Source organism: Mytilus californianus, unplaced genomic scaffold (assembly GCF_021869535.1).
Source record: "Mytilus californianus isolate M0D057914Y unplaced genomic scaffold, xbMytCali1.0.p SCAF_12, whole genome shotgun sequence".
In the NCBI taxonomy this organism is placed as follows: domain Eukaryota; kingdom Metazoa; phylum Mollusca; class Bivalvia; order Mytilida; family Mytilidae; genus Mytilus; species Mytilus californianus.
In genome coordinates this window covers 1,038,220-1,182,398 of record NW_026262604.1, presented here as the reverse complement: position 1 = coordinate 1,182,398, position 144,179 = coordinate 1,038,220, and the positions used below count along the sequence as shown (strand labels likewise).

At 32.6% G+C, this 144,179-nt stretch overlaps 3 protein-coding genes across 3 annotated transcripts; all 3 read right to left on the bottom strand.

The window, feature by feature from the left end:
- Positions 1 to 5,656: 5,656 nt before the first annotated feature.
- LOC127722228 (microfibril-associated glycoprotein 4-like) lies at positions 5,657 to 8,337 on the bottom strand. Its single transcript, XM_052229125.1, has 3 exons — positions 8,247 to 8,337; positions 6,661 to 6,762; positions 5,657 to 6,106 (listed from the first exon to the last, which is right to left on the bottom strand). Exons 1-3 carry the CDS (start codon positions 8,326 to 8,328, stop codon positions 5,859 to 5,861), a joined length of 432 nt encoding a protein of 143 aa, XP_052085085.1. The 5' UTR covers positions 8,329 to 8,337; the 3' UTR covers positions 5,657 to 5,858.
- A 29,065-nt stretch (positions 8,338 to 37,402) lies between these two features.
- Positions 37,403 to 66,894, bottom strand: LOC127721182 (uncharacterized). Its single transcript, XM_052227848.1, has 19 exons — positions 66,719 to 66,894; positions 65,728 to 65,775; positions 63,711 to 63,787; positions 62,534 to 62,605; positions 60,720 to 60,831; positions 59,702 to 59,784; positions 57,184 to 57,252; positions 55,519 to 55,636; positions 54,456 to 54,596; positions 53,414 to 53,431; positions 51,800 to 51,832; positions 50,068 to 50,088; positions 48,433 to 48,450; positions 47,357 to 47,455; positions 43,396 to 43,410; positions 42,863 to 42,877; positions 41,388 to 41,402; positions 38,195 to 38,384; positions 37,403 to 37,977 (listed from the first exon to the last, which is right to left on the bottom strand). Exons 1-19 carry the CDS (start codon positions 66,750 to 66,752, stop codon positions 37,935 to 37,937), a joined length of 1,221 nt encoding a protein of 406 aa, XP_052083808.1. The 5' UTR covers positions 66,753 to 66,894; the 3' UTR covers positions 37,403 to 37,934.
- Positions 66,895 to 69,116: 2,222 nt separating this feature from the next.
- Positions 69,117 to 121,168, bottom strand: LOC127721181 (death domain-containing protein 1-like). Its single transcript, XM_052227847.1, has 13 exons — positions 121,053 to 121,168; positions 100,688 to 101,412; positions 88,547 to 88,931; positions 84,710 to 84,893; positions 81,160 to 81,294; positions 80,066 to 80,248; positions 78,510 to 78,638; positions 77,537 to 77,783; positions 76,460 to 76,589; positions 75,344 to 75,457; positions 74,431 to 74,860; positions 72,468 to 72,731; positions 69,117 to 72,104 (listed from the first exon to the last, which is right to left on the bottom strand). The coding sequence occupies exons 2-13, from the start codon at positions 101,388 to 101,390 to the stop codon at positions 72,003 to 72,005; spliced, it is 3,006 nt and encodes a 1,001-aa protein (XP_052083807.1). The 5' UTR covers positions 101,391 to 101,412; positions 121,053 to 121,168; the 3' UTR covers positions 69,117 to 72,002.
- Between the last annotated feature and the right edge of the window lie 23,011 nt (positions 121,169 to 144,179).

Sequence of the window (144,179 nt, the reverse complement as noted above, 5' to 3'; positions counted from 1 at the left end):
ACATGTACTAAATAAACAGGGGTGTTATCCTTTAACAAAAAATACTCACTCGGAGTTTAGAGAAAGAATGACCGAACTCTGATGGCGAGTAATGCATGCTTATCAGGAGGCGCTTACACAGTCGACGCTCCCGGTCTGGCTTCTTTTGGGGTTCATGCGATTCCCTTAATTTTTATTTACTTTTCTTGATTTGTATCTTCTCCAATCAATTTATGAATATGAAAATCGGTTAACTCTGTTGTTTCTAATTTAATGCAATATCATTGTTACAGCAATTTTAGATACTGTGTTATTCTTATAATTGACATATTTGAATGAATTGTGCACCCAGAGCTTAATTTAAATTGCTACACACAACCACTTGTAAAAAAAACCCCTGTGAATGAAGAGAGGCGAAATATACCAAAGGGACGTTCAAACTCATAAGTCGAAGATAGACTGACAAAGCCATGGCAAGTAAAGAAAAAGACAAACAGACAAACATTAGTACACAAAACAAATATAGAAAACTAAAAACTGAGCAACACGAACCACACCACATGCCAGTATACAAACCAAATCTTCAGTCAAAAGGTTTTACTTATCTGCATTTAATTGGTTCGTCAACAACTTCATCAATTATTTCATCAGTTTAATATTCGACTTAAATATTCTATTGGCTAACAACTTTTCACTTAATTGATAAAACGTTATAACATGCTTAACGTTCTTTTCTGTAATTCGTAAAACAGAAACGTTCGCACATATAGGCCAAACATTACAACACTTATGAATCTGGAAAAACTTCAACAAAAATTAAGAAATAAATGTGTTAAAAACCCTATATTTTGAAATACAATCACACGTATATTACATTTATAATTTGCAGAAAAAAATGCGTAACTAAGGTGGGCTTCCTTCCAACTCCTCGGACTACCCCTAGCCTATTAACGATACCTACTTAGACAAAAATAAAGACAAGGCAAATGCTTTTAATCATTATTATTGTGAGCAATCGACCGTTGATGACTCATCTACAAATGTTCAAAACTTAAATTTGAATGACGTCATTCGTAATTTAGATAACATAATTATAACGCAAGAGAAAGTTTGTAACCCATTCCTTTTGTTATACATGTCTAAGGCAACAGGCATCGACAACATTAGTCCAAGATTTCTTAAATATGCGGCTTGCGAATTAAGCATTATCCTGGCTCTGTTGTTCAACAAATCACTCTATTTGTGCATTTCTCCATATGACTGGAAAAAAGCAAAATTAATGCAATACCAATTTTCAAGAGTGGTTCTCAAGAAATTTTATCCAACTATAGACCAATCAATCTCTTTGATGTCTTTTATTGTGTTTTTAAATATTTATTGAATTTTCTTTCTCACTATAAGATAATTACACGGATACAAACAGGTTTTATGTCGAGATAGTACTGTTAATCAACTTATTAGTCCTTGACTCTAAAAAGGAAATCAGAGTTGTGTTTTATGATATCAGTAAAGCATTCGACCGGGGCTGGCAGGAAGGCCTCATTCATAAACTAGAAACATTGAATAGAAGGGACCTCCTGAAATGGTTCAAAAGTTATTTATCCCAGAGAAGACAAAAAGTTGTCATAGGTGGACATACCTCTGATGTTTATAGTATTAAAGCCGGTGCCCCTATAGCTCTATTTTAGACCCTGTGTTATTCTTATTATTTATAAATAATTCTGTATGTGACATATCATGCAACATTAGACTTTTCGCTGACGATACATCATTATATATAGTTGTTAAGGTTGAGTATGCTAAGGCTGAATTAAGGAACTCTGATATAAAAAAACAATCAATTATGGTCTCAACAATTGCTCGTTAATTTTAATTAAAAAAACCCGAAACTATACCCATATGTAGAAAAACAGAGAAATCCCATAATCCATCAATATATATGAATGATACGATTATTCAAGAAGTCCAAAAACATAAACATTTAGGGGTAATTTTTCAAGAAAACGACTGCTAGGAAAGTCATGTAAATTATATTATTGACAAAGCTACCCTGCACCTAAATCTTATGAGAAACTTAAAGTTTAAATTATCGCGTAATCATCTGAGGATGGAAACGGGAAATGTGTCAAAGAGACAACAACCCGACCAAAGAGCAGAATACAGCCCATGCCACCAATGAGTCTTCAACACAGCGAGAAAATTCCGCACACGGAGGTGGGATTCAGCTGGCCCCTAAACAAAAATGTGTACCACCTGTCCTAAGTCATCAATCTGAAGTTTAGTAGTAACTGTTGTCATTTGTTGATGGGGTTCATAAGTGTTTCTCGTTTCTCGTTTTTTATATAGATTAGACCGTTGGTTTTCCCGTTTGAATGGTTTTACACTAGTCATTTGTGGGGCCCTTTATAGCTTGCTGTTCGGTGTGAGCCAAGGCTCCGTGTTGAAGACCGTACTTTGACCTATAATGGTTTACTTCTATTAATTGTAAAAAGCACAACTTTTTGTGTAATCTCAATCCCCCCATTTACCTCTAGTCAAATCAGAATAAACAAACACATGACAAAAAGCACAGTAGAACTCACTCTAAAAGAAGTCCGAGTCCGATGTCAGAATAGGCAGCAGAAGAAGCTGATCATAATGACAATGATACATAAATCAACAAAGGACTACTATCAATTACTGACATGCCAGCTCCAAACCTCAGTTAAACTGATTGATAGATTTTTTATCATATGAAAATCAAGCACAATGTTTTGACTAGTTTGTGATATCGAAAACCCTGGTATAATAATTTTTCAGTAATATAAAAATTGCATTCGTTAAAATCAAATACGTTGTTACTTACACGAGCAAATCGATCAAGTTGAGATATATAAACACCATATGAAGGCGACAACGTCACCCTCTAAAAATGGATAATTAACAATCGGAAATGAAAAATCGTCTCTTTTATCATAAATTTTTGTATAAGCTTCCTGTTTAAGATATAGATATCAAGATCCAGGAATTGGTAGTGTTCATTGGAAGTACTAGTTGTATATAAAGTCAGTTCAGCAGGATAAATCTCTTTAGTGTACATACTGAAGTCGTCATTATTGAGAGCCAAAATATCATGACGATATATTAAGTGTTATTTAATTTTTGTATCAGATGTTGTTTCAATGGGTCGATGCAAGTTATTTGTATTTATTTCATAAGGCCTATTCTCGAATATGCGGATATTGTGTTGGATAACATACCAACTTTTTTTAAAGACAAACTAAAAAGCATCTTAATAGAAGCGACTCGTATATACCCTTTCTTCTTTGATAACCATTAGACTTTGGGCTGTTTTTTACTCTTTGATCGGTTTGTGTAATCTCAACCCTCCTCCTATACCTCTAGCCAATGTAGAATAAAAAAACACATGGCACTACGCACAGTAAAACACAGTTTAAAAGAAGTCTGAGTCCGATTTCAGAAATGTGTCATGATCAAGTTCCTGATTTTCTTTGTAGTCTCATACCTCAACAACTTTGCCAAATTTATAACTAATGTTTAAAACATGAACTGTAGAACATTGTTTTTTGTTTCTTTTTTGTATTTTTTTTTTAACATTGTTTTATGAAATTTAAATCCTAGAATATGTTATTCGTGAATGGAAGAGCCTTCCACAAGACGTAAGATGTAATCAATAAAAAAACCCACTGAAAAGATATTTTAATCATATTATTAAGAAAGTACCTTCATATTTTAAACCTGGTCATAGAAAAGACCAAATACATCATGCAGGACTCCGGTTGAACTGCAATGGCTTAGATGAAAATCTTTTCAAGAAAAACATTATGTTCATTCCAGCCTCTGTATATGTGACAAGTTGAGAGCAGCAAACAATGTCTGGTAGAATGTCATAGTTATAGACACATTGAGACGTAAACCATTTCCACATTACCAGGACAAATTTCAGATACAAACATTATTAAGTGTTTTCATCAGTGATGAGTAAACGAAAATATTTAAAATTTTATAATTGTACAAAGGTTTATTTTGGAAACAAGGATATTATGGTTTATAAATATTTTGATTTTTATGTCGATTTAGATTTTGAAACTTTGTAATTTAACTTTATTTTGTGAATCATTTACATATATTCACAGCTACATGTAAGACCACAATAGGAAAGGAGTTGATCACATCTTTCGATCAAACTGACTTCTGAGTAACGGACAAACCACAGAATAAACATGTAATGTAAATTGAAAATTATATTATAGCGGATTTCCATACACTATGCTCCCAATGTTGTCATTTTGTTTAGTGAGACGGATTTATATAAGTTCTTCTTGTCTCCAAAAACCTGTATTGTATAATAGAAATGTGTGCACTTTTGAAATCAAAAAGTTTATATTCCTTTTCTATCAAATTAATAACCAAATTGCAGATTACTACAAAACTGTGAATGACACTCGTGAGTTATACATTACCGATAAAACTGTGAATGACACTCGTGAGTTATACATTACCGATAAAACTGTGAATGACACTCATGAGTTATACATTACCGATAAAACTGTGAATGACACTCGTGAGTTATACATTACCGATAAAACCGTGAATGACATTCGTGAGTTATACATTACCGATAAAACTCTGAATGACACTCGTGAGTTATACATTACCGATAAAACTCTGAATGACACTCGTGAGTTATACATTACCGATAAAACTCTGAATGACACTCGTGAGTTATACATTACCGATAAAACTGTGAATGACACTCGTGAGTTATACATTACCGATTAAACTCTGAATGACACTCGTGAGTTATACATTACCGATAAAACTCTCAATGACACTCGTCAGTTATACACTACCGATAAAACTGTGAATGACACTCGTGAGTTATACATTACCGATTACATTTTGTTGAAACAAAATGTTTTACATTCTTGTAGTTTGTTCTAATGGTTATCAAAGAAGAAAGGGTATTAGAACGATAATAACTTGAACATAGCTTTAATGATGTCAAATGGGTTGCTATCTCGTTGACGTTTATCCCATATCTCCATTTATATTTAACAAACAGCCAAAAGTTCAATGTTAATGCAGTCCCAGTATATCCGTTTGTTTTCAAAGCATTGTTTGTTGTAGCAGGACAAAACGCGTTATACTCTGCATATCCTGAATACACTATACAATCACCAATCAATAATAGTCAATAAATATATGTTTAGCCAGTGTTCAGACTGTTCAGTGGTAGCTATTTACAAAACAACAACATATTTAATTGTCAGAAAAGTTGCTCAACAAACTTGATTGAGTACAGGCAAAATATCTGAATAATAACTTCAATCTCTAGAGTAGACCTAATTCTTTAGGTTCAGAATGTTCAGTTAATGTTAAAAGCAAAATTTCTGTTTAAAGTCAATTTTCGAGAGAAATCTAAGGCAATGAATTGTGAATGTTTTGTTTCTTGTATTTTTTCGAGTACCAGAAATATTGTGTCATTTTCATCAGTTTCTTTTCTGATTGTAGATTCAAAAGAGAAGCACGAATACGACAGCATTATCTTATAATTTGTTAACTACTCTGTTCCGATATCTGTGTCATAGATTTAAAGGAGAAGCACGGACACGACAGCATTATATTATACTTTATTAATTAGGATGTTTCATAGTTTTTAAAAATTGACCTTCCATCAAACAGAAAGTAAATAGGTAGTTAATAAGAAAAAATAAAATAAACACAATACGAATGTTTATTTTCCTATATCAAGCATATATGTTATTCTCTGTGATTATCTTCCAATTGTTTATAGGTTACTTAATTTTACCACTTTGATTAAATTCAATTGAATGTGTGCGTACATTTGAAATTATGAGTCTTTCAGAAAATGGTTCTTAGTTTCGCTTGATCATCATTTTAGTAGATTTTAGTGAGTAGTAATCGCCTTTCCATGCTCTCCATTTGATTCCTCGGAGATCATACGTGTGCTGTCTTCCTAAATATTCCCCATTCAAATCAGCTTGATTACATGCCTTGGACCACCATGCTCCTTTACAGGTTTTTGCACAGCTGAATGGAAGTTTGTCGTTATCCTTGTCTTTAGTAGAAAACATCATGCCGTTGTGGTATGCAAGGCTATCTCCTTGGCAATTAAATAAAGATTGTATATAGTTGACTTCCATATAAATTTATGTAAAAAACACTTTATAAAAACTGGATAATAATAGCTAATTTCGTTTGAAAGTTATTTCATTTGTTTTGCAAAATTAAATTCATGTTCTTTTTTTTTAACCTGAACCAAAAATGAAAGGGAAATAGATCATGTAGATGGATCCCCAAAATAAGTTATGAAGGTATATTGTTTCCTTACATATTCCGAGAGATATTTGTTCCTACAAATCAGGAAAAACGCAATGATGTTCTCTTCTGATGTGTGTAAGAGAGAATGTATGATTAGAAATCTAGAAGTCGCCATATAATTTTTATATAATATGTCATAGAAAAAAAAAACAATAACAACGAAACGAACTAGGAGATAAAGTGCTATTTTAATTCAAATTTACATTCTTGCCGTTTTTTAAATGAATATCAAGATACTAATAAGATCAGATCTTAAGTATATGTTGCATAATCCTACTTTGCTGTCTCATTGACGTTCATCCTGTATCTTCATTTACATATGATAAAGTGTTTTACCTGCAGTCCCACAATATCCTTTGACATTCAACCTAAAATTTGATGCAGAATCTCCTAGACTAAAGTCGAAATATTCTGCATATGCTAAATTTCCTTCAAAATCTTCAAGGTGGATATAAAGCTTGTAATTTCCAGTCGAAGTAAGAAGATGAATGAAGTTATTTCCTGTTTAAAAGTAAAATGACATTATAATAATCAAAAGGAAGTTAATCGCCCGGTGTCTTACTTAATGCTAAAACTGATGTTGTCAATTGGAAGGGAGCCTAATTGACAACTCCATGGCAAAATGGAAAAGACCAAAAGACAATCAATAGTGCACAAAGCAGAAAAAATCAAACTAAAGACTACGCATCACGACCCCCATCAAAAATCGGGGTTGATCTTAAGTGCTCCGGAAGGGTGAGCAGATCCTGTCTCACGTGTGCTTAACCTATTCTAACAAATGTCGTAAAACATGGATACATATTGTTATAATTGATAAATGTACTCAATTTAGTACTGTGAAAAGATTTGAATGATAACACGGATTGACCTAAAACTCAAAAGTCGAGGAGAGACGACAATAGCTAGGTCGAGAACAAAAACTGACGTGAAGATAAAAGTCTACATAACAGTGATAATGTTTGTATGTTAACATGTTGTAACGACTATCATTTTATTTATTTGTGCGTTTCTCTGTGCGAGTGTTCTTGCGTTTGTTTGTGCTATATTTCTATCACGAAGTGTTGTCATTTTAGCGATATTTTGTAACATTGCCATATCAGCAGGAGGTTTGGCTAGCCATAACACCAGGTTCAACCCACTATTTTTTTCTTGAAATGTCCTGTACCAAGTCAGGAATATGGCAAATAGTTCGTTTCTATGTATGTTCGCGTTTGTTTTTGTTGCACTTCAGTAATTCTGTTGATCCGTTATTTTCCTCTTATACATGTTATAGTTGATGTGTTTCCCTCGGTTTTGATTTGTTACCCGGATTTGTTTTCTCTCAATCGATTTATGACTTTTGAACAGCAGTATACTACTGTTGCCTGTATTTGTATCATTTATTGAAATTTTAAAGAACAAAAAAACAACACAAAAATAACAAACACTGCAGCGAAAATGAAATACACTTATTTAAATCCCATGTATTGTGAAAATAGTGTTGGCATTGAAGAATCAAAGTTATATATGCTTTTTGTTTGTTGTTTATTGTTATTCCGATATAATCAATTACATAAGTAAAAAAAGTTTAGTAGTTAGTTTAATTAACACTTAAAGTCAATAAACATATTTTGTCCTAAACAGGTAATATATCCAAATTCGTATCCATGAAAACGACTTGAGTTGTCTTTGTTTAAGAGAGATCAAACATAGAATATTAGAGTCTACGTTACAGCGTCAATGTGGATATCATGACAGTTTTCTTGTGTTAAAAAAGTATATACTTAAAATAAGGTATTTTAGACTGTAAATATTTTTTAGGAATAGACCGAGATTGTCCAAAACTCGTATATGAACTGAGGAAAAATATGTATAGTAAATAGGTTATACAATCTCTGCAAAATTGAAAACAAAATGTATTAAATGAATTGTAAAGAAATTACCCAACCATAACTCAGATGTCAAACTTCCAAATCCATTTTTATAATCAATCCATCCTCGGTAAAAATCCGTAGCTCCATTCATTCTGCTCTGAAAAACCTTTAAAGATATCAGAATCCTAGAGCAATGAAATATTGGGTAAATCAAATGTAGCATTAATTCAATTCAAGGTAAATTATTCTTCCTGCATACGATCCGTCTGTCTAAAACACACAAAACAGGACACGACAAAAGAAGTGAACTTACTTTTGATATTTAATGCATATTATTATTGATGTTATATAATATTCAAGATTGCAATCTTCTGAAATATGTTTGTATACTGATTGATAATTTAGTCTTAGATGCATGATTTCTTTATTAGTTGTTATTGGCTTTGAACTAGCTGTTAGTAACTGCGAGTACTGTCAGATCTGTACTTATTGTCCTTTTGATATTTGGATGTACAAGTACCCGGCCACTTCACTCTGTGTTTTTGTTAGATGTATTTCTATTTGTATTCATCTGATGAGTAAGCCTTTTTCAACTGATTTTTATAGTTCGTTCATAATGTGTACTGTTACACCACTTTGCCAGGTTAGAGGAGGGTTGGGAGCCCGCTAACATGTTTAAACCGCCACATTATGTATGTATGTGTCTGTCCAAAGTCAGGAGCCCGTAATTCAGTGGTTGTCGTTTTTGCTGTGTTACATGTACATATTTGTTTTTTCGTTCATTTTTTAATACATTAATTAGACCGTTAGTTTTCTCGTTTGAATTATTTTATATTTGTAATTTCGGGGCCTTTAATAGCTGACTATGCGGTATGGGTTTTGCTCATTGTTGAAGGCCGTACGGTGACCTATAGTTGTTAATTTCTGTGTCATTTGGTATCTTGTGAAGAGTTGTCACATTTGGAGTCATACCACATATTCTTTTGTATGTAGTCTATCTTTTATATACATTTTGTTGTGCAAGAAATGTTGTTATCATGTCCTAACATATAGTATTCATAAAATCGTCTGTTTGGGGGATGACGTGTTAGGAAAAAAACGCTATATGCTGGCAATAATATGAATGAAATTTTGAGTTTGACTTAAAATCATAGTTTTCAGTTGTCACTAAGTTTCTATACAAAGTTATATATCAACACAATATACAATCCACTTTGGGGGCCTCGGTGGCCGAGTGGTCTAAGTAGTTACTACTGTAATCACTAGCCAGTCAACACTGAGGTTGTGAGTTCGAACCCCGCTCGTGCGGGTGCACTCGACTCCAATCTTAATTGACTAGGATTGTCAGTTTTCCTATCGAAGGTCGGTGGTTTTCTCCGGGCACTCCGGCTTCCTCCACCAATAAAAACTGGCCGCCATGAAATAGCCAAAAAGCGGTGCTTAAAAGTGGCGTTAAAACACCAAAAATCAAAATCAAATCAATATACATATATTCTGATAGAATTATCACCAACTAGCCAACCATAACCAAACAAGTATATCAGATGATTGATTGATTGATTGTTGGTTGCTTAACGTCCAGTGGCAAATATTTCATGCATATTCAGGACGAGAATAAATTAACAATAATAATATAGGTAGGTTCTGTAAAAGGGGCGTCCGGAATTAAGGTCGGAGAAATTTAGACTGCCACGGGAAATGAGGGTATATTGGATAGGGACAGAAATTTAGCATTGCAACAGGTCACCTACGGACCCTCAAAGAGTTGTTGCAAGGGTTCTTAACGTGCAAAGAGCGTGGCTCTCTCTTTACACGAGGCATCGGAGTTAACGTCCCCATTCTGACCGGACGTGGCTGCAAATTTGTACATCCCGCACAGCCAAACGGACGCCCCACTTTAGCAAGGGTTTTACTGCCGGTCGGATGAAGGCCAATGGTGACCATACTTCTATTCCCCAGTCACCCTTGGGGGCGTATATCAGATGAGAGTCAAAAAGTGTCTTGCGCATTACAATCGGTATCGTACATGTTAAACATGTTTATATTTTATTAATTTAATTACGAACCCTAATTGAAAGCCAATGAATGCATATATTTAAACTAAAAATGAATTAACCATGGACTTAACACAAGTTTAAGATTATCACAATTCCATGTGCCCTAGTACTGCTAATTAATATATATTTCTAATACAGAAACAATAACCTAATAGTTACTATTGGTCTTGTGTTAGTTTTCCTATAGCCTTTTTTATTATTAGTCATCTTTTTGTTGTTTAAGAAATAATTCATGGAAGCCATATATTTGTTGGAAATTTACAAATGGCCTGGGCTTCCATGAATTATTTCGATTCTAATAGGACAAATAGAGTAATTTATAAACTGAAGCGAGGGTGGGTATGCTGTGTTTGTGGCAGTTCTTTTAATCCCCGACCCCCCCCCCCCCCCCATCCCCACCCCCCGTTATAAAAAGCTAAACAAATCTCCAATAAATCTACTGCTTGCATGAATCATTTTTAAAATAACCGATAAAAATGTGTTTTATTCTTTTAATTCTAAACCCCAACGTTTTCTATTTTTAATATACATTTCTTTTCTCGTAAGCTACCGTCAAATCTACAGTTGATATTTCGTAACTAAGGCGCAGCCATGTTGACTTGCTGAAATCAGTAAATGTGCGAAAAATGCAAAAGAATAGAAAATAAAACGACACCTACCTCAAAACTCCATTTTAGTATAATATTATCTGCATTTGGATGGTTCACGTAACTGAAAATTTTCAGCTTTAGCGTTTTCATTAGTATGACGTCGTGTTTTGAAATGACTTAATGCGCAAAAAGCATTAATGAACTTTCGCAAAATTTTATTTGATTTTGATTTCGTACATTTATCCGAGCTCTTATGCATTAACTCTTTTTGTAATGCATCGTAATAACAATAAAAGTTCTAGTCTTTTTCAATTACAATTTTTAACACAACAAAATCGGTAAAGCGTTTGCAAATATGTTACGATACTTGTGGATTTACTTGGGAGGTATATTATAAAAGCCATTATTATGTATATCTCTGAGTCTGCGCCAAGTATAGATATATCGAGAATTTTATTACGGTGTTGTTTACAAAGCGAAAGAAGCACGTCATATTAGAATACTAAATAATTATAGGTTGATAAAGTTGTCATGAAATGGATGTCTTCATATTAATCCTGTATAACGTTCTCGTAAATTCATATTGCGTCTCGATCAGCTGTTATGTTATCTGTTTATATTCTGAATAACATTTTTCATTATTTTAACCTTTAAGGTAGATACAGGGTCTAAATTGAAATCAGTAGACCTTTTTTTAGATAATTCGTCAAAATGTAGTTTATAAATATCCTGCTTTTTTTCAAAAATATAATGAAAAGTATGGGTCTCCGGGCTTTCTTTCACGCTACCGGTTGTGCAAAATTGTCGGAATTTGTATAGATTATTTAATATGTAAAAACACAATTTTGTGTGATAATAAGAAAATTACACATATAATTTTAAGATAAAATATGAGAAGATATAGCTCTAATGATATGCCTTCAGATAAGAAAAAAAAAATGAAAAAAGTGTCACTGGACTAAATAATAAAATAGGTAAATTTACAACACATTTTATTATAAAAGTTATCTCCCCTAATGTTGCAAAGATATTAAAAAAGAAGGAATCAATAAAATATGTCTGTTTTTTTTTTGTAAAATACAGCCGTAAAGTATGGTAAATCACATATTTTTCTATGTAAATATTAAAAGTCTTACACATGAATTTCATACTACTCTCGAAATGTGCACATTTCATTCACTCTCTAGACCGAATTTCGAGCAACAAATAAGACTGCATTTGCCAGTGAAGAAACGATGTTTGCATATATAGATAATTAAACAAATGGTGCAAAATATCCAAATAAAAATCAAACAATACCTAATAGACTAAATAGAATTTCGCTGGTTGTCTTACGAATTTTAAGATTCCGGGGATAGACCAGAAATAAAAACAAATTAATAACATAGACAATAAATAATATCTTCCCCAAAACAATGTCACCCACCCTAAAAAGAATAAAGTAGAATAAAAAAAGACTAACAAAATAACAAAATAACAAAATAAAAAAAGGAAACTTAATTTTTGCTTTTCATTTAGTAAAACTTTCAAGCTTTTGATTTGAGGAATGTGTCGTTTATTTTTATCTGAGATAAACTGATATTCATTTAACTTGTTTGGCTGAATAAACATCAGTTTTACAAACATGAACAAAAGTACATATTAATATCTGTATTGTATAAATACAATACTATGTAAAAAATAGATAAAATTATGTATCCTAATGAAAATTGTTTGTAACTATAATTTTCATTGGACGTCGACAAATATTTTAAAGGGTTAGATTCCACGATCTACCAGTCCGTAACTAGGAAAGCCACCATCTTGAATTCTGTTTTTTTTTTTTTTTTTTTTTGGTATGTAATCTTCTCACAAAATAAACAGAAAACATAAAAAAGAAAGTCACATTTTGAGCCTCAAAATCTTCTTTTTGTCAACATTGAAATTATTCTGAAGCGTACGAAAGGTATAATTACGTCTAGTGATTATGTTTGACATCGTGAGTATACATAAGACGTCATACTGTTTATATGCTAAAGACGATGCAACAGTTTCGCGGACTTTTTCATTAATGTCATTTTAAGCCAAAATGTTAATCAAATGGAACTTATTTCAATATGCTGCATTAGAATGGAGATAACTGTATTGTATTTAAAGCTTGGCCTTCGTAAAACTTGATTTACTGTCGGAAATATCCGTTACCTAGCTCCGCTACTTGTCGCTAGATAAAGTTAATTTGCGAAAGTAAAATCTACGTTTTACGAAATAACTATATCTAAGCAAAAATCTACATCTTTACTACACATACTGTCCATCCAAATCCTGCTGTATCCATATCACAGTAAACATCAAATATCGCATTTGTTGGATATATTGTATATACCCCGGAGTCACTTCCTATAAGAAGATCACTGCAGTCACGTGGGTGCAGTTCTAAAAAATAATTTAAAAAGTGGATTTGTTTTAGTTTATGACTAGTTGAATATTTATCCCGAATATCAGATATATATACGTAGAGTACACAGAGAACAGATGAACAATGACACTTTGTGGTAATGATATTTATAAGAGCTCAACATTTTCTAATGTGTGACTTCTTTACATACTGGTCCTTTATGTAATATGTGTAAAGTACCTTTCCTTCTTGATAGAGGACCATGATTGTTCTCGTAGTATGTGTGATGTAACTGATAAAGATTGTAATATGGCAATTTCATTCTTATCAATTGAAGCACATAATAAATAATTATTAAGTTTTATATTTTGTGTATCAATGATCAAGGGTACTTTCTTTACTATTCTTTTAACTATTGATAATTTCAATGTTTCTTAATAAAAAGAGACGACAATGCAAATGTTCTAGATAACGCCATTATTTATTACATCTGACATCATATGAAACGACAAAAAAAACCCAAGAAAACCAAGAAAACTATTTTACTTAAAGCATTAAGGAACATCATTTACATAATAAAGTTTGAATGACAAAATTGTTTGAATATAATGGGTTTACATGAAACTGCATCTTTAAAAAACTGCCGATTAGGTGCTGGAAAGACGAAGAAAATTGTGTTTTCACTCCAACATGTAAAGGTCCCGAATGAATAAACGTTGTTGATCTGATTATTTTTAGTAATTATAATGAAATATTGAAACTTACGTCTGCTACATTCAGGTGATATAATCGGTAATGGATCACAATCGTAGTTCGGTCCCCTTGGCATACAGGCCTCCTTGCGCTTACAATCATTTTCTTTGCATTGACCAGCTAATTGCTGAAAATAGTTTTCGTGAAGACAAAATACGTAAAAACTTAAACATATGCCATACATCGTCATTTTAACCAAAGTACAACTAATATTCACGGTGTTGCATAAATGATTGCTAAAACAATAAAGTATCATTTAAATAAAGATTTACTGTATTTGATTAGAAAAGTTATTAGAAAGAGAAACACACAGTTAATTCAGTAAATTACAAATATAAACTATTTTTAATCCGTTTTCCTCGCACGTGATTGAATGTAATATACAATACATACTCCATCCCTAAAATACTCACCGGTACATTTATTTTTTTATACAATAATATAATACCATCAAACTATGTGAACTAAGTTGACGAAAGAAAAATACTCTCTAAAGGAAAATCTGAGATTCAATGACATTGTCTAGTTATATGAACATAAATGATACTGGTTGAAATGCTCGTGGAAGGTTTACCTAGTATACCCTTCTTCAGGCTTATCTAAACACATTTTGCAAGTAACGTTCAAGACCTAATATTTAGCTAGTAAATAGATACACCATAAATTTATAAAATCTAAAACAGAACAGTCAGAATCGTGTCACATAACCAAAGAGTATTGCAGCCTTAGCTAAAGTGTTGATACCTAATTATAATATGCCATTAATTCATTCAAATATTAATTTTAATTCGCTAATAAAAGTTGTTGTTTACAAAGTGGTTGGTTTTTTAAGGGGGGGAGTAGTTAAAAAAGTTGTCATTATTAAGGGGTTTATTTCTTCATAAATAAATAAATATTTTTTTTTAGTCGTATTATAATTATTTCTGTGTACAATTTGTAATATTGTGAACCTCATTTCCCAGATGTATAGTGTAAAGAAGTGTACTATATTATTTATGTACGCTTACCTGTTCAAACATAGAGTTTTTCCTTTAAGATCTAGGCCTAAATTTTAGATACAGACACAAACAATATATTGATGAATAAGATCTCTAGGTCAACATGAATATCGGCATTATGGCATGTATTGTATGTACAGGAAAATAAAGATATTCCTTGGCAGAAAATTTTTAATTTGCACAGAAGTTTTAAGATCTATCCTTAACTAATATACAAGCTATCTAGATCTCCGTGACAGTTGTTTAAAATTTTGCGAAACTTGACCTATTGATGTCCAACACTAACCCTCTTTGTAATTAATGCCATGATTAGCTTGGAATATAATTCCAATTCTACATCAAGGATTGACATATTCTATAATAAGGGACAAATAGCAATAGAAAGAAAAATACTTTATAATGGAAAATCTAAGATCGGTATAATTCCATTTCATAATCTCGCTAAATGAACATTAATGAAAATGGTTGAAATGCTGATGGTACGTTTTTCCACAATAACCTTCTCCAGGCGTATCTAAATATTGTAAAGTACGCTCAAGACCAATTTTGTATCCAAATAGATAAACCGTTAAGTTAAACAATCTAAAATAGAACAGTCAAAATCGTGTCATGGCAACATAAACTAGGATTATTTCTACCTTAGCTTATGTTTTGATATATAATTTAGAATATGCAATTAATATATATATATATATATAATTCGTCTAAACAACAGCCCAACAATGTTAGATCTGTAAATTTGCGGAAGCAAATTTTTGTTCTTCCCTGACCGGGATTCGAACTCTTGCTACTGAGATATCGTGGCACCAAATCGCCTTGCACTAAGCCCGGCGCGCTAGACCACTAGACCACCTAGGCTCGACAAAACAAACTTTCGGTGGCCGGGTGTTACCTTTTCACGTCAGTTTTTATCTAGCGTCGTACCACAGTAATGATGTATAAGGCATGAAGATGGAATATTACAGATCAGCTGAATTATCTTTCGTAGAGGATCTTACAAACTAATGTATGATACAGTCACAGAAATAATTATGTTATAAGTACGTCTGGACCAGTGACAAATCTGCAACAGAATTTATCTATCGGATCACCAGTGGTGGTGATACAAAGCTGAAAACACTTTATGTATATATAATTAATATATATAAATAACAGCCCAACATATATGTATATATTATAAGTTTAATTTGCAAATAAAATGTGTTGGTTACAAAGTGCCTGGTTCGTTTTTGAATAATTAAAAAGTTGTCATAATTAAGGGGTTCATAACTTCATAAATAAAGAAGTTATTTTGTTTTACTAGTCGTATTTTCATTATATATGTTTAAAATTTGTAGTGTTGTTAATATACACTTTTTACAGAATAATAGTGTAATAAAAGTGTATTATATCATATATATATATATATTTGCAGTCCTTAAAAAAATACAGATTTTTTCCATCAAAATCGAGGCCTACAAATTTAGATACTGACACAAAAAATATATTGATGAATGATATCATTAGGTCCACATGAATATCGCCATTATTACAAGTATTGTATGTAAAGAAATTTAATAAAGATATTCCTTGGCAGAACTTTTTTAAAATTTGCACAGAAGTTTTAAAATCCGCCCTTCACAAATACAAATTTATACCAGCTATCTAGAATTCAGTGACAGTTGTTCCTAACTTTGCGACACTTGACCTATTGATGTCAAACAATAATCCCCTACGCAATGTAATGCCATCATTTTTCTTGCAATGTCGTTCAAATTCTACGTTTCAGATTAACGTATTCTGAAATGAGGGACAAATACCAAATGGCGTATAGGCATTTAATGTCTTATAGCTTTTATGAGTCATTTCATAATTGTGTAATCAATTTCAAATTATACATCAAATTATCAGAATTATTTTCAAATGGAACTTTCATTAGATATCTATCAATATAAATACATCTTCAACTTTAGAAAAGGAAGATTTCAATTGTTGATTATATATTTTGTACTGTAAATTCAGACAATAATGCGGGCAATTAGATTGCAAATAACTAACTACTGATAAAATGCGAGATTTGACTAATTCGATTTAAACCCATTTGTTAGGAAAATCACGATTAAAAATATAAATACGAGCTTTTGTAATTGCAAACCTGATACTGTTGCTTTATCAGATTCATAAAAATATTGCAATAGTTTCAAAATTTACAGAGTATATTAAGAACATATGAAAACGTGCTAAAGACTAATATATGTTTACATTGAATACTAGTTATTCTATAACAAACAACATCTTTGAAAACAAAAAATGATATTCAGATATGACTATTTTATTCTAAATTTTGCACTAATTTGTTTTGATATATCTTATATCAAAATTACCTTTGGAAAGGTCGAGGCAGCAACGAAGCTATTTCCAATACTTTCAATTAGTCCACATTTACTTTCACCGGGATCAGCATAATTTATTTGGCAAGTTTTATTCCATGCTATAAAGTTTATAGATTTGCATACCCGCACTCTCGAACAAAACTGGGCGCACAATGACCACATCGGCATAAAAACCGTAAACAGCACGTGACCACTATATATTGTATCGTTTTGTTTTTTGATAACAACTATTTCACATACTATCCAAGCAAATAAGAAAATTAACAAAAATGTCAGACGGTACATGTTGTGCCTACTGAATAACCCTGAATAGTAGTTAAGTTTTTCCCGCTTTTTCGAGTGTGTTTAGTTGAGTGTCAATGTATAACACTAACAAGATCGACTAGTAAATCAGTCTCTATTTATTCAGTTGTCAAGGTTCATATAGACAATATGGAGCGTATTGAAACTACGTAACAGTTATACTGCAAACGTAATCAAAGAAGTGACATTTTTCAAATCAATTTAACTCAATGTTCGTACATGCAACAATAAATATTTAATGAATTCAGCGATTAAAGGGGAAATACAGAACATTCTAAAGTCTCATTTTTAATATCTAATCGTTTTTCGTTTTGAAACATCTTGTCTTTTCATACAACTTTTAAAAACTTCCATTTGACCTTTCAATATTAACTAATTTATAAAATTTGGTATGATAGTCCTTTATCTGGAGTCTTTCTGTTAAAGTCGATAGTTAAAAAAAATATAGATAATTCAGATTTTCTTTCAAGATGATATCACTCAGCAGTGATCGGGAAGGACGTGCGCCATGCGCCAATTGCGCTTATCGACCAGAAATGGCGCATACAGTGACAAATGTAAGCGCCCACGTGGCGCACGATATATTTCACTTCGTTTTGAAACGTTTAGATATCGTCAAATGGATATCAGATCGTGTTTCGTGTTGCCATGTGTGTGTACACAACTGTGTAGTGTTCCCTCCAATGATAGGAGCACCTATATATTTTCGGGAAGTCTCGGGTGTTTTCCTATGGTAATGATAGCAACATGCGGTATAACTGATTACCCCAAAAACGTAATTAACCATCATTCATGATATAAATTTTTATAAACAACTTTAAATTGTGAAATTTTGCTAGTACAGAGGAAAATTTTTCTCTGATTATAATCTTTTAAGTAAGCTTGCTATTATTATGATTAAAAAACACAAAAGCTTTTTTATGAATGTAGTATTTGTCTCCATAAAAGGCGCTTAACTGTCCTTGTCAATTATTTTTGGTCTTTGGCTCGTTTGAACATTTTGTAAACATGCCTTCAGCGAATTGTTGTTGTGTCTTATCAATTAACGTTACTCTCTACTGTTATTCTTGTCATCGTGATGAAGTAATAATATTACACCTTTCCACTGTCCTGTCAATCATCAGTAAATTGACCAATCACATGTGGTTAATTTACCACATGTGTAAAAATTTGATAGCAGCACGTGTTGTCGGCCATAACCTCGGTCAAACATTCTTATCTTAACAGTTTATTTGATCTGACAATTCTTGAAATTTTCACAATTAAATCGTCCAAAATATTGTTTTGGGGAAAGGAATCAATGTAAGAGGGTAGAGGAAGGTCAAGTAGTCAACTTGAAACAAAAAAAAAAGATTTTTTAATGAATGACAGTTATTAATAAATCAATTAAAAAGTAATATGATGGCAGTGCTTATTGTTTTAAAAATATTGTTTACATGCTATTTTTTTAAAAAAGAAAAAAAAAATATATTCTGAAACACGAGATTTGAATTGGTGTACAAATTGATTGAAATTAATATTTTTTTCATTAATTTAAAAGATTTATACTATAAAACATGCAAGTTAGTATGCATAATTTCTGGAAATTACAATTATATATCATATAAAAAAGATTCAGCAACAAAAGAATTGACACCTTTCCCTTTTCGATTACAAAGAATTATCCCTAACTTATTCAAATGTTAAAATATTTATACTTGGAAGCTGTTTAAATTGAAAACTACAGGGTATCTGTCATCTTTTGGATGGACAGATTAACAAAATTTCAATTTTCCAGTAAAATATTTGTACAAGAACTATTCCATGTTCTTTGACGATCAAATTATTGTAGAGGTAGTACCTCACAATCAATCTGGAGGAGAAATTATATGCAACCTCATCGGAATGAGATGGAAATTAACATTACTGATCTGAAAGTCTGCATGGAATGAAATGATGTAGTGAATTAGATATTTGTAGTCTTTTTGTGTACAAAATGTATAAAAATGAAAGTATTTATGTTTGCACTGCCCTCATCACTAGCATTTCGTTAGTCGTTAAAAGGCAGAGGAGTAACTCATATAATAATAAAAAACTATATTTCAATAGATGCTTCATAAAAAGTAAGATAATGTTTAATTTTGATATGACTTTGGTCTACTGTGGGAGTATTTGCTGATTGTACTTGACCTTTTTCAAATTTTTTAGTATAATTTACAAAAACAAAAAAAGAAAAGAAGTGAGAGGTATTGGATATATTTTATTTTCTTAATTTGAAAAAAGGGTGAGTACAATGTGCAAAGATTCATGTTAAGGACAAGAGGTATATATAAATTTAAAACAAAGACGAACTACAATAACCAAATATCCATGTAAGCAAATAAACAATTTATTTTCTTTTGTTCTTTATATTTTACTTAGTAATAGGAATTTTAATTATTATTAAGTTATCTATGGATATAAAAAAAGAAAACCTGTTAAATGTTATTTGATAAACAATCAATAGATACTGGAGCAATAATGCTTGTTTTACAAGTTGACACATGCTGTGTTTGTCTACACAGTAAACACACTTATCAGCATTCATTAGCCATGCTTAATTAAACCTGTAATTTATCATCATGCAATATATCGTATCAATCATGCAATGTACTATTCTATATATTGGTGTTAAACTACATTTTTGGGGAATGAGGGTAATCCAATAGCTTCAAATTTGCAATATTTTAATTATTTCTTTTTATTCAGTATAAATGGACATAATTTCTTCAAAATGTCTTAAATTTATCTCTCAATCCTTCAGGAGTAACTATTTCATCATACTTCAACACAAAAAACAAATATATGAACAACATATTCCTCTTATTTATATTTGTTTATAACAAATTCTTTACTTTGTTATCATTCAATGTTCATAAAAACCGCCATCTTGTTGGTTAGCTTGCCCTAGGATGCTAGGTTGCCATGTGTTGCTAAGGGGGGCGGGGCATACCAGTATATAATGGAAAGGTGTATTAATACAAGAAGTGCAGAGGAAATGCCAGAAACGTCCTCTAATACGGAACGTCTGGAATAAGTATTGTATCGACGAAGACCCAAATTTAATGTAAAAAAAACATGAACATGAACAAGGCAACAGTACCAGTTTTAACATTGTAAATAAAGGTTATCGTAAATATTGCCCGGTTTGGAAGAAGTTAATGTATATTCATTGAAATCGAAATTACAAAATCACAGGAACAATATCCATGATATCAATTAGAATCATACAGGTAAGTACCACTACCTCTTTGCTGAAATATATACTTTTTTATTTTTTTTATTGTAAACGAATGGCCCACTCATTTGACAACATGGCCCATTAATTCTAAAAATGGCCCATTGAATTTATTTTTGGGGGGCCCTGGACCCATAGAGAAAAAATCCTTCCAGATCACTGAAGTACTAAGTTGAAGTGCATTAAGGACCCAAAATTTCAAGACGTTTTGCCAAATACAGCTAAAATAATCTATTCCTGGGCAAGATAGTCCTTAGTCTTTTTACAAATTCAGAGTTTTAAATAAAGTGGAGTAATAATTATATAAAAATAAGAAGATGTGTCAATGAGACAACTCTCCACCCAAATCACAATGTATACAAAATTAACATTTGTAAGTAAAAGTACGGCATTCAACACTGAGCCATGGTTCACACCGAACAGCAAGCTATAAAGGGCCCCAAAATGACTAGTGTAAAACAATGCAAACAGGAAAACCAACGGTCTAATCTATAGAAAAAATGAGAAACGAGAAACACCTATGAATCACACCAACGAACGACAACCACTGAACAACAGGATTCTGACTAAGAACAGATGTATATATATTAATATAGCCATATCAATAATAATTCAAGTCAAAACAGGAGTGCTGACTATATTGCAAATTAGTAGCAAAAGCAGTTTACCGATCCTCAAGTCTCGTTTTTTCATTGCAAATTTACAATATAAAGAAAATAAAAAGCGTCTCCTTCAATGGATAAATGCATGAATGCATTACCGCGAATTCCCATTCAGACAAAATGTCAAAATCGGGAATAAAATATAATCAATGAATTTACAGGATATAAGCGATTTATTTGTGACAAAAAACAGACACCTTTCGTTATGATGACGTATATGAAACGTACCAAAAGTCAACTCTCGAGTTTTCTATTAAGAATCCTTGATTCAATATTTTTTTTAATGTAATTTATTTTAAGGAATCAATATTCCAAGTCGAACACTGAAGGTTTACGTTATATCTGTTTTTGCAAATATACCTAATATCTATTAACGACGGATGCCATTGTTCGGGCAGAGCCTGATTTTGCTTCAGGAACACCTGATACAAAGCCTGTTTAGTTTTTTTTTTTTTGTGTTTTCTTGGTGGGATGCTACTTCGTCTGGTTTTTTTTCTGTGTGAGATTTTGTTTGTCTTTTCGTCATTTTTATTTGTCTGTTGTCCCTCCTATTATCTGGTTATCCCTTTGACATCCTCTTTCCTGAATTTTTATAGTGATTAAGATGATAACACAATGTTGACTGCTGTACCCCTATTATTGACATTTTTACCTATTGTGTCTGTTTGTTTTGTTCACGCATCGTTGTCAATATAATGGAATTTGATGCGACTGTCATACAAGTGAGAGGTTTAGCTAGCTATAAAACCAGGTTCAATCCACAATTTTCTACATAAGAAAAGGCCTGTACCAAGTCAGGAATATGACAGTTGTTATCCATTCGTTTGATGTGTTTGTTTTTTTTTATTTTGCCATTTGATTGGGGACTTTCCTTTTTGAATTTTCCTCGGAGTTCAGTTTTTTTGTGATTTTACTTCTTATATTATAATATAATACAATTGCCTAATAGAAATGTGTATGTGAATCAAAAAAGACATTCCATAAATAAATGAAGATGTTTATTTCAACTTAATGAGATTATTTCCTAACGAGCGCAAATAAGTAGCTGAAAATGAAGAATGAGCATATTGAAAACTGTGAATGTCTAAGATTACTTATCAAATTTTAAAAATTGTGTCATGTGTCATATGGCACGTTAAATATCAAAACTCCGCAAAAACACTGTCGTTTCATTCATAAAAAAAATCGGTATGAAACGAAATTGATTTTATCATTACAATCCTAACTTGACCAAGACCATAAGATGATTGACCATTCAATCTGAAAACTTACATTGGTTGCACGTATAAGGACACTGGTAAAACTTGTAGTACTGCTGAGAACACTGACTGTTTTTCGCTGCACAGGTTTTTGTAGAGTTGTCACGACAGAAGGTTAATGGAGGTGGTGTGATTTACTTAAAGTGTGGTATTTCTGAAAATGAGGATAATCGCAATAATATATCTAGAAAAGAAATGCACACAATTTAAATAGCAACCAAATATCACCAGAACCATTGTCAGCAATTGCAACTTTTACATATTAAAATAATATATTTATAGCTGGATCCCAAAAGTCAGACTTCTGGTGACATTTTGTGAATACAAGTAAACTTTCAAAGATCTGCAATTAAGACACAAGTTAATGAAAAAAATAATTTATTTCCAAAAACTAGTAAGCAAGGCACCTTAATATAAAAGGAAGACTTTAAAAGATGTTAAAAAACTTACTTCTCTGCCCACATAGATCTCTGTTACAATTGTTGCCTTCACAGCACTGTCCGCAGTATTCATCAGCTTGCTGTAGTCCTACACTAACCTGATTAATTGTATTAATCCCACATTGCTAAAATGGCAATATATGAAACAGCGCAAAACAAAGTTTTCCAACTTTTTATATTATATTCAGAATAGATGTTAAATATGAAATTATGTTTAGATGTTTAAATGTAGGACGTAATTAAGAGCCTGATCTGCTTCAAGAGCACCCTCACTTTTTGTGGTATTCGTGTTGTTCAGCCTTTCATGTTGGCATTAGGGCTTAAAACGTCCTGCACATGCAGTGCACAACAAGTGCATAAAAGCCTCATCTTTAGATCTCGACATTTATTTTTAAATATGAGAACGAATTTTACCCAAAAAAGATATTTTGTTACATAAATATAGAAATAAGATGTGGTAGTAATGTCAATTAGAAACTTCTCCACAATACCAAATGACATAGAAGTTAATAACTATAGACTATCGTAAAGCCTTCAACATTGGCAATGAATGAGCAAAACACATACTGCATTGTAAGCTATACAAGGCCCGAAAAAACTTTTAAAACAAATCAAACGAGAAAACTTACAACCTGGTTTATGTTCAAAACAATAAACGAAAACAAAATATGATATACAGCAGCATACGACAACTACCGAATTACCGCTCCTAGCTTCGGATATACATATTGTGGTAGGTCAAACATGTTTACTGGCGCCAAACTCTCCCAATTACCTTGTACAATGGAGTACAACATCATAACAAACTATACACAACAGTTTAAAAAGGCGTCATTCATCAGATCGATATTAAGCACAAAAGACACCAAGTACAGACATGAGAGAAGTCGTAGTTACTGAAGGCTAGTTTAAAACCAAATACAACTAGTAACAAAATCATATATCTAAGACTAAACTTTTGTTTCAAAGATAGAAGGGTAGGTAAAATATCTTCTTAGGGTAAAGCTCATGCTCATATACATTTTTACCAAAAATTACATGTAAGCTTGCAATTGCCATTTTAGGTAAAATACGAAAGCTTCCATATTAAAACAGCTGGTTTATTGATTAAAACATTTACCATTGCTTAGAATGACTAAATGAGTATAATTCTTTTTTTTAGCAATATCATGGTGCAATATCGTGTCTGAATAATTCGGAAAGAAGAATGGTGTATGGCATATGGTGTTTCAGTAAATGTTGAATAGTGATATTGGGATTGGTGTACGTAGGAAGTTTACACTGATCACTAACTGTAAATGAATTGTTAAATGAATAGAATATAATTTGCCAACTTATGCATTACACTGTACATGTAAGAAGACTGAATCCTTACATTTGATGATTTATGTCTTAGATACTAGTATTAGATAAATTAATATGACTTTTTAATTGAATATCAAAGGGCTATAAAAAAAGACCTTTCGTATTCATGCCAAAAAACATTGTTGTTATCCTTAGAATCGGATTTTTTAAAGTCTATAATTGATGGTATTTAAACTAGTATAATTGATTTGTATCTTTGTCGGAAACTTTATCCGTTATAATTCCAGTCCTGTTATTTGCATTTCATACGAATTATGTGACTTCATTTCAGACATGAATAGATTGATGGATGCCTATGTTACTTTCGAAACTGCCTATCCTTTTAACTCAGATTCGATTACGGTATTGCTGGTCATGCCTACATAGTTGGAGACGCTAACCTTATCGAAGCACCCGGTATTCCTTTTTTTTGATGTGTGTGTGGGGGGGGGGGGGGAGGGGGGAGTGTATGCGACTGGGGAAAATGATGTTGGATAGAAAACACTCCAAACACCTCATACAATTGTTACAAGGTTCGTGCAAAGATCTTGAACAACCAAACAGTAGCCCAACTAAAGAAAGGGTTCTACTGCCGGTCGGAAGAAAATCAATGATTCTACATCCCAGTCACCTTTAGGGTTCATTGCATAAAAACATAAGACAAGTAAAGCAAACAGTTTCATGAAACTTTAAAAACGAAATCTAGTGTAAACACGCAGGTTGATGAAATGATGAATAGCTAGTTCTCGACATGTGGCACATGTCATGCTTCTTATGAAAAGAACAAATACGTTGCTATTTCGCATTTAGTGATTGCCTTGACGATGAGAGAAGGACGAGACCATTATAACATCGAATATAACAGTGTACTTTAGTGTCAACCATTATAATACATATGCAAGTTGTCACCTCTTGTTTTACAGTAATTGTAGGGTATTGCAAATGAAAGCAATCATCAGCCAACATTTACATAACTAAACAGCTTTTGTGGTTTTGATATTCTTATATATTTCATCTTCTTTGACAAAATCTGAATATCAACAAAACATTGCTCAAGAGGATATCTGTTGTCATTTGAAAAAAATATAATATACCTTTCTGTGTATACATCCAAGTCTGTATCGTCTTTCTGAGTTATCAATGAAAGTCTGAGAATAACAAACCTAAAACAAATCATTACTATTATTCAAACAGCTTTACATAAAATTCAGAAATGATTGCAGGTATTTTTTATCATGAATGTTAATAATGCGACTGGGTGACTATCGCAATATTAAGAACAGGCATTCCAATATCTGACACATAAATTGAAGTGCAGATTATTCTGACAGCTTAATATTAATCGGGCATGTCAATTATTAAAAAATTGCAGCAATAAATGCAAGCGATAATTTCCGTATTTAAAAATTATTCGTTTTTTATTCAAAAGTAATGTTCTCGGATAGAAATGGAGGACGGAGAAAGCGAGAGAGGAGAGAATAATTATACAATTTACAAATATAAAAACATATGTATTATAGTATTCAATTGTATTGTCATAGTGTTTTTAATTAATATAAAAACATAATTCTTCTAGTATCAAATTAAAGTTAGACTTTCTCAATTTAGCTAATAATTTCCAGGGGCAACAACAAAAGATGTGATACATTTTCGTTCATCCTTCCATTTGTCAAAACACTAATGGAAAAAAGAAGATACATGGACCAAGGGGAAAAATATTATCGAAATAAAATTGACAGGCATCATAAAGACAAAATAGCAAAACTTATTAATTACGATCATATTGGAATGATACCAAAAGGCCAATCAAATTCGTCATCAAAGAACGATAGACACCACCATGGTCTATACAAAAAAATCATCATCAAAGATACCAGGCTTATAATTGTGTACGCCAAACGCTTAAATTTGGCTATAAAAGACTTATTAGTGACGATCGAATCAAAAAGGTTAAGAGTCCAAATAGAGTACGAAGTTGAAGATAATTGAGAACAAGAACAACACCAACAACCAACAAGCACTTAAACAAAAAGTTGTGTGCCCCATTACATCTCGAATGAACTTAAGACCATATTCTGCATAAGTGCCCTAATTCTAACCAAGGTGTTGCAGACATTTAGCAAGTTCTGTTTCATGCACCGTGCCGGATTATTGGATGAATAAATCGAATATGTATTTGTTTGTTGCTAAATCATAAAACACTTACTTCTCCATCACTGCACTGTATAGACTGAATACATTCGTCAGGACGAACAGCATATTTGCATGACAAACATCGTTTTCTGTTGCCTATAAAAATACATAACGATGATTTTTATACATCTGCGTTAACATTTGTACGTATATTATCTTAATAATGAATTGCAATTATATTTGAGGTAATCGGCCTAATCATAAGAATATCTGTATATTATTTAAAGTATAAACATATGAATCAAAGGATATTAAGTGATTATATTTCGGACACATATATTGTTCTCGTGTCGGAAAAACTATCAACTCCTCATGCATTCGTGCACAGAAATATATCCGATGAAACCTGTAATCAAAATTTTGAAATGCACTGGAGTCCGGTTCTTTAGAAACAATAGCCTTGTCAGTATCACATTTATATATGAAAAATTCATAATTCATGAGAAAACAGCGATATATGGTAATCGTGCATTTGCAAATACTTTTGATTGATCAGTTGTGGTATTTATCGTATAAATAGTTTATGAATTCAAACATCTATAATTTTCAATTGCGTAGGTCTGCAGAGTTTTTCGAGCGGCATAAAGGAAAAACAAATATAAGCTTAGACCTTTAAAGGGAAAGTTACACTAGGCATTGATCGTTGCAAATTTAACTTGCTATGGAAATTTATTTATACAACACACACTATCAAACGTTCCCACTACTAAACGGGAGATGTCACGGTGATAATGTTTATTCAGTATCCCAATCATTCCTTAAGAGAAACAAATGCATGCTAGGACAAACATGTATCTCCTGTTGGAACTTAGCACTATCGGAACTTCAGTATGGCTTCAATGTTTTTTTGGCAGCATTTTATAAACTGGTGTTTAACTTTCCGTCCTTTTTTCAGTCGTAATTGAGTTCTGCGTTTCTTAGTTACTTGTTCAATTTTAAAAATGCAAACAGTGCTACAGAAAGTAATAGTAGAATATTAGGGGTGGGAAGTTGTTGCTTAAAAAAAGTGTGTATTAATAAACCAATCTCATTAAAATCCGATGTTGTGATACGCTACACTCTGCTATCATCATTAAAATCCGATGTTGTGATACGCTACACTCCTGTAACATCATTAAAATCCGATGCTGTGATACGCTTCACTCCTACTATTGTAGCGAAAACTAACAGCTGATTTTAATGAGATTGTACATAAACATACCTGCATACGGCTGATCGCATGTTTCTAAATTGCAGTATGAAAAATTACAGCATTTCGAACATTCAGTGGTATTACTTGAACGCTTCCCTATCACAGGTAACAATCCAGTTGATATATGACATCTCTGAAAAACAAATATTACTCCATCAATTATTCACCATAGTCCTCGGTGTGTAGGATCTATTAGATTTGTCAAGTTGACCCTAAAATATTTAAAGCTGGAAAAACTTTTAACATTTATTTATCTTAAAACCATTTAGTTATATTGTAGAGCTTCAAACTACTTGCACTTGATAAATAAAACTAAAAAAAAACAAATTCTTATCTGTTCCGCAGTAGTAAGATAGACCTTAAAGTTACATCTGGAGTTATTTTTGTTCAAAATGGTATTCATAGATCTATCACAAGTTAGATAGGATTGTAGATTTTTTACTTTTTTTGCAATTTCAGAGCTTTTATTTACCTCCCTTTTATGAGAACATGAGTCGTCCTTTCTACTATCTGTATCATATGTCGATTTAACTACAATATTTCTGAACAAGATTTACTAACAGGTCAGAACATATCCTTAATTTTAACGTGATACAAAACTCTTACTTATAATATTATCATTATACGCTAACATATCAAAAAACAGCTTAAGCTCGTTTTGCTTGTTAACGACATTGTTTATCGTTAAATCAAATTTGACAGGATAAAAATCTAATAAAAAGTAAGGAGATGTGTCACTTTCTGCAAAAGCGTAAGCATCTCGATATCTACTATTGGGTTTTCAAAGTTCACTGACAAATTTGGGAAAAAGAAAATGTAGAATAATCAACAAAATCGTATGTTGTTCTTAAACGTTTCACTTAAATCGGTTTTGGGTGAATAAAAGGAGTAGCTGGTTTGTTTGTGCATCCAATATGACTTACCGATGTCTGTTTACATCCTGACCGAAATTTGATAAATCCATCAGCTGTTCGCACACGTTCACCATAGCAATCCTTAATTATTAGAATAATATAAATAATATTTAATATTATTTTATGACTTTGAACAGATTTTACCTTGGCTCATATAGTTCTGTACACGTTTTAAAAAAAATCATGAAAAGTTAAAATTAAGACAAAACATTTGAATCAAATAACTGTTATTATCTATAAACAAATAGAACGACCACAAGTAAATTATACTTTGTATTTCATGCCCAATGTAATGTTTATAGTCATATTACTTGTATTGATCTATTGAATATACCTTATATGGTCCGAGGCAGTGGACCGACGGTTATATTATATTGTGATATTGCAATTTAAACGGAAAATTAAAGTTTTAAAAATGAGTTAAAATTTTCATTCGAGTGAAATATCGTTATAACCATGAAATGTGTCATTAAATAAAAAAAATCTTCTAAAGTGTTCTCAATGTTTGATGATCGGAATATTGCATTTTTGTTTGTTCAGCGTTTTTTTTTAATACCTTTTAGATAAAATATAAAAGCACACAACCGATTCACTTTAAAACACAACTCAGTCATCTTTACAATACAAGTATAAGTTGTTTTTTTGTGATATATTGATGATGATTTGTCACTCAATAACCAAAATATCAGTGAGTGTTTGCATCTCCAATATCAAAGGTGATCTTGAGATTGAGGATATCTCGGAACTAGACGGTTTGCTTCATAAATTGATCTTGAGATTGAGGATATCTCGGAACTAGACGGTTTGCTTCATAAATTGATCTTTTCTTCGATATTGACACAGATGAACGACTTCAAGCTAGAATCTATGCAAAACATGATGATTTCAACTTGTCAATTGGCAACTTCTAATATATCAGCAGTAACATGGCCTCACACTATTAGGTCTTTGATTTAAATGATGTGCTCCTCACAAAACAACTGCTCCAACACAGTTATGAGGAAGAATGACTAAAATCGACTATACATAAGTTTTACGGACACCACAACAAATTGGATAACCTTTACGATATATATGTGTCTCAACTCATTAGCAACATGTTTTCGCAGTTCTTGATCTTAAGTTGTCAAAATAGTAGTCTTATCTGTATTTCATCGATTGTGGCAGGTTTTACTGGATCCGCATTACTGGGTTATGCATGCATATCAGGAGACGCTTACCATGCGATTTCCCCAAACGTTTGTTTGCTACCATGATTTGTATCTTTTTAATCGATTTATGATACTTGAACATAGAGGAACTACTGTTCTGTTAATATATACATGTTAGGCATGTTTACCATAAAGAGCACGTTACAATTGAAAGAACTGTTAATTATATAAAGATCAATATCCTGACATTGGACACATTACAGTATCTTATCTATCATCGCAGTCTGCGATATAATGAATTTTAATGCATTGAACGCTAACCTCACCAGGACCACACTCAGTTACCCGATTACAATCTCTTTGATGTGGTAATACATCACAGTCATAGCACATTATGGCTGTAAAAGAAAAGATTTCTAACAAGTTTTGGAATAAATTAGGGCAGATATATGGATACATGATACACTATAAATCTGACACATGGTAATAACATTTGCCAATCATTGAAGTTCTTATACCTTAAAAGATTCATTTCTTTGTTTCAATGTGTTCATGACTTTTGTACGAGTAGTTATTATCTCCTATCTATACCATTAAAAGTATAAATTGAACTATACCTTGCGATGGTTAAAGTGACATTAAATTGTAAAACCACTGAAGAATACTGTCGTACTTTAAAAACGCAACACACATATTGTTGATTTTTGTTTATATCAAACTTCATAATCATGTTTTTTATGGTTACCATACTTGATTCGTTTTGAAACATTTATTGAATCCATACCCACACTTAAATCATGTTGGGTTTCCATATTGCCCATGATTGTATTGCTCCATTTGAGCAACACAAATCTAAATCAGGCTTTGAGAATGATGCAAGCTGGAATAAGTCAACGTGATGTTAGGAAATTTAACGTCACAAATCTTTACACCAACGGTTAAGGCAGACAGGATTTGTAAATGACAATTCATGACCAAGTCAATCGGAAGTTACAACGGCACATCAATAAAATAACATAACGCTATCTCATTCTCAAGACAGATTTACGACTACAGCGTCAACTGCTAACCATGTCGCTGGATGTCATGGTAGACAAACGTATGTCGCCTTTAATATTTTCAATATACTGAAATCATCAAGTTTTAAGGTTTGCAGTTTTAACCACATTATTGCCATAACTGGCTACAATGAGCGAATTAGAGGCATAATTCGCAGAGACAAAACTGAACTGAAAATCCCCCACAAAATGTGTCGACTTATCTGTCAATCATTAAGGCTTTAGCTACAAGTATAAATTGTCTTTAACCGTGGACACTAGCATTAATATAGGAACAAACTAGATGTTTGGTGCATATCACATAATTTGAACATTAAACGTGGCTTAATCAATCTACCTTTCGAACTTCAAAGTGTATTTAGACGATTACGTTATGAATGAAATTTATGGTATTATATGTTTTTACAATTATTCAATATTTGAAAAGAAAAAGAAAAAGTCAAATAATCTAGGGTTGCGTTTTTAAAGTTTGTCAGTATTTAATAAAAATATAAAATAGCTTCGACCATTTAATATTTCAATTATATGTGTAGATAAACTCATCATAGATACTTGTATACTTGAGTATTCCTGTTGAAAAAAATCCAGAAAAGCGAAAGACGCACTGAACGTTTTAGGTGTTATTTTTTTTCATTATGTTATTTCAGGTCCTGTCCTTTCGACGATTTTTCAATATTTATATGTTTAAACTAATCCTTTTAATGTTTGTAAATAAAGAGCTGCCCATATCAATATTTACCAAATGTGCACTCAATGCAACATGGTTACAAAGTACTTCGTCCTGATAAGGCGATTGGCTTCATGGCTGTATAGTATGTTAGCTGTACAGTATCATTTATTTGTTTGTACACTTTTGTCTATTATTTTCGCAAATTATTCTCTATTCCTATAACCCCTTAAAGTCTTGGAAGCTAAATGAAATGTACTGATAATTTCCGGTGTCACTGATGATTGATCGATTGTTTGTTTTTTACGCCACTTTGAACACTCTTGGCTATATCGTGGCGACCAGGTGTTATAGGTGGAGAAAGTCGGGATATCCGGAAGGAACCACCGACCTTCAGAAAGAAAATTTGCTTTACTAGTAAACTAAGATTGGAGTAGGGCGCATCTGCAACGTTTGGGGTTCGAAGTCATATTTGTGTTGACAGACTAGTGATATTGTAGATGAACTACGAGGAAAACCCTGTCACCGAGTCCCCTCTTCGTCACTACCCCCGGCGTTACGGAATTATATTCTTACCTGAAGCAAGGTGTTGACTTAGATGACATGACACTATTACTACTGCTGCTTAAAATAAATGAACACCATGATATTACATGATCGTAGGTGTTCGTGATATAAAAATATTTTTCAGATAAAATGTAAGTTTATTACTTTAATTATACATTAATTAAAACAGCTTATACTGGTGGGTTTTTAATTGATCAATCTATTGAATTAACTCGAAAAGGGTAAAAATGGAAATATTACCGAATGTTAACGAAATGTCTGCCATTTTCTCTCAATAACAGATAAGATGTTATCTTTGTCCTTATTGTATCATATGCACTAACAATGTTCAGAACAATTTATAAATTGTCCCCATACATATCGGTTGTTTATTGATAGTGTGCTTGTCCTGAGTGTATGAGGTCGTGTGTTGGACCTGGCCGGTTCAAACTAAGTACTTAAATTTAAATGTCTGATGTTTGACAGCATTTTATACAATATCATAATGCCTAGCACGTAGTTAGAATATTCTGATTATTTTAAGGAGTACATCATTCAAAATATAGACAGACCTTTACCTTGCAATAACATTAACGGTACCAATTTTACTTCATCAAATGCGTATTTTAACAATAAATGTCTCTACAGTGTTTCTTGATGCCAAAATAATTGAAAAATCCCAAACGTATTCAAAAAATGTAAAGCTAATAAACAAAATGTAAAGCTGATCGGACGGGTAAGCAGATCCTGCTCGACATGTGGCAACCGTGGCAAACAATGTAACTAAAGCCAGACATGTTATCAGAAATTTGCATTTGGTAGGTATATTCCTTAATTTAAAATAATTTCCAAAATTTGGTAACAGCAAACTTTAAATATCCTCATAAAGTTCTTCAACTGTTTCGGTTCTTACACATTCTTGGCTTTTAGATATTCGGCTTTGATCGATTCTGTTGAAGGTAAACCCAGAAAAGCGCGTCAGACGCATGATATTATTTAACGTGTTGTTTTCATTTTTTTTTATCAGTTGATGCCAGTACCGAAGTACTGGCTATTGGGGTAGTGAAACCCTCGAGTAAACAGTCCACAAGCAGAGGTATCGATCCAGTGGTACAAGCAGAGGTATCGATCCAGTGGTAGTAATAATATAAATAGAAAAATGCCAGAGGCCAACATAGTTCAGTGGTTGTCGTTGGTTCATGTCTGTCATATTTGTTTTTGGCAAATTGTTTTGTTATAAATTAGTTTCCTAATTGATTTTTTTCATATTTATCATGTCGGGGACTTTAATAGCCGACTATACGGTATGACTTTTTTCATTGTTGAAGGCCGTACGGTTGCCTAAAATTGCTTACATCCACTTGAACTTAGGTGGAAATTTGTCTCATTGGCAATCATACAACATCTCCTTATTTATATATATTTTATAACATGTATAACTCCAAAACTTATATAAAAAAAGAAAGATCTTATAAACTAAAAGGGACAAAAAGAATGGCCAAGGACGGGCATGAAATAAAAGCATTGCACGAGAGAAATATACTAATCTAGCATTTTCATGCAAATCAGGTTGCCTTTCTTTTGACATGAACATGTTAACTTTATACATTTTTAATTTATTATATTTTCGCCTGAATGTTGCGTATTGACTTATCATCAATTGGTCTCGATTTATTGTAATTGATGGGTACTTTATATAATTCTTGATTAAAGCATGTAAAAGATGAATATATTTTTTTTGTTGCTGGGCAATACCACAGCAAAGATTAGAGTGTGTTGTATGCTTCAGGGCAAAGTTTTAGATAAAAGCACCTATTTTGATCGCGTTCGTAAATAAGTTGACCAGTATAGTTATCTTATATTGATATGTAAAAATATTTTATTTATTGATGAAATTGTCATTTTGAGCGATTTAAAAAAAAAATTAAGTTTGTCTTTTACTGTGGAATTTGTTTGTGTCTGTGTAACTAAAATTTCTTTGACGTTTATTGTACATGTTGAATTTTTAAGTGTGTCATGGGTAACACTTGAATACCAAAAACTCTGATAAATATTTAATAAAAGTCACATTGCTGATCACAAGGAAACTAATAAACCAAGAGTTCCAAGCGGTAAAGTTGAAATCATCCCTTCGACAATTTTACGGACGCCATCACGAGTTGGTTGACCGTTATGAAATATATGTTCCAATCGTCGTAACAAGAATCCCGTCCTCCTATTATCGCGATTGTGACCTACTGAATTAGACTTATCACCGCATTTAAACTTACATGAGCAACAGGACGGCTACCACATGTGGAGCAGGATCTGCCTATCCTTCCGGAGCATCTGAGATCAGCCCCGGTTTTTTGTGTTTTTTGTGTTGTTCAGTGTGAAGTTTTTTCTATGTTGTGTTTCGTATACTGTTGTTTGTTTTTTTGTCTGTTTTTTATATCGCATTTTCAGTTTATTTTCGAATTATTACTTTGAATGTTCCTTTTGTATCTTTGGCCTCTCTCTTGTCAGTTTATTATTTTGAACGCAAGTGAAATCTTTGAAACACGTCTCATACTGAAACTCTACAATCTAGGCGAAGGGTAATTCAAACTCACAAGTCGAAAATAATCTAACAACGCCATGGATACAACAGAAAAAAACAAACAACAGTACACAGAACAACATAGAAAACCAAAGACTGAGCAACACGAACCCCACCAAAAACTGGGGGTGATCTCAGGTGCTCCGGAAGGGTAAGCAGATTCTGCTCCACATGTGACAACCGTCGTGTTGCTCATGTAGGTACAAACCCGGTGATATATCTTATTCGGTAGGTCACATTCGGGGGAGGAGGGGACGAGATTGTAGTTACGACAATTTGAACATATCCGTCGTCATCTGTGAAACAGATATTCCATAACGGTTAACAAACTCGAGATGTCGTCCGTAAAATTTACGAAGGGATGATTTCAACTTCACCAAATGGAACTCTTGGTTTAATAGCTTACTTGTGAGCAGCAACCCTGTGTGCATTTATAATGCATTGTACGTATAAACATAGATTTATACAGTAGCTGATCGTTAAAAGTATTTTTTGTGACCTGGGTAAAAAGTAAAATAAAAATACCGAACTCAAAAGCAAATCAAAGAAGTGAAGTCCAAAAAAACTGACAAAATCAAACACCATCAATCAACACAAGGACGTGAAAAACAACTGCCATATTCCTGACTTGATAAAGGCATTTTACGATGAAAATGGTGGGTAAAACCTGATTTTACAGCTAGCTAACCTCCCGAGTGTATGACAGTTTTTTTTTATAGTTCCGTTATATTGCCAAACAGACATAATAGGTTAATGTGATAATAATTGGGATCCAGTAGTTAAATCTGTGTAAACATACATCACTGACAAACAACACAACTGAATAAAAAATTCAAACAAAAATACAAATTAATTATGTAACAAATTTTTATCTGTTTAGTCTTATCTGTGTTGTTGTAAAAGACTTAACTTGCACGTCGCATGATTCCAATTCATGATTGTTGTTGTTCTCCAAAATATTTAATATGGCACCGTTATGAGAGTTAAAGTTTAACACGAACACCAAACTTAATCTCAAAACACAAAGTCTTGCATTGTACCGTTTTTTTAACCAAGTATTACATGTATAAAGATATAAGAAGATGTGGTATGAGTGCCAATGAGACAACTCTCCATCCAAGTCAAAATTTATAAAATGAAACCATTATAGGTCAAAGTACGGTCTTCAACACGGAGCCTTGGCTCACACCGAACAGTAAGCTATAAAACGCTCCAAACATTACAAGTGTAAAACCATTCAAACGGGAAAACCAACGGTCTTATCTATACCAAAAACGAGAAACCAGAAACACTTATGAACCACATCAACAAACGACAACTACTGAACATCAGATTCCTGACTTAGGACAGGTGCAAACAAATGCAGCGGGTTTAAACGTTTTAATGGTACCAAACCTTCACCCTTTTTCTGAAACAATAGTGTTACATCACAATGTTTTATTTTTTTTAACAAAAATAGTTGTTCTGTATTTACTTCATTGAAGGGACAAGGTGTTTACAACGAGAAAGTAGTCTTCAAATATTTAAGTAATCCAAATTAGGTATTTTTTTTGTTGTTATTGGCTTTGAACTACCTGTCAGTAATTGCGAGTACTCTCAGATTTGTACTTAGTGTCTTTTTGTTGTTATAATGTACAATTACCCGGCCACGTCCACTCTGTGTTTTTGTTAGATGTATTTCTATTTGTATCCGTCTGATTTTTATAGTTTGTTCTTATGTTGCACTGTTACACAACTGTCCCAGGTAAGAGGGGGGGGGGGGGGGGGGGTTGGACGCCCGCTAACATGTTCAACCCAGCCACATTCTGTATGTGCCTGTCCCAAGTCAGGAGCCTGTAATTCAGCGGTTGTCGTTTGTTGCTGTGTTACATATTTGTTTTTCGTTTATTATTTTGTACATAGATTAGGCCGTTAGTTTTCTCGTTTGAATTGATTACATTTGTCATTTCGGGGCCTTTTATAGCTGACTGCGGTCTGGGCTTTGCTCATTGTTGAAGGCCGTACGGTGACCTATAAATGTTAATTTCTGTGTCATTTGGTCTCTTGTGAAGAGTTGTCTCATTGGCAATCATACCATAAAGTCCTTTTGTAAATATGTGTTTCTGTGTTTGACTTTAATTGCTTCTTAAAAGAACATTTGATGTCGATATGTTGTGCATTTATAACGTCCAAATTGATTGTAAAATTGAGTTAAATCAGAAATAACCTTTTTTAATATATTGCTATTTTCTTTTTTTTTATATTCTTATTATTATTGCGTTGCAACTGAATTCAAAATTATCGGAAGGAACTGTTGCTATTACAGAAAAGTGACATTAATTAAATATCATTACAACGTTCTGATATTCAAAGTAAGAAGATACCAAATTGGCCGTCAAATCAAAGAAAAAAACAAAACCATCAACAATACGATAAACAACTAGAAAACAGACAACAATTCACAACCCACTTAGAAAACTAGCGATTAAGCAACACGGAATTCATCAAAAAGTGGTTGAAATCAAGTGCTCCTGAAAGAAACGCAGTTCCGTCCCTAAGTGACATACATCATGTTACTCCTATTAGAATACGTTGATGAGTCATAATCGATGATTATGTATCTCTCAAGAAGAAACCTTGTTTGAAATGTTGACTGTGAAATAGAAATATGTAATCCCATGGATTTGCCCCGTTCCAGCAGTTAAAAACCTTGCTAAAATGTTGAGCCCAGTTGGATGCACAACTAGTCCGTTCGAATTGCTTAAATGCTGCGCCCAGTTGGCTACACAACTTGCCCGTTCGAAATTTGGAAGTTAAAATCTGATACCTCGCATTGAAATTGTGTAACGCTCTCTGCACATTGACAAAAACCTGCAACAACTCTTTGAGTCACTGAGTTGTCTGTTGCAAGGCAAAATGTCTGCTTCTAATCAAGCATAATTTCAGTTTCATTTTTTTTTCTTGAAATAGGCCTTTTTAATATCAGCTAGGACACGGTTGTTAATAACTACAAAAAAACCCGATTTATTTCTAAAATGTTTCAACACAATTTCTGTACTGCAAACATCTAGTTAATTGGAAATACAGTCAATCGGTTTTGGCATTTTGTCCACCCTGAAAATAAAACAAATCAGTATTTTAGTGGAATGTAAAGTTTCACCATGTGCAGATTGCAATAAATGTATAATATTTTAGATAATTGAATTGAAAGAGACTGAACAAATACTTACATCAATAAAACCTTTAAAAAATCTAAATAATTAAGGTATGACAAATTTTGGGTTTTTTCTTTGTAAAACTATCAGAATGCAGGATACTATGAATAACTTACTCTGCCTGTTCAGGTTTTTCTAGACGAAGACATGCGACATTAGGACAAGTAAAGATATTCTTCTTTTTGTTGCAATAGTAACAACAAAATCTTTTCAAATCTTCAACCCTCTCTGATTCTGCGCATAAATTAGCTTCTCGATCTAAATATTCACACTGACAATCTGGTATCGGATCTTGATCAGTACAGCCTGAAAAATGTAGCAAAAATAGAGTTAAGACTGACAAAAATGCTTTGTTCTGCTTTAAAATATATATGGACATTTGCTGAATAACACATCTGAATTATTGAGAACGAAATCGTTTTGTTTGCATTGCTCTTCAACTTTTGAATTCATATAATTGCAAACATGAAATCAGGGTACACGCTCAATCACATTGCAGATCATGACCTTCTGATTCCACAAATAAAATATTCCAATGTACCTCTATGATATAAACGATATAAAAAAAACCCAAATACTTGTAAATAAAATATAGATGTGCTATGATTGCCAATGCGACAACTATCAACCAAAGTTCAAATGAGGTCGGTGTAAGCCATTATAGGCAACCGTAAGGCCTTCTACAATGTAAAAACCCATACCGCATAGTCGGCTTATAAAGACTCCGACATGAAAAATATGAAACAATTCAATTGGGAAAACTAACCACCTAATTGATATCAAAACAATTTGCGGAAAACAAATATGACAGACATAAACCAACGACAACCACTGAACTACAGGCTCCTGGCTTGGAACAGGCGCATACAGAGTGTGGCAGGATTAAACTAGTGTCCTTGCGGCAATCCTTACCCCTTACCTTGGACAGTGGTGTAACAGTACAACATAAGAACGAACTATATTAAAGAGCTGCGCCAAGAGTGCATGATACGCCCGACGCTTTTTCAACGAAAAAAGTTACATAACTCCTCAATGTCATATCAGATATTTATAAAAAAAAAACTAAAGGGAGGTTGTTTTGATAGATATATACCAGTCACCAAAGTTTCACGATAAATGCTCAAAGCACTTTTGAGTTATTGTCCTAAAACTGAAAAATCCCCCTTTTTTAATGAATAAAACCTTATAACTCGGAAACGTAAAATCTATAATTAAAAAAAAAATCGAAAGGCTTACGTCAATAGATTTTAACTATTCACCAAAGTTTCATGCAAATTGGTTAAAGCGTTTTTGAGTTATTGTCCGACATGTTGACGACGGACGGACAACGGTATACCATAATACGTCACGTAAACGTAAATCAGTTGAAAAGGTTTTCACTCATCAGGTCGATACAAAGCAGAAAACATATAACGAAAACACAGACCGGATGTGGCACCGTATCTATACATCCCCACATAAAAACAGACGCTAAGTAAAGTTCTGAGAGTACTCGCAGTTACTGACAGCTAGTTCAAAGCTAATGACAACTAATAAAAAAATCATGTATCTAAGACTCAGTGCTGTTGAATTTATCAGCTAAATCAAATTTAGACGGGTCTTTACTGAGTTTGGCCATAAACTGTAATTTATAACAGTACAGGAACAAGTCTGGTATTAAAGGGGCACAATTGGTGCCCACAGGAATACCTACAGCCTATCTATAAACTTTATTGCCGAAACGTACATAAATGTTGTCGAAGAGAAAATATACACCTTTAATCATGTCATCACACCTCCAGTAAATATATCACGCATATTTACCTCTCTCATTACAGAAAAAGGATTTATATAAGTTTCAACAAATAAATCAGATTTATCAAACGACCATAAAGTTAGGTAAGAAAACTTTTGTTTGATAAGATTGTTTGGAAGTGTAGTATAAAGAGTGGAAAAGTAAGAACGGCCAACCGAATCGAATGGACCATTCAAAGCACGTAATTTATATAAATAAAGGCAACAGCAGTATACCGCTGTTCAAAGGTCATAAATCGATTAAGCGAAAACAAATCCGGGTCACAAAACAAAATCGAGGGAAACACATCAACTATACGAGGAAAACAACGAAACAACAGAAACACTGAACCGCAACAAAAACAAACATCCAAAGTAAAACATCCAAAGATTTTTTTACTCTTCAAATATAGTTAATTCCACTATTTTCACATGCTTTATTACAAAAGTTAATGATAAGTCCCTTGATAGTAGTTAAGGAACTCGTTAAAAGCACTGACAGTTTAATTGTAGAGACTTACTAGAGGCCGAGATGAAACGATAAATTACGTTTTTTTTTGTGTAGTTTAGGTAACCAATACATAGTGGGGACTTTCAAATGTTCAGAGGGGGCCTTGGGCTGAGCTGAGGTAGTGTAATGAGTATTTACTATCTTATTCTCTGTGGAGCGTACGGCCTTGAATGTTGTTGAATATAGAATTTCATTCTTAAGGACAAAGTGAAATATTTACGTTAACCACCACCACATTGTTGGAACTGTAAACCAACTAATTTTTTCGAGCAATTTATTTTCGCGAATAGAAAATAACGAGAATATAAATCGTCGTGAATATGTAAAACTTAGATCCGTCAAAATTAGACTGCATTACGTAAATTTCAAAATCGCAAATTGAAATCGGCGCAATGTTGGCTTGAAAGGGTTAAACGCAAAATAAACTATCCGCAATAAGTTGGTTAAAAGTATTCAATTTACTTCACTGCAGTTTCATACATGTATATCATCTGTCATTACAATTAATCCAGACATGTTTTGGGGTCTTTTCTATAATGTCATTTAAGGATGTAGTTAGATGAAATCATAAAATATCTAGAATTTAAAATTGATACTATAAGTAAGAAGGGCATTAGTTAAAGAACAAGACAAGCTAAAAATATTGATAGACTATGGAACTCCTTTTTGAGATCTTTGATTTTCAATAAATGGCGGGAAAGGCCGACTCGGACTTTTACCTTATTTTAGCATTGGCATTATTTGGTTTCTCAAATCGTAAGAAAAAAATCTAGAATCTGCTAAAATTTTGGCAATGACTTTTTTATGAGCTATTGAAGTCTTCTAAGAAAAGAAAGGTGGGTTATAAGGAGCAAAGTCTGTTTACCTTCTATCGTGGGAAAAACCAAAGGAGTCCGAACTTCTGAAAAAAAATCCTTAATTTGAGCTGATTACATCCTTAAGGTACAACTTAAAATGTCTGTTATACAAAATTGGTAACCGACAATTTTGATGTTTTAATGAAAAAATACGGGAACTGTGTTTACCTGGTGTTGTGGCGGCTAAAAAACAAACAGAAAATATTAAAACTTTTTCAAGCATAGATGGTTTTCTGACAAAAAAGAAAGAATCTTAATTAAAACTTGCACAATGATAAAAACATACAAATCAAAATAAAATCAATAACCTACAAATTTTGTCCCTGTCGATATTGAAATCATATTAGCCTATATATTGGCTGCATTACTATAATTGTAACTGTTATTTTAAAATGATACAATAAGGGAATTGTTCTGTATTCTGATATTTGCAATGTGTAAGCTTGAAACGCACTGAAATATGTTCATTTGAATTGTTTATTTGTAATGATAATTTCCTCACATTGAAATTTCATGCGATTCCTAAGTTTTGATTGGCCGAGGCATTCCAAAATTTAAATTTTATTTAAGTATAAAATGCTTCCGATCTACGACTGTACGTGCACTCCGTCACAACAATAAAACAATGCATAGGAAAACAATCAGAGTCCTCGTTTTGGCTGGCAAATTCATTGCTGCAGCATAATATGTAATTATAAGAATCGAATGCATCTTTATGTTAATGTATGTGGTTGTAAATTGCGCTAAAATTGCGTACATTTTTAATATGATGCGCTTGTGCAAATATAGTACAGGAAGATATGACTCTGTTAAATATCGGAAACTAATATAAACTGTATACAAATAAGAGTCATTCTAGTTTTGCTTCAAGACAGTGAATTCATGTTCATCTTAAAACAGATAAATTGTAGTGAGGAGACAAAACAGCATAATTTTCTAAATTTGTTGCATTTAGATTAAGTTACAACGTAACTGTAAAAAGTCGGATGCAAAATACAACTATGTATTCAACTTCTGCACGTCGAATCATAATTTCTGTATGTGTTTTACAATTGTTTAAAAGCGTTGACTAATTTAAATACTTTTATTCATGCTGTAAACATTTTCTATTGAAGATGTTATGTAAATTGCAATCCCAGACTTGCGCCTATCGAATATACACACTCAAATAGAAATACCCCCATTAAGGAAAGGAAAATATATCATGTTGGTTTCTATACTAACTGTGCAGTTCTTATATCAAGGTCTTGGGGGTATCGGTGGCGAGTGGTGTAAGTTCTCGAACTACTGTATCACTAGACAGTAAAAACAGGTGAGTTCGAATACCGCACGTGGTAGGTGCGCTCGACTCTAATCTTAATTGACTACGATTGTCAGTTTTCTAGCAAAGGTCGTTGGTTCTCTACGGGCACTCCGGCTTCCTCCACCAATAAAAAACTGAACTTCACGAAATAGCATAATAGTGCTGAAAGTGACGTTAAACACCAATCAATCAATTGATTAATATATCAATGTCTGAAGATAAACTTTAATCACCATTTGAGGGCAGGTGGACAAATTTCATTCGTAAATAAATATATAAAAATATGGTTTGATACAGAGAATATATCATCTGAATATCCATAAACAGTAAATGTGTTTACCTAGTGTAGTGGTGGCTGAAAAAACAAACAAACATGAAATATTTAAACTTGTTCAAACATAGATAGTTTTGTGACAAAATGAAAAATCTAAATAAGAACATATTCATAGATAAAAACATACAAATATAACAATATAACATTGTTACAGAAAAAGACGTAAAACAAAACACGGACAAACAAATTAATTAAACTTAAAAAACATATAAGCTGAAATATGCAGAAATAATAAAATAGTCAACAGAAAAAGTGTATGCGTAAACAAACTAAATTATAATATCACATATCTGTGATCACTTAAATCATTAAGAAACATATTCTTATTGCAACTAATTATTGCTTAGTTTTAAGTATTCTATGTTGTGTTTTGTGTATCATTGTTTGTCTGTTAGTCTTTTTTCTTTTTTAGTAATGGCGTTTTCAGTTTATTTTCGACTTATGAGAAACTGAATGTCCCTTTGGAATCTTTCTCCTGTCTCTTATTCATATAGTTATTATAACATTTTTGTATTTGTGCACAAAAAAAATGGTTTTACCTGCTGTACTTGAGGCTGAAAAACAAACCAAAAATATATCAAAATAACCTTTATATAAAATATTATTAGCTAAGATAGTTTTGTAACAAGATGGCATATCTGAAAAAATCCAAGATAAGAACAAATAAAGCAAACAAACAACAAAAGCAAGAAACTTAAAAAAAACAACAGCTTTACGAATCATAAACACAAATAAAAATGTTACACAAAACGAAAATAAAACATTAGCAGAGGTATAAATTATATCAAGTGAAATGTATACAACCTGAAGGATGTTCGCTACTCTTACTTTTGACTGTTTGTCAGATGTTAGGAATCCTCTAGTTTCGTCCGTGTAGTGCAAATGAAATTATTACCCGCTAACCCATATTTTTCATTTCATGATTTAATTACATGCCATAGTTTAAAACGCCATTAATGAAAGTTTTATAAAATCCTTGTTACTATTTCATAGTTTTTGAAAGAAAAGTGCCTATGTTAAATGTATAAAAAATGTAGAGAGAATGATTTCCCACACAATTTTCAATTGTTTATATCTTAAAAACATGGACACGAACCCATTTTTCTACTTTATAAGTTCCGTTATTCATATGCTATCAATTCATAACTGTCTTTTAAAATGCTTGGTTTTTTTAAACAGAGGGGCGAGCATAATTAATTTAAACAGTACATATATGTGTTCAATGGGTTCATTTATCCCAAACAGTCTAATACATTACTCGTTACAAACCCTTGTAACAACACAGGTAAGAGTGAAGGTTCGCGCCAGTTAAAACGTTTAAATCCGGTGCATTTTTGTGCACATGTCCTTAGTCTCGAACCTGTTGTTCGGTGCTTGTTGTTTGTTGATGTAGTGTATAAGTGTTTCTCGTTTTTCGTTGTTTATATAGATTAGACTGATTTTTCTGTTTATAGCTTGTTGTTCGGTGTTAGCCAAGGTTCAGTGTTGAAGGCCGTACTTTGACCTATAATGGTTTACTTTTATAAGTTATGACTCGGATGGACGGTTGTCTCATTGGCACTCATAACACATCTTTTTTTATCTACCTACCTGTTATGTTTTTTGTGAATTTGATCTCTTCCTGAACGTCCATGAAATATTTGTCTATGGGCGTTAAGCAACCAACAATAAGTCAATCAAACATAACAATTAATGTGATTTATCTTATTGAATGTGTGCTGAAAGACAAGCAAACAATCGTATGATTTGCAATCTTAGTTTTATTTTAAGTTGATTGATAGATTGATGGTTGCTCAATGTTCAGTCGCAAATATGTCATCCATGATCATGACGATATTGATAATGTTAAATACATAATATACAAAACATACACATTTTCAACAAGTTACAAAATATTTAAAACAATGTCATCATTTGTATAATAATTGTATCAATCATTTATTAACATGTTGATAGTAACGTATTGATATCAAAAGAAAGGGAGTAAATACACAAGTGGCTTGCCATATTACAGTTGCATCTGTCTACTCTGGGGCTCTATCAACATAATGAACCTTAATTTAATTATAAAGGCCTCCTATGTTTCAAACATGCAACCGTTAAAAGATCTTGATAATGTTTTTAAAACAAAAGCAAGGGAAGGATAATTTCAGCTAAACTAAATTTTAACTTTGAACTATCTCTACGATACAGATGTCAAATCATGGGTTGGGAAATAAAATTCTAAATATAATTTCGGTTTGACGAGTAAGTTTATACATCTACCACAGCTTGAATGGATTCCAGGTTAACCTAACAATGCAACAAAGTTGAGCCTGTAATGCAATGATTTTTGATGATTGCTGTCTGTCATACTTGTTTTTTTGCGTTTATTGATATGTCATATATCAAGCCTTTTGTGTTCACGTTTGAATTGTTTTATATTTTCTCATGGCAGTGCCTTATAAAGCTTAGTTTACATAAGGAGCCAGTTATTAAGTGGTTCTAGTTGTTGCTGTATAGCATATTTTTTTTCCGTTCATTATTTTGAACATACATCAGGCAGTTTGTTTTCTCGTTCGAACTGTTTTACATTAGTCGTTTCGGGGCCTTTTAAAGCTGACTAGGCGGTATTCATTGCTTAAGGACGTATAGTTGTCAATATCTGTATCATTTTGACTTTTGTTGAGAGTTGTCATATTGGCAATCGTACTACAGCTTCTTATTTTTATATTCTATGGTATGGACTGCGCTCATTGTTGAAGTCCTTACGGTGATCTATAATTGATAATATGTATGTTATTTGGACTTTGATTCACAGTTGATTCATTGGCAGTCATACAACATCTGCCTATTTCTAAATACAACTTGTATGCATTATGACATTGCTAGTGGAAGTTTCCATACGAAGGAGCTTAATCAGTCCAATAGTTCGCCCTTATGTATTCACATAACATACATTTTTATTAACTATGTATTTGCATTCAGGTATCACAGATCAAATTTATTCGTTCATTGTGTGTTAATTTACGTTTTTTGATTGAGTTCAGCCTTCCAATTGATATTTTATAGTGTGTCTTTCTATGTTGTGATGTTATACTATTGTTTCAGAAAAGGGAGAAGGTTTGGTACCATTAACACGTTTAATCCAGCTGCAAATGTTTGCACCTGTCCTAAGTCAGGAATCTGATGTACAGTAGTTGTCGTCTGTTTATGTAGTTCATACGTGGTTCTCATTACTCGTTTTTATATAGATAAGACCGTTGATTTTCCCGTTTGAATGGTTTTACACTAGTAATTTTTGGGGCCCTTTATAGCTTGCTGTTCGGTGTGAGTCAATGCTCCGTGTTGAAGGCCGTACCTTGACCTATAATGGTTTACTTTTATAAATTGTTACTTGGATGGAGAGTTGTCTCATTGACACTCATACCACATCTTCCTATATCTCTGTATCATTTATATGGTCATATTCATAAATTAACTGCTCACAAAACTTTGGATGGTTCGACATATTTATGATATAGACCGTGCTAGGGCTGTATAGCCATTCAAGGTCGTTAAAAACTCCGATCATCATATTTATGACATTTCAAAACCAGAAATAGACAACTTTGGCTGTATTTGGCAAAACCTCAATGGTTTCAAAATTCGTTATTTTTTGGCCTTTTTTTATTCAAGAGTCACTGATAATTCATTCGTTGAAGAAACGCGCGTCTGGCGTACACAATTATAAGTCTAGAATCGTTGATGTTATACCAGAGGGACATTCAAACTCCGAAGTCGAAAATAAACTGACAATGCCATGGCTAAAAAGAAAAAGACCTACAGACAAAGAACAATTCACAAAACAAAACATAGAATACTAAAGACTGAGCAATACGAACCCATCAAAAACTGGGTGTGATCTCAGGTGTTCTGTAAGGGTACGCAGATCTTGCTTCATATCGTGAACAAGTCGTTTTGATCATGTTAGTACAAACCCGGTAATAGCTCTAACTCGGTAGGTCACATTCGGTAAAAGGGGCGGGATTTTACGACTTATGATAATGAATTACACATCCAACTCATTGAAACTGTAAATGTTACATTTATGTTCCTTGGACGAAAGGAGTCTATACAATACATATAGGGAGCTGCGAATCGCTTTGACGAGGTTTGACAGAATTCATATTTGTAATCAAAATATGAACAGCAGACATAGTTGAGTCGTTCGCTTATCCTCGGGTCCTTTTTATGATATTTAACGAAAAATCCTGGAAAAAAGAAAGCCAGAAAGACATTGTCGCGATTTATTTTTGCGTCTTTCGCTAGTAGACAAACAATGCGAATATAAATCGTCGCGAATATGTAAAACTTTCCTCATTTTACTACATAAAGCAAATTTGAAAATCGCGAAATTAAATCGCCGCAAAATGGGCTAGTGCTGGGCCTTACGCGAAATGAAGTATCCATGAATATAATTTACAGTATTTATATGTATTTTCATTCATAATCAAGTATTTATAACTATTTTATACATACCTAAACATATCCCACATGTTTTCTTACACAACTTGGCTATTGATGGTACAGTACAAGTAATTGGTGCGCAATTGATGCCAGGAAAGTCAATGCATATATCTTTAACGTAAGAATAAAAATGAAAATCATACAAGCTATGTAAAGTTATTTTACACTTACAGAAAATGGTGATCAAACGAATGACATTAACACCTGAAAAATGGTACATATATGTATTTTTCTATTCAAGTGTATTTTAAGTTTACTAGTATATGTTTTCAGAATTTCAAATTCACCAAATTATATACCAGTACTGGAACTGAACTTGTAAGCATTTATATTTCTTTACTAAAATAATAAATTGTGTTACCTCCTTTTCCGCTAAGTACGCGACATAAAGGACATGGTCGGCTCGGAGCCAGAAAAATGTGTCTGAGTTAGGTGACATATCTTTCTTTGGACTGTAACCTTGAGAAATAGCACTTTCAAAATCCCGCTCAATGTGTCGGTCCAGAACAAAGCAGGGTTAATATCAATATTACATTAACATGTTCGCGTCCTGAATATAAATATTTTTTGCCGCTGTACGTTATGTAGCCATGCATAATCATCTTCGTAATCATGCATTCCTAAAAACATTTGAAGGCTGAAATTGAAATGGTTAATTTAACTACTATCAAAACAGAAATTAAAATGAAGGTAACAACTCTCTAAAAAAAATGCTGCCTTGAAACTATAAGAGAAAAATAACATTTTTTTATGTTTACTTAGTAAATTGAATCGTAAGCTATATGTGTTTTGTAAATAAACATAAATTAACAAAATACAGACTTAACAATGACATATAGTAAAAAAAAAATACGAAAAGACGTACAGAAGTCGGAAAATACAACAAAATGGTTGACACAATCATTTTTTACCATGGCAAACAAGACGAAATGACGAAAAGACAAATACTAACAGTCCGCAGAACACTCCATAGAAACCTGAAACCTGAAGACTAAGCAACACGAGTGCCTTCAAAACGGGGGCGGATCTTGGATGCTCCGGAAGGGTAAACTATTGTCTCCACCTTATCTTCTCAAATTAATACTTACCCGGATCAATAGTCGGTGCTTCAAAATATAAGAGAATACTAGTAGATGATAAGTAAAGTTTGATTGAGGTAAGCTTTTTTGTGATTTTACACTATTGTTTCAGATCAGGGTGAAGGTTTGGTACCATTAAAACGTGTAAACCAGCTTTAATTGTTTGTACCTGTTCTAAGTCAGGAATCTGATGTTCAGTAGTTGTCGTTTGTTGATGTGGTTCATAAGTGTTTCTCGTTTCTCGTTTTTAATATAGATTTGGTTTTCCCGTTTGAATGGGGCTCTTTAAAGCTTCCTGTTCGGTGTGAGCCAAGGCTCCGTGTTGAAGGCCTTAGTTTGACCTATAATGGTTTACGTTTATAAATTGTGACTTGGATGGAGAGTTGTCTCATTGGCACTCATACCACATATTCTTATATCTATTATTCATTTAGATCTATACAACTTTTTCTGTCAATTAATGAAGGATGTTTTCGGTTTAAATACTATACATGACATTTTTAATTGAGAATTTCTTCATTTTTACCCCCATTATTAAGGGTAAGGACAGAGTTTACAAAATAGTGAATAAATGTTCAAAAAATAGACGACAAGGACAAGGTAGAATAGATAATAATTATATGCTAAGATAAAAAGAATACTGAATAATCAGGATGTTTAAATAAAAAGACTGAATCGTAGTTAACATAAAAAATAATAGAGTAAAATAGGCAGAAAAATTAAAGGGGCACTAGCTTCGAGATATATAAAAAATTATGATTTTATTTTTTTCAATCATTAACGAAAGTCAAATAGTGAAATTATAATTCGCTTTTAGCAGCCAGTATGGTTCAAATCTGTCAAAATAAGCTAAGAAACATCGATGTTGAATTATTAACTTGCAAGTTTCAAGTGAATACTAGTTATTCATCCTCATTGAATCCATATTCATATGGACTTCAATGTAACCCCTTAGCTAGAGATGGATTACGCATAATTTCTGCATGTTCATTTATTAAAAGAAAAGAATGTCAATATTGAAAGTGAAACAAAGGTAAATCATTTGATTAACTAATTCGATCTATAAAAAAATCATTCTTATACAGGTAGAATCAAAAATTGATTTAGCTTTATATCCTATAACATGAAATCAAACAGACATAGAAAAATTCAATTGCACGAGGTCGCTATCTTTTTATGTTTGTTTATGTTTATATCATGTTACGTGACCGTTGGTAGTTTTCGGAGGTCATCTCGCTGATTAATTAGATGCCGTCTAAATTAAATACACACGAAATTCTGATATATATAATCTAGCATATGTATTGTTAGCTGTTTATGTCAGACTTATTATAATTTGGATATGTGTCTTAGTATGTTATAAATCAGATATGAAGATTTAAGTCAAATCGGTGAACATGATTTTGACAGCTAGTGCCCCTTTAAGGATAGATAAAAACGGACTAAAAAAAAGAATATGGAATGAAGACCAGAATCCCCATTCCATCCAAACCGTTTACCTCTCTGAAAAGCTAGATTTCAAAATAATAAAATGGTCAGCAATTTAGATAGGCAATTATCTCTTGTTTAAATCTTATTAAAAAAAAGAATTGCGGGAAATTTCATATTAGGCAGTTTAAACCCTAACTTTTTCTAAATACTTACTACTAGGACCAACTGTTGTTGCTAAAAAGATAAAATTATTGATAATGATTATTATTTTACAAAAATGTAGCTTTATGTATTAGGTAAGGATGATTATTCCTAAATTTCTTCCAAAAATAATGTATATTTATACATGAAGTATTTCAGAAAAATGTGTATACGCCTGTATGCATAATTAACTTAGACTCACTATAATGACATAAAAACAAGGAATTGGATCTACAGAAATAAATTTATTAAGTAGTCAGATCGGCAAATACACCAATTGTGACAGTTTGGCTGATTGTGTATTTGCAAAGTGCGTATTTAATGCATGTCGGAGGACAATTACCGCTTCTTTTTCATTGTATTGGATATTTTTTAAGGCGTTTTGATCACATTATTCTAATGTTTCCATGTATTTGATATACATTCAAAGCTTTCAAGCGTCCAGTTTGTATGTTTTCCTGATGTAGGTAGACATGTTAGAGAGCCCGACATTTGAAAAAAAGTGTTATTTTCATATAATTTGTTTACTGATTTTATGAAAATATTTATTGTGGTTATAATAAGTAGATTTTCAATAACCGATTTGATTCTGTTATTACACGCGTTCAACATAGTTGTTTGCCCTAGTCAATTGTAGAATAGTTCTACAAGGGACAAAATTGACACGGACAGAACCATACAAATAAAAATTATGTATAATTCACCTATATGCGCACAAATTGTTGATTCGACATAGGAATTGGCATATTGGCATTTTTAATGTAAGGGGAATATATAATCCTATTGTAATGGCTGCCGTCATGATAAGACAAAATGGCAGCTATGCAAATTAGCAAAGTACCCCAAATTATGCCATATTGCATGATAAGTTTAAAGTGATTTGAAGGCGTCTTGATTAATTCAATAAAATAAAAATAACTATTGATTTTAAAACTGTTTATATAAACCGTGTTTACATAAGATCAAATGGAATGACAAAATTTGAAAAACTGAAATATTACACATGCTGTAAATTCAAAAATTATTGCGTGCATTTATTATTGCTATTTTGTCATTTTGGACTAAAATGTGATTTGAATTTTTGCGATATTGAGAAAATTCCTGTTTAATTTATATAAAAAAATTCAAAATGCGAGTTGAAATTATTGCGATTATAACCCTGTCGAATTTTTCGCAATAATAAAAACATCGCAATAATTTCTGAATTTACAGATAGTAGATAAATTTAGTATTTGCGATAGCTTTTGTTATCATTGAATTCATATTCGTTCTAAGCTGCAAAGGTTTGTGTTTAATTACATGGCCAATTATGGAATTGACAAATAAGCTATTAATTAATTAGACATAAGTATCACAAACACAGTTGTATAAGCTAACAGATTTCCTGTAGCTTTTTGTCATATCTGTTGACACATCGTTGTCAATATAATGGAGTTTGATGCGACTGCCATACAAATGAGAGGTTTAGCTAGCTTTAAAACCAGGTTAAATCCACCGTTTTCTACATTAGAAAATGCCTGTACCAAGTCAGGAACATGACAGTTGTTATCCATTCGTTTGATGTGTTTGAGCTTTTGATTTTGCCATTTGATTACGGACTTTCTTTTTGAATTTTCTTCGGTGTTCAGTATTTTTGTGGTTTTACTTTTAACCAGTAAATGTCCCGCTCAATCGGTCAAATTTAATAAATGAATGTATCGTAGTCGTTCTCCTGATCTAGATAGAAATAAAATTTAAGACTTACCAGTAGTCATTGTTGCTACAGGGGCATTTGTGACTGCAAAAAAAAAAACATAAATCAAGTGTTCGGATTTTTTGTATACTTTCCGATATTAAATATATGTAAAAAATATAAAAAGATTGTTTTATAAATTCTAATTAGACAACTCGCCACCAGAGACCAAATGACGATGACGTTGACAACTTTAAATCACTGTTAGGACTTCAAAAATGCGCAAAGCCAAAACCGCATGTTTGCACCTTTAATAAACATATATCACTTTATACAGATAGACCTATATCAAAAGTAGTTTGTAGATGGCCCAGTTCTTCCCAATTTACAAGCTATTAAACTTTGCACTTATTTGTCATTCCAGTGTCATTGGTAAGTCTTTGGTAGTAGAAAATTCTGTCTGACGTACAAAATCATAAGCCTGGTATCTTTGATTAGCTTTTATCAACTGGATAGCAGTAGGAATCTGGTAAATATATTTTCAAATAGTTCGTTTCTGGTATATGTTTTCAACAACTAACTTCTATTCATACCACAAATAAGAAAATTTCACATGTAGGTTATTTTCCTGCCAACGTGTTTTATTTTCAATATATAAATTGTTTTCTCAAAGAGAAAACGAAAAAAGAAAGAAAAAGCATTACAGGTCGATTATGTGAAAAAGCGATTGAAAACATGGAAAAATTTAATCAAATAAACCAAAGAATAGTAAAGCCTATGATGCAGCTTACTTTCCACGTGTACATGTAAAAAACAGAATTCATATGTAAACGCTTTATTACATAATTTTGGAGTTGCGAAAGTTTTTGAGCGGTGGTTTTTGTAACCTGTGCAGTATATATATACCTACAGCAGCATAACAAAATTATAAACATTATTTTACTTCCACTTTATTAAGTCCGTGTAAAGTAAAGACTGTTCGCCGCTTATGTGGAAACATTTTGAAAAGTAAATCAAATAAACAAAAGAATTGTAAAGCTATTTTAAAGAACCATATATAAATTTTATTTAGCTACAATTTGACATCAACTGTTTGACTGCAAATAACACTTTCATTCGGTTAGGGTGTAAAAGCTTAATTAAAAACTACGTTACTTCAACTTCGTACCTTATTTGGCCTTTTTAACTTTTTTTTATTCGAGCGTCACAGATGAGTCTTTTGTAGACGAAACGCGTCTGGCGCAAATACAAAATTTTAATCCTGGTATCTATGATGAGTTTATTTAAATGAAATATTTTTCCATATTTCTTTTTTTTATTTGATCATAAAATAAAAAGGGCAGTATTAACACGTGTTAAATGAAATGCCACTGTTGTGCAATCGTTGTGATTTTCTCTCTGAGGTATGTACATACTTCATAGATCTATGGTTTCATTTATTTTCGTGGAATGAGGAACACTTGTATTTTAATGGATATTTGATTTTGTGGTTTTTTCCAAAGTATGCATACAAGCATATAGAAAATGTTAACTATGTTAAATTTGTTGTTAATCTATACCCATAAAATACACAGAAATTGGTATCCTACAAAATATAACGAATCAGAGTAACTTTATAATGTATAACACACATGTAAGCATATTTGGCTGTGTGTCCGAACTAATTGATGAAATAAGATTACTTACTGATCGGCCCTGCTCCACCTGTAATAATTATTATTCTAGAAAATGATGTCATTGAGTTTTTTTTACTTCATATAAGAATGCGATGTTATTTCGACTTTGAAACTTTAATAACTGCCTAGGTTGTATATATATAGTTACTTTCGAATTGAATGCTTATTTTTTTTTAGTAATTTTATTTGGGCGTAAAAGCGTTAACCGAAGCACAATTGTCATGAACCGCGATTATCTGCAAGATAAGATAGGTGTATTCAATTTTTAAAACTACATTTACATGTAGTTTTATGACGTTGTCATTAGATGCACGTGCAGTCATTAATGATACATTTCATCAAGAGAATTAAAATATAATTTTTGAATTGTTTCTCGAGATTAAAATCAGCCAATCAAACGTTAGGATTCGTCTGAAACATGCCGGTATTGTATACTCATGTACAATTTCATTTTCTGCATTATTTACGATAGAATACAATATTTATCAGGGCTATAGTATTCCATTAAAATGTATGTGTAAGGGTAGGAAGGGAAGTTTAAATATTATTTGTGGGTCATGGGTCTTTTTTCAGTATGCGTATCTAAAAAATGGTTCTTTGTTGTAGGGATATTTTGAAAGTCCCTTCCTACCCTCCCACATACATTGTAATGGAATAGCCTTAATAGCATTTGTTTTACACACATATATTACATATACGTATAGCGTATTATTAGATCTACTTTTGATACAAAAACACTGAAGACATTGAGAAAGACTATTACTCGTTCCACAAAAGTTGCAAGAAAATCGGGACATCTTCTGAAATACAGCTTGTCTTGTCCATCAAGACTCGATAGCCTACACACTTATTTTGAGAAAACATTGAATATAAATCCTAAGTTTCTAATATCTCAAGAACTTACTTGACAAAGTAATGAATTAAAAAAAACACTTTACACCATCAAGATTTCATTGTTGGTAAGCTAACTGTCGTTCGTGTACCCTCGTTCCCCTAGCTCATTTGGATTGAGATCACCAAACCAACTGACTCAATGCTTAGAAAATACTTACATTGTTTACAAGTGTATGGGCATTGGTAATATTTATAGTAGTCTTGTGAACATTCATTCACGTGTAATGCGCATGAGGAAGTTGAGTTATCACGACAGAATGATAAAGGTGGTGGCATTGTTAGTTTCGAATGTGGTATATCTGTAAAACAAAATTAATACTATCCTTTATTTTAATAGAAAGATAACAATTAAAAGTATTTAAATACTTCTTGAATTTTACATTTACAAAATATATTGCGTGCGAGGAATCATAATGTTTATTCACGTATTACCCACAAACTTTAGAAAAATGCGAATATTTGTGCAATCGGAAATTAAACTCTTGAAATCAACACACACATAAATTGTGAGGCAATAATAAAAACAATTTTCTTTATTTAGTCTCATAGTAAATAGACGACCTACTGATATATTTAATAGAAGTTTATAAAATCTACGCCAAAGGGCGACAGGGGAATAGAAATATGGTCACTCTTGACCTTCTTCCAACCGGCAGAAAAACTCTTGCCAACGAAGAGTATCCGTTTAGCTGTGCGGGATGTACAAGTACACAGCCACGTCCTCTCAACATGGGGTCGTTATATCCGATGCCACGTGTAGAGAAAATGAGACGCTCTCTGCCCGTTAAGAAGACTATTTGAGGATCCGTAGGCGCCTGTTGCACGACAAAATTTCTGATATACCTTCATTTTCCGACAGCAGTCGAAATTTCCAAGTCCTCCATCCCGGAATGCCTCTTTTACAGTACCTACCTATCATATTTATTGTTTATTTGTTTTCGTCCTGAAAATGCATCAAAATTTTGCCACTGGACGTTAGTACCCACAAAATAATCAATTAACAATACCTTGAAAATATAAGGTAATATAGGTAATGTGTATTTTCGAGTTTATTCGCAAATAACAATGTGTTTGTTTTGATCTGAAATCTTCATATACATGTAGATCGCGCATGCTAGTACAGAAATTTGATTCTATAAATGAGTGACTTTTAAATCGTATTGATTTTAGTAAGATAATAAACTTTCAATGGTATTTTAAATAGACAGTGTATATACCTACTTTTCCCTGAACACAGCTCTCTGTTACAGTTACTACCAACACAACACTGTCCACAGTAATCATCCGCTGCCCTCCGCCCCACACCACTTGACACAGGGTCAAATCTAGCGCCGCATTGCTAAAAAGCAAAATATAGTGCGTTTGAAAAAACACATGGTGTTAAGGAACTTCCATTACAGGTCGTACCCTTGTTTCTTGAAAAAAATCGGTATTATTACGATCAATTTTAGTAGTAAAATTTCTTTTGATACGTATGTCTGTATTTGTAGTTTTGCCCTCCGCCCTACACCACTTAACTGAGGGTTAAATCTAGCGCCGCATTGCTAAAAAGCAAAATGTAGTGAGTTTGAAAAAAACACATGGTGTTAAGTAGCTTCCATGACAGGTGGTGCCTTTGTAACTTGAACAAAATCATTATATTTACGATCAATTTCAGTAGTAGGATTTCTTTTAATACGCATGTTTGTCTGTGTAGTTGTACTTTATGTCTCTTGTTCTGTAGTTAACATTGAACAAGATCCGTCATTCGCTTAATACAGGTCAATACAGACTTGTTTGATCTTATCGCAATTAATTGAATACAGTGGATTCATTAATATTCGTCGGATACCAATTTTCGTGGATTTCGTGGGTACAGTAGAACCACGATTTTAAATGTTCAACGAATTACAAATTTTCTTAAGGAATGTATGCAGACTTTGCCAAAACCACGTAATTAAATATCCACGAATATGCAAGTTTTCCTCAAACCACGAAAATTGGTACCAACGAAAATAAATGAATCCACAATATTAACAGTAAAATTCAGTATTTGTATGTATCATATCGAAATAGTTCATCCCGAACAAAATTCTGGCCTTGCAGTCATACAAGTTTCGAATACGATGATCGTACTCAGACTCAGAAATCAACCAATGAAAAAACTGCATTTTGGTGTTTCGAGCACTGTACTCCGACGCGAGTATTGAGTACAGTTCTATGACCAAAAGGCCCTGAGTTTGTGTTTCGAGTACAAATTTCGAATTCCGAGGACCGAGAAAAGGTATGGCCTAGCTATCATTACAAATTGTAGTACTCAGACTAAAAAATACACAAATCAAAATACTGGATTTTGGTGTGTACACCAATGAAAATACTGGATTTTGTTGTTTCGAGCACACATTTTGTACTCCAAGTACAGAGAAAAGTTTCATGACCGTAAGGCCTGATCGACATTAACACTCGTTACAACTCGACTATCTGCGTTCCTTCAGAAAGGAAAGTGGCGGATTGAACCGAGGATTGTCGATTGCCACGTAACACACAACATACATATCAATGCATTACATGTATAACATAATTTCATACCTCAGAATGTAAGACAAATTTTTTCATGAGCTAGATGTAAATGTGGTACCAAACACCTTGACTAAAATAAATTTGGCTCAAACGATTTTGATAAAATTTTGACAAAATATTAACTTTGACCCTTTGACAAAAATATAAAAATTTCAAAAAAAATTGAACCACACCTTATCGGAAAAAAATCATTGGATATATAGCAGTTTGACAAAGATTAATTTTGATCGTTGAGAATCTTTTAATATTTCATTAACAATAGAACGTGATTAAAACGTTTCTACAGAGTTATCTCCCTGTAGTGTTATGTACCACCTTAATACTTACATTTTTATGCGCACATCCAAGTCTGTATCTTTTTTCTTGATTGTGGATTATAGCTTGTGTGTAACAGACCTTTACGAAGGAAAAAAGTGGATTATAGCTTGTGTGTAACAGACCTTTACGAAGGAAAAAAGTGGATTATAGCTTGTGTGTAACAGACATTGACAAAGAAAAAAGTAGATTATTGCTTGTGTGTAACAGACCTTGACAAAGAAAAAAGTGATTATCAGACCATGACAAATTTATTACATACAAAGTAGCAGATTCACATTATGGATGTTTGCTCCTCTTGTTTTTGAATATTTTTCTGTTTATAATTTTATTACATATAGTTTAAAAGTCAATTTTTTTTAAATCTTATAAAATCTTTGTTAATGTTTCATAGTTTTTGAAAGAAAAACGGAGCCATTGCTAAAATTATGAAAAATCATTTCCCGCCAAATTTTCAAATGAGTATATCTCTTAAACAAGGACACGAACCTATAAATTTGTTTCTGCTTTTTAAGTACCGTTATTTACAAACTGTCAATTCATAATAGCCTTTAAAAGCTTGTTATTGTGAAACAAAGGAGCAAACATTCTCAATATTCTTGTCATTTTGTTTTTTTTTAAACCTGCCGATTTCAGCCGACTCCTCTTCCCCCTATATACTGATTACTCGTACACAATCTAACACAATTTAACCTTTTTCGAGAGCAATGGACTACAAGAACAATTTTACTTTTGTAACTGAGTGATAAGAAAGGAAGATATTTAATCACGTGATCCGGCATAGTAGATTATACTCTTACGCAGGTTAGATTATATCCGATGCACTGTCATATAGTTAAAATAATACACGGGTCAAATCTGGTAAGCAAACAAATCCGGTGTGAACCAAGAAAACTTCGTCATTTCCTCAAATTAATATGTGTAAGAGACTTAAACACATAGTCTTATTTCCTAATTTATTTGCTTTTTAAATATGACTTTATAGAAATAGGAAGATATGGTATGTGAATGATTGCCACTGAGACAACTCTCCACCAAAATGCTGTAGAAGGTTATCAGCTATATAGGTCACCGTACGGTCTTCAACAATTAGCTTAACGTATACCTTATACAATATAGCAAGCTACATTGTTAATGGATGTTGAAGGTATACATTGTATAGTGGCAAATATTATATGCATATTTAGCACACGGTAATATGCTAATGGAAAATTGATATTCTTTATACAAGACCCAAGTAAAAGTTAAACCTCACAAGTATACAGTATTGCATGAGGACATGCCACCCAAACCATCGTATCATAATGATTCTGTTCCGACCTGTGTTTGCCACTATACCAAATTGTCGTGCTTCAGGGCAAACAAGCATCAAATAACAATATCAAGGTTTTAATTTTTTATTTAATTGACTCTGCTAGGGATCGTTTTCCTATACATGCTAACACGAGACCTACGAGATGATAAACTTATTTTAGAAATCATGTAACTATAATTATATCTGCCAATTTTGATGATGAGAAGGCAGAATACTGATAAAGGATAACAAATTGTTATAAATTCTTTTTGAAAGCTTAACTCCTATGCCACTACATGAACCCCTTGTAAAAATAGAAAAAAAATGAAACATAAACCCATTTTAAATTCTTGTTTGAAAACCCAAGTTTAACCTTTCGGATATGTTGCAAAAACTAAACAGAAATTATAGAGAGCAATAATTTTAGCGATTCTGACAAGAGATCAAAAGTCCAGATTAATTATTGTGATTTCAGAAAGAGCTACATAATGATATACGTATCAGATATCATAAGGGAACGACAATTTAACTTCAAGCAGATGACCAAAAAGATATTCTGAATCCAGATTTTCCCCATACCGTAAAGTGTTAAATTTTGAAAAAAGTATTTTGATTGATAGCGTCGAAAACTAAAATAATTGTCCCCCCCTCCATAAAGTTACATGGTTGGTCCCTAATGCGAGTTCTTATTTTTGCAATTATCAACCAGACGCATTATTAGCATTGATATAAACCTCGTTTTGATTTCAATTGCTGATTCTAACCTCGTCACTGTATAGACAGGTTGCAGCCTTACCTCGTCAGTATTACACTGTATAGACAGGTTGCAGTCTTACCTGGTCAGTATTACACTGTATAGACAGGTTGCAGTCTTACCTCGTCAGTATTACACTGTATAGACAGGTTGCAGCCTTACCTCGTCAGTATTACACTGTATAGACAGGTTGCAGTCTTACCTCTTCAGTATTACACTGTAAAGACAGGTTGCAGCCTTACCTCGTCAGTATTACAATGTATAGACAGGTTGCAGTCTTACCTCGTCAGTATTACACTGTATAGACAGGTCGCAGTCTTACCTCATCAGTATTACACTGTATGGACAGGTTGCAGCCTTACCTCGTCAGTATTACACTGTATAGACAGGTTGCAGTCTTACCTTGTCAGTATTACACTGTATAGACAGGTTACAGTCTTACCTCATCAGTATTACATTGTATTGGCAGGTTACAGTCTTACCTCATCAGTATTACACTGTATAGACAGGTTACAGTCTTCGGGAGTAAGCGCATACTTGCAGGATAAACATCTCTTTCTGTTACCTGAAATAAAGATAAACTGGTTCTTAAAAATACGTATGCCCATAAATTCTTAGTATACGCTTCTATTCAACGGTTAGTGTAACTACATGTTAGTACAGCCACTGGTCCGATAATTCTGAAGATAAACTGTGAGTCCCCGATGATATCATCAGCCTAATACCAAGTAATTTAGTACTGGCATGAAAATGTGGATATTGTTTAATTGGAATCATTTTAAAGTAAGCTTTATGCTACCTTTATCTACATACGGTTACCAAAATGTAAACACCAATTACGTGATGGTACATGTATCATAATTACAAATGAATTAGTTCGACGCAAATTGCGGTATCATATGCCATGATTACATGACAATCAATCTTGCTCTGTTATGTGTTTTCATTATTAATGGTAGACCAAGAGACAGAAAGATTTGGTCCAAACATCAAACATCAAACGTTGAAGATCTAATTTCGACGTTTTAGATGAATCAAAAATGAAAAAAAGTAATACAATTGGTTGAATTTCACTATATTTCTTAATTCACAATTCTCAAAGTTTTGGTGTACGCATTTGAAAATTTACTTTGTAATTGTGAATTTGATATCCTACATTGTACATGGCATGCATGTGGTTGACTAGTTCAAGATTTTGTTTCTCCTCTTTGATGTAATTTCATACAAATACATCATGCTTACAATGGGTATTTGCCCAAAATACCGGTTCTATCTCAAGGAAAAGTCTAGAGGTCTTCGGAAGTCGCTTTATTTTTAGACATAGTATTTGCTAGCAAATACCCCGGCACATGGAATTCCTAAATGAAATATACACCGGTAGAGACAAGAAAATCTCAATATATAGAAAATTTGGGCAAAATACCATTTTTCTTATCCAATCAAAATACAGCAATATTACATAAGGTGGATTTAAAAAAAAAAAAAAACCCATTTACTTACTAGTTATATGATTATCACAGGTTTCAAGATTACAGTACGAAGTATTGCAACACTGAGAACAAGGAATCAATTCAGCTCGTTTACCTAAAATCGGAGCTCTTACATTACAGACCTAAAACACATAAGAAGATACTATACAACATGTGACTATCATGTGATTATCATTAAAAAATTAAAAAATGAAAACAACACGCTGTAAATGTCATGACTCCGAAGCCCTTTTCTTGATTTACCTTCACCAGGAACGACCAAAGCTGACTATTTGAAAGCTATGTATGTATAAAAACCGAAACAATTGAAGAGCTAAATAACCAAAAGAACCTAATAAAAATAGCCAAATCCATTTAAGACCAACTTTCCCTGAGGGTGTTGAAACCTTAGTTTCTTTGTAATTTCAAAATTTATAAACGGATAATTTTAGAAAGGTTTGTTATAAATCATGTCAGTACCGAAGTACTGACTACTGAGCTGACGATACCCTCGGGGACTAATAGTCCATCAGCAGCGGTATCGACACAGTGCTGTAAAAAAATGAAAACAACATGTTATAAATTTCATGCGTTCGAAGCGCTTTTCGTTTTTTTTTACTTTCATCAGGAACAATCAAAGATCATTACATTCGGAAACTTAACGTTCTATCAATTTTTAGATTCACGAATGTTCTTGTTAGCTTGACGTCAAGTGGCAAATATTTCATGTATCTTCAGGACGAGAACAGAAGAACAATAATTTCAATACTGGTATTGTGTAAGGTAAATAATAATGTAATGATAGCTTGACCAAAGCCAATGACGAAAGATCTCTAGTACTCATTTACAATACGTGTAGTACAATATACTATAATTGTGTTGTCATTATTGATCATAACATAAGTTTGTGTAATACACTTTTGGGATTTTGTCTCATTCCGCTCGAGAGAAAAACTCCACCTGTCCCCCTCCCCTTTAAAGTATTATCTTGGCATTGGTAAGAACTAATAAATATTCTGCACAACAGAACTCACAAAATAGTGTGCAAAGGGATAATAAATTGCCGGGCTAGCAATAGGTTGAAAATGAATAATCATCCCCCGCGTCTCCACCTCAAACAATAAAAAAATCACCCTTAGCTACACTTAAATACGCTGACATAATTAAGAGATTGCATAGACATTTTCCATAAAATCAATATACAATGAACGCACCTCGGGTAAAATGGTGACGCTGTGATTGGTCTAACTCCGTGATGTGGTGACCCCTATTGATACATAGGAACTATTTTGTCTTCAGTCGCAATGGATTTTACAAATCATCTATGAATTCGTAGGGTTCAGTAGCAAACCAGACATGTATAACTTACAGTTCCACTCAGTGTCGCACAGTAATACGGTGATACTGAAGATTCGCAGTAATACGGTGTTACTGAAGATTCGCAGTAATACGGTGATACTGAAGATTCGCAGTAATACGGTGTTACTGAAGATTCACAGTAATACGGTGATACTGAAGATTCGCAGTAATACGGTGTTACTGATGATTCGCAGTAATACGGTGATACTGAAGATTCGCAGTAATACGGTGATACTGAAGATTCACAGTAATACGTTGTTACTGAAGATTCGCAGTGATACGGTGTTACTGAAGACACTCGCAGTAATACGGTGTTACTGAAGATTCGCAGTAATACGGTGATACTGAAGATTCGCAGTAATACGGTGATACTGAAGACTCGCAGTAATACGGTGTTACTGAAGACTCGCTGTAATACGGTGATACTGAAGACTTGCAGTAATACAGCGATACACGAGACAAAACAGGTTACTAATAAATGCCTACCGATTTATCTCTGCAGCCTGAAGTATATTTAGTTAAACCATCGTCTGATATTAATCTTGATCCATAACATTCCTATTCGTAAAAATCAATAATAAAAATAAAAAAAAAATGAAATGATTTTAAATTTTAAAAAGCCATCAGTAGAGTCTGAAAGTAAGACGGATGTTGTTTTTTTTTGTATTTTTTTTTTTTTTTTTTTTTTTTTGTGATCTCGTTTGTCATGTCTTGCATACATGTGCATACGCTGTTATGTTTCATTCATTTACTTTTTTGCATTGTACGAGTTGTATATTGCCGGTGTCATCAACATTTTGGAGAAAGATAAATATGCTCAATATCTTAATTGCAATGCTCTTCCATTTCGTACTTGATAAGGCCTTTTTCCTTTTTTGTACGAGTGTCACTGGTGAGACATAATTATGTAGACGAGACGCGCGTTTGGCGTCAAATTATTAGCCTGATATCTTTGATGTTTTTTAAATGATTTTTATAAAGTTTTCCGGCGTTTGCTAAGTCATAATATTTGCTTCCAAACAGCATCCGGGTTCTTTTTTGATAATCATCTGTCTGATCAAAAATAGTCCTTATGTCTGATATTAGAGCCAATATAAAGAAAAAGTAGATATATTGATTTCAATGTAATCCTTGGTTGTCCCATTTTGACGTTGTTGTGTGAGTTTCTTTTTTGCCTCTTATATTAACATATTTTGTAGCTTGAAACCTCAAAATAATTTAATAAGTTTTACATGAGATCCTTTAAAGGAACACAAGTTAAAGTGCTTCAAAACTTGTATTTTGGGAATGTATTTTGGGGAACCCAATCACTAGTGTATATACTACATTTCCATGGTATTCAGTTGAAGAATGAATTGTTTGGATGCCTAAATCATCTATAACGGTTTGCATGGTTTTTCTTGTATATCTGCAGTGTTATTTTCATTGGCCTGTATTAAACAGACGAGTATTTTTACCCCTTTGCTCAATTGACTAGGAGTGTCAGTTTTCCTGGCGAAACCGGTGGTTCTATCCGGCTTCCTCCACCAATAGAAGTTGATTGCCGCGATGTAGCCAATAGTGGCAGCGTTAAACACTAACAATCAATCCAACAATCATCCCTTTTAGCGGTTTCCCTTAGCAACTCTTAGAGTTGATGTAAAGCGTTGTGTATACGACGTACCTCGTTCGATCCACATTCTACAATTCTATCGCAGTCTCTTTGATGTGGAAGTAAATCACATTGATAGCATAATATACCTGTGTAATATATTATAAATTATGAAATTCATATGCAGTGCACAAAAGGATTATTAATTTAAAAATAACTCTTGTTGATGAATTTGTATAGTAAATGATGGTTGTAATTGTTGGTAAAACATCTCTCTTAATATTGTAGTTATAAATCATAGAGGTATCACTTAAGTCCCTCAGCTTGTCCTTGTGATAATTTTTTGAATATTTGCGGACCGTACATAAAATATCAAGGTGTATGAGAACTACTTTTCCGCAGCTATCCTTCACCAACAGCCCTCCTATTTATAGTGAAGCACGAACCATTGACAAAAGTACTTTAAACCGAATCTTCTTTTTTATAGCGTAAGAGAAATATGTTCACCATTTTTTAGTTCTATACAGTTTCTACTTAACCGAGTATTCCCGTACACCGGATATTGCTGTTTATAAGCAACAAAGTCATTTACGCTAGCTGTTGGAATTACAGATTCTGAATCCAATAGGAATATATAATACAAGTAAGTATATCGATATAAATTTCTCAATTAACGTTTCAAAACTATAATTGTGACATCAATTGAAGTGTACAATTTTGGCGGAACAGCAATATCTGGTGTGTGGAGATTTCACCACAGTATGGCACCGATAAATATGTTTGTGTTGATGTACTTACATTTGCTTATATCTCGATCAGTAAAATAACAGAAGGTAAAGGGTAAAATTAGGAAGTTACCATTTGATTTTTATAGGGGGGGGGGGGGGGGGGTGCTGCCGTTTTTTTTCATTAGTTTATCCTGACTTTTTTTTACATAAATTGTCATCCTACCTTTTTTTTATGCCATGTTGCTCATCCTGCCTTTTTTTTGTTTTACTCAAAACACCTGTCCTGCCTTTTTTCAAATTTCATCCTAGCCCCCCACCCCCCCCCCCCCCCTATAAAAATCAAATGGTAGCTCCCTTATTCCGTACCATTTATATGTCTACCTCATCGTCCTTTAGTCTCTGGTGGGTATCTGTCGCATTGATAATTATACCACATCTCCTTATTTTTACAAAACAACGTTTACAATTTTAGAAAGATGATTTGTTCGCTTGAATTATTAACCAAATAAACAGCCTTCAGGTTACATAGCTTGTTATGCCAAAACCCAAATTAGGTCATAATTTTCACTTATAAAGTACATAACTTAAAGTTGTCGTGTTTATCCAGAAGTAATTTTAGAGAAAAATACACAGGCGACATGATAATTCTCATTGAAATAAGATATACGTAAGGTAATGAAAGTTATCTCTCGTTCAACAGAAAATCCGGTTATAAAATGGCGGACTAGATTTTGTATGTATAAATAACGTCAGGTTCAGATCCAGGATCTGTGGAAACGGGGGAGTGGTAACCAACAAGGCAATGTCAGAAGTTGGACTTGAAAAAAATATGCATTAAAGTCATATGAAACTTAAAATTTAAAAAAAAAGTTGAATATGTTTTATAATTAAAAGAAACTTGTTTCATATGACTTTAGTTATATATGTAGCTTGATAATGGGCCCCTTTCCGTCTCCTTCTTAATCCGCCTATGAATGTATTTATTATATACTTAGTAGTAAATACAGATAAATTGTATGTGTAATACGGTCAACGGCAATCGTACTGTATCAGCCATCCGTGATGATATCGATATCAGTCACGGTTGCAAAGGCTTTATCACACCTTTAATATATATGACGTCACGTCATCGATATTATTCACTGTTGCAAAGGCTTTATCAAACCCCTAATCTGTATAACGTCATGTCACATAAAAAAAACAGCTACTTGAGGTATATGATAAATTGTATATGATATGGCTTTTTTAATATCACACATAGTATCAACCCTAAACGAATATAATCCCTCGAGCAGATATTGAAAAAGCCATATGATATTCTCTATTTATATGATGTACGTGTTGGCCTATAGTTTTCTTACCTGCTCTTACATAATGTTGACCTAGGATACTGGCTAATACTAAACAACCTGAAATAATGGTCATAGAATAGATAATAACAAATGTACCAAACTACAATTGTACTAAGAATGTACTAATAATCATGTCAGTATCAAAATACGAATTACTGTCTGACACAAAATCAAAGATCTTTTTCCGTTTATACGTTGATACAGAAGAGAGAGAGGCGAAAGATACCAAAGGAAAATTCAAACCCAGAAGTCGAAAATAAAATGACAACGCCATGGCTAAAAAAAGAAAAAGACAAAACAAAACATAGAAAACCAAACAACACGAAACCCACTAAAAAGCGGGTAATTATGTTGTAGTAAGTGGGTACACATTTTTGAAAAATGGTTTGTTGGTTATATGATATGTTTATGACGTCACAGTTACAATGAAAATGTCACAAAAGAGCTTAAATTTTTGTAAGTGACCCTTCTTCATCTTTCATTTATCTTATTTTAATTTTTTTTTTGACAGGACAAAAAAAAATGTTTTGTTTATTTGCAATTGCAGCAGAAAAACTTGTTCGCAATGTGATCAAAATAAAGGACAGGGTTCACTTTGGCCAAATATGGCCTTGATTTCAAGTTTATCAGTAATATCAAAAAGGCCGTAGTTCTAAAGTGGGTCTAGTTCAAAAGCCTAAATACCAGGTTCATATAGTTTACAGGTTAAAACGTATGTTACCGAAAAAAAGAATTGGGAATTCATTTAAAGTGCATTTTTTACGATCAAGGCCGATGAAATGGGACAAACCACGTGATATTGATTGATGCTAAAAATAAATGCTATGTGACCAAATTATTTCAAATGGAAAACACCATATTCTCTATCCAAAACAAAACAATATCTGCAGTAAAGATCTGCAAACAAACAAAAAAACATTAATTTCGCGGACAGGAATTAGTAACATTAAAATAGAAGTAATGATAAAAGGAAAGGTCAGTTTAAGACGAAAAGATTTACCAAACGTTGTCAAAGTGTAGGAACAGTCCACCATTGTGTACCAGTATAGATAAAGGTCAGAGTTCTTATCTATTGTTCTGACATTATGTCATGATTTGAGGATCTTTTATTTATCAACACACCTGTATACTAAACCTGCATTGAAAGTCTTGTCATATTTACTGTAACTGTACATGTTTGAGGGTCTGGATTGGGGGTGTCTTCTATTCTATTTTATTAAATTATATGCTATTTTTATCTATTCCTTATTTTGCCGCTTTTTCTTTATTATGTAAACCTCATCAAGACCCTCACATTCCTCATGTAATTAGTGCGACTGTTCTCGATTTTACAGGGCAATATGGCTTTTTTCTTTCGCATAGTTTTTTTTTTAATTCAGGTTCCAACTGACTCATGCAAAATTGATCGAAGATGAATTTGGCTGTTCTTTAATATTTCTTTTTGTCATTTAGCTCTTAACTTTTTATATTTGTATCTATTTATTATAAATTCTTTTCAACTTTAATGGGTTGAGCGTTCTCGTAGAAGATTTTTTACTTTTGCTGGTCGTGTTTTTTGTATAGACTGGTTCCCTGTCCTTTATCTGTTTGGCTCTGACAACAAGGGTCACTCCAATACCCGTATGTTTCAAGGGAGATAACCATCCTAGTGTTTTGTAATGACGAGAAGCATTATTACTGTCATCTAATCTTTAAACAACTGATTCCCACGAAGAATAACAGGCAGCCATTGTTAGACTTGAACATCACATTCCGTTTTATATGGATGATTGATTGATGTTTAACGCCACTGTCAGCACTATTGGCTATTTCAGGGCGATCAGTCTTTATTGGTGGAGGAAGCGGATTGCCCGGAGAGAGCCACCGACCTTCGGCAGGAAAACTGATTAATCAATCCTAGTTAATTAAGATTGAAGGCGAATGCTCCTGCCACATACAGGGTACGAACTCACAACCACGGTGTTGACAGGCTAGTGACTACTTAATCCACTTGGCCACCAAGGCTCCTTTAAATAATTCAATGTTTATAGTGACTATTCTGCTGACAGAAAAGTTGCGGAGAAGAAAACGGGATCATTAAAATGTTCAAAGTTGCAAAGTTAATCATAGAAAATTTAAACTTAAGAATACATATAAAAATAAGAAGATGTGGTATGATTGTCAATGAGACAACTCTCCACAAGAGACCAAATGACACAGAAATTAACAACTATATATAGGTCAATGTACGGCCATCAACAAGTGGGCAAAGCCCATACCGCATAGTCAGCTATAAAATGCCTCGAAATGACAAATGTAAAACTATTCAAACGAGAAAACTAACGGCCTAATAAATGTACAAAATAAAGAACGAAAAACAAATATGTTGCACATCAGCAAACGACAACAAATGAATTACAGGCTACTGACTTGGGACAGGCACATACATGATGTCGCGGGGTTAAACTAGATTGAAGGTCATATAGCTCCTAACTGGTCTACATATTTATACATCCCTAGCTATCAAATGAATAGGTTTGAGGTAAATCCAAAACAGTGCGTCGAACGCACAAAATGTCTAAAATAGTATTTTATTTTCAGAATTATCACAATCCATCGTTCTATAAAGCTTGCAGTTTGCAATTGTATACTGTGCACAGAGACGAGCAAAAACATGGACAACCCACTCCCCATAACTCCCTAAATATTAAAGAAAGAAAAAATAACAAAAGCGTTTGTTTTCCGATGGATCTTTTAATTTTGTTTATAATGTTGAACAAGAATGCACGCATTGTCGTGCTTTGCAAACTCCTACTCGTTATTCCGAAAGTTTCGCGTAGCTGGTTATTTAAAAGTGTGCACCACATTTTTGAAGGTATTTCGAATAGACAGAACAAATATTACAGTCATTCCTTATAATTGAATTCTAAATTCCATTTTTAAGGAGTAAATCAAGAAAAAACGTTGATGACGTCACGGTCACATGACAAAATTATGTCTATGAGCTGATAGACAAAAACTTTCAACCAATCAGAAGACGTTTTACATCCAAAATAAAATTAAAACTTATTAGTGTGAAGCTGATGACCGATGATGAAGTCATTCTGGTCTGTAGTACTTAAGAAATGTTTGACGGACATTTTAAAATTCATTCAACGTATCAAATTATATTTTAAATTTTGGCAATTAGGAAGTTGATGTCTGAAAGGAACCAAAGGTGCTCAAGGTGTTTCAAAATATGAAGTCATTCTGTTTGGTGGTTCCTGGTTAACATGTGACGAAAATATTTTTGGAGGAATAGACGAACGGACAGACGGAATATGAGCCCCACTTTTAGTGTTAGGAATACTAGAGAGTTATATTGGGTATACCAAAAGAAATTGTATTGGTTATACACATGCCTTAGAAATAGCAATCTATATGTATGTATTTGTGTTTATTTAAACATATAACAAATTACATGATATAAGACAAAATATGGACGGATTTTGTTTAAAATCACAAAAGTTGTGGACCTTCATTAAACATCAAAATACTATAACATCTTAATATAAATGCGTAGAATAAACTAAACATACTTAATATGTAAATTTAACATCACTTAACGATATCATGTAAAGTTAATATCACATATCGATATCATGTAAAGTTAACATCACATATCGATATCATATAAACTTAACATCACATATTGATATCATGTAAAGTTAATATCACTTAACGATATCATGTAAAGTTAACATCACATATCGATATCATGTAAAGTTAACATCACATATCGATATCATGTAAAGTTCACATCACATATCGATATCATGTAAAGTTAACATCACAAATTGATATCGTATCAAGTTAACATCTTTTTTCGATGTCGTGCACAGTAAAATCACATAAAGATATCGTGTAAGTTTAACATCACATAAAGATATCGTGTAAATTTAACATCACATACAGATATCGTGTAAATTTAACATCACATAAAGATATCGTGTAAATTTAACATCACATACTGATATCGTGTAAATTTAACATCACATAAAGATATCGTGTAAATTTAACATCACATACAGATATCGTGTAAATCTAACATCACATTTAAATATCACATATCTGCTAATCAACTTTATAACTTTGAATGCCACTAGTTGAACAGGATTTAGTTACCCTCCCGGTGCCATGGCGTTCCCTTCCGGGTTTTTTTGTTGGGTTCCTGGTGCTCAATCTTTTGTTTTGTAAAATAATTTGCTAGCCTTTATTTGTCTTTTCTTAGTATTGCGTTTTGCCATGGGGGTGTCGTCGACTTATAATGGTTGTGAATGCTTCCTACTTATCTTCTTTTCCTTTTCGAATAAACTTTAAATGTACTTGTAAAAGGCGGTAAAACAAGTTAATGACCTTTGTGTCACTTCCGTTTTCTTCCAAGAGAACAATTGCATTAAAACTACTTTTTTCTAAATGACTAAAAATGTCATAGTGATCGACACGGTTGGGCTAACTTACAGCATTTCTTTTTATAAAAAAACTATATAATAATTTATTATTGCATGTAAATGTACGAGTAAGCATGACCTAAATGAATGGTTATCCTACAAAAATGAAACTATTGTTCAGAAGTTTAAAGGGAAGACATGCTTTGAAATATCATACGAGTTAAGAAATCTTTGATCAATATCACTGACGTGGATGCAGCCATTTTCGAAAAGGAGTGCCAACCCCCGGAACACCATGAACGTTCACATAATTATAAAAAATTTAGGAAAAAAAAAATCATTTAGAAAAAAATTTGAAAATCGAACAAAACGGGGGTTCCAACCCCCGGAACAACCCACTGGATCCGCCAATGAATATCATACAATGCTGTAATCATTGTTCCAAAGAGAGAATGAACAGAATAATTCTACAAACTGTAGATGGTTATTATTGCAGGTTACCAAAAAAGATAACCTTTTTCTGAGTAAATAGCTTGTTTACAAATTCTCTGAAACATGAAATTAAAAAAATCATATTGATTTACAGTAATACATAGGCATAATTTTCATTCAATGTTTTGAAAGACATGCATGTTTTGTCCACACACATTTAAATATATATTGCACAAACTCATTCATACTGCACTCATTTCTACAAATAAAATAGCCAAAGCATGTAGTCTGTGAATAACATGCAGTTACATAAATCTGCTAAACTTTCTAACAGTAACTGTTATATTGTTATATAATTATAACTTTAAATCATAACTATAAAAAAAAACAATTTACGATTTTTATAGAAAATATTTCACAATAGCAAGGACAAACTGAAGGTTCATAGCAACTTCACCGTCAAACATTTTGATTTTTATCATTATAATCTATAGAAAGACTGTTTCATAACTGTATCTTTTTCAAGAAATCGCCTCATACAAAGACAAAGGAGTAAGTTCGGTATGAGCCATATTTGGCCCCGATTATAAAGTTCAATGTTTCAAGATAAAAAACGTTTTAAGTTGACGAAAAGACATGTGAGAAAGTTAAATAGAACTATTTTGTCAATTTTATTTTAAAACGTTAATTTTTACATCCCAAATTAGGCCAAACATAGAGATTTTTGCGAAATTTGACAAAATCTCCCAGATTTCGACCAGATTCAGGCCTAGGGAACATAGAGAGCACGAGTCAATAAACTAGATATTCAAGTTAAATATGTAAAATGTTATAGCAAACATTATATTAAAAGATCTTTTTGTCAACGCATGCGCTCTATGTCAAAACAATCAATTGAAATTTACTCGTTTTCACTGAATTTTCGAGAAAAACCAAAACGAGTGCTATTTGTGACGTCATGAATAGAACACAAGCACGTGAATTTTAAACGAAAAGACATGTTTCCTATCTAGTCTTTGCTTTAGCTATGAATCATTGTAATTTTGGTCAATAAATTCTTATTTGAAATTGTAGTTAAAAATAGGGTCCATTTTAGGTCCTTATCTAACATACTCATTACTAATGAACTACAACCAGACCTCATGTTTCAACTTCTAGTCTCTCAAGGTGATACCTCTGTTACTTTAATGTTCCCAAGAAAAAAACGCTAGTGTAAGCAAAGTAGTCATATTGTAAATATTGCGATATCACGTGATGATTCACCCTATTGTTATATCACGCCCGGGTTAATCCTATTGAAATATCACGTGCGGGTTAATCCTATTGCAATATCACGTGCGGGTTAATCCTATTGCAATATCATGTGCGGGTTGATCCTATTGCAATATCACGTGAAGATAAATTCAATGTATGTTTACCATGTCTATTTTTTACACTGATCACTCAATGAATATGTTGCATTCGGAACTCCTTGTTACGTTTTTGTATTTCTTCCGTTAAGTCGTCTCTACCACATCTCATCAAAGCACCATTTAATGTAGATACCTGCAAAATAAACAAATGATTGTTGCTGAAGCATTGGAAGTATATAAACAAAATCTAATGTGTCATATAAAATAACAATGTGCACCATTTGTAAGAAAGCCATTGGTATAAAATATGTCGTCCATATGTGTTTTGGAAACCGAAAACATGAAATTGATTAGTAGCACAGCTTGGTTAAGTTGTAATTTCATGTCGTTTGTGGTTGTATCAACTTTTTCATGATTTTCATGGGGTTAGAAAGTCAGTTTGAATTTGTAGTTGAGAATCACAAAAGGTACCGTAATGTTTTAAAGGAGCATAGTTTACGTTTTTCCAAATTTGTATTTCATTGTTTAAAAGACTATGAAACTATATTCCACTAACCTTATCAACTGCCTTTGGCATTTTCTTCAACCAGCTCATCAACATCTCATATCGTGCATCTTCTTCCGTTCCGTCGCTGATTTGTATATTTCTTAAAATTGCTTGCATCCGTGCACGGCTTACATTCAGTATTTGAGCAAGTCGACGCCATTCCTCTCCCATTTCAACAGCTAGATAGCGCATTAGATTTTCATTTATTGGATCAGAATCGTTTACTATGGTAACGGGTGCTTTCACTGGAACTGGCGATGACTCCAAATTGTACTGAAGAAAACAAATAAAACAGAATGAAAGAACCTTAGTGAGCGAGCTCACATACCCCACATCCCCACACTGTCATTGAAGAAATAAAATAAGTGTAAGAAAAAAAATTGTATCAGAAAAAAAAATTGAATCATAATTTCCTGTCAATATGCACATCTACATAGTATGTCCTTATTATCTGAAAAGGTTTCATGAAATTCTGTTGTGTGGTTTGAGAGGAGTTGCGATGACAAAAGGCTGCAGTAGTATATTGCCATTATTGGGCAAATAAGTTCAAAGGGGTGTTACTCCTGGAAAAAAAATGAATCGTAATTTCCTGTCGATATGCACATCTACGTAGTATGTCCTTATTATCTGAAAAGGTTTCATGAAATTCTGTTGTGTGGTTTGGGAGGAGTTGCGATGACAAAAGGCTGCAGTAGTATATTGGGCAAATAAGTTCAAAGGAGCGTAACTCCTGGAAAAAAATTGAATCGTAGTTTCCTGTCGATATGCACATCTACGTAGTATGTCCTTATTATCTGACAAGGTTTCATGAAATTCTGTTGTGTGGTTTTAGAGGAGTTGCGATGACAAACTGTTGCAGTAGTACATTAAAGTAAATAAGTTCAAAGGGGCGTAACTCCTAGAAAAAGCATTGAATCGTAATTTCCTGTCGATATGCACAACTACATAGTATGTCCTTATTATCTAAAAAGGTTTCGTGAAATTCTGTTGTGTGGTTTGAGAGGAGTTGCGATGACAAAAGGTTGCAGTAGTATATTGGGCAAATAAGTTCAAAGGGGCGTACCTCCTGGAAAAAAAATTGAATCGTAGTTTCATGTCGATATGCACATCTACGTAGTATGTCCTTATTATCTGAAAAGGTTTCATGAAATTCTGTTGTGTGGTTTGAGAGGAGTTGCGATGACAAACTGTTGCAGTAGTACATTAAAGTAAATAAGTTCAAAGGGGCGTAACTAGAAAAAGAATTGAATCGTAATTTCCTGTCGATATGCACAACTACATAGTATGGCCTTATTATCTAAAAAGGTTTCGTGAAATTCTGTTGTGTGGTTTGAGAGGAGTTGCAATGACAAGAAACATGACTGACGGACTGACGGACTGATGGACGGACGGCCGGGTCAAAAACATTATACCCTCCGCAACTCGTTGCGTGGGGTATAATTAAGACATGATTTAAAAAAAAAAATGTATATCAATATGGTTTTCATTTCTGTATTCTTTAATTTTTAGACCATTTTTCTCTATTCTCCATATCAATTTGTCCATGTTTTCTCTTTTCAAAAGTTAGGTACAATGTTTATTTAATGTGCAGACCAGGTCACATGTGGAGCTGGATCTGCTAAACCTTTCGGAGCACCTGAGATCATCCCCGGTTTTTGGTGGGATTCGTGTTGCTCAGTCTTTATTTCTATGTTGTGTTTTGTATATGTTGTTTGTCTTTTTGGTCGTTTTTCGTTGTTTGGCATGGTGTTGTCAGTTTGTCATGAGTTTGAATATCCCTTTGATATTTTCTGCCTCTCTGTTAAGTCTATACAAATCATCTTCCTTGAAAGAACTACTATTCGGTGCAATGAGAGTCTATGATAAGTTTGTTTTTATAAATAGCCTTAAATAAAATAGGACAACTGATTTTGTTAGACTGTATACAGATTATTACTCTAGTAAATAGTTCAAAGTTGATGAAATGTCATACCTTCGGAATATTTATTGGAATATCACATAAGTGTTGTTTGATCTTTTCTGCAATGGCAGATTGCGCAATATCCTCTGCAACAGACATTTGTCGTTTGGCTTTTTTGTCCTTCACATCGCAATAGCATCGATAAATTTGTATCTTTCCGCGATACACTCGGAAGTTCTTTTGTAAGTATTTATCAACTTCCGAAAGGTAAACTTCCAGTTCCGAGACAATATTTGAATTGTACACAAATAATGGTGGTCTGTTAGTAGTGTCACAAATATTCCCTCTAAATGCAATCTCGATGTGATCTCCTTCATTGAGGTTTATAACGGGACTGGGATCAGGACCTTCAATGTATCCTTTCGCCGCCATTTCTTTGGAAGTTTTAAGTGCCTTGTTTGCTGGAACAACACTGATAAGTGTGTCATAAGGATCGTCGCTCCTGGAAATATTAAAGATATAGTCATATTCATTTCATTCTTAAACTACTAAACAAAGACTAGACAGAAATTGCCATGTTGATCTTGATCAAAATGCGATCTGAATAGTTAAGCTTTATTTAGGGTCAGCTAGGCATACACAACAAGGACATAACATAAGCTCTGTTGAATATTTAACCGACATGTCAGAAACGCCAGAACATACAAAATGTAAATCTATTTCTAAATTTCAGATCAACAGTCAATATGATAATATGATCACGTGTTTAATTATTTTTCTTGCAGTAAATCAAAGTCTGTTAATTTAATTTGCAGCCCGATCAGTCTCGACATTGTTCTGAAAGTACCAGAGCCTAGCACAGTACGTACTGAATTTAATTAAAATGGAAAGTAGAATGGAGCGTTTTCAGATCCTTGTTAGCGAAGCTTGGACACACATGATCTTTATTTTTAACAGATTGACTGTATTGTCAATTGTAACATACCTTTGTTTAACAAGAACCTGTGCAAATCTCTGTGATAAGAATTCTGATATTACATTGGCCATGAGAGCGACTGTATCGTCTGGTGTGTTCATACGGGTACGAAGTACCATGAAACTGTAAATATAAAACAAAATGACATGTGGTATGATTTTTCATCCGACAACTATCCACCAGGGACCAAAAGACTAGGATGTAAACAACAACAGGTATGGCCTCCAGCAATGATTTAATTTTGATTTGATTTTTGGTGTTTTAACGCCACTTTTAAGCACCGCTTTTGGGCTATTTCGTGGCGGCCAGTTTTTCTGGTGGAGGAAGCCGGAGTGCCCGGAGAAAATCACCGACCTTCAATAGGAAAACTGACAACCCTAGTCAATTAAGATTGGAGTCGAGTGCACCCGCACGACCGGGGTTCGAACTCACAACCTCAGTGTTGACTGGCTAGTGATTGCCTCCAGCAATGAGTCAATCCTATAATCGTATAGGTAGCTTTAAATGGCTCGCCGTGACAAATGGTAAAACGATTCGAAATGCAAAAAGCAATGGCCAGATTTATGTTAAACCATGCTAGTTATGTATTAAAGGCAGCTATATAGCGAACGAACTACATACATGTACGTGTGACAAATAGAGAAATCTATATAGAGAATTTACTGTCATGCACAATTTCATAATGGACAAACGGTAAAAACATGCGGCAAGATGTAAAATCGGTCAAGTGTAGTCAGGATGATCATAGACATATGGATTGGTTAATTTACGACATGATTGGTTTTGTTATGTGCTTCTTTCTTTATATGAGTCATAGTTCTCAAACTCAAACTGAAGAATGCAGACCTTGAAAACCTTGTACAAAAGATATAACAATAACTTAAAGAGCATATGCTAATGAAAACTGTGCGCTTGACACTAAAAAAAAATCTGATAAGTCAGAATCGTAAAACTAACCATGTATTGTCGTAATTTACTTGTTTATACAAAATATATTGTTCAATACTTTAATTTAAACTTTATACTAAATATCGAGATGTGGTATGATTGCCCGCCTAATAAGATAACTAACACACCAGTGTCTAAATGACGTGGATTTAAGCTATTTATGAACATTGTTCTTACCTATCTAATGGTTTTGTCATATCAAACTGTAGTAAATCTAGCTTTATCTGATGAATATGTATGTTCTCAAGAACTGTCCATTTACCATTGGATGATTGTGTCAAAAGATAAAGTAGATCGTTCTCATCATCTACAAACGGCAAAATTAAATGTAAAAACGTACTATACATTTGTACCTGTATCAAGAATATCTTACAGATGTTCATTACTCTTGTTTTTGACTTTTTGTCAGATAATTGGAATCCTCTAACGTTATTAAGGTAGTGCCATTAAAAAATGCCCACTAACCCCTACTTTGATTTTCATAATTTCATAACATATATTTAAAAAGCCATTTTTGAAAATCTTATAAAATCTTTGTTATTTTTTCATTGTTTTTGAAGGAAAAAAGATGCCAATGTTAAATGTAAGAAAAATATAGAAAGAATCATTTCCCGCCAAATATTCAATTGATTATACCTCAAAAACAAGGAAACGGATCTTTCATTTTTTTCTGCTTTTAAGTTCCATTATATATATACTATTCATTTACAGTCTTTCAAAAAGCTTGAAACCGAAAAAAAACACTTTTAAACAAGTTTCTTAATGACCTTTGTCAGGTTCGCTGAAATGTTGAAATAGTTTGGAAAGCCACAAATTTTTAACGTTTGTGAGAATATGAATTAAAAGGGTTCCAAGATAACAGCTACAATGTCTGACGTAAAACCCGCCCGTTAGAGTTGCAATTGTAGTTTTATAATGGTTAATATTAAACAACTTTATGAACTAGAAATATGTAAAAATGTTTTATTTTTACGACCCAACAATAATACAGTGAAACGGTTTATACAATCATCTACAATTTTTCTGAATTTTTAGACTCAAACAAATATATATTCAGACTGGACTCCGATAAAAACTGAGAAATACTGATAATTGATCGAATTAAAAAATTAATTTCATTTGACATTGAAAGGCACATGTTGATTCGGGGATATTTTTCCACATATGAAAATTTGTATTATAAAAAAGTTCGTTTAAATGAGATATGAAAACGCCAATAGAAATTCAATAAAACCGAAGATTAGTGAAACCTACCATCTGTATGCGCATAATCTCCCATATACCACTTTGTCTGAACTTTCTTTTCTTCCAATTCATTCATAGCTTCTTCTTGCTGTTGTTGGTACTTTTTCTTCTTTTCTTCTAGAAGTCTCTTCTTCTCTTGTTCTTCGTCATACGTAACGATGACTGGTCGAGCTTGTTTCATCTTATCCTCTTTCATTTTTCTCATTTGGGCAATCTTTCTTGCCTTTGCTGGATTTGGTGGGCATGGGATCGTTACCTTAAAAAATAAAAAAAACTTCTGTGAACCACTTTCTTAATATAAAATTGGAAAAATAACTGGAACGATGTCATTTTATAAGAAATTATGACAAGAAGTTGATAGAAAATAACAGTGTTTATTACAGAATTTTGGAATTTTATATTCTCAATGTTCTTCAATTTAGTACCGAGTTTATTTTGCCTTTTTAATCTTTTTGATTTGAGCGTTACTGATGAGTCGTTTGTAGACAAAACGTGCGTCTGGCGTTCAAAATTTTAAGTCTGGTATCAATAATGAGTTAACCTTATTTTTTGATGATTTTACAAAGGACGGTTAAGAACTTATATAACCATCATCGAATTCATGCATGAATTCAACTATTGCAGGATTTTTCAAATAGTCTCCATTTACGCATTGAATCTATAAATTCGCCGCTAATAATCTATTAATTAATATTGTTCAATATACTGTTTAAAACTTTCTCAAAAGTGTAAATCCCATTAAGATGATCCGTATAATTTGGCCTACCGGGCTTGGCAATCCAATAAGTCATGCCTTTTCAATTGATTTTTATAGTTTGTTCTTGTGTAGTTAGGCTACGGAAATCCATGAGAGACGTCAGATGAATATGTGTCAATCGTTATTTTTTTAATGGCAGTAAATTTTGACTTTGATCTGGAGTATTACCCAAGGGGAATCAAATCATACAAAAATACAAAAATAAAACAAATTTAAGACACTCACAGTTATTGGTTTGACTATGTCGGCTCCTTCCCATGCTATTTTGATGATGGGACTTGACGTGAGGATGTGTTTACATTCTGGCTTCTTCTGTTGCAGTTCATGTATGGTGGTAGAATCAACAGGCTGAACCTTAAAAAATAAAATTCTTTTCCTTGCAATTAAATTGCAAAACATATCTATCTTTACAATATAAATACCGATGATATACGGTGTCAAATGGTACACCAAAGATGAAATAATTCTACAGTTTTGTCAAATATAGATAAATAACTTTTGGTTACTGCGTTTCTTCATTTCAACAGACATGTATTACTCTTAGAGAAATTAACATTCAACTGGTACATCAAGGATGACAAAATTCAAACAGTTTTGTCATAGTATAGATAAATAAATTTTGGTTACTGCGTCTTTACATATCAACAGACAATTATTACTCTAAGGGAAAGGGAACAGTTCTTTTTCAATTTTGATTTCAGTGTCTTTGTTCTGACACATTATGGTCAGGATAGGGGTCCTTCATTTCTAAATATTTTAGACTATTTTTCTCTAGTCTTTATTTATTTTGCCCATTATTCTCTTTTCTTTATATTGTTTTCCTTTTTTTCTCTATAATTTACTGTTTTGCCCTTCATGCTGCACTCTTTGCCCATTATTTTCTTTTCTGTAAACCCCATCCAGACCCTCACAAAAGAATTCATAATTGAGTGACAAGAACCCTTTCATTAACCGGAAGAGTAAACAGTGCATGTTCCGTACTTAGCTATGACAATACTTTATAAATATGTAATATTGAAGTTGTAAGAATGTACCATAAATTATGTTCTTAGATAAAAAAAAAAGTTTGCTAAACAACAAAACGTTATAAGGTCAAGTAGAACATTCATTTGCAGCAATATGTGTCGCCCATATATTTTTTCATGTTTACATTGTCGAACTACAACCTTTTAAAATAAGACTTAGTATGGCTCCTTTATCATATGATAACTATATCTGGAAAAATGTTTTTCTCTATCACTTGAAGCCACAAACGAAAAAGAAGATTACGTCGAATTTTGTATATCATTGTGTATGACAAACAAATTCAAATGTTAATTTGGGTCTTTTAAGATTGCCAAATGTTGTTTTAAAAGTTTTCAAAACATGAACTACATAGATAATAAAAGTTTTTAATATGAAATACAAGTATATAAATAGTCCTATATTGAGTGCATTTTGGGGGGATTTTAAAGATTGATACATGTATATGATCCTTAGAATTTTACCAATTTGTTAAAACACTATGGTGATCTATTTCCTTCTGTTCCACCTCTTTTGATATAACTTCATTTTATGCAAATTATGTCAGAATGAAAATTACAAAAACATTTGTGTTTAAGGCTTCCTTTCCTACCTAGATTAGTATGCCAAAAACGCCCACTCTAAAGTTTTTATTTGCATTTTTCGGTACTTAATCCCGAAAAAATCCCTGGTGGTCCCAATTTACGGTGGGGCAAAAAACTGAACAGACTAACAAAACCCCTACCCTAACCTTGCCATTAGTATCTATACATACGTACCTGTAGGAGAACGTGTTCCCTTGATTTAAAGGTTTCTTTGGGTACAGTTAGTGTAACACGCTGATCATATGATGACGCAATTTTAGCTGTTCTTTTTGAAAAAGTTATATAATCTCTCTTCAGTCTTGTCATTACAGCAAACTTCGCAAAGGTTTTAAGCTCTGCTTGCGCAAATTTCGCTTCCTTAAAATAAAAACAAGAGAATACATATTATTTTTTAAGTTATATTGGGAAATGCATTTGCTTTCAAATGCCTTTGGATTATTTAACAATACTACGGGTGTCACATTTGGAGCAGGATCTACTAGCCCTTCCGAAGCACATGTAGAAATGCGATCACATCCGGGTTTTTTTATGCCGTTCGTGTTACTCTGTCTTTAGTTTTCTATGTTGTGTTTTGTAGACTGTTGTTTATCTTTTGGTAGCTTCTGTTGCCATGACATTAGTATGTACTCGACTAATGAGTTTGAATATCCTTTTGGTATCGTCTGCCTCTCTCCTTGACAAGAATTTAAAAGTTTGCCTTTTTATATAACATATATCTCAAATGCGCGTGCATGTGAGTTTACATTACCGTCCATGGTAAGATGATGATGATGATGATGGATCATGGTTGTTCATAATGTCCTTTGATAAATTAAACACACATTCTTGACGAGAACATGTTAAAACGATATGAATATGCATCCCGTTTATATGCATCCTGTTTTGTAATAGACCGACATGTGGGTTGGATATTTTAACGTGCTAGTTCACAGGGTAGCGGTCTGTAGGGATCGAGACATGTCACATTATTCTGTGCCCGAGCTCTTTGTCTTGCTGTTACTTCTTAATGACGCGTGCTAGGCGGGGAAGCATCAAATACCATTATTTAACATCGTCGAAGATCAAACCCTCGACGTTCTGCACTCGAGGCGGACAAGGTACCACGCGGTCCCGTAATTAAACCTTGGTTAAAGATGCCCTTGACAGTTTAATATATGATTAGAGATTACTATCAAAAAGAGGTTTGACAATGTGTTAAATAAATAATTAAAATATTAGTATAACTAGTTAAACAATAGTTTTACACAAAATTAAACATTGTCTTTTACCTTATGATGGTCAAACGTAACTTCTCTGGTCTCAAGGTCACTCCATCTTCCGTTAATTTCTGCTTTAATGAATGGTTCCCTCGAATGTGCGCTTGTTCGGGATAAAGTGAAAGGTACACATATGTAAACAGGGACCTAGAATAAAAATGATAATTTTGATATGTTTTTTAAAAACTTTTTTCAAAAGCAGGAGACAACAAAAACTATTCATTTAGAAAGATTAGTAAGCGATTACTAATAAACGCAGCATGACAATACACCATAAACAACAACTTTCAATCAGGACTGTCAACAGAGACATCTCCAGTAAACTGCTTCTACCACAAACAACAAACTTAATCATGAACGTGTACAAATTGCCCTTACTATCCACAATTAACTAGCACCAAAATAAGAAATGTCAGCAAGGTTAAACTGTACACACAACAAAGACTTGAGTCAATTCAGTGAGTAGAATAACTAGAAGCGCTGTGAGCAAGGCTCACCAAAAGAAACCCCTTTCCCTTGCAAATTCAAAAGCCAAACATAAAAAAAACATTGAGATAACAAATGGAGGTGCACAATATCATTATATGGTTTAGATTGTGAGATAGTGTTTAGGAGGAGTTGCGGATACAAAAAGTCCACATTTTGGTTTGGGAAACCCCAAAAATCATTCTGATCATAAAGTATAATAGGAGTTGCACACTGGCATTATGTCATGAAAATGTTGCCAAAGTTTTATTGAAATCTATTCAGTGTTTTAGGAGGTGTTGCGGATGGGGTGAAATAATAATATATAAGGGCAAAGTCCATGTTTTGGTATAGGAACTCTGCCTGATCAAAAATTTAATAGATGCACAAGTACATTACGTAATACAGATTATGTTAATGTTTCCTTCAATCTAATTATTTTGTTTAGAAGAAATTGGTCCGAACATCCAGTACATGAGCTATGTTTAGGTTGGAAGCCGGAGTACCCAGAGACAACCACCAACTTTCAGCAGAAAAACGGTTATACCAGTCAATTAAGATCGAAGTTGAACACACCACCACGAGCGGGTTTCGAACTCACGACTTTAATGTTGTAAAAACTAGTAATCACTTTAAATGAACTACTTCGACCACTCGCATCAAGGTCCTCCGTTTAATTGACATGCGTTCTTTCGCAGGACGACATGTAGTTTTTTTTTGTGCATCGTTTTCACTGTACGCTTTGGTATTCTTCAACTGACCGATATAACAAAGCATAAAGGGTCCTCGTAAAAGACACATAGGAACTCCTATTAGAATTTCCAAAAATATTTTTCATTGTTGGCTCCGATAGATTAATAGTAGATCAAAACACATTTATATTCAAAGCTGCACAAAACTTTATTATGAGTAGCAATCTCCTTACATCCACAATATAATAATTCTATTCACTCCTCCCTAACAAAGAATTGTTGTCACTTTCTATAATAACAGTCATTTTTCCAAACACCCTTATTTCTCGCGTGCTATATTTAGGCATAACAACCAATAAAATAAATGAACTTTATTAAGATTATTGTATTCATTAACTGTATATTTTACCGTATACATATTCGTTAGTATGTAATATAGTTTCGTAATTTCATTTTTAAACTTAGGAAGATAGATTAATAAAACAGCACTGCTCTTGTTTCGTAGTCCCATTTTTTTTTTTAATTACTTGTATATTTCGTATTTATTTACTCTTGAAGCAATACATTACAAATTATTTAATAAAATACTTTTACACTGACAAAATTAGATAAAAACCGAGAAACGGGTCCGAGCTCATCAATGGTTGTTATCATATGAGGATTAGGGTCTGGACAAATGATTGTGGTGTTTACAATTTTCTGTATTTTGACCAGAAGATTTTAATCTAGGATTGACCTTTTTCCTTCTTTTTTTTTTGTATCGTTGAATAATAATCTCATTTTCCTAGTAAAATCTTCTTTTTAACAACCAGGCGCGGGACTACAAGGACGGTTCTACATATTCCTTGAAAAGGGTTAGCAGTCAAATTTGCCCTTAATTCTTCAATATATAATTGAAATGAAAGTCTCTGTGCCGTGTGAATTTAACAAAAAACGATCATATTTATTCTTGACATTAAAAACAACCTTTTATCTAACCTTACAAAAATCGGTCAAATCACAAAATACAAAACTCCATTGTTTATGCGTATACATTAATTTGAACTTGACTCTAAAGGAGGAGTATACAACAGTTAACTATTTAGATATAAATTACCAAGATTTTATGTCACGCTACTATTTGCTTAAGCTGTCGAACATGTCTTGATTCAATCGTTAAGTAAATATTACTTGCACCTTTGTCGCATATTTAAAACGCACCTGTCATTAAAAAGCGCATTTGAGGTGATGAATTCAGTCAAGCAGCTATCAAAAACTAAGTGAAATTGTGAGAGAAAAAAATCGAAATGCAACTGCATGCAACTTTCTTAATTTAAAAAAAAATTGAACAGAACTTTCATTCATAGATTTGTTTACTACTTATTTTTAATAAATTACTTGTTGCTACCTCTATAACCTTTATGTAATGTACACAAAAATTTCGTTAAATGTTTTGAAATTGGATACTCTGCATTTATCATGCTTTTCAATAACATATGGTCAAATCGCTGAAAGACCCCCTCCTAAATTATTGAAAACTATCATTCTGCATTGACAATAATATATTGGTGGAAATTAGATACACCCATTCGGGCTGTCTTACGCCCTCAAGGTGTATCTAATACTAATATATAAGTAAACACATCATATATTTTGTGTTGTTGTCACGTTTGCTGGCTTGTACCTTACATCTCGTTTTATTCTTAATAACACAGGTTCGAGACGAGATTTCTCCTCTAAAACTTTGTGTACGGTAAATAATAAATAAGTAAGTTTATCGTGTGTTTTGTGTTGTGGTTTTGCTGGCTTGTACCTTAACTCTTGTTTTACTCTTAATATCACAGGTGTGAGACGAGATTTGTTTTCCCTCTTTAATAAATAAGTAAATATATCTTCTATTTTGTGTTGTGGTTTTGCTGGCATATACTTTACATCTCGTTTTACTCTTTAATAACACAGGTGCGAGACGAGATTTTAATACATATGTATATACTAAATATGCTAACTGTATTCAGTATATACCTATCGTAAAACAGATCTCGTCTCGCAACTGTGTTTAAAAATAATTTAAAAAAAAAGTACTACACAAACAACATCATTCAAACCATCTTACTTAATAACTGAATGTTTCATTTTGTAATTTTATTGGGGTGTAAAAGCGTTGACAGTACATTTATTAAAAATGTGCACACGCTCAACGCTTGTACACCCCATGAAACCATCAAATAATCTGTTATAACAAATGTTTCGTTTGTTTTTCTATGCATTGTGACGTTGTCACGGGAAGCACAAGCTGTCGCGAATGTAGAAGTTTATTGGGAAATATAATCTCATTTGGAATGCCTCTCGATTCTTGTCAGCCAATCAAAAGTACTGATATGTATGAAACATACATGTAATATCATTATGATTATTAAGCCACTTACATCCAGTTTGTCATTTTCAGTAGTCGGTGACAACCGCAGTATACTGCTGACGAGCTCTTCTTGTGGACCATAGGTCAAATTGCAATTCAGCTGACTAACCGGTTCTAACTGGACATTATCAGGAGAGAAGTGGCCAGGACTGGCGCGGACTACACAACCAACGTCGCCATTTTCTAGTACAATTCTATAAAACAATAAAAATGCGAACATAAAACATCAAAAGGAAATTTAGCATGTACCATCTGCATCTACCTAATTATAGAGAAATACAAGTAAGGAACATCGTCAGTGTTGAATTGACTTTTGTCTTTGTTTGTTTGGGTTTTTCTTCGATTTTTTTGTTGTTGTTTTTTTAGGGGAGGAGAATTCGATGTTGGTGGAATATCATCAGAAGTCTCTGCTAAGCTTATTTGAAACTTTTTTACACAAAGGCGACCTTGACCTCTATCTTGTGTCTTTAACTTGCTATCTCATTGACATTCACCTCGAATTTGCTTTAATTTAAAACATTTGCCACTGGACGTTTAAAAGGGAGCAGTCAATCAACTTCTCATTATCAGTACTGGATTGTCTGATGTTCTATCGAGCTTGATGTTACGTGACGCGAAATAAAAGGCGTGACTGATTAATAGAGGAAAATACGAACTCATTTATTTCTTATCTGTAGATAATGAAAGCAAAAGAACGGTTGAATTATGCTGATTTTTAAGATAGGACTTTCAACCAACAAAATTTTCTCCAGTTAACTAAAATGAAACAAGCTAATCTAATTTCTTTCATAAGCATATGTTATGATACTTCTGAAATAACTTCAATTTGTAAATGAATTAAAAAGTTAGCTGCCTAAAGTACTTCATTGACAAATGTGTCTTATTATAAATATGGTGGTAAATATCTGATTTGAAATAAAACAAAATTATCAATCTATGCAAATGATTTGGTTTTTTTTTAATTATTCAGAAAGCCTCCAGACACGAAGAAAGCATTGTTTTTATTATTTACAATTGTGACAATATCAAAACAATCTAAAAGAAATTAAAACTTTTTTCTGCGAGAATAAACAGCTACACTAATTCATTGCATGCCTATTGTTGTTATGACTTTGGTTAAAAAAGATTGAATAATTGATTTGCAATTCCCTTTTATATAATGTACTTTAACGTTGCCATGATGAGGTAAAGGACGAGAAGTCCGCATTGCTTTTTAGTCAACATCAAGGAGAATCGATCCTTTGTGGAGAAGATTGGTTACCTCAATTCATGTTTATAAAACTTTTATCTTTTGGTCCATAAATTTTTTATTAACCTAATAAATGTCAAAGAATTCGGTTTCGTGACTTGACTTTTATTAGTAAATATTAAGCAATAGATGCATTCTTTTCCGATAGAAATTAAATTAGATTAGTGTTATATATTAACAAAGGTTGTTTATACCTCTAATACAGGCCGTTTGGTCGTTATAATGTTTCAAAAGTCAAAAATCAAAAGTCATGTGTTTTAACAGCCAAAAAAAAAAAAAATTAATAAACTGATTTCTTCTTGTTCTCTTTCCATATTGACGATAATTGCCTATGAATCAAACGTAAGGTTTTTTCATGCGAATTGGGGGCCTCGGTGGCCGAGTGGTCTTAGTAGCAAATTTTAATATGAGTATAGCAAGATTGAGTATTTATAAAAGAAGAAATTTCGTATTGTTGGATCCTCAAGCTAAACTCAATTTAGTAGACTATTTTAAAACTTTGTTAGAAAAATATATCTCTCACTTTTTTTATCTTTTAAATCTGAGAAAAACACATTTATCATTAAAAAATATTTTATATCAGACAATCCTGTTATTAAAGTAACAGATAACCATGCAGAAATATTGTACTAATTCTAAACTATACTAAGTCTAGTTGATATGTAATAGAATTAACATATTTAAACTTTTGTATAATTACTTTTGATATTGTTTTAGGTGACTTCATATAACTGTGTGTTTTTGACAACAGGTACTGTCTGGTGATTTTTTATTGTACATATTTGAATAAAAAAATTTCAAGATCGAGAAAAAGTAGTCGAACTACTGTAGCAATAGCTGTCCACACGGAGGTTGTGAGTTCGAATCCCGCAAGTGGCAGGTGCGCTCGACTCCAATCTTAAATGACTAGGATTGTCTGTTTTCCTACCGAAGGTCGGTGGTTCTCCCCGGGAGCTCCGGCTCCCCCAACAAAAATACTGAACGCAACGAAGTAGCAAACCGTGCTGAAAGTGGCAATAAACATCAATCAATCAATCAATCAATCAATCAATCAAGGTTGTGAACTGTTTCACATTTCGTCAACAAAGCTTACTATACAGTTAGACCGGTAGTGGTTTGCATTTTGTTGAAGAAACTTTTGTACATTTTATTCCCTTGTCCTTTTGATCTTTTTGAATGACAGTTGTCGTTTTGGCAAATAAAGATATCCCCTCATTTTTTTATAGATTACCTTAGGTAGGTTAACAAAACCTTTGGAAATTTGGGGTCCTCAATGCTCTTCAACTTCGTATTTAATTTTGCCTGTTTCACCTTTTTGATTCGAGCGTCACAAATGAGTCTTTTTGTAGGCGAAACGCGCGTCTGTCGTACAAAATGTTAATCCTGGCACAAAGTCATTGTTTAAATAAAAAAAATTCACGGTTTTCAAATCATTAGATACCGCCTATTACTCGTAACCCGAGTATTTCATGTTCTTCCGTAACCAATCTCTATTCTCAGAAGATACTGTTGTCATCATAGAGCAGCAGAATATTTCGACTTAATCATTTTAGGTTAAATTACTCAAAGAAATACGAAAACCGAAATTTGCAAAAGGAAGTTTTGAATGAAACTAAACTATCGACTGTTACCGATAACGGAAATGAACAAAATCCGGAAATCGTAAATTTTCAAAAATAAAAGAAATCGGGGCCGGACGATTTCAGAGGGGCTTGGATGAAAATCTATTAATTAATCTTAAGTGGCCTTATATGAAACAATTTTTTTTTTCACAAAATATACTTCACATAAAAACAAACTTCAGTTTCACCTCTAATTGATTTTAATCGTAAGATTTTTATAAAGAGCGACCTGATCAACATGAACAAGAATTTGTTAATTTTTATTCCTTCTGAAAAACTATATAGGCTTCTTATAAATTTTAAAAGAAGTCTTTACACCTTATTTGATTATTTTAAAATATTTAGAATAGGAATAAAAGGAGATGTGGGGTATTCGGCAAAACAAAAACAAAAACTACCTAAATGACATCAAGAGATCTTCATAAAAAAACAATTGACTTGTCGATACGGTAAATCAAGCTCGTAATCTCTAGTAAGGCAATTAGCCTGCCTAGATGTGTCATACGTCATTCATTTTCTATCATAATAGTACCATTTGCTAAATTTTTACAGTGTCGTGTACCATGATTGATTGTTTGTTTGTGTGCTATATCGTGGCGGTAAGTTTTTATTGGCGGAGGAAACCGGAGTGACCGCAGAGAACCTCCAATCTTCGGCGGGGAAATTGGCAATCCTAGTAATTTAAGATTAGAGTCGAACGCACCGTGCACCTGCCACGTGCATCTTTCAAACTCACAACCTCAGTGTTGACATGCTAGTGATACGGAAAATGAACTATTAGTACTTACACAACTTGGCCACCGAGGTCCCCCATGGAACATGAAAAAAATATCCAAATCGGATATCTATCGTTTTGGAGTTATGATCCTTGCTTACCTGAACATTCGTGTCCTTTACATATGACCCAAGGCTAACATTTCCCAAGCAACTTAATGTCATTAGTATTATATCAAATACATGTATCAAATGTACTCACTCAAATGTAGGCCACTTTTCCCAAACTGCACTTTTCTCCACATATCCTGATTCCTTTCTTTTCCATTCTGCTTCTTTGTCCTGTTTGGCTTGTTCTATCATTCTCTCTTCTTCCTCTTGCTTTTGAATAGCTTCCTCCATTTTTCTTGCTTCTTCCACTTTCTTCTTAGCTTCGTGATTCCTTTTTAATTCGATCTCTTCCTCAATTTGTTGCGCTTCGTCTTTTGCTCTTTGTGCGTAGACTTGTGCTGCTGTAGCAGTACGTTCTGTTTCTACGGATAGTCGGATAGCTTCGGATAATTCCGCGTTCGCTCGGGCAACTTCGGCATTCAATTTTGCGAGTTTTTCCGTTAGCTCTCTCTGTTCAATGCTTTGAATTTCTTCCTCTGGAATGAAAGAATATTTAATTGCAGGTCTTACGTATTTTGAAATAACATCTGTTACAATTTTCTAAAAATTCATAAGTCTGTTCCACAAAACAAGTCTGCTGACAGAAAGATTCAATTAACAAAATGCGTCCGACTAGCACATAAAAGCTGTAATACCTCGTTCATTCAACATCAACAACGTAGTTAGTGGCTTACAAAATACTCATTTCAATCAAATAAATAAATGTAAATTTAAAGTAGTTTAACTTTAAAAGTATATATCCGTCTTGTTAATGATGTTTTTTTATAAGAAATAAAATTTTACGACACTAAATTACGGCAATAGTGTTCTTTACAAAAACGTCGCAACAGTGAATGAAAATTAGAAATTCACAAGAAACCACATAAAATATCAGTTTCAGTTGGGTGTGTAATTTATTAGCCGATTTAATTGCTATTTTGAACGTTAAATTACAGTAGAAAGTTTTACTGATGTTAAACACTGAACATATCAATAAAAAGGAAAACTAGTATTTATATTCCAAAAGTTAAACTGACATGACGCCATTGATCAATTTACAAAAAAGAAACAAAGCTGACGGCGGTAATTGATGAGTTTTGGAGGCCAAGACGGTTAAAACGTCCTTCAAATACAAACTATTCAGCCACAGGGTACCAACACATATGCACAATAAAACAATAAGTAACAGAAATTATATTTACTTTAAATAATATTTTTTTATATTTTGATTTTTAGCCATATTCATCATAAATTACAATGCAATGTCCCTTTTTGTACCTCCCTAGAATTTAATAACTACTTGTTTGCACTAAGTAATCTCGGAAGTGATTGAAAAATGAAAAAAAGAAGCTTTGTATAAATTAATATTGATTCTAAAAATAACATATTCACCAATTAATTTTCAGAATATAAATGAATCGAAAACCATTTAATTGCATCAAAAACATAAAATATTAAAGTATAAAAATGTAATTCAAGCAAAACAGATAAAAATATGACGCAAAATTGTTGATTTATGATACCAAGTTACTTTTTAATGTCAAAGCTACATAGCTGAAAAACTAATACAAACGTAATTTAATTTAAAACTTGAACAAAGGTGTATGTAATTTATCCAAGAACAAAGAATGTTACTTTGACGTAGGCACATATATATTTTTAAAAACTTTAAAAGGGTCCAGGCGTTCCACCTGAGAAAAAGAGTTCCATATTATTCAAAGTCGATTTGTACGTGGTTTAAACAAATCCGATATGAAAAGGTCATTTGAATCCCAATTAACTGGTCACATTGACTAATAATAATTGTATTGCTACTTCTGAAATTTGCCGAGGATATCCGGAATTTCTCGAAGTCGTGTTATAACATATAAATAATGCCTACATTCTTTGTCTCTTTTTAAGAATTGTGTGTACATGTATGTTGTACTGAAAGAGTATCGAGTATTTTGGATCTATTTAAGGAGGTTCACTACTCAGTTTCAAAATAACACGCTTTTCATAACACTAGTATAAATTGATAAGGGATTATTAAAGGAACCAAAAGAGCAACAACAAAAAATAGGTCGATGTGCTTGTTTTCGAGATATTAGCCATTGAAATTTTGGCGGGAAAGTGTTCTCTCTTGGTTTTTCATAGCCTTATCATTGAAAAGTTCAAGTTCTCAAAAACTATTCAAAAATAACAAAGATTTTATTATACTTTTACAGATGGCTTATAATTATACATGTGAAAGATTTATAAAAAATTAAATGGGGGTCAATGGGCAAAATTTTTTAAGGCATTCACATGGATAAAACTAGAGGATTCCGAAAATCTGAAAAAAAATCCAAAACATGACAAGCGAACATCCTTAAAAAATTTTATGACTTTGAATTCGGTTTTGGTGGCAGATAGTTTCTGTTTATATTATTTACATTTTTTATACAACTTGTTTTGTTAAAGACTGCGTTTACCTCTACATGTCTTCTTGTTATTTATGTAGTGGGGTTGCTGTTTCATTGACGTATACTAAACAGCGCCTTTCATTCGCATAACCATCATGGATGTGTATAGAACATAACATTACGTGTCTCTTACGAAGACTTCAGTGAACTTTTTTGTCACCTAGATATCGGTAACTGACTCTTACATTATCAAGGTAGAGTTGTTTTCGTGTTTTTTTTTAAAGTTTTATTTTCAAATGTTATATTGAAAATAGATTCGTTAGGCGTTATCGGTATAACGTGGGAGGTTCGGCATCAAAGACACATACAAATGTTTGATATTATATCAGAAAAATCATATCATTTATATGCAAAAATGAATTTTTTAATCAGTTTTGAGAAAAAAAATATTGTTGCACATTATGTATTTATACACTAACGAATGTTGCATTTAATGAACAACGCTTGATGAAGATCAAAAGAAGGCGTATGCAGAATCTTGGTGCAATTGGCTAATAAATCATTTTGTGAACTGTATAATTATGAATTAAAATTGTCTCATTAAAGCAATACATGGTTTTGAGTATGGTCTCAATATATAAAACATCATTTAAATGAAGTAAAAATGAAAAAAAAACTAAATTATATTTGACTAACATATTACATATCATGCTCTTTTAATGGAATGAAATTAAATGTAACTTAAATCTTAAAAACATATTTTCTATACAAAGGGATAATTGAACATAGAAGAAAAGACACAACACTCGCATTGTTCACGCCTTTTTGTTTGGCTGTATCGGTATACAGGGTTTCAAAAGTATATTTAGAACGAGGTCCGAGACCATTTTCTTGTCTCATAACAAGGAAATAAAATTGAGAATGGAAATTGGGAATGTGTCAAAGAGACAACAACCCGACCATAGAGCAGACAACAGCCGAAGATATAGTTTTACAACGAAAGGTTCACAGGTTTTCAAAATACTTGTATATACTTTACTTTAGGAAAAAGACTGCAAATGAAGCGTGAAAATCTACTGTTTAAATTACTAAGAGTATATTGGCTTTAGATATTTTCTTCTGTTTTGTTAGGGATTTCAGAGTAAAAAAAAAAACTTCTGTGTGATTGGAAGATACGAACTCTAAACACTCGATTCGATTATTCATTTAGACGGAAGTCATATGTACATCTGTATAGGAAAGTGCTTGACGAAAATACTTTCTCAAATTTTTATGCTATCTTCACATTTCTTAAGCGGTGTGACAAAAATATTTCTCCTCACTAGTGAAATATCTGTTCTCAGCAAATGATTGGTCGAAAATTAATTATGAAGTTAAATTGTCTTGATTTCATCTGACTTTCCTATTGTGACGTCCTGAAAAAAGACGGTCATGCCTGATGACGTCACATATAAAGAACACAACTTTCTGCAAATCTTTGAACAGGAAAGATAAAAATCATTAGAGAAACAGATTCCACTATCTAACTCGTGTATTACGATATTTTTTCACTCTTAGCAGTTAAATTTTAATTATTTTAAAGCTCGGCAAGCCTCGCGCTTTAAATATTAAAATTTAACTGTCTCGAGTGGAGAAATATCGTAACACACGTGTTTCAGTGATGGAATCTATATATAATATATAAAGAATAAGCAGAAACGTATCCTTGTATTTTCATAGTTGTCTCGTATATTTCATTGTCCTATATAGCACCGACCATTCGTATTTCATGTGGAAAGACATGTTGTTTTTTTTAGATAGATTGTTTGATACCTGTATAAAATCAACATTGAGTTTTATGTAAATTATTCTCGTTCCTGCATTTCAATGAAAGAAATTGTTCGGTCCTTTTTAATAAATTTTAAACAATGTTAGTCCCGAAAAAAAAACCAATGCCCCACAAAAGATGAATGGGCGTTGACTAACCCTATTACTTGTTTTGTTGTTTTGACTCTTGTTCAACAGTTAACTTTAGAAAATTACTACTTATTTTTTCAAAGTAAGCAAACCGAAAATTAATCAAGCTTACCTGGCAATTAACTATCCAAACTTTGTTTGTATCCTAGTAGCACTTTTATGATTAATATTTCTTAAAGTGGAGCGTTAAATGACCATCTCTTAGATCTGATAACGTTTCGCTTATTTCAAGATTTACAAATATCTCTTTAAATTGGTAATAAACTTTCTCTCTCAATAGATGCGTGCTTTAACCCTTAAATGGCAGTGACCGATATTTTAAAGAACGTTGTTTACGTTAGCGTGGTTAATAAAGTCAAATTTATAGTTCGATAGCATGTAATAAGCGGTCATGTCTTATTGTTGAGTGGCCTGATAAGAAATGATGTGATTTTATTATTAGTTTTCAACCATGTATAAAGGTTAATTTAACCTGAGAGAGATTTCACTAGGCGATTGTTACAAATGATTAAATCAGTACGAACGATTTAATTAAAATTATGGATTCTCTGTGGAAAGACATAGCGACATGGAAGAGTTGCTTCCCTTTTGCTATAAAAAAAACTGCAAGAATGGATGGATAATTCTAACTAATATCTAGTCATTAATCTTTCATCATACATTTCGGGCGGAAAAATGTATTTTTGGGCTTGATAACTAGACATTAGGAATATATGAGATGAACATTTACTTCCTTTTTAGTTAATTTTAATATTAGACTTTTCTTTTGTCGTTACCTTTTATTAATTATTTGTGTAGATGTTTCTTGATAACGATTGATCAATTTTAATAAACGTTCAGCAGCAAGTATTTCATGCAGATTCAGTTCTATTTTTGACAATGATACCCCAAAAGAGATTAATAATAAATGCACTTTCTTTGATAATGGGATATATGAGATGCAAATTTACCCCTTTCATTGTACGGAGACATAATTATAATCATATTATTTGGCTTTCATAATTTTGATCGTTCCTTTTAAACTTTATTTAATTGTTAACATGTTTCTTGATACTAATTGATCTATCATAACTGATTAATCGCCGATAAACGATCAGTTGAAAGTATGTCAATTTATTCATGACAATAATAGAAAAACAAAGGATATGCATGGGGTATCCATCCGTGAGTACTTTTATTGCTGTTCTTCATCTCAAAGAACAGTGAGTCCTTCAACAAATGTTCAACATGGAGAAAAGATGCTTTCACTTCACTGCAAGTGTTTGTTTGACAATCATGCCACGGAAGACACTAATTACACGTGCTCTTTCCTTTGTATACATTAAGAAGTACTTAGATTCGAATAAATTACAGGGTATATCATTATAAGTGCAAATTTGACCTAAATGTCAATCGCAAGAGTGATTGAAAATGCAAATTTGACCTAAATGTCAGCCGCAGGAGTAATTCAAAAGAATACCAAATACAACCATAAATATATTTTGAAATGCAAACAGAAAATTGAATAAAATATAAACGACTGTTCTTATTTCTCAATTACTAATAAATATATTGTATGCTTGTATATATAGGAAGACGTACTGACTGACTTTCTGGTTCTCATGACCTGTTTATCAAACCGAAATAGAATATAGCTGCTCATTGGTATAACTCATCGTTTGTATAATATGTAGAGCATGCAATCTGGGATTTGAATTTTAGTTTTAAACTCAGGACATTTCAATCATATTTCAAGTATATGTCAATGAAATACGCGCACTTTTCTTAACGTTGATCTGTTATCATGTCAATTTTCTATCTGCTTATCATCTAGTGACACATATTTTACACTCATAAAGGAGGTTCTCTTTTCACATTTACCCTTTACTTTATGTGTGTGTAACCCTTTAGCTTTTTCATAGGTAATGCATCAACAATTTATTACTATATATACTTAACAATACAAATAACGCACCACATCTTACCTGATTTAGTAGTTTCACATTTTCTTGTTTTTTTCTAGAAATGTGTGGAAATCTATTATATTTTAAGCATTTACATTAAATTAATACAGAGCTCACAGCGAAAAGTTTTCATTTTTGTGGCAACAATGGAGAATAAAAAATCAATTTTTAATCAAAACCAAAAGTTTAAGATAAGTCAATTTCAAATTGGATATTAGACAAGAATTCGATTATTAAGAAAATAAAAATAAAAGACATTTTAGTTGTTTTTAGTTAAATGATACACTTTACAAATCTGGCAACATCTTTTTTTATGTTGTTGTTAAACATGTGTTATTTGGGATGTCAAAAATTAAAATTATAAGTAAATTCCCGTGTTGGTGCTTACGACTTCATATTCGTTGTGTCAAATTTTTACTAATTTCAATCACTTCTTAAAAGTTACATTAAAAAAAAAATAACCCTAAAGCAAATTAATGGAGGTCGTGTGTTTCTTTCGGTGTTGAGTATATATTTTTAATTTTCATCGGAAATACTTTTTTTCAGAAATTTTAAATTTCTGCTGTTTCTAATATATATTTCTTACAATTTCATGTTGATTTCTTCCCCAACTTTTCAAATAATTACTCCAAAACTATTTTTTATCAGTGATGACTATCCTCTGAGCAGCGAACACCCTTAAAATGTGGAAATTAAGAAGCATTATCAAATCGTACCGACTGGGAATACACGTAAGAGTAGAAGAAATGGATTGTCACTGTAAAACAGGAAATGTTGGTTAGTAGGTGAAACTTTGCTTTCGCAACTGAAGGTCTCGTAGATCGAATTTTTCTTCGCAGTGTTTCCGAATATATACATCCAATAATCATTTTGATAACTTACTTTTTGTGCCGCCTTTAGATCATTATAACCATTTGTTTTAGGAGGAGACTAACTTACTTGTGGTAACTTGTGTATGATCCTATTGTTTGTAGTTCGTAACAGCATATACAATATTTTTATATTTTTAAAGGGAAAGCATATGTTTATACCCCAATAGTGATCCAGTGTTAAAAATGCCTATTTTAGTGGACTTTACTTTTTGTACATCAATCTTTATTGTTCAGTAGACAAAAGTCAGTGTTCGAAAAGGCATCTATAAAGGTTAAATGCTTGACTTTATATAATGTCGTAACCCGAAATCAGTGAAGTAGCTTATTGAACAAACACTCATCTCCAAATTCATTAATCTTGGCAAACATGATATTGAAAAATAATTTAAATTTTGTACATCGATCTTTATCGTTTAGCAGACATACGATACTTTCGAAAAGGCATCTATAAAGGTTTGATGCTTGACCTAAAATGTCGTAACCCAAAATGAATGAAATAGCTGATGGAAGAAACACTCAAATTTAAATTCATTGATCTTGGCAAACATGATATTCAAAAATAATTTTACATTTTGTACGTCGATCTTTATCGTTTAGCAGACATAAGGTAGTGTTCGAAAAGTCATCAATAAAAGTTAAATGTTTGACCTAAAATGTCGTAACCCGAAATCAATGAAGTAGCTGATAGAAGAAACACTCAATTCCAAATTCAATAATCACGGCAAACATATTGAAAAGTAATTTTAAAATTTTGTACGTCGATCCGTTTAACAGACATAAGGTAGTGTTCGAAAAGTCATCTATAAAGGTTTAATGCTTAACCTAAAATATCGTAACCCAAAATCTATGAAGTAGCTGATTAACAAATACTCAACTACGAATTTATTAATCATGGCAAACATGATATTGAAAAATAAATTTATATTTTGTACATCGATCTCTATCGTTTAGTAGACAAAAGGCAGTGTTCGAAAAGTCATCTACAAAGGTTTAATGCTTGACCTAAAACGTCGTAACCTAAAATCAATGAAGTAGCTGTTCAAACAAACACTCAACTACAAATTTATTAATCATGGCAAACATGATATTGAAAAATAAAATGAGATGAGTGTTGAATATGTGATTTATATCAATATTTACATACGAGTTCGTTAAACAAATACACGATTAAAAGTGAGACCTACAGTTGAGCAAAATATTTACACAGCATTTAAAGGGGTTGCAAGTGGTTTAACTATTAAACTGACGGATTTATTTAAACGTTGAGATTCCTATAAAAGAAGTGACAAGTTTTATCTACGATGTACACTCATAAGGATTGTTCTGCTGAATAGCTCTTCGTTAACTCACTCTATAAAAGAAAACATCTTAGCCCATCTAGCTTTCAAAGCTTGGAAAGCTGCGTTGTGTTCTGGTCATGAAAAAAATATTTTTTTGATGTTGAACATTTATATTTAATTGTTTAAAAGCAAAAAGTTTAAAAATAAAAATTACGAGACTGATGTAAGATGCTTGTGCAAAGGAAAGTAATCGAGACTAAAATAGTTTTGTTATGGAAAATACCATCTGTTTCAATCTAATACCTATATTTATCCAATCGTGTTATCTTGATCATAAATCCGCTAAGCAACCTTGAAAGGAATTTTCGAAGGCGGTGTAAATATTTGTTGTTTTGAAAAATATCGCAAAATCGTAGATAAAAAATCTGATTCCTTGTTTATCGATTCGTAAACGCTCGTACAGAATAGACAGAAAGAGCCGTAGAATAAGTTATCGGGAGTAGTAAAATTGATACCGTGAAATTGATACCGTAAATCGTTTTTTTTTACGACAATGATGTTGGATGATAAGTGTCTTTGGTCAGAAAGACTCAATTCCGATTATTGAATGACTTAGCATGTGCGATGTACTTGAAGACAAAAATACTGGCTCTCTTTCCATAATGAAATACTATTATACTGGAGTAACGAATTGTATATTAATTTCATTTCTTGTAGGGTGCTTTAAACAAAGTGAACTTTGTAGTGTATTATATGTGATGAGACCCGAGAATAAAACCGCGTTGTTAGTTACCCGATTTAATGTATAGAAGTACATGTACTAACATAATGTTTGTTCTTATTAAAAAGTTGGACAAATCAGTACCTGGCACAAGTACATTTACCTATTGTACCTGTTTGCATTTCTAATTATCAGATATACTGTAAATTTGTTTTGGACACACACACTACAAAATTGAATAACTATGGCAGTTTACTTATACATTCGTTTTAAATTATATATAATTAAAACCTGATAAAATTTGGCACGTTCCGGTAGACTTTTGACTATATACTTAGATTTTAATGAACGGAGTTTACTATTATAATTATAGTCGTAAACTTTAATGCTTGGAAAAAAGTGTCATTGTCAAAGATTTTATTGATTTAAGATCATAAATGTGGATTGTCACCAAACAGCAAACTCAAAAAACAAACAGCAATATATGTATATTATATAAAATTAAACATAAATAAACCATAAACTGAAAAATAGAGGCAGACGATACCTAAGGGACATTAAATCTTTCTTCAATTTTTACTGAGCGAGTACAGTTACCAAATGAATGCAATATGTAGAAAAGACAGTACAGTTTGGAAGCTATTAAACCAAGAGTTCCAAATGGTGAAGTTGAAGCCATCCCTTCGTAAATTTGTACGGACGCCATCACGAGTTGGTTGACCGTTATGGAATAACCGTTTCACAGATGATATCGGATATGTTCCTTATGTCGTAACCACAATACCCTCCCTTTTCACGAATGTGACTTACCGAATTAGACTATTTACCGGATTTGCAATAACATAAGCAACACGACGGGTGCCACATGTGGAGCAGGATCTGCTTACCCTTCCGAAGCACCTGAGATAACCCCCAGTTTTTGGTGGGGTTCGTGTTGCTTAGTCTTTAGTTTTCTATGTTGTGTCATCTGTACTATTATTTGTCTGTTTGTCTTTTTATTTTTGGCCATGACGTTGTCAGTTTGTTTTCGATCTATGAGTTTGACTGTCCCTCTGGTATCTTTCGTCCCTCTTGGATAGTCTTAGAAGATGTGTATAGACTGGGGTCTTCATTTCGACATTCTTTTATTTTTCATCAACTGTTAGGGGCATATACAGGGTATCATTAAATGCATTGTAATTTCTTCTTCGTTTTTGTTCTGCCGAGTTAAAAAATGAAACGGGAATTAAAATGATATGGCACATTAAATTGAATTTATCTTATCAACTGTCAAGGGTGTTTATAGTTGCGGTACCGTAGCTCATGGTCGGCAAATTGTAAAAAAATATTATAAGGATCATAAGAGCTGCGGTTCCGCAGCTAGGGTGCTTACAGAGTTATGAAGTTATCTGACATCGCACAACGATAACTTTGAAGTAGATGCAATTCGACCTTCTTTTACATAAGGGTTAATACATGGTTAGGGTCAGGTTAAGGTTTATACATGGTTAGGGTCAGGTTAAGATTTATTCCAATCTGATTAGAATACAGACCCTGTATCCAAGCTTTGTTACAAGAATCTGAAAACAATCCGTTTTACTTTCTGTTTTAAAGACCTTTCTGGATCCTCTGGTTTTGTCGGATTAATGCACACCTTCAAAAACTTGAAGGCTGCAGTTTCATTGGCTGATTTAATAATTACCGGAACAGAAAGTAAAAACGGAGCGTTTTTAGATCCTTGTAAGCATAGATTGGAAACATGATCTGTTACAGTATTTTAATCAGATTGGGGTTTATTCTAGCTTAACGGTAACGTTTAAGATATTTTTTAGTTTTTTAAATGATAGGGCTAGAGTTAGGGTTAGGAATGGGTTCGGATTAGATTCAAGGTAAGGGCTAGCTTAAAATTGAGAATGGAAATGGGGAATGTGTCAAAGAGACAACAACCCGACCATAGAACAGACAACAGCAGAAGGTCACCAACAGGTCTTCAATGCAGCGAGAAATTCCCGCACCCGGAGGCGTCCTTCAGCTGGCCCCTAAACAAATATATATACTAGTTCAGTGATAATGAACGCCATACTAAACTCCAAATTGTACACAAGAAACTAAAATTTAAAATAATACAAGACTGACAAAGGCTAGAGGCTCCTGACTTGGTACAGGCGCAAAAATGCGGCGGGGTTAAACATGTTTATGAGATCTCAACCCTCCCCCTATACCTCTAGCCAATGTAGAAAAGTAAACGCATAACAATACGCACATTAAAATTCAGTTCAAGAGAAGTCCGAGTCTGATGTCAGAAGATGTAACCAAAGAAAATAAACAAAATGACAATAATACATAAATAACAACAGACTACTAGCAGTTAACTGACATGCCAGCTCCAGACTTCAATTAAACTGATTGAAAGATTATGTCTTCATCATATGAATATCAGGCACAATCCTTCCCGTTAGGGGTTTAGTATCATACCATCATAACATATATGAGAAGAACATAACCCGTGTCATGCCAACAACTGGTTTTTAAATAAATGTGTTTAGTGCCGATGCAAAGACCCTATAAGTGAATCAATATTAACGCCAAGATATGCAATCTTTAATGACCTGACAACAGTATCGTAACTATATCCCTTCTTAATAAGTCTATTTAAAGGTTTTGTTAGCTTCAGAGGTGAATACTGATATTTTTGTGCTTTATAAAGAATATTTCCATAAAAAATTGGATGTGAAATACCTGAACGTATAAGAAGTCTGCATGTTGAGCTATATTTACGAATGATGTCCTTATACCGATGATAAAATTTAGTAAATGCTTAGTATGGTTGTATATAATGGGTTTGGACTCCTACTAAAGTAAAAGAATGCTGAAATTCTTAAAATAATGTTTGAAATGTGAGGGTCTGTACAGGGTTTACAGAATAAAGAATAACTGACAAAAAGTGCACAATAAAGGACAAACAAATAATGAATAGAGAAAAATAGGGAGGAGGAATCAAGAAAAGAGAATAATGACCAAAATGAATAAAGAATAGAGAAAAATTTAAAGAATAAATAGATGAAACCTCCCTTCCCCCATTCCAGGCCCCATATATTGATTTACCATGAAGACCTACCTGGTGAAAGTTCCATCTGTCTCTTTGTAATACTATAATGGATGTTCTCCTTCACATGCTTCATTTTAGAACACAGTTCCTCCAGCTGTCGCTGGCTGTCCTGGGACTGTTGTTTAAACTCGTCAATGGTTCCGGAAATGACGTTGACAAAGGAGATTAGGTCCTCAACTGGGAAGTCCTCATTTACATTATTAAACTTATCTGTTTCGAATACTTCGCTGTACTCTAAAATCTTATCGTTAAAAGATTTGATATTGTATTCTTCCGGAGCTTTTTCAGCCCATTTTTCGTCCGATTCTGATTTCTTGTCATCATCTTCTTTCTGTTGTACCGTTTCACTGTTGTTATTCTCCATATCAGAAGAACTCGCCTCCTTTGCCTGGACCGTATTATCGTCCATTGCTACTTCTACTTCCAATTCAGAATTATTGTTTCCATTTCGTTCATGGACTGGCACTGGTTCCTCCACTTTTTTGGTCTCTGGAGGAGGTTGAGTTTTAGTCCGCCCGTGTCCAACATGTGTCGGTTTCGTTTTGTCCATGTTTTTAGGCTTCTGAGATGTGATGCTGTAATTTCTTTGAGATCTCTGTGAAGTTTCAGAAACAGTACGCTTCACAGGAGATGGAGCAGTTGACGGTACTTTTGATCCTGGATGCGCATGTCGCTGATTGTTGGAAACATTTCGTCTTCTTTCCCCAGGCATGATTAAATATCAGCTATCGTACCTGCAATGCACAATTAAGAATTATTACATTGTGGAAAAAGATCGCTATCTAGATTTGAAGCTGCACTGAAAAATAAACCCTTATTCAACATATATAAGTAATATAGAAGCCATTTGTTTCCAAAAATACGTGGGCTTTTGTCCTTTGTTACTATTACATAAGTTTCATTGTCAATGCAGAGTTTTGATAGCTATAACTTTACCGCAACAGCACGTTTGTTTTTTCAGTCCATTGAACATATTTTTGTCTCACACCAATAAATGTTACATCTTTAAATATATTAAATTAAAATATTTAATAAATAAAATAAACATTTCAAACACAAAAGATTAATAATCTTTCATTCAAAAGATGTTAAGACTTTATTGTGCACAATGCATAAATGTGAGAACTGTTGATTTTGTATCATTTTTGACGATCTGATTAAAATACAGATCACATGTTCGCGTTTCGCAAACAAGGATCTACTTTTATTCTGGTAATTATAACATCAGCCAATAAAAGGTTAAAGATCACTTTCGGCATATTATGGCCATGAATTTCAACTTGATCATAGCATATCAAGAAGGATGCAATCTATTTTTAAAATGGATCTTTTTTCAAAAGCCTTAATGCTAGGGAAAAAAATCTCTTCATAATTGTACATTATAGGCTCCAAAGTTAGAACATTTTGGAGATCATTTTCAAAATACAACGATTTTGTGCATTTTTCGGATATAAACAAAACCAGAGGATCCCGGAGGATCTCAAAAACAGGAAGTAAAACATCGTTGTCAGATCCTTGTAAGCGAAGCGGGGACAAGGATATTTATTGTAATCAGATTGACTATCTGAGAAAAAGTCCTCATTGAATAAAACTAGAACTACAATGAACAATTCACCTTTGCCTCTGCACCAGAATCAATTTTTTGCAGCATTTAGAACACTTCTCATACAAGTTGCAAAAATACATTGTTTTGTCTATGTAGTTTCTAGCCAGTTTATGAACTTAATTTCAATGGTATATTTATATTGTTTGTATTCCAAAAAACATATGTTAGAAGTTTAAAATGTAGATTAAGAATGTTTACTATATGTACGTAAACCTGGTGATAGCTAGGAAGAAAGTTTATAAAACAATGCAAAACACATTCAGACGTTTATGTGGCATATAATTGATAGAAAACAAGCAAGAGTCAAGGAACAAAAAAGAGAACAAACAACAGAATTACACCCTCTTTCTGAGAAAACCGACAAACGACGAAACGAACGTAATTAAGTTATATATCCCTCAATCCATCACAAAAAAAAGAATAACACAGGAATGATGGGGGGAGAAGGAAAGAAAAACATGTTTGCCGGGTTGGCTAGAGACCGGGAAAAAAGTTAAATGCTGGCAGGGTATTCTGCATTGCAGATAAAATCAGGTCATTTCATGTGAGCATTTATGTATTTATCAACATCAGAATCACGTCGGTTTGTTGTTATACGGTAAATAGATACAGATGCAAATAATTGTATTAACCAATCAACGTGCCCTTTCAAAGGCAGATTAATTACAATGTAATTATTTATAACATAATAAATAGACTAAACAATAAACTAATAAGACAATAAAGGTTCATTAGAATAATAATTGGATTGATTGTTCAAAATATAGAAATGTCAACATTAATGTGTTTTGTATTGAGGACAGTCATGTGCGTTTGTTTACTTCTAGTTAACATTGAAATTATTTCAGCATAACAACAAGTCACATAGTTAAGAAATAAAAGTTGATTTGTATGATAGCACAGACTTGTCATACGCGATGAACGTTTATATTGAAAATATAGTTTTTTATTTTAACCATCCGAAAATCAGTTTTTGGGCAGTAACATTTCCCCATCCACCCAACCATGTGTAATCCGAATAGTGTCAGTCGTTATATTCCGCTGATCTCCGACTAATCTCCGAATACAACATTAAGGCTATATGCCGCTAGAGGGCGCAGAATTATTCGAGTTAAACCATGTGAAACTGTTTGTATTATTTATTTTATTGATTGTAACGCGTTAAGTTCTTCTGCAGATCTAATAAGACCATTAATTAGATATAATTGTTTTATATATATTTTAAACGCATTCTTTTTTTTTAATTTTTTCTTTGTAGATATGTTTGTTTGAAATGTATGCTGCAGCGGCATGAGAATGTGCTTGCAATGTGACGTTGATGATAGTTGTTTTGTTAGATTGCACTCGTCTAGGCGAGCTGTTTCCCAAATATATGTATTGTAGTTTTTGTTAATAAATACTTTATTTATGAAAAAGGAAAAAAATTGTGATTTGTCGTCTGTACTTGTTAACATTTTGATGTAATATCGAAACTTTCAATGGAGATAAAACATCTTTTATGGGTTTTACCATCAATATTTTGAGCTTGTCGTGATCTTAATATATAAATAAACTTGTAGATATACATTATGCTTGCCTTTCATTTACCAGTTGACTAAATATATCATCTTTTTCTATGGAGATATTTTAAGTTTCGCGTAATATTCGATTTTAATGGTTAAAGTCCATAGCTGAAGTATTGATAAATGGTATTGCAACAATGAAGTCAAGCTTTCATACGGAGTTAAGCTTAAATTGATCACATTATTATAGCCTTTTAGAAAGAACATAAATAAGAGCATTAAGAACTATGGTGATGCGATTTTCTACCTAATGGTGATATAAAATGGCATGTTTAAACTTAACTTGAATCTGTAAGAATATGACAGTTATTTTTGCACCATTTGCATGGCAAATTCTCCTTGCGTGCAACGGGAATACAATGAATATAAAAAGAGGAGTCCGACATAAATTGTGACAATAAAACTATACATCCTCAAAACACCCCATAATATATAAAAAGACTTATAAAAAGCAACAATAAGGTGTTTGATATCACAAAGTTTCCAACCCCAACCCCCCTGCTTGACTGAATAACCCAAGTAAATGTTTGAACCACTCGTAATTTTACCCAAACATCAAGTAAAATCCTTTTGACGCCCAACCCAAACAAAAGTAGACAGAGGTTCAAATAAACAAATGACCTAACATAGACTTCAAAACTGAACATAATTATGTTTTATGTAGAATAAAAAATCAACCGGTTCACAAAGAACATTAATCAGACGTTTTATCGATTCGCATCCCCGAAGCGATCATTTCTCAGTTTGCCCTTTCCGTACTTTGAATTGATGTCATTTAATATAAAGGTAACTGCAGTACATCTGTATAACTGAGAAGTAATCGTCGATATCAAACGTTAGAGTGAATTCTGCTTCTCTTAAATAGACAGAATTTGATACTCGCGGAAAAGCTAGTATATTAATTATAAACAAAATGTTTCAAATTTTAAATTAAATAATACGGGTTATGAGACACCGACCATGTACCTTCCTTTTTATGGTGTGGGGGAGGGGGCAATGTTTTTTTACTCGAAACATTCTTTTTCGATTTTAATGGAAAAAATCTTTTTAGTTCCAGTCTGAAACAAAGTTTTATCAGGAAATTTATAATCAAACAATTAATGTATTTACCGTCTCTACGCTCTCTTTTTCCTTGCAGATCTTTTAAGATCGACTGGACGCTATCAAAACATTTTTATAACTGCGATTGACTTTGTCTTATATCATTACTCATGGAATTGATAAGCATTTAAAATCTTAAAACTGCGTTTCATCTACAGATAGCAAAACAACAACAACAACAACAAAATAGAAAGAACAAAATATGTGATCTAGTTTTTTTTTTATGCTAAATGTCAATTCAAGTAGCCATTTGCTAAATATATAGACAGTATTACAATCGAAAATCAAAATTTACAATACTGTTGAAATGCTTTCAAGTACTACTCGGTCGCTATACACGACAGACCAACTTGTACATAATAAAATATTAAAATCTATTAAAAATGTTCAGTTTATAGATCTAATAGAGATTTAAAATGTCAGTAGCGCTTTAAAGCCTTACAAATCATATTCAAAAATAGAATTTCTATGCTTCTCATCTCCCGCGACACTTAAATAAATCATAGGTAATTTATAACAGAGAAAGTTTTCCAGCCCAGTTTGAAACATTAATGGTATACAATGGCGCACTATTTCAAAAGATAATTGTGAATTTTCAGCCCCTTATCTGTTTCCTTTTGATATAACTTGAATCAAGATCAAAAGAAGATATTTCATTTAATATTGAAAAGTTTTTGATACTTTCCATTCGTAGAAATTAAATTAAAAGTTATATGTGAACTTTAACATTGATCACACAGGACGAATACTCTTGTAGAAAGATAGACTTTAAAAGAGGGTCTGGATGGGGGTCTCTCATTTCTTTATTCATTAACTTTTTGAAACATTTTTCTCTATTCTTTATTTATTTTGCCCATTATACTCTCATTTATATTTTAGCACCCCATTATTCTCAGTTCTTTATTTGGTTGCCCATTATTCTCTATTCTTTATATTTCAGCACCCCATTACTCTCTATTCTTTGTTTTTTTTGGCCATTATTCTCTATTCTTTATATTTTAGCACCCCATTATTCTCAATTCTTTATTTTTTTGTCCATTATTCTCTATTCTTTATTTTGTGTGCCCATTATTCTCTATTCTTTATATTTTAGCACCTCATTATTCTATTCTTTATTTTTTTTGTCTATTTTTCCCTATTTCTTGATACTTTTTATTGCCTATTTTTCTCTATATTCTTAATTCCCCCCGTTTATTTTGCCTTTTTTGCAAATATTTCTCCATTCTCTAAACCCCATCCAGATCCTCTTATAAGTTGACGATTTTACAATGGAAAAAATAAGAAATTCGATATTACAAAAAAAGTATAACCGGATTTCTTCGAAAAAAGACATACAGACAAGACAAAAAAGAACGAACAACACATGTCAAGACAGTGTGACTTGAAACAGGCAAAATATGCGACTGCTTTAAATTAAGGCGATAGTAGCTTACAAATGTTCTAACCCAACTTTGCCAAGGACATAGTAGACCACACTTAGTTGTGACATGCGCACATTACCGGTTTTGCATGAAAATGTCGTGAAAGCAAAATACACAATATTAATACACATTCAACAGCTAACAAAACGACCACTTCTTTTGAAATCTGGTGTATAGTTGTCTCATTGGCAATCATATCACATCTCCTTATTGTAATACTGACATAAACAAGGGCATGGCAGACGACACTTAATTTTGAAAAAGCAAGATCAGAATGTGCGCGCGTCTTCAGGAAGATAGCTATAGGACAGAATCAAGTTCCGTTTAGTTGTAAACTACATTACACCGTCCATGTTAATGTTATCTCAACATAAGAAAAATAATCTGAAACCTTCACATACCCATAATGCAACATAAATATTTAAAATAAAAGTACAAGTCATTTAAAATAGGCAAACCACGACTACATCGTTTTCATGCTAAACTGTTACATTTTTAAAGGTATATAATTGCCTTCGTGACAACATCACTTTGTTATTGTATGTTATGTGAAAGATAACAGGTTGATATAGTTAATGGTTTCACGGATCATTTTCCAAATGGGACTTTGAAGTTTGATTGTCGTTATCTGTGTTTTAACTGTCATTTGAAATATTGATTTAATGTCCCGGTTTGGATAAAACCATTTAGATGTTTTACAAACATCAATTTTAAAAATTAATTCCAAAGTGTCGATTAGGCATTAGTGCTAAACGACTTGTGGAAGTATTGAGCAATCATTGAAGAACTTCAAAACAAAAACAATTATGTACAAAACCATTAATCAATTAAAATTACACCTGTTAAAATACTTGAATGCTAATGGGACTTTTTTCTGACAAAAAGTTGATTTCTGTGCAAGGTTCGTTCGTTTGCTGCAAATATACGTTGAGTGCTATCTGACATTCTGTAGAGTGATATGAAATTTCTAAGGCTAAGAACTAAGACCCCCTGTAAGGTACATCTGCCGGTGTGCGCATGTATCAAATTCAAAACTCGTATTTCAGAAGGGACGTAAACAATTCTAGTCGTAAATAAGAATGCACTCTCCTATCACGAAAACACCCCACCAGCTGGATTCATTGAGGAGGTTGTTTATATTTTTTTGCAAGTCTATAATTCATAATTTATTTAATTGATATATCGGCCCCACAGCTGTATTTTCCAATGCACAAATATGACCAACATCTAAAAAAAAATCCACTAAAACTGGTCAGTTTTAAATAATGGAGGAAGCCAGAGTGCCCGGAGAGAACCATAGAACTTCGGCAGGAAAATTACAATCATGGTCAATTAAGATTGGATTCGAATGCACCTGACACTTGCGGGGTTCGAATCCACAACCTAAGTATTGACATGTTTGAAATGCAGTAGTTGGACTACCTATACCAATCGGCCATCGAAGCCCCCTGGGACTTAAGAACAGAATTAAAAGCGCTGTTCATGTGATTTTTATTTGTGTATGCGCGTGTATTGATTTGTGTAATTTTGTATTAATTTTACTGGCGGCAAATTTTCTTCGGAACTTTTCTAGGAATAAACACACGCATACACTGTTAAAACCGTCATTTCAAAACTAAATGTCAACCCTCATATTTCAATGAGCGATATTATATTTATAAACTATCAAATCTACATTTTATACTTCAAAATCATCTGAATTATTAATGACATATCCTGTTCTGTCTGAATGAATAAACAGTTTATTTAACTCGCAAATATCTCATTTTATTGATGATTTGAAAGCTTATGGGACATCAATATTGCAATTATCATGAAATAGTAATATATATCATATAAAGCAGGGCGTAAAAACACAATTTTTTTTCAGATTATACGTGTACACTGAATATTTTACCACTTTAACAAAAAATGAAATCATTTTCGAAACCAATTAAATTTGAAGTTTCATTAATTAAATATTTCGTAGATACCCACAAACCTATGAATAAATAATAATATCAAAATGAAGAGGAGAAACAGATTATAAATTGAAATTGAAATATAAGTTACGCGTTCTGTCCCCATACTCTTATTAACCAGCTTGATCGTCAAACAATATTGAACACAAAGTCTTAGTGTGAAAAAATATTTCTTGAAAAGAGCAGTATATAATAGAATCGTTGTTTAACCAATTTGAAATAACGATTTAGGACATACATATAACTAAAATTAAAATATGTCCTGTAAAATGGTAATTCTTGATATTTCAAAATTTTAAAATTATTTTTTTAGATTTTTTTAAACTTTAACTATAAAAAAATACCAGCAATCGGACTCAAAACGAAAATAAACACAAAACACAAAACTCTTACCAAAATTACAATCCTAATGTGGAGTCTTACCTTAGTGATAGTCTCTTGTGAAAAATATTACTGAACAGACTCTTTTACAAGTATTTATACACATTTTGATATAAGTAAATACATAAATAATGGTCAGAAATAAAAGAGAAAAAACAAATTTCAGGGGTAATAACCTTTTAACTCTGTAGACAATGTTTAACGTCATCGTATTAAAGTAAAAGACAAACTATGTTGTGTGTTTACTTGTTTTGATTTAATGGACTTATCCTTTTAAATTTGGACAATACCTGTATTAGTGACCCATGGATTATTACGCATGACTTTAAACGCAGTTGGCTTTGGTTTTATTTTAAAATTCAATCTGAATTAGATATTAGTAATATTTTTTTATATTAATTTCAATTGCTCTCAAGTAAAGTTAAAAAAAAAGTTATTGAACTGAAAATATTTTTCGTTTTATTTACCTTAATAATTTCGACATCCATTTCAATGCAAAGTCTGTATGAATAAAATGTGTCTATCATTTAGGAAAGGCATTGTTTTTTTTCTGTCAAATTGATGAGTATTTAGTCAAACAATTCGTTTGAACTTTACCTGAGAGCAATTGTTTGTGTTTATTTGACTTACTGTTCTCTTTTGCTGATATATGGTAACTTTTTCCTCTAATGTTTTTTCACACTTGGTTTATAATTATTATCTGGTTTATTTTTGCAGTAAACATTTCATGATTATGAGGGAAACTTTTTATTTGTTCATACAATTTCAACTGATATACTAGAAAAGTCATAAATTCGGCCTTGTTTATAATAATAATAGTAGTTTTAAAGAACTTTCTTCTCACAAACAAATGCTATAGTTGACCAAAGCCAAATTGTGCTTCATTAAATATCTTAATTATTATAATTTAGACAAGTATGCAAACAAAAGTTCATAAAACAAAACAGAAATAACTATATTTACACAAAGTCTTCCGAAAAATAAATCGGTGTTGAATGAAAATGCATCGGAAGGATACTCAGTTCCTATTCCCCTGGTGGCACCCTTCGTGTTAACCATGCTCTTGTTGAACAATGTTAAAAGGGTACGAATAAACCGTAACAGGCATTACATTGTACGTCATATGAGGGACAGAAGGACCTTTTTCGGGACGTCGGGATTGGGCCTTTTTTTGTAGGAATTTGGGATAGGGCCTTTACTTTCAAGGGAATTCGGGATTTACACCTATTGGGACTCGGGAATTAATGATTATTTTTACGCAATCCGGGAAAGAATACTTTATTTTTTCGGGAATTTGGTATGACACCCCGTCCTACTGCCCCTCTCATATGAAACGAAAAATATATTGGGCCCACGTTTACGTCATTATTGCAATACAACCTTAATTTGCAGGGAGCACGTAGAGCGCGACGAAAAAGGCCATTGAAATGTGATTATCTGATTTTGATGGTTCTTTCAGAAATCTTTCTCAAAGTAAGAATAAACGAGTTTCTATTATCCGTGATTATATCACAGGCTTATCAAACCAAATTGCACATGGATCATTAGTTAAACCTGAAATTACAGATAAAGTAAATTTGTTACATTAAATCATCAGAACAACGGACAGAAAAAAACCTACTTAGGTTGAACTTTATAAAGGTTACACTTTCAATGGTATTGGTATACCTGTTGTAGTGTTACGATTTTCAGTAATTGTATATATTTGTTAATTATAAGTGATTAATTATTGTTTGATATACGTCCAGTGACAATTATTTCGCGCATATTCAGCCAGAACGAGAACAAATTAACAATAAATACAAGAGGTATAAAATGTATGTCCTGTAATAGGGGTCGACTGGTATGAAGGTCGGAAATTTGAACTGCTACTTGAAAACAATATAGATACTTACTTGTGAATATCGAACGGCCAAACTGACCCCTTAGTCTTGTCGTTTGAGGAAAAACCAGTTCTATCAACCCTTTCGTGCGACATTCTACAAAAAGGACCAGTACAAGACTGGTATATTTCTCCTTCCCGTCGTAAAACCTGAAGACCAAATCCCTTTCAAAAGTTAACCGTTCACTTTTGACTTTAATTCATATCAACGGTAAATGTCGATTATACGTGACCACCCCCTCCTCCCCCCTCATATATATACGCATTTTATATGCCATTGTATCTGTAATCAAAGTCAGCATTTTAACAAAAATACCACGTTAAGTGAAAGAGCATAACATTTTAATGAAGTACTTAGTTTTGTTTATCTTACAATTGTTTCCACTTAGCGTATGCATACAGTTTAACAAAATAACATTACACATCACTTAAATAGCATTAAATCAATCACAAACTCGATATTTTCAACAACAAAAAATATGCAGTCAGTAAAATAACATTCATATTCAATTGTATTTTTGTTCTGTGTTTATCTTACATTTTTTCACTTACCGTATGCTTAAAGTATCCAGAGTCCTTTATTGTAAAAATCAAAGATAAACGATAATTTCCTATTGTTTAAACCTTTAAATTGGTCTGAGCCTCCATCAGAATAAACACATCACAACATAACAGATTTGTTTGATTAGCCTAATACTGTATGTGGCTATGTAAATTTATTTTATCAATAAAAATGAAATCGTGAAAATTGAATCATGGCATCTTGTCTTGTCAATAGCAACCCTAAAGAGGTTCTCAACAGGAGATACATAAGAAACAATAGAAATGGTCATATCAAAGAGTCAACATTTAAAATCGAAGAAAACAAATAAAGCGGGAAAGGGGGGAAAGAAGAATAAAATGATTGATAGAAGAAACACGAGGGAAATGTTGGTAAAAATAATGGTATATTATAAATAAATTAGAAAAAAAATGTATAATTTAGAAAATGCAACCTCTACGGAGCCCGTTATAAAAACGAAGATCGTATAAGTAATAAATTGGTATTGTACACGTTAATTGTGTGTTACTGTATTTCTACTTGTTGAAATTAAAAGAAGCTTATAACTCCACTATATAAATGACAATAAAGTTTAAATCAATACATACAATATGTCGAATAGTGTTTGATTACTTATGCAAATTACTGTTTACCAAGTATCAATGATTAACCGACTTAAAATGTAGAACTTTCCACGAGCAAATTATGGAATGGTCTATCAATTCGGAGCCTTTTATAGTTGACTATTCGGTATTAGCTTTGCTCATTGTTGAAGGCCGTACGGTAACCTATAGTTGTTAATTTCTGTGTCATTTTGTCTCTTGTGGAGAGTTGTCTCATTGGCTACCATACCACATCTTCTTATTTCTATATCTGATCATATACCTTTTTTAAATTAAACTTTTTGAATGTATTCAAAGCGAAAGATAGGCAATTAAAAACCATTTGGTAAAATTATTAATCATAACTTTTTGTTGCATTAGAATATCGAAGATTAAAAAATATTAAGACATAATAGAAATACTAGATACTGAGAAATCAAAATACTTCCAAAAATGCTTGAAAATAAATAAATTTGATCCCCGAGTTTAACTACTGTAACATTTAATCTCATGTGCAACGATGATAGGACAATATTTTCTCACACAATTCATAATTTATTATTGTATGTTTTTGATTTTTTTCTAATCACAAGAATGATTTTGCGTCTTGTAAACAAAATAACATTCAATCTATGTAACACGTGTGTCAATTTAGCCATTAACCGATATTTAAATTTTGCACTGTAATAAGAGAAGTGTATATCATATAACTTGAATATTTTAGATATTGATATTTTATTTATTTACTGTAAAAGGTATGAATTGGTATGAATTGGTTTTTAAAAGTTTTAAAAGGAAAGTTTGTAACATGAGTTCAAAGATATAACTTCGCAATAAATTAAATGGCAACTGTATTCAAAAAAAGGTTAAAGTTTGAATTCGCACTATAAACAGGACTAAAGTGTAAATGTTGTACATGTATACGAATATGTTTATATATGAACGGAATTTTCGTATCCGACAAAAATACGTGTGCTAAATGGTCATCAGTTTCCCGGGATGTACAAATACGCAGCAACGTCCAAATTTAAATAGGAATACCATGATCTCTTTACCCTATAGAACCCTTGTCAGATTTACTTCGGATCCGCAGGAGACCGGTTGTATTATGAACACGTACAGCACAAACCAACAAACCGTGCACTTGAAACAGTCTAGAAGCCCGTAACTCAGTGGTTGTCAGTGGTTGCTGTCTATAATATTTGTTTGCTTTTTTGTGTTAGTATAAACCAGACCGTTGTTTTTTTTTTCAGTAGAGTTATTGGTTTATATTTTGTCATGTCGTAGCCTTTTACAGCTTACCATATACGGTATGGGTGTTGCTCATTGTTTGAGAACGTGTAAAAAGTGCGGCAACATATGGTTGCTTCAATCTACGTCATTTGGTCTCTATTGGATAATTGTCTCACTTGCAATGATAACACATGTTCTTATTTTTATATCAGGCGCCTGCCCTTCATCCTGCAGGTTGTCCTCTGATCAGTCAACCGTTAATGCATTGTTTATTTAATTTATAGTTTGCATAACATTAGTCATAATTATTTGTTTAAGATTTTTTTGGTGACAAAATCGCAGTATAGGGTCTTCAATAATTCACGAATACAAGCTATGTCAAAATCGTGTTCGTCCCGAGTATAGAAAGCTTTGAATGAATGTTTCTTTTTATTTATTTTTTTACTGTTATTGAGGTTTTTTTTCCTCGTATGAGAACTCAAAATAGCATTTTAACTGGACCTGTAATTCAACATATGGCCATATCAACATTCAGTGCAATTTTGAATAGTGTTATTTTGTTCATTTTTTTTTAAACAACATAACAATTACAGTAAGTACATTAATTCTACCACAGCTTTGAGGTTCATCGTACGGTGATTCCCTATAAAAACTAAGTGACTCCGGATGCGGGTTTTTCTCGCTGTGTTGAAGACCCATTAGTGGCCTTGTGCTGTTTTCTGCTCTTTGGTCGTGTTGTTGTCTCTTTGACACATTCTCCGTTTCATTCTCTATTTTATTTTATATAGTTACCTCTCAGAGGAAAAATTACTACCGCGCAGTCTCATGAGCATTGTGCGTGTCCCAAGTTCAGGTTGGAACTCTGTCACATGCATTTCCTAAGTCAGAAACTCCGAATATGGTATTCTTTAGTGTAATCTTTAATTTTGCTATCAATTTGAGGATTTAGTTTTTGATGGCAGAGCTTTTTCAGTGTCTGTTACATTGAGCCACACGCTAGCAGCATTTTTAGACTGAAGAATGTAGTCATGTCAGGTTTAGGAATTTTTGTCAGATGGTCGGACTCCTTGGGTTTTCCTACGATACAGGTAAAATATTTTGCCCCAAAGCACCAACTTTTCATTTCATATAAGACGGCAATAGCTCATAAAAGATCATTTACCAAAATTTAAGCAGATTCTAAATTTCTTTTCTTACGATTTGAGACCTAAATAAAGCCAATGCTAAATATAAGGTACAACTCCGATTCAGCCTTTTCCCGCTATTTTTAAAAATCAAATATCTCGAAAAGGAGTTCCATAACCTATCAGTATTTTTAGCTTATTTTGTTTCTTTACTAATTATCTTCTGATTTAAAGTATCAATTTCAAATTCCAGATTTTTTTTTAATTTCACCTGACTACATCCTTAAGACGATTTAGAGTTTAACATAGTCTAGACATACGTGTACCCTACGTGTATATCAATAGAGACAAATCCAGGAATGTACCTGAAGATTCATGTTGTCACATACATAAAGTGATCAGTATTCATGTGGAAACATATCGGAATGAATAAATATGTCAATGTTATCCAAGCAAGAAAAAAGGCATTAGGTATCCTGTGTGATCTACATAGATTATCCATATTTATAGCACATCAGTTCGCATACAAATATAAAATCTGCATATATCTGAAAACAAAACAGCAGATAAAACTCCCAGGTGACTTTTCCCATAAAGCTTCTCTGCTTGTTACTTTTACGCTAGAAAAGATTGAATCTCGTTAACTGGTCTATTTAAAACTATGTCACGATATAAGCAACTGTGGCACGCTTAATTCCATTGAGAGCAGTATTTGAAATCTGAAAATAACCCTATTTCATGGTAGATTTTATATTATTTGATAGCATCTGCATTTCACAATTTAATTGCAAAAAAAAACAGTTTGGAATTTGAAGTATCTACATGTACATGTAATAACAGAAATAATGAAAATTGAAAAGTAAAAATAGTACAAATGTACTTTGAAGGAGTGGAAAACAGTCTGTTCGCCTAAAGAACATTAGATATTACAAGCTGCATTAAGACTATCAATACAATTTCATGGAATGATTAAATTTTGGCGTCTCATGTATAGTTATTTAACGGAAAATCCCTAAAAGTAGGCAGAAAATACATTTCATAAAGAACAACGATCTGAATAATACTAAAAGAGATCTTATGTATATATATATGTAAATTATTGCCAAAGAAAAAGTCTTCTCGTTCAGTTCTACGGTTCTTACATGTATAATGTCATGAATGGGTTGATAAATTGTTTCATTATAAAATAATTTAATTTTGGATGTAAATCATCTTCTGACTAGCTGAAAGTTTTTTGTCTATCAGCTCATAGACATAATTTTGTAATGTGACCGTGACGTCATCAACGTTTTTTCATGATTTTCTCCTTAAAAAATGAATTTAGAATTAAATTATCAGGAATGACTGTAATATTTTTTTCTGTCTATTCGAAATAATCTCAAAAATGTGATGCACACTTTTAAATAACCCGCTACACTAGTTAATCAGTGTGCACCATATTTTAATGTTATTTCTTCATAGACAAAAAAAATATTACAGTCATTCCTTAAATGTCTAAATATTCGATTTAAATTTGATCGATTTGTGAAATTACCCATCATCAACTTTTTGGGTAATTTATTTTATAATAGTTATAATGACACAACACTCAAATTAATATGTATAATACACGAGGATTTGGGTTAAAGGGGAAGGGGCTTCACTTATGTATTCTTTGATTTTTTATGCCATTGTTCTCTATTCATTATTGATTCCTTTATTCTCTATTTAAAAGTTTTAGCACCCCATTCTTTCCCCCGTTATTCTCTGTTCCTTATATGTATTGGCCCATTATTGTATATCTGCTAACCCCACACAAGCCTTCATACACATACATTTACAGTTGACAAATAGTCAGAGGAAAACAGCAGGTCTTTCACAGCTAACTATCCACATTAAGGTCGCTTGTATGTTACTTTCACGCCATTAAAGATCAATCCAGTTCACCGTTGAAATTGACATATATGAGATGAAAGACGTAATTTCAACCTGTAAACACAGGTCGAAAAAGAAATAAACTGATATGAGGGTCTGTATTGGGGGTTCTTCATTTCATTTTTTTTTTATCTATTTTGCCCATGCATGATTCTATATTCTTTAGATTTTAATACCCAATGATTCTCTATACTTTATTTTTTGGCCGGTTGTTCTCCACTCATTTGTTTTTGCCCTTTATTTATTCTGCACTTTTTGACCATTAATCTCTATTCTGTATACCCCCATCTAGACCGTCTGATATCTGAATACCTTATTTATACAAGTTAGAAAATGGGTGTTTGATTAAAAGATGAAAGAAATCTTGTACAGGTGAAAAGGGTAAACAAAGCTAGCAGTTATTCCACAAAACTGAAATATGCACTTGTCACGGGGAATTGACACTTTAGATTTATAGTTTATAGGTATTTAAATTTATAGTGTTAATAAAGAACAAAGGGGGTCGGTAATGTTTTTATAAGTACTTAATGCAAAAAACATAAAATAATATATAGTGTTGTGTAAATAAATTCTACATTATTTGCATTTTATGTGTATATTTTGGTTTACTTTTGTCAGTTTTATTATTATATATTGACTGAAATCTTTTAAGGTTGTATCTGAGGGTATATTTCACGTTGGCATGTGAAGTACGGTTTTCTAAGTAACGGTCTATTACCTAAAGTCTTTATTCCGAAATAAATGACATATTAAATTTTAATAAAATCTAATAAGTACTTGACGACAACATGACAACTTTTCTAGTCTACCAATAAAAGTAAATTAAACTTTTACAAGACTTGGTTCTGTGTAACGGATAATTGGGTATTTTTATCTTTTACACAACTGACTGATGTCGAAGTTGGGGTTGATGTAAGGGGTGCCCTGCGACAATTTTCCTTGTCTGTCTTTTAAATACACCCTTGGACCTATAAGCAACAATCAATAAATCATATAACAAAGTCATACTTATCAATTAAGGATGTTCGCTCCTCTTGTTTTTGAATTTTTGCCAGATATTCGCAATCCCCTGGTTTTATTCTTGTAGTGATATTAAAAAATTTTGACCACTTACCACTACTTTTCTTTCCAAAATTTGATTACATATAGTTTAAAATGTCATCTTTAAAAATCTTATAAAATCCTTGTTATTTTTTCATCGTATTTGAAAGAAAAAAGGTGCCAATGTTAAATGCATGAAAAATCTAGAGAGAATTATTTCCCGCCAAATTTTCAATGGCTTATATCTCGAAAACAAGCACACGGACCCTTCATTTTTCTGCCTATTCAGTTTCTTTATTTATATACTATCAATTATAACAGTCTTTTGAAAAGCTTGTTATGTTGAAACAGAGTGGCGAACATCCTTAAATAAAAGATATAAAAGTGATGTGAAATGTGTGTACTTTTGGGATTAGTTTCAGTGTAAAAAAATAGGTTTTGTTCTCATCTTTTAAAATCAGCAATGCCGAAGTTGAAGTCCGCAAAGATTACCTTCTTAAAACGACATACAGGACATGCCTGATAATTGATTTGCTTTTGATTAAAATAAAATTAGAAAGATTTTCTTTCTGTATTTTCAAACAAGCGTTTTTAGAACGTCAAATCTTTGTCCTTTCATCTAACGCTAAAATAGCTTTATTACTGTTATGTTTAATCAAATTACAAAATAAATTTTCTATAGGTCACCATTAGGCCTTCAATAATGAGCATAACACATGCCATATAAAATAAAAGGCTCGGCATAACAAAATTTTATACAATTCAACCTTTAATCCCAACTGCCTGATTCAAGACAAAACAATATGCTAAAAACAAAAATGACAGACACCAACAAACGACAAACACTGAATAAATAGACTCATGATCTTGTTTATATACCTGCCAATCAAAATCGAAGGTAAGGTACGATCGAGAGGCTACATGTAGAAATGAAAGCACACAAGCTGGTCCTTTTATCAGATATAATGATCTCTCGATGGTATTTTTGATCCCTGTATAATTGATGTAAATTATGCTTAAACTAAAAAGTCCAACTTATTTTTCATAATTTCTTAAATTTTGGCTATTTACTTTTGGTATTCTTTTAATTAATATAGCTCAACTACTATATGTGGTGATACAAATTTTTGCATTTCGAAACATAAACGGAGCCACAGTGGCACTGTTACCCCTTCTTATGACCGAAACATGTGTTTTGGTACATTTTTTGACTTGTTACTGTCTATTATGGTTAACCGTTCCGTTCTGCCTACTATATATAAGTTTTAAGCTCTAATCTGTTAATTTATTTTTGACAAAATCTTGCTAATATATTTATCAAGCCTTGACATCGTACCAGCATGCCGCATTTGCCTAGATAACACATCAACTAATATCTGTTGAATACATTGATTTCATGAGAATGCATTAATCACCGTCATTATACGATTCTGATGTGTTACATTGCCATTTAAGACGGAAACAGATTATATATTGGTCTAATGAAATATTAATGAGCCGGGGAGAGTATTGTGCACTGAACATTTATTTCAAATCTTAATTTAAATTCAAATTATGTTTCCTGATCGTCTGTTCTGTTAATGATGTTATGTAATCCTATAATGTTACTGAAACTAACATTTTCCAATTACTTAATTTGCATAAAAGAGCAAGATATTTACAACTATTATCCACACGATACAACAATGGAATTATATTTTTGTATATTAAATAAAGATTATGCTTGTTTCTTAGACACAGATGAACATTTGGTAGGTATACTGAATATATACAGTCACAGATTTGTAAAAGGTTTTGTGTGGGCGCGAAAAAGATCGTCTAAATATGCCATTGAAAATGCGTTATCTAACAACATTTTACTTTGTGTTGCCAGTAAATAAATGGAAGAGTGGTTGGTATCCGTTATTCATCACAAAACACTGTTTTTCACCAGACAGCAATCAATTATTTACGCACAAAACCAAATTGTAAGGTAAAGTACATTGCAGTAATGCAGAAACTTGGCGAGTTTTAATCATTCGATTCACTTTCAGTGGTACTTTTATACTCTTTGTAATACTTTGACCACAGTGGTATGTTTATACTCCTTGTAATACTTTGACCACAGTGGTATTTTTATACGCGTTGTTATACCTTGACCACAGTGGTATTTTTATACTCCATGTAATATTTTGACCAGTGGTATTTTTATACTCCTTGTAATACTTTGACCACAGTGGTATTTTTATACTCCTTGTAATACTTTGACCACAGTGGTATTTTTATACTCCTTGTAGTACTTTGACCACAGTGGTATTGTTATACTCCTTGTAATACTTTGACCAATTTCACGGTATGTGCATAACTCGTTAGGTAATGATTGTGTTTTTTTTATCGAATGGAATATATGATTGATTGAAAGATTATTGCTTACCTAACGTCCAGTGGCAAACATCGCAAGCATGTCCAAGACAAGAACATATTAACAAAAATACCAAAAAAGGATATTGTAATATTGTAATAGATGCTGTCCAAGATGACGGTCGGGCAAATTTGGACAGCCACTGAAAATTTGGGGTATTACTGCCAATTGGAAGAAGATTAAAGTGACTTGGGGGGAGATATCACAAAGACGATATATTTTGTCAGTAAAACAATGACACCCACTGTACCTGTAGCATGAGTTCCCGATATGATTCTACGTAAAAATCATTTAAAGTGGTACATAACACTACAGGGTGATAACTCTGAAAAAATCAGCTGAACGTTTTAATCACGTTCTATTGTTAAGGAAATATTAAGCATCTCAATGATCAAAATTAGTGTTTGTCGGACTGCTATATATCTATTGAATTTTTCCGAGAAAGTGTGTAGTTCAAGTTTTTTGAAATTTTTATATTTTTTGTCAAAAGGTCAAAGTAAATATTTTGTCAAAATTTTATGAAAATTAAACCAGCCAAATTAATTTTAGTCAAGGTGTTTGGTACCACTTTAAATTGACGGATTGTTTGATTATTGTTTTCCTTACAGTTACAAAATGAAGCTTAGCAAGTAGTAACATAAATGACAAAGCACTTCAAGTTGATGAGGTCTATATTTTCAACGAAATACCATTTTATTATTTTTTGATGATGCGTCAAAACATTTTCTTTTAATTTCACATGCATCTGATGTAAAAGAGATACATTATGAAAGGTAGTATTTCGTCCATTTTCTATTAACCAATATAATTGAAATAACAAAAATACCGAACTCCAAGGAAAATTTAAAATGGAAAGTCCTTTATCAAATGGCAAAATCAAAAGCTCAAACACATCAAAGGAATGAAAAACAACTGTCATATTCCTGACTTGGTACAGGCATTTCCTTATGTAGAAAATAGTGGATTAATAAAACCTTGGTTTTATAGCTACCTAAACCTCTCACTGGTATGACTGTCACATAGAACTCTCGAGTAAAATGGTTTACAATACATTTCATCATTTTTTTCTAAAAATCAAGGCAATACGATTTTTTTAAAAAAATCAACTAAACTAACTAAACAAGATTCAAATGAAACAAATAACAGTAAATACTAAAAAAATGATACATCAACCACCTCTAATATAAATAGTTAAATCAATGTAATAATTGTGTCCTTATGGTCAACACTAAATACACTTACATATTAAACTTAGTACAGTTTTAGCACAAACTTAAACTCGAATCACAATTAATAATGAAAATTGACAGATTGTGTCCTTCTTTATTTTTTGGTCTGTTTATGCTATTTTAATTTATTTTTTTTTAAATTTTTACATTAATATAAAACATATTGCGTTTATTTATCTGAATAAAAAAAACGGACGTTAAAAAAAATTGTAAACAATTAAACTATAAATGAAAAAATATACAGTCACTATAAATGAAAAAAAATATACAGTCACTATAAATGAAAAAAAAAACCAGTCAGAAAAAATATATAAATTTAATCCTGTTATAGAAAATATATATATATATGAAATAACAATACAAAATTCGACCTACCTTTATCTTGTATGTGCAGCGGTTACAATAAACTGTTAAGTATTGACATATACTGAAAGGCAATACACGAATTAAATACCGAAACGATCACAGATTTTCAATAACTGACGCATTCAGCCGTGATACGAGTAAAAATGAAAGTATTTCATACAACTTAGTTTACTATCAATCAAAGGTTTGATTTAAATGTTCTAGTGCGAATAGATATGTGGCATGATAAGTTTATTTATAAATATTCTGAAACGAGACTCGTTACCTCTTTACTATTTTTTATTTAGCGAAACGTAGTAATGCATGTATCCATACAATTTGAGGAAAAGCAAACTGTAATATATATAAAAAAATGCATTGTAGATATAGCTTCTGTACATAGATTTAGGACATTGTTGTAATTTTGTAAAAAGGCAGAACTTGATACTGAATGAGGGTGTTGACGGGGTTTACAGAATAGAGAATAATGGGCAAAAAAATAAAGATTAGAGAAAAATGGGCAAAAAAATAAAGACTAGAGAATAATAGGGTGCTAGAATATAAAGAATAACTGCAAAGATTAAAGAATTGGATAAAAATATACTGATTACAGAAAAGAACAATGCCCAGAATACAGTTATTAATTAATCACAGAATAGCCATTATTTTCAAAATAAAGAATGATGAGCGAAAAAAATAAGAATACAGAAATGAAGGACCACCCCATCCATACCCTCCTGAATGGGGATTTTTGCACAAGAAGGAGTCCGTACAAAAATAATTGCACAGTAATGTCCGGTCTTACAATGTATTGAGGGAGTTAAGTTAAATACGTGTGTTAGTTTTAAATTCAAACAGCACGTTAAACAACTGTCGAGAGGCTTCCATTTTGTTGTATGGGAAGTATAACACGATGTCATGCACGTGCGCTCTACAGGAAAATGTTAATACTATACAGTCACATATGTCAGTATGTCAGGCTCTGTACTGTGCAAGAGTCCTTACATTGTACAACAACTACAAAGAGGCTTCAATTTTGTTATGTGGGATGTATAACATGCTGTCATGCACGTGCGCTCTACAGGAAGATATTAATAATATACACAAATGTCATTATGTCAGGCTCTGTACGTGCAAAAATACTTAAATTGTACAACAACTACAGAGAGGCTTGCATTTGGTTGTGCGGTGTGTATAAATACGTTTATTGTCAGACTGTCTGCACGTTCAAGAGTCCTTACATTGTACAACAACTATAGAGAGGCATGCATTTGGTTGTGCGGGATGTATAGCACGTTGTCATGCACGTGCGCTCTACAGGAAGATATTAATAATATACACAAATGTCGGTATGTCAGGCTCTGTACGTGCAAGAGTCCTTACATTGTACAACAACTACAGAGAGGCATGCTTTTTGTTGTATGGGATTTATAACACGCTGTCATGCACGTGCACTCTACAGGAAGATGTTAATAATATACACGAATGTCAGTATTTTAGGCTATCTGTACGTGCAAGAGTCCTTACATTGTACAACAACTACAGAGAGGCTTGCATTTGGTTGTGCGGTGTGTATAAATACGTTTATTGTCAGACTGTCTGCACGTTCAAGAGTCCTTACATTGCACAACAACTATAGAGAGGCATGCATTTGGTTGTGCGGTGTGTATAAATACGTTTATTGTTAAGCTGTCTGCACGAGCAAGTGTCTTTACGTTGTACAACAACTACAGAGAGGCGTGAATTTGGTTGTGCGGTGTTGTCAGGAGTCTGTCAAATATTTTTTTAAAGGGTCGTCTCGTTGGTTTATGTTTGTGCGCCTTTTGATATACAGTCACATCAGATCAGCAAGGAGATGTGTTTTATAAGTCCCAGATACTGGAGACGAAAATGGCTGTTTTGAGAGTTGGTGGTTTAGTGTGCCGTAAAATTAAGATAGGACTACATTGGTTTCTCTCAAATTGTTCAAGTAATGATAGTTTTACGTGTTTTTCGTTTCGTAAAAAAAAAATTCACTATATATGGACTTTGATTCCGAACGTGAATATACACCTTGCAAATATATACGAATAGGTACTCGCCAAAACTCATAAAAAACCAAGATTTGGGGAAAATAAAGTTCCGATCCGGTACACTTTACACATTTGATTTCCTGTAAAGAGCATTCATTGGGTGATAGATCTCCTACGACAAACAGCAAAAAACTGTTCAAAAATAAGTTTCACTTCTTTATAAATATCAAAATTAATTATCTTGAATGTTCCTTCATTTATGTTTTCTTGCTTAACGTCCAGTGACAAACATTTTATACATAATCTGGATGATATTCTCGATGAAAACCAACGGCCACACGTGAATTAAGTTTTTACAACTTCTTCTTTGTTAGTTTCATGATTTAACAAGTAACATATGAGTGACTATTTGTTTACAAATGTTCTTTTCAATGAATGGATATTTAAACAAACTTCACAAATTATTTCAAGCCTCGTTAATTTCATTAAATGCACTTATCAAATATCAATTTGATTAATTTGGTCTTTAAACAAATAAAGGAAAAGAAGTGATCTGATGAATAACTTCATGACCTAAAACCATTTATTTCAATTTGCTAAAACACAAAGCAAAGGAACAGCGCTTTCTATTGCCGTTTTCCATCTTAAAGTCGCAATGATCAAGATGTTGGTCGGTATCAACTCTGCATCTGTAATGAACAATAACATGACTCCCCTCCCCCGCCGCCAACATAAATATGAATTAAACCAACCAACAACAAAGAATCAAACTAAAGAAAAAAATGTGTGTTTGCTTGGCTTTTTTTTTTACATTTGAAAATTCTGTTTATATAGTCAACAGCATCGAAAACATCAACCTTGACCGAATATAGAAAGACTAAACACGTGTTCTGGCAACGTTCCGACACGACAGGCTATCGTATGTTAAATAGAAAAATACGTGTACTCGCAACGTTCCGACACGACAGTCTATCGTATGTTAAATAGAAAAATACGTGTACTCGCAACGTTCCGACACGACAGTCTATCGTATGTATATAGAAAAATACGTGTACACGCAACGTTCCGACACGACAGTCTATCGTATGTTAAATAGAAAAATACGTGTACTCGTAACGTTCCGACACGACAGTCTATCGTATGTTAAATAGAAAAATACGTGTACTCGCAACGTTCCAACACGACAGTCTATCGTATGTTAAATAGAAAAACACGTGTACTCGCAACGTTCCGACACGACAGTCTATCGTATGTTAAATAGAAAAACCGCAACGTTCCGACACGACAGTCTATCGTATGATAAATAGAAAAATACGTGTACTCGCAACGTTCCGACACGACAGTCTATCGTATGTTAAAAAGAAAAATACGTGTACTCGCAACGTTCCGACACGACAGTCTATCGTATGTTAAAAAGAAAAATACGTGTACTCGCAACGTTCCGACACGACAGTCTATGGTATGTTAAAAAGAAAAATACGTGTACTCGCAACGTTCCGACACGACAGTCTATCGTATGTTAAATAGAAAAATACGTGTACTCGCAACGTTCCGACACGACAGTCTATCGTATGTTAAATAGAAAAATACGTGTACTCGCAACGATCCGACACGACAGTCTATCGTATGTTAAAAAGAAAAATACGTGTACTCGCAACGTTCCGACACGACAGTATATCGTATGTTAAAAAGAAAAATACGTGTACTCGCAACGTTCCGACACGACAGTCTATCGTATGTTAAAAAGAAAAATACGTGTACTCGCAACGTTCAGACACGACAGTCTATCGTATGTTAAAAAGAAAAATACGTATACTCGCAACGTTCCGACACGACAGTCTATCGTATGTTAAAAAGAAAAAATACGTGTACTCGCAACGTTCCGACACGACAGTCTATCGTATGTTAAAAAGAAAAATACGTGTACTCGCAACGTTCCGACACGACAGTCTATCGTATGTTAAAAAGAAAAATACGTGTACTCGCAACGTTCCGATACGACAGTCTATCGTATGTTAAATAGAAAAATACGTGTACTCGCAACGTTCCGACACGACAGTCTATCGTATGTTAAATAAAAAAATACGTGTACTCGCAACGTTCCGACACGACAGTCTATCGTATGTTAAAAAGAAAAATACGTGTACTCGCAACGTTCCGACACGACAGTATATCGTATGTTAAAAAGAAAAATACGTGTACTCGCAACGTTCCGACACGACAGTCTATCGTATGTTAAAAAGAAAAATACGTGTACTCGCAACGTTCAGACACGACAGTCTATCGTATGTTAAAAAGAAAAATACGTATACTCGCAACGTTCCGACACGACAGTCTATCGTATGTTAAAAAGAAAAAATACGTGTACTCGCAACGTTCCGACACGACAGTCTATCGTATGTATATAGAAAAATACGTGTACACGCAACGTTCCGACACGACAGTCTATCGTATGTTAAATAGAAAAACACGTGTACAGGCAACGGTTCGGCTCGACAGTTTATTTTCTATCGAACATCTGAACAATTCATCTTATATCGAACATCTGAATATGTGTATAGACAACGGTTCGGCTCGACAATTAATCTTATATCGAACATCTAAATGCATGTACGTGTACAGACAACGGCACGATTCGATCAATCTTAACGGAATATTAAGATAGTGGAACAAAAAGGCAAGAGACAAACGTATCCACACCTGCTTCACTTGTCTGTTACCAAATATATCTTATCAAAAGTGTTTAGAATTTCTCATTATCATATTAAATACCAAAGTCAACGCCAATCTCCATTTAGAATACTATCTTAATCTGTTGTGAATAATAATATTTACCGCCTTTTATTCTACACAGCAATTAATATTTTGATCATGTGTAATAAACAATGATCCGTGGTAGTTACTTTGATCAAAAGATATTCGGTCAAATTGAAAGATCGAATTTTACTTAGATTGGTTAAATATTCTGTGTTAAATACTTATGAACTGTATTGGTATTAACTATGTTATTAACTGCGGATACATTGATACTGTTTAAAATTGTCGACTTTAGACTTCAGAGTATATAGTTTTTGACAGGTTACTTACTCTCTGGTAGGACATTCTGGTAGTCGGTCAAGTAAGAGTTACTAAAAGAAGTGAATCAAGCTTACAATCGGTGCAATTTCGTTAAAAAATAAAAGGTTTTCCGATGATTTTGTCGTGTATAGAAAATATAAAGCAGATATTTTTTCTCCACTTTGCACCGATTGTAAGCTTGATTTAACCTGTCGAAAGTCGGTAGTATGAAAATAGACTATTTATCAGAGACAAAAAAAGATAGCCTAAATACAACATCAAATTATTTAAAAGACCATGCAAAAGAACGTATTTCTATTACTTCAGACAACCATGCACTAACAAGTTTCGGACAAGCACATACTAACATTGCGGCGTTAAACTATTTCTTTGGTCATTAGCTCTACTCCGTTGAATATTGACTAATTTAACTGTATGTAAGATTTACCTTTTAACTCGGTTAATAAAGTTGTTTTTCTATTCATTTATTCCAAACACTGAATTATTGTTAAAAAGAACTACTACGAATTAATATTGATTTAAGGTACATTGTGAAATTCATAATTGTTGATAATTATGTAACGCAATTGTTAATCTGTCAAGTTTTACATATTATCCATAGTAGATCGCACTAAATTACTTCAGTGCACTAATGCAAACATCACTTGCCATTATTATCATAAAATAAATCAAATTCATTGCAATAATGAAAACTAAAGTTTGTGAAGATACCTTCGTGACTTTTCTACTTTTACTTAAAGTTCTTCAGCTACAACATGTACATGGCTAATTGAAATTAATGCGAAATAACCGGAACTTGGCAGAATTTAGGATTTTATGATATTTTTAACCTGCAACTAAATATCGAAAAAAAAAAAACATATCTTTGACATTTATACTACAAAAGATACATACAATTATTTAGAACTGTTAATATGCAAGACTACCTATAAATGTGTGAAAATAGAATAAATTACGAATTGTCAAAGAAAAAAAATAATATAATAAACGTATAAAAAGCACGTCTAAGAAAACGACGAGCCCTCTAATGTCACAATTGTATGGATTTGGGCTCAATACATTGAAGTTGTGTCTGAAGTCAAACACAGCAGAACTTTTATATTAAATTTTACTTCCTATCGCGTATACATATTCAGTAGGGGCCTCGGTGGTCGAGTTGTCTAAATAGTTCAACTTCTGTTTCACTAGCCTGTCAACAATTAGGTTGTGAGTTCGAACCCCGCACGTGGTATGTGAGCTCGACTCCAATCTTAATTGACAAGGATTGTCAGTTTTCCTGCCGAAAGTCGGTAGTTCTCTCCGGCTTTCTCCACCAATAAAAATTGACCGCCACGAAATAGCCAATAGTGCTGAAAGTGGCATTAAACACTTATCATTCAATTACATCTTTCATCAATTCGTTGCCATTCCATGACACTGTTTACAAGTATATACCTTGTATTTTTCTCTCTAGGCAATGTTCTTCGTAGTCACAATTTCAAAAGCGTGCTTTGAGTACGAATATAAAAATATAAAAGTATACCAGTTAAAATGATTTTAAAACTGCACTGATACATAGATGAGTGGTGTTGACAGATGGTATGGATTGGGTCCCTTCATTTCTGTTTTCTTTAATTTTTAGGCCATTTTTCCCTATTGAATTTCTTTATATTTTAGCACCCCATTATTTTCTATTCTTTATATTTTAGCACCTCATTATTCTCTATTCTTTATTTTTTTGGTCCATTTTTCTCTATTCTTTTTTTTTTTCGCCCATTATTCTCTATTCTGTAAACCCCCTTCCACACCCTCTTGACAGGATATTCGGGTTATTCAAGAATTTAATATAACAAATATACATGTTTTATTTCTGACAGATGCATTGTGTTGAGATATTTGTACACCTCTCAAACAATTATTTATTTTAAGACATAAATATTTACTGACATTTCAAAATATTTTAATTTCATATGATTAAAATTGTAATGTAATCAGTTAATCAGTAAAACTAATAAGAATGTACATTTCAAACGTGACAACTTGCAGGTAAATATACCATTTGTTCGTCATTTTATTTATTCAAAGCAAATAAAAACAAATTAAAATAACATTTAAATTTAAAAGAAAATGTAAACAAACACAAATTATACCGAATATGAATATAACTTAAGGATGTTCGCTACACTGTTTCAAAATAAAAGATTTTAAAAAGACTGTTATGAATTGATAGTACATGAATAACGGAACTAAAAAAGCATAAAAATGTTAGGTCCGTGTCCTTGTTTTTGTGATATCAGCCATTGAAAAGTTGGCAGGAAATAATTCTCTGTAGAATTTTCATACATTTAACATTAGAACTTTTTTGTCTATAAAAACTAAATATTGACGAATTTGTAAGATTTTTAAATATAGCTTTTTAAAGTACATTTATATGTACATTGTAATTCAATTATGAAAAGAAAAGTAGGGGTTAGCGAGCAAATTTTTTAATTTCACTCCATCGGTTAAACCAGAGGATTCAGATTAACTTACAAAAAGTCCAAAATAAGAGGAGCCAACATCCTTAAATCAAGTAGAGCGTTCCGCTCAGAACTACACTGCTACTTTATCATATGCACTATTTTAGTACTATGATTTTGAGGTACTGAAAAAAGTACATAAAACTATAGTACTCTGTGTGTACTATTTGAGTTCCAAAATTCCACAGTACTAGGTTTTTACTTCAGGTTGTAGGGAACATTTGTATACTTTAAATGTGTAGTAGGTACAACACTATTTTAATCGTTTCAATTTTGTGCTTTTAAAAAAATTGCACTTTCAGTCCAATTTTCTATTATACTATAGTACCAAAGTAGTACTTTATATTTACCGTCATAGTTCTACACATTGAAGGTATACCATTTATTCTTCAAATTTGAAGTACAAATGAAGTACTGTAAAATTATGGTTTCTCAAATATTACACTTGTTTGAAAGTTCCACATCAAAACTACTTTTTATGTACAGTTTTAGTCTTGTGAAGTTATAATACAAAAATGTAATAATTCATGCAAAAGAAGCTATCTAAATAATCGGCGATCTCTTGATAGCACACTTGTCCGATCATCGTACACATACCATTTATTTTTATGAAAACTTTGCATTTTTCATTTTAAATTGAATCAAGCAAAACAAAAGTTGGTTACAAATGAATTCAACTTATTTATCTCCAAATAATAGCAATGAGTTGTAGTTATACAACGAGTCCATTATTGCATAAATTTCAGTTGTTGGTTATTGGTCACTAACTTCCACACATCAAGCAGCATTGGTGAATAGAGAAAATATAAACGAAGTTATAATAACTAATGGCGGAACTACTGAGGTAGGTATAAAATTCATTCGGTGAACATTATTTAGAATGTATTTATATAATAGTTATTGAAGAACTGGTCATTATCGTGATATATGGACTGCCCACAGGATAGTTGTATTGACTAAGACAGCGATAATGACAAAGCCGTATGCGAGGTCATTATCTTTGTCGCAGTCAATACCACTGTCCTACGGGCAGTCCATGTATCACGATGATGACCAGTTCTTCAATAACTATTATGTTTATTTCATTGAGGAACCATGTTTTTAAAAATTCTCATAAATTCAAATTGTTCAGAGCAAATTCGAGTTATTGTACGATTTCTATAGGAAAGAGTGGAGACCAGTCATAGTGATAACTATAAGTCACTGTCATTCATTTAAGTGCAATTTTTCAGTATATGAATACAAAATAAAGTTTTCTTTTTTTATAATTCTTGTTGCTGAGTAGGTTGTCTCTATCAGCATCGGAAAGTACGGCAAAACGATCATTTGAGTTGTCGGTAGCAGACGTGCCTTCCAGTTCAGCCATGTTCCAAACGTCTGAATCGCGATTGCGTTTTATAAAAGGGACATCACTCTAAACAGCGAAACCATGCCCCACTGGCCATTAACATGTAAAAGTCCGTTGACGACCGGTTTTCTGGTCCGTTTTTTTTTCTGTTAAAGACCGATGGAATTTTTTACTAAATAATAAAGAATGTCATGTGGCCCCTTGTTATCCAATAAAAGAAGCTAATTCTTAAGCGATATGAAATAAAACATAATAATGATATACCAGGAATAAAAAAAAAAAATCCCAAAAAATACCACAGTACAACAAACCATATCTGCCACTCATATCCACTCATCCAAAAAAGCAGATATACAAAAAAAAAAAAAAAGACAAAGAGCAATTATTAACGAACACATAGTTAATATATCATGATATGGTACCGACATAATTGTTGTGGAGTTTTTCAGTTTTATGTGCACACAAATGTCCCCTTTGTATTTCGAGACCACTGTCTCAGGTTAGGGGAAGGGTTGATCGCTCACAACCATGTTTAACCCCGCCACATTCTGTATGTGCCTGTCCCAAGTCAGGAGCCTGTAGTTCAGTGGTTGTCGTTGGTTCATGTCTGTCATATTTGTTTTTCGTAAATTGTTTTGTTATAAATTAGGCCGTTAGTTTTCTCAATTGAATTGTTTCATATTTTTCATGTCGGGGCCTTTTATAGCCGACTATACAGTATGGTTTGTTCATTGTTCCAGGCCGTATGGTTGCCTATAACTGCTTACATCTATTTTATTTGTACTATGGTGGATAGTTGTCTCATTGGCAATCATACTACATCTTCTTATTTTTATATTGAACAACTAAACATACAATTAAAAAAAATGCACAATGCAGTAACCAACAGGAAATTTGAGAAACAAAATTCTCATTTTGTTTGGAAATACATTTGCAGGAATATGTTCCTTTTATCTAATCTCCGAGCTTTCCCATGTCAGGAGATCTTTTCAATTGCTCAACATAAAATTTTGAAGCTATCAACGACTGAGACTTCATTTGTAGACTTCTCTATGTCTAATAAAAAGAAGATGTGGTATGATTGCCAATGAAACAACTCTCCACAAGAGACCAAATGACACATAAATTAACAACTACTGGTAACCGTACGGCCTTCGACAATGAGCAAAGCCTATACCGCATAGTCAGCTATAAAAGGCCCCGAAATGACAAATGTAAAACAATTCAAACGAGAAAAAAACAAACTGCTTGATTTATGTACAAAATAATGAACGAAAAACAAATATGTAACACAGCAACAAGCGACAACCACTGAATTACAGGCTCCTGACTTGGGACAGGTACATACAGAATGTGGCGGGGTTAGACATGTTAGCGGGCGCCCAACCTTCCCCCTAACCTGGAACAATGGTGTAACAGTACAACATAAGAACAAACTATAAAAATCAGTAGAAAAAGGGTTAACTGATTGTTTGTTTTATTTACTTGTCGTTTGTATTAGTAACATTGACGAATACTTTTCTTTTTTCAACGTCTTATAACAATGCATAGACTATATACTCGATTTTATTATGAAATAAATATTTCACAGTTTTTTGTTTTTTACTTAAGAAGAGAAAAATCTTAAGGAAATCAGTCTCTTCTTTAGGAAACAACAGATTGAAATAGTATTCTACACCTAGAAAGGATACAAGTAGATATTGAAACATACTGGTGCCTTCAATATCGTTTACTAAACTCCTAATTTGTAAAATGTTAATTTCAAAACGAGTTTTAGAATTTTAAAATAATTCTTTTTTTCTAAATAGGAAAGTGGTCTAAGTAGTCGAACACTGGGGATGTGAGGTCGAACCCCGCACGTGGCAGGTGCGCTTGACTCCAATCGGGAAACACATCACAGGCAAAAACGTGCTTCCTGAAAATAAAGTATCCACTAATATTAACAATTCGGCTTACTAGTAGTAAAGCGCACTATTAAGAAATTTCACTCTGCAAAATACAGACCTCTCACGAAGGGTTTGTAAGGCTTAACGCATATTGAATTCTATAGTTTATCTGAAAAATATCATATGATAGATTGATTGTTTGCTTCCTTATCGTTCAGTCGCAAATATTTCATGCTTATTAAAGGCGAAATTTCCAACTTCTCAGATTATAAAACATATTTCAATAATTCATGTTATTGAGGGAACAAGCGTAAGAAACTTGTTGAAATAATTGAAACTTATTGGAAACTTCTTCAAGACAAAATGTCATAGAAGTTGACAACCATAGGTCACCGTATGGCCTTCAACAATGAGCGAAGCCCATATCACATAGTAAGCTATAAATTCCCTGAAATGAAAATGACAAATGTAAAACCAATCAAATTATGCACGATTTCAATATTTTCATAAATTAACCATTATACATGTCAGTTTAGAATGTATAAATCATGTGCTTCTAACAATAACGTTACCAGTTCGTTTGCAGTACCATCACACAATATTTCATTAATATAAATCTTGTTCTGTTAAAGACAATTTATTAAAAAGTCGTTATTTATGTCGGTATAAATAATTGGTCATAATGAATAACCGATTAAATATGAGTTTGAAAAAAGATAAAAACCTAAATCTTGTAAAATGACGAGTTTGGGACATCGAATAGTTTTGTTAATTTTCTGGCTCTACTTATGCAATCTCAATTTGAGACACTTCCAATAGAAAACATTGAACAAACTCTCAAGAATAATTCAGTATAATTTTTTTTCTCATTCATTTGTGGACGTTTCAAACTATATATAAATAGACCACGCATATTCAACAGCCTCCAATTGTCAGCCGTGATTGCAGGCTAAAAGCAAGGGTATTGACTCACACTGAATTTCAAATGACTTCCCTCTAAGCGAACCGCTAGTATTTCACAATTTGTTTACATGGAAGTTACAAATGATATATTCCAGGGTTTAAAAAAGAAACTGAAAATTCATATAAGTAGAACTGTAATCTTTTGCAACATATATACCACTACTAGGTACCTAACATATGTACACACCCGATAAAGTGTTTATGCGAAATGGTTTAGATTGATTGATTGATTGATTGCTGTTTATTACCACTTTATGCACTATTGTACTTTTTCGTGGCGGACAGATTTTATTGGTGGAGGAAGCCGGAGTGCCCGGAGAGAACCATCTACCATTGTTAGGAAAAGTGACAACCATAGTCAATTAAGATCGGAGTCGGACGTGCGGTATTTGAACTCACAACCTGAGTGTTGACAGGCTAGGAATACAATAGTTTGACTACTTAGACCACTTGGCCACCGAGACCCCGAAATGTATTAGACAATAGTAATGAATTCAACTAATAGACGATGGCAAGGATAATTTCTTGCAAAACTGAAGCTCTTTTTGTTTGTTATAAATTTCTTCCAAAGATGAAAGAAGAAATGTGGTCCGAACCTGATTTTGAAGCAAGTGTGAATTAACTTGCAAGGTAGTCCTTTACCGAATGAAAGTGACCGAAAGATGTTAGATTGATTGTTTGTTGCTTAACGTCCTGTGGCAAATTTGCATACATGTTCAGGGCGAGAAAGATGTTAGAATGTATTTTTTGTAATCATTTCTTTTCTGCTGTCACCAAAGTTTTATTTATTGATAAATTAGATTGAGTTTTAAAAACAAAATAATGTATACAGTTATATTAAATTTAATTAATTCATAGAAATAAGAAGATGTGGTATGAGTGCCAATGAGACAACTCTCTGTCCACGTCACAATGTGTAAAAAGTAAACAATTATAGCGGCCTTCAACATGGAACCTTGCCTTACACCGAACAGCAAGCTATAAAGGACCCAAAAATGACAAGTGTAAAACAATTCAAACAGGAAAAACAACGGTCTACTTTATATAAAAAACGAGAAACGAGAAACGAGAAACACTTAAGAACCACATCAACAAACGACAACCACTGAAATAGGCTGTTTACAAATCTTTGAATTTTCCGAAACACTTAGGATTTTCTACCCCAAGAAAATATTATGTAAGATTTATTTGGCCAAACCTTTCGGGATTTTGGGTACTTTAACTTTTTTTTATTAGAGCCTTACTGATAAGTCTAAATCAGACGAAACTCGCGTCTGACGTACCAAAGTTTAATTCTGGTTTCTATGATGAATTGAATCTAAATCACCACGCTTACTATAATTTTGATGAAACGTCTGTTGTCATCCAAGTATATTTGCTAATATATATTTATAATATCCATTAATTTATGCTGAATGTCAAGTGAAACATATGTTGTATGAATATTCAGCATGATAATACCTCTATGTTATTATGATAAACCTTTATTTTATCCTCGTGTCTTCAAATTATTAATTTGTCTTATCTACTTTTGTTTAACAACACGTAAAACTTACCTATACATTTTGTTATCGTCTTACAATCAATTATTGCAGACTTATGTCTTATTCAGATAAGTTTCTTATCACATGTTACTACTAATTCAATAAAGCGAATAAGTTACGGAATGAACTTCCTTATATGTTTTTCTCCCTGAAAAAATGGAGTCACAGAGGTTTTTTCTGATGAAATGCATATTTGCAACTGTATTTTATGTCTTTTATGTTGTTGTGGCCATGACGTTAAAAGGAGATCATATTCTATTCAATGGTATGGATTTCACTTACTGATTTGTATTTTAATTCATCGGTGAAACGGAAATTTATACTCTGTTTTTACCCTTTATTCAATGGATATACACGTGTGTCTCTAACACTGTATTCTAAATTAAGTGAAATTATTTTTTTCTAATCATGAGAAATTCACTTGAATTTGTTATGTTTTCAAATTGTCGATAAGATTTTTTTGTCTAACATTATCGACATCAAAATATATAAACGATTGTGACCTTTTTCTTGTTATGACATTGTAACATATATTCTGGGAAACACGTGACCAAATAAACCAATGAGCCACAAGACAAATGAAAAGATTGTGACCTATTCCTTGTTATGACATTGTGAACAAATGTTTCTTTTCCGTTGCAAATACTTTCAAAATAGCGTAACTGATTCTTGGGGAAAAAAGTAAAATCACAAAAATACTGAAACACGTGACTAAATAAACCAATGAGAAACAAGAAAATTAAACCATATGTAATATGAACCATTATGGCTTATTCTTTTATGACATTGTAAACTGATGTTAGTTTTCCATTGCAAATACTTTCAAATTAGCGTTACTGATTGGATGACGTTACTTGCAGCTGTATCGTATGCCATTTTGAAATCGCAAATCTGTTAAATTCTTAACGGGGAGTTTTGTGAATTAAAATACGTGTAATACATTTTTCTGAAGTATTGTGAAGTCACTAGTTTAGTACGCGATACACTTCATGACTAATGGAGTATTGATTTGCAAGTTTATCCGTATTAGATTTATTTTCTGGTATAATGGCTAATCTCGATATTTTAAAAGGATTATTTGTCTTAAGTTGCTTGTATTTTTCTAGTTTTCTTTAACAATATTTTTTTTGTTAAAAGTGAAATGATAATAGAATTATTGCCAGGTCGACGAAACTGTGACATTTCAAACAATGGACAAGAGTTCGAAGGATTTGAAATGCCAAATGGATGCAACTATGACTCCCACTTTCCAGACGCTAGTGTCAATAGTAAGAAATATTATGCATAATAACATTGTGAAAACAATTATCTAGATCGTTATTCGTACAATAAACCAATGTATGTTTGATTTCGACACCATATCACATTTTGACGTAAACAGATTCTACTTTGGCAAAAGGAAACCAACAGTTAATGTATGCTTCTAATACTGCTGTCATTTAAACATGCTAAAGAATACAACAGTTTCCCCGAAATACGTACATTAAATGCTAGCACATTTAGCTTTAAAGTTCAACAAGATATCGGATAAAAATATATCTATCATAATGATATCAGATTGATTGATCGGGATTTCTTTACGCCACCTCAGCACAAAAAGGTCATATCGCAGTAAGAGCCAACTCAAGTATTTTTTAACAAAAGACAGTTTTTAAAAATCATACAAAAGGTCTTTCAATTAACTATAACTTCAGTTTAAAGCAAATTATGTTTCAACATATGAAAGTGATAAAACTTTTAAATCATTTTACACTAATGTACACCATATAATTCAATTTCTGTTAAAAATGAAACAATTATTTTAACTAAAATATTATTAAATAAATCATACATATTATTAACATTAAAAATTGTTCTCCAGATATCGGAAAAGTCAATACATTCAGTTAACATATGTTTATTTGTATACTTGCAATCACAAGGTACATGTATCCACTCTGGTTGAATTTCATTTTTATTTAAAATATTCGTGTATTGCATACTATCAGAAGATGTTAGTAAAACTAGTATTGTTTGCTAGCACGATACGATTCTTCAATCTACACGGTACTTGGGCATGTTTGTAAATGTATTTCTGTAGATGCCTTTTTATTAACCTCACTTGTACCATATGCATATTGTTAAAGGGATACTAATCAAAAGTCAACAACATTAAAATTGTCTCCCTATATATCGCAAATCAACGAGTTGTTTCTAAAATATTTCTTTCTCTTCAAGGTGAAATAACTGAACAAACTCTTTCTTATCGACTTAACTGTGGCATGTTTGAGAATCTAGCAGGCAAATCTGAAGCAAGAATGCAAGTGAGTAATGTCATTCACGATCACCATGATGAATATGATGAATATGAAGTTGAAAATAACAAGTTGTACAATCATAATTATGTATATGATTTAAAATCAGACATAAATCATTTTGATATCAGTTTCCTTAAAACATGTGCAATAATAGCCAGCAACTGTGGTAATTTCAAAGCATCGAGTGAAGAAAACACGCAGATATCGGACAGCACCATTTCGAGCATTAAGATAATAGGATCAGATTTTTTAAAAGAAAAACAATTACCACTACCCTGTTCGTTATGGAAAAACATACGTCATCAGTCGAAATGGTACTTGGAAAGACCTGCAAATGTTTCTATTCTTGTTAAACTTAACAACATTTCGGTATATAGATGCATTATCAGAAAAGATTATTTTTACAAATGTGAAACATCATCAAAATTGTCATTAATTGAATACACATCGATGACATGCCTGCAAGAAGATGGAACAATGCAAAAGGTATTCAAGCTTAATAATAACAACAAGGTCAAATGCAATAACACTTCAAGGGTAGTTGTGTACATGTTGGTTTCTTACTGCATATTCACCGTATTTCTAGGTGTATGTATTTGCCGAAAATCAAAATTTTCTTACGCAATTGTACATAAGTTGAAATCTTTCAGCAGAAAAGGATATGAGCGGCAAGTTTATACATTTGACGCTTTTATTTCATACAGCCATTCTGACATTGACTGGGTTCTAAAGTTTTACAAAAAATTGCAAAGCTTAGGCCATAAAATGTCCTTTGACGAAAAAGACTTCCTGGTTGGAGCCTTTATATCAGATAATATATATCAAGCTTTAGGTCAAAGTCGCAAAGCTATCTTCATTATAACAGAGCATTTTCTCGAGAGCACATGGGGCGAGTTCGAACTGGAAGTCGCTCGTACATATGCGTTGGAAAATGGAAGACATAACATGATTATAGTTGTGTTAAAAGATGATATTGGTATTAATAGAATGCCGAAAGTTTTAAAGGACATGTGGTATAAAATAACCTATATTAAATGGTTTACAAATAAATACAAACAAGACGATGACAACAGCAAACACGAAAATAAATGTATCAGAAGGGTACACAAGGCAATATCTGGAGACAATTGATACATATTATGATGCAGAGGGTAAAAGTTCATTCTAAGGACTATAAGAAATCGAACGATTCGAATAGTATTATTACCAGAATGAAAAATCAATAATAAGTGAACAATTTAACATTACAGATTGTTAAGCATAATCAAATTCAAATCAAGGTATAATCATACACAATTATATTAGGTAGATCCCAGACTGAAACTGAATTGAAACCATCAACTAAACTTTCTTTTTACACGTTAACGTTTAATACCACAAAATCATAGTACGTCACATCCGGTTGCATACATAAAAGAGTCGGAAAAAAAATATTCCCTTGAATTTGACAGTTGTAGGAAATTAGTCCTACATTTCATTGCAGTAAAACAATTCTGAGTCATAAACATATATCTTGGGTGTTTCAAAGCACCATTTATTTTTTTTATAATTTGGTGTTTCTATAAAATATTTTGGAAACCTGAGGTTACATGGTTACTAAAGCTTGTACACAGGAAAAAAGAGGTGAAAATTTGATTGGTTAACTTTCAGTGATGTTTTTTTCTTATGAGCAATGAAATGTTATGTGACATTTTGTCTATAGTACTGGACAGGATAAAACTTTACTCATGCCAAGTATTTCTTAATTTGAAACAAAGATAAATTCTGCACAATTTTTTGAAAAGTGCATATTTATTAAAAACTAATAGGGAAAAATCAATGATGGTATTACACCTGTAAGATCATTAACCAGTACTTCTGTATAACAAACGTTTCGATATTTATTTGAAACATACGAAATACGGGACAATGTTTCATACGCTGTCATTCTTGTGTACAACATAAGTTTATATAGCATTACAATGTTTTCTAAAAGAGTAAACTTTGTGTTGTTTGACTTCAACAACATTCCGAAGATATCGATACTATAAGGGTGATACTAATAGAACGATAAAACCCTAATATCGATACGAAAAGGACAATCAAACACAGTTATATATACGATGCAGACAATAAAACCACCAATATCGATACGATAGGGACAACTGAATATCGATATCGATAGGATGGGACAATAAAACACAGATGAAAAAACATAAACAGAAATTCAATTGCAACGGTTTGAAGTAATATCCATTTAATGCTTTGTTTCTGTTAAAAATGCTATACTGTTCGAGTGCGACCTTCCAAACTAAATAATATCTCCAAGTTCATTTTATTGTACTTTCCAGCAAAATTGGTTTACATAGTAATCACTATGTCCGGCCGCTGTCCCCTATTATCTGCAATTCACCCAAGGGATGAACGAATCCGTCCTCATCACACAGTTTGATAGTTGTATTATAGATATTGTGTATTTCACGAATTCAAGGAATTTGAGTACATTTTACCTGTTTTACACTACACTTTTGTTCGGGTACAGGGATCAACTCAAGGAGTTCAGATATCTCGAAAGTGAAAAATTTAAGTTTATAGACACAGTTTCTGAAACGTTGTTTTATTTGTATGGTCTAGCATCGTTTTACAAAAAGAAACAATTCACAAATTGTTAAACAATCTATTATTCATCATCGATTGAACAAAAGTATAAAGATCCCAACAACTTGCGTAGTTTGAATACTTCATTGCTTATACAATATATCCTTTAATGATACTTGTCCATTTAAAAACCACATAAGTTGATATCATTTTCACTTCCTTGAAATGGAGAGACAGGGATTTGGATTCGCAAAATGCATTATTGTAATGGTATTTTATGTCTTCTTTGCTATGGTCCTGACGTTAAATAGAGATAAGAGTCAGATTAAAGGTATGTATGAATATTTACTGTAATAGTTTTCGTACAATATGAAAATAACACTGCTTAGCTTGATACGTTCGAAGCGCTATATTTGCCTTTATCAGGAAAGGTCAACCTATATATTTTAAAGCCGTGGCCGAATAAATATGTTAGGAGCTTTATGACCAGAAAGGACATAAAAAGTATAGACAATTCCTGCTGAGTGATGGAGTTGGAAATTTATTTTCTTACTTACTAAACATGTTGGACTCTTCTATCTATTTATAAACACTTATGGTCCTATACCCGTTTGATACTTACACTTTGAAATTAAATACGATCAAGCCTTTTATCAGGATACTTATGATGTCTTTACACCGAATTTCGATGGAGGTGTAATGGTTTTTTTGAAGTCTAAGAAAAGTTTTATTTATTTTACTTTAAATTAGCTTTCAGTATCTGTAAAACTCTTATATCGGTATTTTGTGTCTTTTCGTATGCTTTGTATTGAGCCGATGCATCAATCTATTTTGAAATGTTTTTTTTTACAGTTTGTTCTTAATCTGTGCAGTGAAACCAATATGCAATTGTTGTTTTGTATTGTAAAAGTGTATATCAGACCCCTTGTTTTCTCTTTTGAGTTCTTCACATTTTGTTTGAACGTTTTATAGCTTGCACTAAAGTGTAGATTTTACCAATTGTTGAAGGCCGTACGGTGACCTGTGTATGTTCACATCGATCATTGTCCTTTGATATTTGCTGAAAAATTATCCCATTGGTAATCACAACACATATCTTTCTTTTGTGTTTTAGATAAAATTACATCAATTTGACTTGTTCAGCACCTAGTACACAAATAATGTTTTTGATCCTAATGAATTTGTTTGAACTTTTATGTTTGAATTTGTTTTATATAGATATATATATTGATAATTTACAGTACTTGTGATTACGTCCATATTTTTGTTTCAGTTCATACCGTTAAACAATATACAGAAACGGATTAGACAAAATAACACATAAATGTAATTTTATAATGTATCATATTATTTATTTATGTATTTCTCTGTCCTGAGTGTTCTTGCGTTATTTGTACTGTATTCCTGTCACGTAGTGTTGTCATTTTAGCGGTATTTTTAACATTGAGATATAAGCGGGACGTTTGGCTAGCCGTAAAACCAGGTTCAACCTACCATTTTTTCTGTACCAAGTTAGGAATATTGCAGTTTTTATCAAATGGTCCGTTTCTTTGAATGTTGGCGTTTGTTTTTGTTGCAGTTCAGAGTTTCTGTTATTCCGTTGTTTTCCTCTTTTAGTTGATGTGTTTCCCTCGGTTTTAGTTTGTAACCCGGATTTGTTTTTGCTTAATCAATTTATGACTATTGAACAGCGGTATACTACTGTTATACATTTGCGAAAACTGTCATACACCTACGATTATGATTACAAACACACTTTCGGATAGCATTTAAATTTTAGTCGTCTCAAAGCGCAAATATAAACCGTCGTTCCAAAGCGAAGTCTTACTCTTACTCTTATGATGTTTTTCTATAGTTGAACACAATGGTTTTTTTTTAACTATGTGAAGTAATGTGTACACATTAATTATTGTACATGGTATTATCCAATTTCAACATGCTGTTAATGTGTTAATTATTATTGAATGGACACAATCATTTGATAAATTTTACATGCGACATAAAAAAATCGTATTGTCGTTGGCTATGAGTAAAGAAAAAGTTAAATCACAAAAATACTGAACTCCGAGGAAAATTCAAAACGGAAAGTCCCTAATCAAATGGCAAAATCAAAAGCACAAACACATCAAACGAATGGACAACAACTGTCATATTCCTGACTTGGTACAGGCATTTTCTTATGTAGAAAATGGTGGATTGAACCTGGTTTTATAGCGCTAAACTTCTCACTTGTATGACAGTTGCATCAAATTCCATTATATTGACAACGAAAAGCGATTAACTAAGGAACATGTTGACAATATTCAATGTTTATGCTAAGACATACATTTTCCTTTTTTTGTTTTAAGAAAATTAGAGGATACAGAGGTTAGGTGCTTAAGAACTATTCATTGTTCATGGCATTATACTTCCCGATTAGTATATATTTATTATCTTTATTTTTTTTCAAAATTAGGCAGACACATTTGTTCACGTTTTTGGTATAAAAATAATTAAAAATATACGAAAAAATACAACACCGTTATCAATAAACATCTTTGTGTCGAATATTCGTCAGACTCTGTAGAAATGTAAAATAGGTGTACTCTAATAGTATGAAATTTACTATCATTCTTTTCAACTTTAACAAGACCAATACCAGGTCTGGATCTGCGTTACTGCATGTAATTGATTGACGTTGGATGTATACTGAAGCATACATGACCATTCCCTTTCATTGAAGACAAGAACACTTTTGACGAAAATTTTCCTTAAACAATGATTGTTGTAAAATTTCAAACTATCGGAATACAGGAAGTGGCTTCATGGCTGATGTAAAAATTGCTTACACACTGCAACTCATAATTATTAAGCTGCAGACCAAATATCAAATCATTCCCTTCCATACAAGGAAACAAAAACCTTTGACGAAATTAATCTTGTGCAAAGAGGCTTGTCAAATTTCAAACTTTCGGCAACAGGAAGTGACTGCACTGCAGATGAAAAAAATGCTAACTCGCCTCAACTCATTATTATTTAGCTGCAGACCAAATATAAAATCATTCCCTTCGATGGAGGTCAGGAAAACTTTGAGAAAAGTTTTATACTCAAGATCTTTCGGACGGATGGACGGACGGACAGAGCCGAGCGGTTACTAGACCTGCTTTTACCTTCAGTGACGCAGGTAAAATGACTTATGAATTCTGAATTAATTGTTTTTGTGTAATTTTTATAGAGATCTTGGGAATCATTTGAGTATAGACGTTTTTTCACGGTGTCGATAATTCTTTCTCTCCCTTGAGCATGGGTGAGTCTGGTCTGATCGAAGCATGAGCAGTAATTCATGAGCTGAGACCGGTATAATTGTCTTGAAATTTTACTTTCGAGTGCACTGATGACGATCACACAAAGTTTATCCGCAAAATTTTTCCGTTGATTCAAATGGATAACAGTCGGAAAGGTATTTCAGACGAGGAGAAATTGTGAAAGACAATCACACACCTTTTAAGTCGGTTAGGGTGCAGTTTCGGATACAAAAGTGTAATCATGAAAAAAGAAGGACATTAACATTTCAAAAGCACTGCTCTACGGCGGGATTAATAATTATATTGTGTTATTTGCTTATCGCATTTCCCGTGATTTTCAAGTGCACCGTTTGTAAAGTACCGTCTGATCGAAATTTTCGCTGATTTTGCTACACTAAAATAAGGTAATACACAATTTTGGTTATAACATAAAGAGACGTACTTTGTGTCTCCGGAAACGCGCATGGTTCTCTGCTGTTTTTAGTGGGCGACAAAATATATCTGAACAGACATCCAGTATTTTCACCTTATACAAGGCAACAGATTGTTCGAAAACCCAAGAATATAAAGAGGAAGTCTAAAAAATTAAACAGACTTATTACACTCTATAGAATAAAAGCCAATAAATAGCCATCGGAAATTAAAAAATGATACAAAGTAAATTAGGTTTTTTTGGTGACATATCCAATAAGCGATTTAAAAGTGTTGTGACCATTTACTCAGCATTGGTTTGTCGCCAGAAGGATTTATTTACATAACAAAAAAAATAATTTGGTTTCACTAGGAAAAACATTTGTTACTTTTTAAATTTTGAGAGGACCCCTTGTTTTTCGTGAACTGTAATCGTAAGTATAAGTGTAATCCTAGGTATAGACCCAGTTTCCGCAAATGTCTGTTGCATTTCTAACATTAAATAATTGTTTGTTTTTTTGTCTAGAATATAGATTTTTTTTCTCGTGATAGGTTGAGTGTTAAAAAAAATATTACCATGTCGACTCAACTGTAACATGTCAAACAATCGAGAAAAGCTAGAAAATTCCAAAGTTCTAAACGGGTATATATATATGATTCATCCAGTGCAAATAGTAGGAATTGTTACAAAACAAAATACTGGGATAACGCAATGTACAGTTATCCTGACTTGAGCAATAAAAACCTCCATGCTAGTAGCTGGGACCATGTCGTATCGCATATATCATGATTTCCACTCTTACAAAATAAACAAAGAATACAGTCTATAAAGCTATACACGCATGGCTTATAATTTTCAAATTGGATCTGGATCATTTGAAATACCACCAATCACCGTTTCTGATACTTTTCTCATAACATGCACAATCAACACAAGTAGTTGTCATAAATATAAACCAATAAGTCAAGAAAAAACGATGTTTATGGAAAATATAATTTCTTTCGTAAGGAAAAGAGAATCAGAAGATTTCAAGGACACACGTCAAGTAACATTACCCTGTTCGCTATTAAATAACATGAGTTGAAATGCGTTGTGGTACACCGAAATACCTGCAAATGTTTCTCTACTGGTTAAAGTAATGTTTCTCTACTGGGTAAAGTAATGTTTCTCTACTGGTTAAAGTTAACAACCTTTCTTTATTTAGCTGCATTTTTGAAAAAGATCACTTTTACAAATATGCAACAGAATCAAAATGGTC

Bases quoted from the DNA above. Each gene is read 5' to 3' on its own strand.
- LOC127722228 (XM_052229125.1), bottom strand. From the start codon at position 8,328: ATGAATGGAGCTACGGATTTTTACCGAGGATGGATTGATTATAAAAAT. The intron at 6,763-8,246 runs GTAATTTCTTTA...TCCACCTTGAAG, and splicing joins GACATCTGAGTTATGGTTGG to ATTTTGAAGGAAATTTAGCA. The intron at 6,107-6,660 runs GTAAAACACTTT...TTAATTGCCAAG, and splicing joins AGGATATTGTGGGACTGCAG to GAGATAGCCTTGCATACCAC.
- LOC127721182 (XM_052227848.1), bottom strand. From the start codon at position 66,752: ATGGTGGACTGTTCCTACACTTTGACAACGTTTG. The intron at 57,253-59,701 runs GTAAGACTGTAA...TCCTTCGTAAAG, and splicing joins TACAGTGTAATACTGATGAG to GTCTGTTACACACAAGCTAT. The intron at 54,597-55,518 runs GTAGGTATATAC...TTTGTTTTACAG, and splicing joins AGAGCTGTGTTCAGGGAAAA to ATATACCACATTCGAAACTA.
- LOC127721181 (XM_052227847.1), bottom strand. From the start codon at position 101,390: ATGCCTGGGGAAAGAAGACGAAATGTTTCCAACAATCAGCGACATGCG. The intron at 80,249-81,159 runs GTAAAAGACAAT...TTTTATTTTAAG, and splicing joins TTACGTTTGACCATCATAAG to GAAGCGAAATTTGCGCAAGC. The intron at 78,639-80,065 runs GTACGTATGTAT...TTATTTTTTAAG, and splicing joins GGGAACACGTTCTCCTACAG to GTTCAGCCTGTTGATTCTAC.